This window comes from Cololabis saira, chromosome 1 (genome assembly GCF_033807715.1).
Source record: "Cololabis saira isolate AMF1-May2022 chromosome 1, fColSai1.1, whole genome shotgun sequence".
In the NCBI taxonomy this organism is placed as follows: Eukaryota; Metazoa; Chordata; class Actinopteri; order Beloniformes; family Belonidae; genus Cololabis; species Cololabis saira.
In genome coordinates this window covers 17158208-17302386 of record NC_084587.1, presented here as the reverse complement: position 1 = coordinate 17302386, position 144179 = coordinate 17158208, and the positions used below count along the sequence as shown (strand labels likewise).

Genomic DNA, 144179 nt, shown 5'->3' with positions numbered 1-144179 from the left:
AATCTGCAAATACAGTCATAATATAGATAGTTAAAAATCCAACAAAAGTGTCTCCTGGTGAAGGCTGAGTCCACGCACCTACTGTCCTAAATATACCTCCGTACATCAATCCAGCATCCAACCAAAATAACGGGATGTTGCACTGCACAACTTACTGAAAGAATTCTACAAGGAGCGTATGGAAAAAAACGCCACAGTAGTACCTATAGTTACACACCTGTGAAAATGCATATACATGACCCAGTTAGTCTAATTAAAAACAATGATCTACGTCAAAACAAAGTTTTATGTAAAATTACTTTTTCTACATATATGTACTGTATGTATGTACATACATATATATATATATATATATATATATATATATATATACACAGATAAGATTGTTTTTTTTGTAAAATAATAACTGAAACCCAAACATGAATGGACCATATATTGTTTCATAAGCATTACGTTTGTTAGTTTGTTAGAAGTTTGTTAGAAGTGCAAAGAAAAAAAACTCAAACATCAGAGGAAATTCTAAAATAGATGATCATATATGTATAAATATTTACTACATATCTGAACAGCACTGCAAAAGAGCAAACACAACATTGATTTTTTTTATTGTTATTTTAATGTTCCTCCAAGGAGGCACTTGGCAGAAAAAGTTTGAGAACCCCTTACTGAGAAAATCACTGACTGAGATGGAAAAAATCTTTTTCAGACTTTTTCAAGTTTCGTGTGCGCGCAGGGTTCTTTTGTTTTCAGTATACACACTCACCTGCAGGAACTCCTACTCTGTAACCATGGCGATGAACTTGGCCGACCCGCTAAAAAGAAAGTCAGCACTAACAATATCAGCTGTCCTAATCTTCTAACCCAACACCATTCTAAGACCGTGTGTCCCACAGAAACCCACATGCCCTTAAAAACGCATGCTGATAAATTGCATATGCAGCAAAGAGAGAAATGATTCCATATATGTCTATTCGTCCTCCGCGCTCCCACAATCCCTGCACCTGACCTTCAGTGTTATTAAGAAGCCTTCTCCTTTCCTGACACTCTCACAGCTCTTCTCTGAAGAAAGCAATTCATCCATTTTCCAATAACTTACCACCCTAGGCAATTATGTCTGTTTCTCTGCCACCTCTCTGCTTCTCAATAAAGTGCTCATAAATGGGGAGGGCAAAGATGTGAATCAAGGAAGTGATTTTGAAAAGATTGCTGGGTGTGTGAGGAAATGAGACAGTGAGAGCGCGTGTCTGCCAGAGAGTGAGATTGATGGCTCCGTAAAGAGATGCGTGAAGATAGCAGGAGTGATATTAAAAAATAGGGTTTAAAGGAGATAATGGGTGGCAGAAGTTGTGAAATTGACGCGTCTGAAGCATGGTAGCTGTGTTTGCATCAGCTGGGCTCGCAGCTCTGCTCCTGCTGGCACTTACAGTAGAGGAAATATTATTTAACTGCATCCCCGCGACCCGGTTCCGGATAAGCGGAAGAAAATGGATGGATGGATGGATGCATTCAACAGATGACTCGAATCGCAATCGGACCTGTTTAACAATAAAGGTGCAGCATAATTGTTATTCATTCATTTATTTATTTAATCAGATTGTTATCAATGACGTTAATTGTAGCTTGTAACTTACAGTAAAATATCAGCTTGAACGCTGTAACGCAAATAAGCAGTAACAAAGTAAAATGCAACATAATTATTTTATCTGTCCGTTAGAACACAATCCATCTTTACTGGCAAGAAAGATGAAAGCATAAGTAAACACATATTAATAAATGAATTCTGTGTTATTTTAACACAAGTGCATTGACATTATATTTTGGGGCATTTGGTACTACATAAATAAAACTGAATAAACGTTGCTGACTGATATTTTCCTTATCCAGTATTCAGAAAAACACTTTTACAATACAGTTAAAACAAAATGCTGCAGAGTACAAAAAAAAGAACAAAAGAAAAGTGAAAGAGAAGTGAAGAAATACAATAAGAGACCAAAAGGACCAAGGTTGACATGAATGAACCTTTAATGGGGCATTTTTGTAATAAAAGGCTTAAAGATCACACATGGAAGAACCGATAAATTCAAGCATGTTATTAAGTGTTAAGTTTGCATTCAGGTTCTGCAGTTTAAAGCTGCATGATGGATGTTTGTCATTTTCAGTTGAAAGGGTCCCCGCTACACACGTTTTTACAACGCTATCCAAGAGATGCTGTTGCGTTTGGCCGACTATTTTCCTTTCTTTTTACTGTATTACGTTTTAGGATCTCTTTAGCGCCGTCCACATAGTCGCATACTCTCTGGGCCGCTGCATCGCCTTCATTCCACCCCGCTGAGCTGCTCCGTGTGAAAGGCAGAGGCGGAGGAATGGCGTGACATCTCCTTCTGCAGCTGTATCAGTTTGGGAGATAGCAACAGCGACGGTGTGAATTGGTGTCGAGGAAAGGTCAAATCGGAGTGTGAGAATGCCTTCGAACTCCATGCAGAGGTTGAAATCAGTCCATCCAAGGCTGGGGATAAACCCACAGCGGTCTAGGAGGCGGGGACTGGCTGGTTGGTTGTTTCGCAAACTTTGTCACCCCAGTAGGGAAACGAGCGGCTGGTCTTGCCAGACGAGCGGCCATCGCCTTCCTACTTTCGAAGCCAGCCAGGGTTTTCCTCCTACACTCCGGCAGTGATGCCAGCAGTGATGAGGAAACTGAAGCCTACTGTGTGTCTCCTGCGGGAACAACACAGGTAGTGTTTTATTGTTGTTTATTCAGTACCAACTAAATAAAAGATGAACCAGAGACATTAAAGACTTGATGCTGACTGATCACTGTGAATGCACAACGTCCAATGAAGGCAGAAGAAAGAGGGGATCTCCAGCGTGTCCTTATAATTGCTGACGTTTGGCATTTCGCTGCATACCTTTTGAAAAAGTGCTCTCTCACTTTACGCTGAGACACCCAAAGAATATGAAGCAATCATCAGAAACTCCCTATTTGTACTTACATAGACTCCATTATTGTCGTCACTGTACCATTATCTTCATGTCCTGCACGCTCCTAAGACTTTGAGCATGGGAATCGTGCTGAAGCTGAGCTGTTCAAGTCTCACGGCTTGTTTCACCACCTCCTCTGACAGCGGTACAACTCAGTTAGCACTCCACAAAGATGAATAATAATACCACTCAAAGCTGAGCGATTGCACCTGCCTACATCGCACAGAGCCAAGGTGAGACACAGGGATGAAGCAAGACAGAGACTGAAAATGAAAATGATTGAGCAAAAGACTTTTATAGCACATTTTAATGAACAGCGGTACATTTTAGCATCATCATTATGCATTAATATCTATCATATGAGATAAGGCAAAGAAAAATCTTCATAAGGCTGATAATCCCTGACCAGCCATATCCAGTGACTTTGTGAAAATCCTCTATAATGAAAAAGATCTGGTGCCCCTCCCAGTCACAGCCACTTCCACGAGCACAGAATATTCGGTCCAATCACAAGTGGGGAGTGGACGTTAAGCAATGAGTCATCGAAAGGCATCCGAGAGCCATGACATACAACGGACCGAGATAGCAGAAAAGTTTCTGCTAACACTTTGGATCATCAGGTTTTACTGAAAAACCAGCAACACTAGTCCTGTAGGAGCCATTTATAGTCACTTTAGTTCAGGTTTATTAGTCTTACTTATGTAGTGTTTATTTTGTCCACTAGGCGGTGTGTTGCACTGGGTGTTAATCACATGGTGTTTCAGGAAGACATATGTACAGCTGTGCTCACTAATGAGGAAGGGTGTGGAAGGTGAGAAGCATACGGTTCTTACTGTAGCCATACTGCCTGCACAGCTCAACTTATTTTAATATCACTGCACAGGATCAGATTAATAGCAGCCTGATTTTTATGGACAAAAGGATCGTTGATCCTTTTCTAATAAATAGACGGGAACTCCACCCAACTGGATCTATTGTTTGGACTTTTTTTGTTGCAGCGCTACGCATGGAGGACATCCTTTTTGCCTTTCACACCGAGGTCATAGGCTGGCCTCCACAAGTCCATTTAACATTGCTGGACACTCCGTGTTTATCACCCTTGTTAGCGCCTTGCCAGTCGTTTTCACATTAACTCACACAGGCTCGGGTGTCAAGCTGACCCTCTCAATAAACACTGGTCTGCTCTGATGTGGTGACTCGGGTTGGCAGGACCTGGGTTGGATTTGTTGATAAGACGAAGTGTGACGGCTCAAAAGACAGAGAACCCAAATGCACAATACCAAACAGAATCAGAGTCCAAGAGGCTTTAATCAGGTCAAAGGGATGCAGGGGTCAAAAACCCGGGAAGACAGGCAGATCACGCAAACAAATCCGAAGGGGCAGGCGAAAATCCAAAAACCGGGAATCAGGCAAGGTCGCAGGCAGGCAGGAACAGACAGAATGAGTGGCGCTGCAAAGCTAGGAATGAACTCTAGACAATCTGGCAAACTGGAAGGTGGAAATGGGCTGGTATATAAGGGGAACTGATGATGATGGAAACCAGGTGTGGAGCTGGGCAGGGAAGCACAGGTGAAGGGAATGAGTGGATTTCTGGCTGATGAGGGTGGCAGGATCTGGAATGACAGGAGAATGAGTTAAACAGTAAAAAACCTATCCCCAACTGGGAAACCGTGACACGAAGAGGTCCGCAAGCTCCTCGTCTTCAGATCCCACGACACAATAGTCTGCATATCAGAGGAACCGTAAAATTACAGGCCGCAGCTTCAACAGAAACAAAATCCAAGTCATCCACAAACTGAACAGCCTAAAGTTCTGTGCGGTCAAATACCACAACGGCAGTCGTGGCAGAGGAATACCGGGCCGCTCATATTTCAATTTGTGCTACAAGATTTGCATGGAAGCCACTTTGCAAATGTTGTTGCTATCCAGGGTAGTAAGCATCCGGCACCCATCACCAGTGCCGCATCAGCCGGCCCTTCTGATGTTGGCGAGGCCAACAAAGCGGGATGGTCATGTTACGCAGTACCATTCGATAACGCCTCTTCCCTCTTTTCAACTCGGATTCAGGCGCCCGGGAGGCAATGACACCCATTGTATTTATATTGCCCAGCTCGCGTTAAAAAGGGGGTCTTAACTGGGTCTAATCTAAAAACCCTACCTACTAGTCTGGCTGTCACTCTGCCGACATCACAGGACTTATTCCTTGGTTGTATGCCTAACCAGTGACATCAGGAAAGTCCAATAGTTTCTTCCGCGTTCATTGGTACAGCTCTCCGGGGAAGAAAACTACTTCCTCATATTGAAGAGGAAGAGAATTAGAATGGCTGACAAGACGAGATGCTTTTCACTTTCTGATAGGTTTGATCTGTTCTGAAGAGTCCCATTCTGAGGCTTGCCTTCTACACCGGGTCATACACTTATATACGTGTTTGGAAACTAAATCGATTCACAGATAAAGAAAACCTCAAACACATTTTCTTTCAGCTTTCTGTTTTTGTCTGCTTTCATCTCTCTTAAACTCATGATCAGCACTTTTATGCACCGGGCTCTCATCCACACCGAAGTGCCTGTTGATGGGGAAGACGTTGCTCCGTCAATAGTTTAGAAAAGTGCGTGTCTTTATCTGCTTTTTTGGTAAAGTACACATGCACTTACAGCTTCTGTACATGCGCACCCATTAAATCCACAGGAGTGAATGAGCAGTTATCGCAGCTTCGTCTGAAGGATCTACAGCTGCATGTGCTTGACGTGTTGCAGAAGCTTCTCGAAAGAGGAGTGAAGAGGAATGCAGGAGGCTGTAGAAATGCTGGACAAAGTGCTAGCATCTATTCATGATAACCATTAAATCTCACCCATAATGGAAGAGAGCTTGATCCTCCACATTCTGCCTCTGAAGCCAGCACATAAGCTTTATGAATATCTTCATTATCCAACTATATATGGGCCATTACGACGCTCATTTTTCCTCATGCTATGGCCTCTAATAATTGCTGACCCATCTGGCAAATTGACATTTAAAATCATATCTCCAAATATGAATGAAACTAACTTTTTTTTTAATGAACCACAATGAACTGTGTAGAAAGTGACTTTGTATTAAAAAAAAAGAAAAGCTTTGACAAAACCATTGGAAAATACTTTGGGAAAAACAAATGGCAACAATAACAACCAGTTAGAAGAAGCTCTTGCGGGCTAAAGAGAGGCCCGGCATATTTTTCTCAGTAATTGCTGAAAACGAATGTGAAGGATTGTGAATTTGGGACTTACATTTATCAGGTAAACAGAAAAAAAGACTCCAAATGAATGCTAATGTTGCTGGGATGTTTGAACGACTTAAAGATAATGACATCAAATTGTGTTTACAGCTTGGTCTGCCGCCTCTATTTGGCCAAGAATATCAATTAATGCAGCTGTCAGAGGACAAATAATAATAATGTTTTTTTTAAAACAACAAAATGATTCTTTTGTTGTTGTTGTAAAATGTATAACAAAATAGGACAGATAAAACAACAGGCAAGACACCAATGGCATGCAAATGTAAAGATTTCTGCTTAAAACCTCCTGAAGCAAAATAATTGGATTGTTGTCCTTGAAATATTGTGTCCCTTGTAAAGGAATATTCAGTTTGAGATTTCAACTTTATTCACTCCAAAGTGCATTCTTTTTCACAAAAAAGGCAAAAGTGTTCAGGTTTTTGATAAAGGGGATGGAAATAGGCTGAAATTGTACTATCACGGCCGTAAAATTCATTCCAAATTAGGAATTAGGCTTGGATGTGAATTATATGATTTAGCGGCGTGTTATAGCCTTTTTCCTTTGTTAAAATCTTGGGGTTACACGCAGCTAAACTGACACTATCCCTGAAGTGTCAATACATGCAGTTCCTCAAGTGACCACTGGATGGGTCCAGTCTCGTAGGAACCTCGTTTCCACTCGTGGGAGTTCCGGGTAGATTTTTTCGGGGCGTGGCCATGTGTGCACGTTTCCATTACCAGTAAGGGCCCTGTAACGTGGCCTTCAGGAACCTTTACGGGGCCAAAAAACAACCCTGTACGAGGAGAGAGAATCAAACAGCAGGAAATTACGTTCAGCCCTCTCACGTGAACTTAAATCATGTGACCACAAATCATTTAAGCATTTTATATAAAGGTCTGGCGGGGGGGTTCTTTTAATATCAATCGCTACGGCCACGGTATATGTATAAAAAGAAAAGCATGTAGTATCCGTTGATTACGTGTTTCTTCTAATTTTCGTTTTTCTGCTGGCCATTTGCAAACTGCAAAAAATGAGCTTAACCGCCACTTGGTGGCGAAAGGCTGCTATTTTTTTCTGTCAAAGGTTTCTTGTCTGGCGCTACAGTGCAGTGGAAACACGGCAGCTCAAGGGGCCGAAGAGACGGGTTAAAGGATCCTGTCTGGCAGGTTTCCCTGGAACTCCCGCTAGTGGAAACGCGCCTATAGAATACATGTAAAGCCCACTTTTAAGCGTGGAGATTGACCCCAGTGGTTGTTTTAAGAACAGCATGTGTTTTCAAATTCAGTGAGCCAGGTGTAGCCACTTGACTCCATTAACCCACCTGTTGAAATGTTTAACTTTGCTGGTGACACATACAGCAGAAATATGCATATTAACAGGCTAGTACATACAGTGGGGAGAACAAGTATTTGATACACTGCCGATTTTGCAGGTTTTCCCACTTGAAAAGCATGTAGAAGTCTGTCATTTTTATCATAGGTAGGCTACTCTTCAACTGTGAGTGATGGAATCTAAAAAAAATCCAGAAAATCACATTGTATGATTTTTAAGTAATTAATTTGCATTTTATTGCATGACATAAGTATTTGATACATCAGAAAAACAGAACTTAATATTTGGTACAGAAACCTTTGTTTGCATGGGATTTTGGCCCACTCCTCCATACAGATCTTCTCCAGATCCTTCAGGTTTCGGGGCTGTCGCTGGGCAATACGGACTTTCAGCTCCCTCCAAAGATTTTCTATTGGGTTCAGGTCTGGAGACTGGCTAGGCCACTCCAGGACCTTGAAATGCTTCTTACGGAGCCACTCCTTAGTTGTCCTGGCTGTGTGTTTCGGGTCGTTGTCATGCTGGAAGACCCAGCCACGACCCATCTTCAATGCTCTTACAGAGGGAAGGAGGTTGTTGGCCAAGATCTCGCGATACATGGCCCCATCCATCCTCCCCTCAATACGGTGCAGTCGTCCTGTCCCCTTTGCAGAAAAGCATCCCCAAAGAATGATGATTCCACCTCCATGCTTCACAGTTGGGATGGTGTTCTTGGGGTTGTACTCATCCTTCTTCTTCCTCCAAACACGGCGAATGGAGTTTAGACCAAAAAGCTCTATTTTAGTCTAATCAGACCACATGACCTTCTCCCATTCCTCCTCTGGATCATCCAGATGGTCATTGGCAAACTTCAGACGGGCCTTGACATGCACTGGCTTGAGCAGGGGGACCTTGCGTGTGCTGCAGGATTTTAATCCATGACGGCGTAGTGTGTTACTAATGGTTTTCTTTGAGACTGTGGTCCCAGCTCTCTTCAGGTCATTGACCAGGTCCTGCCGTGTAGTTCTGGGCTGATCCCTCACCTTCCTCATGATCATTGATGCCCCACGAGGTGAGACAGGTGTCTTTTATACAGGTAACAAGTTCAAACAGGTGCAGTTAATACAGGTAATGAGTGGAGAACAGGAGGGCTTCTTAAAGAAGAACTAACAGGTCTGTGAGAGCCGGAAGTCTTACTGGTTGACAGGTGATCAAATACTTATGTCATGCAATAAAATGCCAATTAATTACTTAAAAATCATACAATGTGATTTTCTGGATTTTTTTTTTTTAGATTCCATCACTCACAGTTGAAGAGTACCTATGATAAAAATTACAGACTTCTACATGCTTTCAAGTGGGAAAACCTGCAAAATCGGCAGTGTATCAAATACTTGTTCTCCCCACTGTATATGTGACGCACACAAAATGTATGGTCACATTTTTTGTTGTTTATTTTCGTTTTATTGTGAAAGATTATATTTTCTGTAAAAAGAGTACATTTCTGCTTGAAGCAACATGGACAATTATTACTTTCAAGCTCTTTCAAAAACACGGAACAGTGGGACAATCCTAGTGTGCCACCACTAGTGGGCAGTAAGACGATTCACAGCTCTCTCAGAGACCACCTGCTGGACGGACTGAGTACTTCCTCATTCTATTAAGGAAGGCTGACTGGAGAAACACGTGTGATCGTCTCTGTCTATTACTCCTGTTTTAACAGGTTTGTACATGACCAAAGTGTCTTAAACTGCCTACAGTTGTTGCTAAAGTTATTGTTTCCCTGTGGGATCGATTTTTGTGAAGCTAATGTGTTGATTTGAGTGACTTTGTGACCAGGTCCAGTCCATTTATTTTCTGTTTAGTTTGCTGCTGCCTAAAATGGTGGTTCCCCACCTCTGTCTGTGTAAGTGCAGACCTCGTTTTTGGGTTCCAGAACATTCTTTGAATTAATTAATTAATTAATTGAAGAAGTGTTAAAAACGATTTTTGATGACAGTATTTTGAATGTAAAATGTGTTTCTTTATTTTAATGCACTTTAAGCAGTTCAGACAAAAACGTTTTTCCAGAGCCATAAATTGAACTTAGTCATGCACAAACATACCAGCCAAGTATGTTTGTATGTTACAGGCCTATGATAAGATGTTTATGGCATTGTGCACTACTGTCTATATGACAGACACTTAAAGGGACACTCCCAGTATTTTTTCATGTTTTGGTGAACAGATGCAAATTGAATTTAACAGTTAACTAAGATGTGAATGTGACTGAAAGGTGGTTATGATGACAAAATGTGAATTGTGAGATGATGTAATGAAAAGAAAAGAAGAATTGTGACTATGTTATTTTTGATTTATTGAAAAAAAGAAAAGAACAAGCAAGAGATAAAAAGAATAATAATTCAGGCTGAAATAAATATGCCTCATTCTATTAAGGAAGGCTGACTGGAGAAACACGTGTGATCGTCTCTGTCTATTACTCCTGTTTTAACAGGCCTTTCCGGTAGCAATACCTTATCTGTCTATGGGTCTTCGACCTGGACCTGTAACAGATTTGTGGGGGCTCGTCCGGGATCGGCGCCACCTGGTGGTCGGAGTAGGACGCCGGTCTAGTGATTCCTGAACCTGTGGGCCAAGGTGCTGCATCATCAGAGTGAGGAGCTGTGAGAGTCAAGGGCGTCTGACTGTTGCCAGAGCGAGGACTTCACTAGCTGAGGGTGTCTGATTGATGTTCGCAATGGCAGACAACGAGAGGAAGAAGCTGACTTGGACCATAAAGAAGAAACTGTTCAACCTTTCATCAGAGGAACTGCTAAAGCTTGCCACGGTGATCTCAGAAGAACCTGCTCAAGCTAAGTTGGTCAAACAGGATGAAGAGGGTTGTTTTGATTATGTGTGTGCCTACATGGAGAGTACCGATCTGCTAGAGTCAGATGATTCTGGCGTGTCAAAGTTAAGTGATTTGCTAAAAGGTATTGAACTTATTGCTTTACGAAGTAAGAGTGATGCTGCCACAGCAGATGTTGATGTGCCTGTTGTTTTAGCGGATGATGTTTCTGATGTTAATGTTCACCCTAACACACATGTTACCACATATGTCACAGATGCACACTCTGACAATGACCCAGTTGATGTAGTTTCTCAAACAGAGGCCCTTGAATTGCAAATAAGCAAGCTAATGTCTACTTATGATGATTTGCGCCAACGGGTTAAACAGGGTTCACCTGCTTCACACACCTTACCTACCACTCCACCCTCTACTTCTCACCAGTCTACACACAACCCTCCATACACCTTAACTAACACTCACCCGACACATTCACACCAGTTCACACATGCCAGTCCATACACCACTACCAATACTCAGCCCACTGATTCTCACCAGGCCCGCAGTTCACACACCACAACTGATAGACAACACACTCCCCATTTTCACAGTTCACCTGTCATACCATTCCCCCATCCTAATCCTGAACAACATCCCACTCACCGTACTGAAAGCATGATTGCCCTCAAAGACCTCCCATTTCTCCAGAAGAAGGAATTCAAGGTACATGGTGGGCAGATTGGCGATAGTGCATCTGATATAACGTACAGCAATATCAGCAAGCAGATTGATCAAGGACTGAGGGAAATGCACACTGAGGGTGAAATCATACGAGCAGTGTTTCGCATTATAAAGCCTGGGAACTTCAAGGATATGCTCTCCAGCAAGGATGACATGACCATAGCCGAGCTGAAGAGCTTCCTCCAATCCCACTTCGGAGAGAAGAGCAGCACTGAGCTGTTCCAGGAACTAATAAGTGCCAAACAAAATGAGCAGGAAACGCCACAGCAGTTTCTCTACAGGATGATGGGGCTCAAACAAAAAGTGATCTTCAGGTCAAAGCAGACAGACTCTGAAATCAAGTACGAAGCACAAACGGCACAGAATGTCTTCCTTCGCACGGTCTATCAGGGCCTGAATGAGAAGCATGATGACCTCAGACGGGAGTTAAAGCCCCTCCTATCAGACCCTGCAGTCACAGACGATGCACTTCTAAGACAAGTCATCAAAACCACGAGTGAAGAAAGTGAGAGGAAGCGACGTTTGGGACGTAGCGCTCGCCCCAAGACAGCTCAAGCCCACAGTAGTGAAGTCATCACAAGTGAGGTGACCGAAACAAAGCCTGGCTCTGACACGAAGGCCAAGGATGACCTTATCCAGCAGCTAAGCGCTCAAGTACAGGCTCTGGCTGAAGTCGTATTCTCACTACAGTCAAAAACTGAAGCAAAGACGTCAACACCAAAGCCTCAGCCCGAGTCCACCTGCGAGTGCTCCAATAAGCAAAGTCAAAGTCGACATGTTAAGAAAGAGAGACCATATGGCTGCCCTAACTGTGTTGCAGATGGCCGTCCCAACTGCAAACACTGTTTCGCTTGTGGAGAAGAGGGACACCGTGCTGTCGGGTGCCTAAAGAGACCTAAGCCGTCGGGAAACTCCCCCCGGTCGCAGCACTGGGACCACCTGTGACCGGCACCAACTTTCAGTCCCATCCAGACAGTACCAAACCAGCACCTGTGCATGTCCATCACCATCTTGCCACCCCTTCCCACTCATCGGCCAATGATAAGACCCCTTCACAGAGAGTAGCTAAGTTAATTGGGAAGAAATGCTTATTGAAATGCAGTCTAAATGGATATACTGTGAATGTTCTGCTGGACTCTGGGGCCCAAGTCAGTATTATCGACAAGCCATGGAAACACAAATACCTACCTCAACAAGAAGTGCGCCCTCTCAGTGAACTCATAGGAAACAGAGGATTGGATCTCACCGCAGCCAATGGAGGACAGATCCCATATGATGGATGGGTGGAACTCACCTTTAACCTACCCGGCAACGATGATCCAAATCTCGCCATCAGAGTACCCTTCCTGGTCAGCCGTGTAAGCCTTGTGACACCGATATTGGGCTTCAACGTCATTCAAGAGCTCATCCTAGGACAGGAGGGTGACATAGAAGTTGTTGCTGTTATTGGCAAGTTGCTGAGAGAGGCCATGCAGCTGGAAAATGATCAAGCAGAGACAATTGTGAACCTGATACAGACCAAAGAATCCAACCAGCATCATACTGTAGTGAGAGTTGGCCGTCAAGACATCACTGTCCGCCCAGGCCAAGTTGCCCGCGTCAAGTGCAGAGTGCCTGCTGAATTCACCTCCTCTGTTGCTCTGTTCGAGGTCAACCATCCAGACCTGAGACTGGAGGAGCTGGATATTGGTGATGGCTTGGTCGAAGTCCATCACGTCAGGCAGCCCTATGTTGAGATTCCGGTGGGTAACCACACCCAACACAATGTGTCACTGAACAACTTCACAACGTTGGGCAGTATCCAGTCGATCGACAAGATAGTGGAGACGGATCAGATGGACAGAGTCGAGATCAACAAGGTGGACTCACCTGTCCCTATCTATGAGGATAACAGTCACCAAAAGGAGCAACCATCCATGCTGTGGTCTCCCCCTATCGACCTTAGTCATCTAAGCGACGAGCATCAAGTAACAGCAAAACAAATGCTCTATGAGGAGTCACGTGCGTTTGCTCAAGATGAAAATGACATGGGGTGCATCCCAAGCCTCCAAATGGGCATCACCCTGAAGGATGACATCCCAGTACAGAGAAGCTATGCAGCAGTTCCCAAACCACTGTACAAGGAAGTTAAGGAGTACATCCAAGACTTACTGGCGAAGAAATGGATTGTAAAGTCCAAATCTCCATACTCTGCCCCAGTGGTTTGTGTCCGCAAGAAGGATGGAAGCCTGCGGCTATGTATTGATTACAGGCTCCTGAACCAAAAGACAGTCCCAGATAGACACCCACTTCCCCGTATTCAAGATCTCATTGACACGCTGGGTGGGTACAACCTGTTCTCGATTTTGGATCAGGGAAAAGCTTATCACCAAGGCTTCATTGCTGAGGGGTCACGACATATGACAGCCTTTATCACTCCATGGGGCTTGTACGAGTGGGTGCGCATCCCCTTTGGGCTTTCAAACGCTCCAGCGGCTTTTCAAAGAAGCATGGAGGAAATGCTGGACTCCCTTCGAGACGAATGTTGCATCCCATACTTGGACGACGTCCTCTGTTACAGCAAGACCTTTGAAGATCACGTTGAGTCACTGAGACAGGTGCTGAGGGCTCTCCAACGCCACGGCGTAAAGCTCAGGCCAACCAAGTGTGAGCTCTTCAGAAAAGAGGTCCGTTACGTCGGAAAGCTGATCTCGGCTGACGGAGTGCGGCTAGACCCCAAGGATCTTGAGGCCATCCAGGCCCTGAGCAGTAAAACTCCAAACACTGTCGGAGGAGTCCGTAAACTGCTAGGGTTCTTGAGCTACTACAGGACTTACATTCAAGATTTTTCTAGAATCGCCAAGCCGATGTATGACCTCTTGCAGTCCAAAAACCTTGTCACCCCTGTTTCTCAGCCCAGACAGAAAAAGGGTAAAGGCGCCCAGCTGTCATCTAGAACCCCAGTACAGTGGACTGAAGAGCACCAAAGGACCCTCAACCAACTCATTCACATCCTCTCCAATCCACCAGTGCTAGCGTACCCGGATTTTGAACTCCCTTATGAGTTGCACACAGACGCGTCGCAACAAGGTCTAGGTGCAGTGCTCTACCAGCGCCAGGGAGGAAAGCTCAGAGTCATTGCATACGGGTCCAGGACGCTGACGCCTGCAGAGCGGAATTACAACCTTCATTCAGGGAAACTTGAATTCCTGGCTTTAAAGTGGTCCGTATGCGAAAAGTTCAGAGACTACCTCTTCTATGCACCCCACTTCGTGGTGTACACAGATAACAACCCATTGACCTACGTGTTAAGCACTGCTAAGCTCAACGCTGTCGGCCACCGATGGGTCGGCGAGCTGGCGGACTTCCGGTTTGAAGTCAAGTACCGCCCGGGGAAGGTTAATGTAGACGCAGATACTTTGTCTAGGCTGCCACTAGACATGGACAACTACGTCGACTCATGCACAGAGGAGCTGTCCAGAGACACCATTCTGGCAATATGGGAAGGCAGTCAAGCGGCTAAGCAGAATGATGTTGCATATGTCGCTGTCCTGAACCTGTCGCAAGATAGCTCAGTCCCACAGCCATCAGGGCTGCTCCCAACCATCCCCCTTGATGAGCTTGTTAAATCGCAACGAGATGACCCTGCCATCAGTCAAGTCATCAAGCTGAAAGAGACTACCAACACACTGACAACTGACATGAGGAAAGGAGTCAGTGGTCTTGCAAGAAAGCTGCTACACCAATGGGAGAAACTTCATCTGGAAGATGATTTGCTGTATCGGAAAACAAGCCAGAGGAGACAGCTCGTCTTGCCTGACCAGTACCGACCTCTGGTGTTACGACATCTCCACGATGACATGGGCCACATGGGAACAGAAAGGGTCTTGGGCCTAGCCAGGGACCGGTTCTATTGGCCATACATGAAGCAAGATGTTGAAGCTTATGTCACCAGGAAGTGTCCCTGCATAAAGCAGAAGAAGCCGGTTTCCCATATCAGAGCGCCAATGCGATGTATTACCTCCACCACTCCCCTAGAGTTAGTTTCCATCGACTACCTTCACTTGGAACCAAGCAAGGGAGGCTTTGAATACATTCTGGTCGTTGTGGACCATTTTACACGGTACGCTCAAGCCTACGCCACCCGGAATAAATCTGGAAAGACTGCTGCAGAGAAACTCTTTGAGGATTTTATCCCACGATTCTCTTACCCGTTTAAACTGCACCATGACCTTGGTCGCGAATTTGAGAATGAACTCTTCAAGACCCTGCAACAACTCAGTGGAGTTGGTCATTCCAGGACCACACCCTACCATCCTCAGGGTAATCCAGCGGAAAGATTCAACAGGACCATACTCCAAATGCTCAGAACCCTTGGAGAAAAGGAGAAGGAGAGATGGAGAGACCACTTGCCGCAGGTCGTACACGCCTATAATTGCACCAGGCATGAGGCAACAGGGTTTTCACCTTTCTACCTGATGTTTGGACGTCATCCACGCCTGCCTGTGGACATGATATTTGGCCTGGCGACTGAAGAGGAAGCCACCTCTCCAAGAGGCTATGCTGAGAAGTGGGCTCAAAGGATGAAAGAAGCTTACCGACTGGCCTCTGAGAATAGTCAACAGTCAAGCGCTCGGGGAAAGAAATACTATGACCGCCACATGAAGGGCGTTGTCCTTGAACCAGGTGACCGTGTCCTTGTGCGGAATCTGAGTGAGAGAGGAGGACCCGGTAAATTGAGGTCGTACTGGGAGAACACAGTTCATATTGTGAAAGAGAGAATTGCTGATGGACCTGTTTACAGGGTTACGCCAGAAACAGGTGGGAACAGGATCAGAACACTGCATCGTAACCTACTCCACGTGGTCAATGACTTACCTGTAGACTTACCCCCGCAGCCACAACCTGGAAAGAAGAAAAACTTACCTAGAGACCTACCTGAACCCCAGACCAGGCCAAGAACAAGGAGCAGACAGTCTGATCCAAGAAGACAGAATGAAGGAAGACTGAGCAGTGAGTCCTCAGATTCAGATGATGAGGGGCCAACATACTGGCTAAGGGTGCCAATGAGGAGAGAACTTGAGAATTCTCAAGCGCAGCCCAGTAGTGAACCTCAGAGACACACTGAACAAACCAGACCACTGATACCTGAAAGAGAAACCAGAGGATATCCTATCCGGGAAAGGAGGGCGGAAATGCCTATGGGAGAGAACAGAGAAGAGGAGCAGTTACCGGGTGATGCAATACCAGATATGGAACAGGAAGATGCACACCGGCAAAGGGAAGAGCCAGAAGAACCTCAGATAATCCCTGTGCAACTCACCTATGAGCAACCCAGTAGTCCACAACCACGGAGGTCCACTCGTGACAGAAGGCCTACCCAGATGTTCACCTACGACTCATTGGGCCAGCCCTCTTACCAATCCCGACCCATGGTCAACACAGTAGGTGCCTATGAGACACCAACCATGCCATTCTGGAACATGGGGCCACATCCCATGACATATCACACCCCTTTCAACACACTGCCATATCCCTTACCATATCATATGCTTCCTTACCCCTCGACCATGCCATACAGTGTACCACGCTTTGTTTACTGATTAACAAACGCAAACCTCAAATACCTACATTTACACAAACCTACCTGTATACACTACTTACCTTGAACCTATGGAAGGAAACATACACACATACACAGACACAAACACTCACTCCCACTTACCTTTGATTTCTTTGTTTTTGTTTTGATACTGACCCTGCACTTACCTTTGGGTATTTTTGATATTTTGAATTTAATAGTTTAAGAGTTGAATGTCTGGAGCCACTTTTCTTTTGTCAGGGAGCGTGTGACGCACACAAAATGTATGGTCACATTTTTTGTTGTTTATTTTCGTTTTATTGTGAAAGATTATATTTTCTGTAAAAAGAGTACATTTCTGCTTGAAGCAACATGGACAATTATTACTTTCAAGCTCTTTCAAAAACACGGAACAGTGGGACAATCCTAGTGTGCCACCACTAGTGGGCAGTAAGACGATTCACAGCTCTCTCAGAGACCACCTGCTGGACGGACTGAGTACTTCCTCATTCTATTAAGGAAGGCTGACTGGAGAAACACGTGTGATCGTCTCTGTCTATTACTCCTGTTTTAACAGGTTTGTACATGACCAAAGTGTCTTAAACTGCCTACAGTTGTTGCTAAAGTTATTGTTTCCCTGTGGGATCGATTTTTGTGAAGCTAATGTGTTGATTTGAGTGACTTTGTGACCAGGTCCAGTCCATTTATTTTCTGTTTAGTTTGCTGCTGCCTAAAATGGTGGTTCCCCACCTCTGTCTGTGTAAGTGCAGACCTCGTTTTTGGGTTCCAGAACATTCTTTGAATTAATTAATTAATTAATTGAAGAAGTGTTAAAAACGATTTTTGATGACAGTATTTTGAATGTAAAATGTGTTTCTTTATTTTAATGCACTTTAAGCAGTTCAGACAAAAACGTTTTTCCAGAGCCATAAATTGAACTTAGTCATGCACAAACATACCAGCCAAGTATGTTTGTATGTTACAGGCCTATGATAAGATGTTTATGGCATTGTGCACTACTGTCTATATGACAGACACTTAAAGGGACACTCCCAGTATTTTTTCATGTTTTGGTGAACAGATGCAAATTGAATTTAACAGTTAACTAAGATGTGAATGTGACTGAAAGGTGGTTATGATGACAAAATGTGAATTGTGAGATGATGTAATGAAAAGAAAAGAAGAATTGTGACTATGTTATTTTTGATTTATTGAAAAAAAGAAAAGAACAAGCAAGAGATAAAAAGAATAATAATTCAGGCTGAAATAAATATGCCTCATTCTATTAAGGAAGGCTGACTGGAGAAACACGTGTGATCGTCTCTGTCTATTACTCCTGTTTTAACAGGCCTTTCCGGTAGCAATACCTTATCTGTCTATGGGTCTTCGACCTGGACCTGTAACATATAGCAGTTTTGGTCGCCATTGCTAGATTTCACATCCGTGACAACTGTAGAGAATATGGCTTGTGAGGACATGTTTGATCAGAATGATTGTATAACAATGAAGTTATGATCATTGATTAGAATGAGCTAAGCTATGCTACAATAGCTAACTTGTGATAACTGAGATAAGGTCATCATGTTCCAACTATTGGCACTTTTCCACTAGTACCTACTCGGCTCTACTCTTCTCAATTCAGCTCGAATCAACTTGGCCTGGTTTCTTTTCCATAACAATTCAGCTGGAGCAGAAGTAGGAGGGTTGGAGCGATGAACCTCGGCAGAGTATTTACAGAAAAAGTATCTACTCGGCACGGCTAGACTCCTAGTGGGAAAGCACCAAACTTAGGCAAGGCGGGTCGAGTCAGGCTGAGTAGGTCGTAGTGGAAAAACGCCAGATGTGCCAGGCTTGTTTTGTGTCCATCCATCACACCCCCTTTTAGACTAACCGCCTTCACTACTTTTCAGAAACATGTGGGAGATGACAAAGGGTTTGCCCAGTTCTTTTTATACAGTCTATAATTAAATGATACTCTTGAACACATAAAATTACAAAAACATTAACCGGACCGTATACAGTATGTTTTCTTAAGGGATAGCGTTTGTGTTTTTCTTGTGTGTTTGTTTTGTATTGGGGTTTTTTTTCATAACACAGCTTGTTCAGCTCCCCTGTTTGTCTCATTAGTGAAAATGATGAGTGGGAAAACATATGAAGTATTTGTGTCAGATTATGCTTCATTATTCAGTTGGTTTTCCACTTTGGTCTGGGAAACACTTGTTGAGGGGGAAGAGGATTATAAGAGAGGCTGGGAAATGAATGTGTGCCAGCTGATATCTGGGAAATTCCTGAATAAATTAAGAACACGACTGTACACAGACTGATGCACAAGTACGGGCAAACAAGCACACACATAATGCTGCAGACAAATGGCTGACCCTTCTTGTTCCCACGACATCTGCTACTACAAAGTCCACTTGGTTGGGAAAAGCCACAGTAATCCAGCGTGGATGCATAACAGCATCACTGGCCTACAGCAGAAATAGATCAGTACATGTGAAGGGCTTTGGGGAAATGTTTCTATTTTGAAATGAAGTGGACAACAAAGGCAGTTCTATCTCATGAATCACCTAATTATTGTTTTTTTCCCCTATTTTAATGAGGACACTTTAATGAGAATACATGCCAGCAACCAGGTTAGCTGGCATGTATCTTCAAGACAAATGTATACCTTGGACTGACTCAATATGTGATGGAAAAAACGCACAGCAAAGGGCATTATCTCGACTTAATAATGTCCAAAGGTGTGAACATCTCTAAGGTTATGGTGACCGGTGCTGCTCTGTCTGACCATTTTTGCATTTTCTTTGAGAGTTTTATTAATGTTGACATAAGCTTCCAGGCAGAGATCAACCAGAAACGGTACATAGATCAAATTACCCAAGAAATGTTTATTCAGATCTACCCTTCCTTCCCCCTCCTCCACTCAACTTAGGTGAACGGGCTTCTGGATAAATTCAGTGATAAAATTATTAGTATTATTGATATCATTGCCCCCAGAAAGGTGAAGGTGATCACTGCTAAAAAGAAACCTCCCTGGAGAAATGATGGATGTCACGGCTGAAAAAATGTCTAAAAGCTGAACGCAGGTGGTCGAAAACAAAATGACTGGTTCTTTACGACATTTATAAAGAGAGATTGAGCATATATAATACGGAGCTGAGGAATGCAAGGCTACTATAATTTTCTGATATCATTGCCAAAAACAATAATAATGCATTGCACTTTGTTTACTGCTGTTGAAAGGCTAACAAATCCCCCTGAGTCAGTGGACCCTGAACCCAAGTTAAGAAAATCAGAAAGTCAGTAAGTGCTCCTATGCGAGAGACAGGATATGTGCCGCCTCTGTGTCCAATGAGAGAAACCATGAAGCAATTTTCTCCAATCAATCATGAGAACCTGGATGACATCATACACCGCCTGAATTCCACCACTTGCTGCCTTGATTCTCTGCCTACAGGGTGTTTTAAAGTGTTGCACATTGTATGTCCTTAGATGTTCTAGTCATTGTAAATACATCTTTGCTTTCAGATATCATTCCTCAGTACCAGAAGACAGATGTCATTAAGCCACTTTTAAAAAAACAACAGTCTAGACAAATCACTTATGAACAGCTATAGGCCCGTATCAAACCTCCCCTTTCTTAGTAAAACCATAGAAAAAGCTGTTTTTCAACAGCTTTATAACCTCCTAACACTAAATTATTGTTTTGTTGTCTTCCAATCAGGTTTCTACCCACACCACAATACTGAGACAGCTCTACTAAAGGTCAATAATGACATCCACTTCCATATGGATACATTTCAATTTTGGTCTTACTGGATCTCAGTGCTGCATTCGACACGGTCGACCATAACACCTTGATAGACTGGTTGAAGATCTGGGTTGGACTTTCTGGTGCAGCACATACCTGGTTTGAGTCCTATAGACAGTCCTATAGAAAAGACTACAAATCGGAGCTAACAAAAATAACGTGGAGTTCTCCAAGGTTCAATTTTGGGGTCTCCGTTGTTTAACATTTATATGCTTAAATTATGAAAAACTATACCATAACTATGCAGATGACACACACATCTATATAACGATCTTTCCAGGAGACTATAATCCAATTCAAACATTGATCAAATTAAAGAGTGGATATGCCAGAATGTTCTTCAGTTAAATGAAAACAAAACAGAAAATATAGTGTTTGGAGCCAAGGAAGAAAGATTAAAAGCCACTACTTAGCTTCAAGCAGTGAAGCTAAAAACCACACAACAGCCTCCGCCACCAACCTGTGTCCCCCCCGTCAGAATGTGAAGGGAACCGGCAAATCACAGCCCAGCAGGGGAGCAGGGCAAAGAGAGGGTATGAAAGGGGGAGTGTCATGATAACAACAATGACAGCTACGTTTACATTTAACGTTCTATATGTCTCACCGTCTCCCGAGCTTTGTGGATCAATGGCTCCTCAGGCTATGGCCATGCAGATCGAATTAAATGTAGCACAGATATACATATACATAGTGTGTGTGTGCGCGTGTGTGCGTGTGCGTGTGCGTGTGCGTGTGCGTGTGTGTGTGCGTGTGTGTGTGTGTGTGTGTGTGTGTGTGTGTGTAAAAGTGTGCATGTTGACATTTGTGTGGATAATTGGCACTCAGACAAAAAAAAGTTTAAAAAGAGATTTAATAATAATAATGACAGCCGATAGCCAAGCCAGAAATCTGAGTGGTTCTGGACTCAGACTTGAATTTTAACAGCCACATTAAGACAGTAATGAAGTCAGCCTGTTATCACCTGAAGAACATATCGAGGATTAAAGGACTGATGTCTCAGCAAGACTTAGAAAAACGTATCCATATTTTTATATTCAGTAGACTGGACTTTGTTACACTATTCTCACGGGTCTCCCTAAAATATCCATCAAACAACTGCAGTTAGTCCAGAAAGCTGCAGCCCGAATCCTCACTTTCTTAGTGCTCACTAAGACCAGGAGAGAGGACCATATAAGTCCAGTTCTCAGATCTTTACACTGGCTTCCTGTCCATCACAGAACAGATGATAAAATCCAGCTGTTGGTTTATAAATCTCTGAATGGTTTCAGACCAAAATACATCTCTGATCTCCTGGTCCATGATGAACCAACCAGAACCCTAAGGTCGGCAGGATCACGTCTACTTTCTGTACCCGGAGGAAGAACCAAAAATGGTGAGGCAGTGTTCAGTTTTTATGCTCCTCATCTGTGGAACAAACTCCCAGAATGCACCTGGGCTGCTTTAAGTCAGGGTTAAAAACTTTTTATTTACTGCTGCATCTCAGTGATCCACCACAAGGCACTGCAACCTTTCTTCATGCACCTTATTTATTTCATTCTTTTTCATCCATGTCTGTCTGTAATTCTGCTTTTAAACTCTTTTACTTTTTAATGCATTTAAAGCACTTGTCAATTGTTTTGTACATGAAAATAAAAATGAATGTTAAAAATATAATTTTTTTATATCAATATGCATGGTTAAGAAACTTGTAAACTATTTTTTATGCAAATATATAATTGGATATCTCTCTGAGTTTGTATTTTCTGGGATTAAATTATTAACAGTACATATTCAAATATTCAAAGTTTTTCCAAGGAATCTCTGTATGTCGGGAGAGAAATGTCAAAATGGGTGATCACTTGAGCAAAATGAGATATCTTACAGTGGAAATTAGCTCTTGGGCTAAAAAAAGGACTTCTGAAAACCAAAATCAGTGGTCACAGCTGGTTGTAATATCCTCAAATACATTGTAAGGAATGAAAAGTGGACAACTGTCTAGAATGTCAACCTGTGGGTTTTGTGATCTACAGATCTACAGCATCTGTAATGATACGGGAGTCCATTAGTGCTCATAAAAAAGGTCATTTGAACAGGTGTCACATGCAGTTATATTCCATATTTGCATGCCATTAGCGTTTGTTTTTGTTTCCGTATAATCATCTAGTCTTGTATTTTCTTTATTCCACTTTGTAAGGAGCTACATTACTCTACAGCAATGGACTTGTTGTTTTCTCTTGCCCTCTTGTTTTTCTTTTCCCGGCTGATAAAGTCAAATGGGCGTCCCGTCTGGTTCCCTAGATTCTGAGATTACCTATTTAAGTATAAATGAAGCCAAATGCATATGATGATGGATATATACAGGCTTGAAGCAACAAACGCTGCCATTTAGAAAATCTTTTTCAACATCAACACTGCTCCTGCACTGCAGGGGAAAATTGAATTAATTTACTTTTAATGTGTTTAATTTGGAAAGGCATAACTTCAGATCTACTGAGCTCCATAACCTCACATCTACTGCTTTCTGTGAAGCAGTAACTGACGTTATAGCTTCAGATCTACTATCGGTTATCCAGCACTTGATATGAAGTTGTGAAGACATGATACTGCTAACCACCTAACACTAGATTTAAAGTTAGACATTTGCATCTGGTCCTCTGGAGCTCCACTGGCAATTAACTGCTTATTATAGCAGTTAAAACGCATCAGAGGCAAAGGCTGTGTTATTTCATAACGCCTGAAATTATATAACTTTAAGTAAAGTTAGCAGATTTAAAAGTGTTGTCGCTTTGATTTACCTCAGAATAAATTTAATTGATGTTGATCTTCTGGATGTTAAATTTTAGCGGCTTAGTTCAAATCAGACATTTAGCTCTGTTTTGTTTTCCGATTTAGGATCTTGAATAAAATAAAATACCAATAATCTGATTATGATGCCTCAAGATCACATGCATTGGGCAAAATGTTGGTCATTTTCAACAGAGAGAAGGCCTTGACACCCTGAGAGTGCTTTTACACCATGGATGGATGGATGGATGGATGGATGGATGGATGGATGGATGGATGGATGGATGGATGGAAAAAGCTGACTTGCTTTAACCAGTTACATACAGACCATGTAGAGGCACCACAATTCGCACAAAATCTTAATAACTGGTTTAAATTGTAACTTTTTAGCAAACCAAGTTTTCTTTGTCGATTCCTAGCGATAGATTGAAGATGAAAGCATTCATACTTTGATTCTGTTCTGCCACATCACATCGGCTTCTTTTATCCAGCAACACAACTCTAACAGCGTTTTTCCTCCAGTTAACTTAAAGATTTGGTGTTTTCTGGTCTAATTAGACATTTGCACTGTGGGTGGTTCAGTTGATTTTTTTTTTTTCCTGCAAACATGTTTATAAGAATTCAAACACCATCATTAAGGGTTAAACCCATGAGTAAAGCAACCTGTTGTTTTATGATTATCACATAAACTGCTTTATAAACTGCTCTTTGGCTTTATTTTTGCAACCCCCCGCGATTAGGGCCACCATCACTCGCAGCCTCCCACAGAGTTTGACTCTAAAAGCTGTAAATATGCATGTTTTTATAAAGACGTAGCAGGGAAATAAACTGCAATGCGCTGTTGCAAGTAATATCTTTTAAAAACATTTCGACACTTCTCTCTATGAGACATATTGTTTGAGCTGCAGTGCATGACTTGAATCTTTCTATTATTCTGGCTGAAATTTAGTAAAAGCTGTATTTCAGTGTGTTGGCCAAAGGAAAAACAAAATCGATTTTGTATTATTTGTGTAATTTTGGACAGCTGAATGAGTGTTTGCAACACAAACAAGTATCTCGTAGACAGAAGCCAGCCAGAAACAGCAGAAGAAAAAGAAAAAAAGCAAATGAGAAAAGCAATGAAAATCAGAGAAGGAGTACATCAAAACTCCAGCTTTGCAAAATTGGCAAGCTGCAGTTAAGTTCAGAAAACAAACATCAACATCATAAAGAGAAGGCTGTCATTGCCGTTGATGGTCAATGATTTTCAAAGGAGCACTGCCGCGCGGCTAATTGTTTTATCTCTTTGTTAGTTTTTTGTGCCGTGAGGAATAGATTAGGACCAACTGATGACAGACTGGAGGCGGACAGTGCTTGCCTGGATCCAGCTCTGTGTAGCACTCATTTTCTGTTTCCACCAACATAAATCACATGGGAAATGAACATGTTTTGAGGCAAGACATAAATGGGACTTCACGAAACTAAGCCAGGTTTACAGATTGTTAATGAATTTCAATATATTTTACAACCAAATTAATTCAGAGCAGGGTCGCTTCTTTTTCACAGAGTCGCGAAAAATCTGGTAATGAAATATCCTGGCCAAGATTCTCTTAATAAAGTCGCACTAAACCGCTACACACACAACAATCATCTGACTTTCTTCTTACTTTAGCTTTTAAAGAATGGATTAAAACCTAACTATAAACCACTTGGGGGGGGGGAAATGCACAAAGTGTATTTTGAATGTTTGGCGATGAGCAGATGTTGTTTTGAGGACGTGAACTATGGTTTGCTGAAAATGCAGTAAGAGGTTAGAGAAGAGTTACACAAACAGCACACGCGTGTGTGTCCACACACACACACACACACACACACACACACACACACACACACATTCAAACATCAGTGGAAATGACACATCTGAAAGGCTTAATAGTACAGATTATCACGGCGCAGAGGTCAACAAGCACACACGTGTGTGTGGGCACACATTACAGGCCCCGCTCCTCAGGAGTTGGCCCTTCTGTGACATTTGGAAAGGGCAGGAGCCGCATCACTCACATATGCATACACACAGCTTTGACCTCCACGCCATCAGGTGTCGGCACAGACCCCCCTCTCAGAAGTTCAATACTCAGATTAACATCAGGAATCAGGATTAGTTCTCCCCTGCAGGGTTTGGACAGAGCACAGTCGTTTCACCTGGCTGTCCTGCGGCCCCCGAGGGCCCCACACAACAACACACCACACCGAAACAAACCTTCATGTGGCACATGAAACAAGCGATGTGTGGATGGATAGATAGATAGATAGATAGATAGATATTGTAGATTGCCATACAGAAATAATATGATACTCAATGTAAATGTGTCATTGATTCCTGTTCTACTGTGCCTTACCCCCCAATAAAAATATATAAAAAAAAAAAAAAAAAGTGGTCTTGCTACTGAGGGTGATCCATTCATCCATCCATCCATCCATCCATCCATCCATTTTCTATACGCGTTTGATCCTTTGCAGGGTCACGGGGCTCTGCCGGAGCCTAGCCAGCTAAGTGTGAGTGTCTTTGATGAAAAGTAACAAACAAAGTGTGGCAGAGAAATGCAAATGAGAACTCATGGGGGAAGAACGTTTCCCCAGGTCATACGGGGGTCGGGGTGTTCCCAAAGCAAAGCTCTTATAACAGTTTGGGTTTGACACTGACACTGATTCCACACATTATTGTTTTCACTTACTCATGACCCAACGTTTTCACTGGTTTTCATCTGTAACTGACATGCCAAGGAAGCTGGCTAATCTCTTGAGTCTGTCAGAGTTATTTTCTGGATCCCCTCGCTCCTCCTTGCTCTGAAAGGTCGGCCTCAAGGAAATCCTTTTTCCGCCAGTATTATCTAAAAGCAGCATTCAAAGGTGGCGTTGAGAAAATGTTCCTGCAGCCACATGTCAGTGAAACGCACAGCGCTGCACTCACTGATGCCACTGTGTACCTGTCAATGCTCGAAACTCATCTTTTAGTTGCCAGTGATTTTACATTGTCCATGACAATCAACAGAAGAAATGGTTGCAAGAGTCCCTCTCTTTGTGGTCCATTCTACATCTTTAACGTCTCTTTTGTGAAATTGTGTAGACTCTGGCTTTTCTTCTAGCCATTACTCATTAGTCTCAATAAAGAAAAATCAGTAAACTGGTCCCACATGTAAATAACTTTCCTGTTATTATGAGGTGGATTTCAATTACCCTTGAAATTGTGCAAATTGGAATTGAGATCAGAGAATACCCCCAAAGGAAAAGCTCCAATATATTTCACAAAAGGTTATACGTTCAGATGAGGTTGTCTTTGCGGTGGTTTGAAAAAGAAACATTCTGCAAAAAGTGCCATGGAAGCACTTTTTTGCATCCACAGGTCACCTGATGAGGTTTGTCATGGGTCTTTTGAGTAAAATGATGACAAATAGAGTGGCTGCAGAACCTGAATTTAAAAAGCCATCATTCTTGGAAGGACTCATGGTGAGAGGGGAAAAAAATACAACTTTGTTGCATAACAGGGTAGAAACACACACGATGTTGGAAATATTGATTTAATTTTGCGTTGAAACTGTAACAGAGACATCGCAACGCTGACTCACCATAACAATTACTTGCAGAAATCTGGAAAGAGCATTGAAACAGGCATGGGGAAATGCTTTAAAACAAATGTTTTAACAGAAAAATAAAGCTCTTGCAAAGAAAGGCACAGCATGAGGAGAGATACTGTAACAGGCAGTCACTAGTTATAAAACAAGGAATGCATGAATATAAGGTCCTCATGTACATCCATGTGTGGTTTTTAGAGGAGATGGTGGTGTGGAAGTAATATCTTTAACCATGCCTGTTCTTCAAAATCAGTTAATAAAGCCTGGACAGTAATCCAATAAAACTGTTCATCGTCCAACATTTCTTGCCTATAGGAGTCGGTCCGTGACATTCGTTTCTGCTATAAAAGTACAAATTAGTTGAGAAACTGCCTCAGCAACCGCTACTTGATTGCCTGTGCATTCTTACATAATGATGCCTCACAGCCCAGTTCACAAAAGATTTTTTTCCCCCTTTTTTTCTTCCCCAAGAGACATCTATACTGTCTCTTAAATTGTGAAATTAAGCAACAGATCGGTGGGCGAACACGTGCACTTCTCTCTAGTCAGTCACAATCAGATCATTGATTTTTTTTTCTTTTTCCCTTTCTCCTTTTTCTCCTCGTTAGAAGGTTTAAAGTAAAAGGCGAGCTAGAAAGTGTCTCAACAAAGCGGCCGACTCCTCGACTGCTACAGAGCTTGACATCTGTTAGACCTCTACGTCTCCTGTGTTAGAGATGCTTTGTCCCATGATATCCCCCTTTTTATATTTAACAAGGAAATATGGATGCTTCTGCAGCCATGTGGTACTTTTCATCCTGAAAGGTTAGCAGATGCGCTGCAGCTCTGAGATTGAGATCAACACAGCAGGTTTGGCTTGTTTTCATCTGCTCTGTCTGACGGAGAGGCTGCAGCTCTGCTGCTTCGATGAGTCACTGGCCTGCAGCAGGAAACCATGCTTCTCTACTGCCACCTCATGGACTCAGAAGGATTTCAGAAGCTCCCCCCCTCGGTAAAATGTATTGAAATGAATACATTAATATATTGATACATAAGTTCTTTGAATAAAGTCCTAATATTGTGTTCTCAAAACAAAAACAGCCTCTAGCATGTATTTCTAACGTCAATTTTTCATGTAATTAATCTTGATTTACACAGTAACGCTCATTTATATAAAAAATATGCATCTAGTTAACTTTTAACTCTGCTTTTGTTTCAAATAAGCTCAGCCTTAATGTTACAACATGCTTAGCTCCTTCTGACGAAGCTCTAACTTGAATCCAGTTTGACATTTCTGAGATGAACTGGAACTCTGACTGCGAGCCAGCATCCGTGTAAGAATCTCCATCATTTTTCCGGCTAATGAAAGCAAATCCCAGCGGCCAGGTTTTGGATAACCTTCAGAAAAAGGGTGGAGGCTGGTCAGGTATTTATAAAGCGCTCTTCCCCTGAACTGTCTGTTCACTCGCTCGGCTAACTGGGTACCAGGGCTTGTACCTCATTCAGAATGAATCACTCCCGCCTTGTTGTAAGATTGTCAGTATTGTCAAGACGTGTTTGGCATCACACTGCAGTGAAGTACCAACACTTCTTTCAAATTCCTTTCCAATGCGCAGGGTTGTGCTTTCAAAGATTCTCTTTTGAGCAGACCTTGATCCTTCCTGAAAGGAATACTCCTGAGTTAAAACCAACCAGAGGTCTATTATTAGATGGCAAGGAGAGAAAAATGTCTTTAGGGACATAAACACTGTAAATCAAAGCAATTTTGCTTGAGAACAGAGGACACGTTTACAGCAAATGGCAATTGATGTAAGCGCCTACGTCAAAATAAACTGCTGACAAGGCTCAAAAATGACGTTCCACCTAACTGTTGGCGTGGATCGGGTCACTACAGGCAAACTAGAGTAGTTTTTACTATTTAAGTGCACTGAAAGTGTATAAAAAGGACTTCTTACCAGCCACTGGGTCCAGTCGCTGCAACCTTGTTATGAGTGTGTACAGGTCGACAACTGATGTTGCATAACCTACAACCCCTTATACCCTGGAGCCCCCGGTACAGGTATAATAACATAAGCCTGAGATTAAGCTGGGCGTAAAGGTGCAAAAGTGAGAGAGTTCATGGCTTCTGCTCACCTGTTTTGTCTTCTTAGTAGTGATGCAGGTCAATGGAAGTGGAGGTCATTATCTGGTCATTATCTGTCCTCCTTTTAGGCCTTTGGACAGTAGTTTATGCAACACTAAGTCGTAGATTTTTACGAACTTACATCAAGTTTCCTCGCAGCTAAAAGTAGCTAGATCCTTTTTATATGATTTCTTTAGAGTGATAAACTTTAACTTACTTTGGTTTTCTGGAGGGACCCTATCCTATCCACACTATCCCTTAAGTGAAATTACATTTTTGTCAGGGTTGAAATAGCTATTTAATTGGACTTCTTTCCATTTCTCTTTGTGCGAACATTAATTGAAGTTTTGTTGGAACTGAAAACGGTTTTGATTTACATTGTTTTGGACCCCAACAAAAGTTTTAATTCCCTTCAATCTAATAATAAACCAACAATTTTTTTAACCCTAAAATGTTCCCTTATTTGTGGTTATGTAGCTGTCAATTCCAACTACCTAACTAGCTCGGAAAAAACTATGAAGAAATGTTTGATGCAGTACAGATGTAAATTACAATTCACATCAAATCTAAATTAAATTCAAGATCTCCAAATTGAAAGTTTCACTTGAGCTAAGTCTACATTTGTCTACATTGGCCTGAAACGTTCTGCGTCCATGTTTTCAGCTCCACGTTGGAAGTTTCCACTCCAAATTAACTGCCTAAATACAAATCACATGACTACCTCACAAAACATCACAAAAGGACTTCTATCCACGTTAAAATATCTTTTTTATTTCATTTAAAGGAGTATTTTTCAGTTTCTAGTAAGTGTTGTCTTGCTGCACCAGTTGATCCCGTCCTTAATATCGGCAATAACTGGCAAAAGTAACTCCGTCCAGGTGGGACCACCGCGTATCATTTTATGGTAGTACGTTACAAAACTGCCGAAGCTAACTCTTAGAGCTACAGCGTATGTCGTGACAGAGGCATCTAAAATTCAAGAAAAGTATTAGAGAAGAGAAAAATGACAGCAACCGAGCAGGAAGCCAAACAAAAGTGGATCAACCTCCTGCCCTATAGGGGGCGCCTCTGAGCTGAAAATGGCAAAAGTTCCTTTGTGCTGCTTTTAAATGAATCTGTGCGTTATGCTGTGGTAATGATCATATGACATGATGTGATGGGAAATCAGGGGAGCATACGTAGTGACCACAATAAGAAAATCATGACACAAATCTGTGCATCTGTGGGGTCGAAGTGGCTCAAGAGGAAGAGAAACGGAACAGAAATCTGTGTCAATTTCTAGACTAAAGCTGAGTTCCTTTTTCTTTGGAAGTCACAATCCAGAACCTGAAATAATATCCCCTGAACTGACTGCATTTCAGCTGAAACTTAACTTTCCAAATGATGGACTCACCATTACCACCGCTAGCTTTGTTAGCAATACTACTTCACAATAGCACCGTGCTAAATGAAGCCCATACATGTTGTGGTAGCAGCTCTACTGATAACAACAGAATAATACTCTGTGTATTTCTGACTTAATGCAAATAAAGTAAGAAATTGTTATAAGCAGTGAAATTAACCAAGCGTTTATTTTGGTGATGCAAAGGCCGTGAACTCTGTAGGTGGGGTTTTTAAAGTTTTCTCCAACTATCTGAGTTGAAATTCCAGCTTCAGGAAACATCCCAGGTTGAAGGTTTTGATTAAAAACTGACAAATTCTGACAGCTACGTAAAAATGGAGCAATCCGTCTAAGCGCTTTGTGGATGCCTGCATGGGTGAAAGTGGCTTATAGTGGGGAAAAGTGGTTTGAGAGGTTGACGAGACTAGAAAAGGTCTTACATAAATACAATCCATTAAGTTATGTCATCATTTTTAAATGCTTTCGGTTCCGTCTGTCCACGCTAGACTGCAGCAGTTCTGTTTACATCTGAAATGAAGTCTCCGGTGGCTCAGGTCTGTTTGTTTTCAAGAGTCAGACCTGCCAGTGTTAAGTAAATGTCAGGCCTAGCTGTGACAAAAGTTACGTGTTTAAAGACTAAAATGTACTCATTTGGGTGTAGCCTTATTCCATCAGCAGCCTCCAACCTCTGCGTGTTTGTTCAGCTTCTGCTGTAACTGGGTCAAATAACAACTTGTGTGTAGCTCAGAGACGATACTGGGGCACAACCTACATGCTGCACAGTATCTTTATTTTCTTAAAACTTTATTCCTAATATTTCTTTTATCGGTTTTGACCACAATAAATAAATGAATACAATTATAATATTGTTGTTTTTTGTTCTCTGAGCAAAAGCTGCAAAACCAGATAATTTCTTTCAAAAACATGATTTCTTTGTTTCAGTTCTTGTGGACAGTTTTTGCCTTTTCTTCCGCTGATTTCTCCAGAACAAGAGTTGAACTCAGAGGCCCGAAAATGCAGCACGTATCAATCTGAAGAGAAAAAAAAATGAGGCATTGTGTGTGTTTTGTGTGTTGTTGGGTTTTTTTTTTTCTGCACACGGTGCTTTCAATTCGGAAACATCAAACTGTCTGTGAAGCCAGGAAGTGCTGACAGGTAGCGCACACATACTCACACGCAGACACACATCCTCGCTCATATTGTTGTAATTGAAAGCAGTCACTCCAAAACTTTCCACACCACAGGGATTTGCACTTCAACTTCAGGACTTCACTCATCTCTGCTCTTTGATATTACCCTCACCTCCAGACTCTCTGGAACTGTAGTGCATCATGCACCCTTCTCGACGCCTCCCGTGCACATGCACACAGAGCACGCCGGCAAATAAATCACTCAGCTGTGAAAAACAAGTAAACACAGAACCTTTACTGATTAATAATGAGAGCATGGGTGACTGCGGAAATTGATATTTCAGTCTTCAATTCAAATCGCTCCAGACTGACAGCGGCGGTCTAATTGGCAGTTGTTCCGTGTTGACTTTCCCAGGTTGCTGTGGCGTGAAAGTAGCTCAACTTTAAAAAAGGAAAATGTTGCAGCGGTGGTATATGAATTCAAACTTATTTTTAAAATTCTAAATATCATCTCCTCCACTGTCTGTTCCCTGTAAAACTAGATATATAACCTAGACATTTAATGTGTTGAATACATATTGAACCCTAATTAGGGTCGGAGTAAAACAGTTTAGTCATTCATTCTAGGAACTTTAACCACAAAAGGGGACAACGTCTGGTTTTCAAAAGTAATAAATAAGAAAAATTGCAGTTCCTCGAATGACAAACTCCGAAAAACGAGTCAATCGCCATTGATCCCCACATTAAAATGCTTTTTTTCTGCATAAATAACTAAATTTTGTCTCCATAGCTAGATTCTAGGGTGGATTATTAGGATCCCCATCAGGTAAAATTAAATGAAGCAGCGAATGTAAATATAAAAAAAAGATAAATAACATTTCAGTTCAAGTCATTTGGGTTTATTATTGAATACTAACACATGGCACTTCTAATTACAGTATATTCTTTTATATCATAATATAAGCAATATAAGAGGCATGCAACCTTTATAAAAGGTTGAGTAAACCACTAATTGACAGTTTTTGTCAAAATATGTGCATATTTCCTCAGGGACTGCCTTCTCGGCATGTGCTTTAAAAAAAAAAAGAATGAATAAATGCATGACTGATATAGATCTAATTTGTAGCCGTGGCTTTGTAAACGAGAAAACGGTGAAGAGTTTTCTCTGAAGCCACGAGAGGAAACTGAGAACAGTGATGAAAATCCAAAAATCCAGTGTTTTTGATTGAGTTCTGATGAAAGGGAACGGAAAATCCAGAGACTAAATGCCAGTGGAGTTATCAGATGTAAAAAGGCAGCGTACGCAAATGACATGATCCAAAGAGGCAACACCAGGATTTTCTTCTGAAGCGATAGTAAGAACATGACAAATATCCCATATCCCAAGGTGGATTTGTTTATCGTGTTAATAATTAAACGCAGGCTCTGCTGACAGGGTTCAAAGTGTACAATCTAATTTCTTTTAAAAGAACATGCGTATATATATATATATATATATATATATATATATATATATATATATATATATATATATATATATATATATATATAATGTATATATGAATGTTCTATGTCAATATTTAAACACTTACTATACAGCATTACATTAAAAACCTCCAGCAGTGCAGTGCATCATACAGAATGATTTTCATAAATGTTTAAAGATAGTTTAAAAGGAGGAAATGATTTCATTTCATTTTCAAGGCTACTCGTTTATTACTCTTTTTATGTTTTCTTGCTGAACAAGGTCAGTGTGGGGAAAAACAGGGAGTGGATTTCTCAGCGTGACGAGTGCTGCGTGACTCCTTCAGGACTCTTAGAGGCCAACCTTCACAGATGTGCGTACTAAACTGGTCAAGGTAACAATAGGTGAGTGAAAATGAGAGGAAAACTGTAATTTAATGGCACTGTTCAAACAACAGAAATGTATGAAGTGATTGTGACAAGAGTGCACCATTTATCTGCATCTGCATTTTAAGGGTGTAATATGTTTTTGTTAATGATCAACAATAATAATGAATAATAACATGTTAATTGGGCATAATTTTGCGTGAAGCAAATAAATGTTTAATTTAAGACTTTAGCAGGCATTAATTATGATTTTGGTTTTTGTTTCTAAAGAGGATTTTTTTCTGAACTTTCTAAGTGAGAAAGATTTGCAGTGACATCACAGATCCAGTTGAATTACCCAGCTTCCCCAGTTTTATCCTCACCCACCATCACATCACGGTGCATTTGCTGTATCCCAAAAGTAGGTTGTGCAAAGCTGGAACACCAACTGGAAGAGGTGGAGTCAACCACTTGGCTCGACTCCGCCCCTTACACTGGATGCTGTGGAAAGAGCTGCAAAATTCATGGCGGAAAAGGGAGCTTTTGTACCGGATTTACCAAAACATGTCACAGATGTACAAGCGTTAGCGGCCGGAAACTGACAGAGCTGGCTGACAAAAAGCCAATTTGGAAGAAACTTTGAGGGAAACGCCTAGAAGATGAAGAGGACGAGACAACCATCTTTGGCCAAATTGTACGGTGATTTATTTATATGATGTACAGCTATAAGTTTAACACCTTAATGCTTCACTTGAGCCTGACATTTGAAATAACCATTTGACACTGCACAACATTTCTTTGTTGCTTGTTGTTTGTTGTTTGTTAGCCTTTAAAAGTAAAAATAGTGAGCCAGCATCTACGCTCGTGATTGTTGACTCAGCTGAGGAAGTGAGATGTCATTCTGACTCATTCTTAGCTCCTGTTCGCCCAAACCGATTACCTTCAGTTAGATCTCAAAGTTATCTTCAGGAAGGATGAACCGTGTAGCTTCTCCAGGTCTGACCTGCAGATTCCAGAGAGCATGTTTTCAGTTTCACTGGTCATGTGATTAAACCTGAGCTACACTTGTATGTATCATGCACCAATGTGGTTTGAAGAAACGTTGTGGTAACAAGTGTCCTTGGCAATGAACTGCATTTTATGATTCGTGATGTAGTTCTTAATTCCAATAAATGAACCTCAACTGTGGTCATTGAAGGGAAAACTGAAGAAATGTATCCAAATAGTTAATTGGGAACCAAATCTACGCAAATCACGCAGTTTCAAGTGAGAATGAAAAATGTGATTGCGATATAAGGTCCGTTAATGTTAGCATCAATGGACATCTCAATAAACTGCAATTCTAATCCTCTGATAAGACTCAAATATGTAACACTTGATTAATTGTCTGGATAGGCCCCCTACGGACAAAATTAGGTAATTTTAACGTTAAAGGTTTTGTTTCCGCCACGTGTCTGCTTAGGTTACCCAGACTGCTGGATTAGAGCTCACAGCCTCTGCTTCTGACACTTGTTTATTTTGTCATTATTGTCAACATTATTGATCCCTTGGTCGAAGAAGAAGTCATTAACACCTGCTCATTTTTTGTCTATTGTCAGTTGATTACCCAGCATCAGTAGTCCATTTGTACAGACATAAACAGAAGGAGTACATGCCAATAGTAACATTATCTAAAATGTATGCTGATATCAGATCAAATGTTTTCTTTAATTTGTGGGCACATACACAAAACAGGACTTCAGCTGGTGTAAAAAAAACTTTTAATGCATTTAGCATCGCCCTAAATGGGATGACATGCATTCAATTATTCAGGACTTACTTTTTTTTCCCAATAAATCATGAATGGGAGTTTAGGAGATTCTAATTAACTATGTATGAATGTCTGCTGATGTATAGTACATAAACATATAGACAGCCTGCAAATTTAGATATACAGGATATTTTAATATCTTCAGCTAAAGCTTTTAATATTAAAGTAGAGATGGAGGGAAGATGCGGTCTATTAGGATAAACAAAATTTTTTATGAGGAAAAGTATCGTGCACAAATACACACCTTTCTGGACTTTGATATCCAGGTAAACTTCATTCATCAATGCGTTAAACAGGCTTTAAAAAAAAGTATATTAAAGAGCAAATACACACACACTCAGCGTGTATTCTTGAGGAAACACTGTGTGCAGCTTGGTTAAATACTGGATGTTTTCTCTCACTGTGAGTTGTAAAAAGCAATTAACATATAGATTATCTGCGTATTCAGTGTGTGAATGGATGATTTACTAAAAACTGCAAAACTGATGGCTTTGCCAAATTTGTTTTTCGATGATTCATGTTTTCACATCATTTATCTGTAACCGGGATTTCATCTTCATATGGACCGACTCATTCATTCAACATAAATCTTTGTCATTTGTATTCGAATCAGACCGTCGAGTCCAAATGTAACTGAGGTGACATTTTCACATGAGAGATTTTCTGTATTTCTATCCCTTATCAGCATTTTCCTTTTTCTTTATAAAGCAACTCTAAATAAAATCAGATCAAACTGCAAAAGCTGTCATGCTTTTTTGTTTTGTTTTGTTTTGTTTTATTAAATAAAATAACATTTTCAAGGAAAAGCTCGTCAAAGTAGGATCTGAACCCGAGTTTTCGGGGCCTTTAATCTGACGGACCATTAAACGGGCTTCTCAGCCGACACAGATATTCTATGGAGCGCTGGTTTGAAGTACTTCTCGCCTCAAAAAGCGACTGAATTCACAAAGGCGAGACTATGACAGTGTGTTGAAGGCAATCAAACTAAGAGATGAGGCGCTGAAACACTTTCTGTGAACATCTGAGGACATCTGAGATTGTAACATGTGCCTCCCTGGTTCCTGCTCGGATAGAACAAGGAAGCGTCCTGCTTTTCCACATCTTGCCACTTTTTGTTTGTGTGCTCGGGCTCATGCAAGTAAAGTAGTTAGTATCAAAATAAAAACATCTATTTTCTTCTTTCAGGTTTGTTCTGTGGCTTACAGCCACACTCTGCTGCTCTTGGGTTGCTTATCACCCCCCGTCTTTTCTTTAGTGACCCGGTTATATTGTGTTGAAGTCACCTTCTGTCCTCGGTTTACAAAGTGTAGATAAGCTGAAGCTGGTGTGCTGCTGTAACTCCAACCTCCTTCACAACACACACAAAGTACTGGCAGAAGTGGGATACAACATGTATTTTGATCAACAGGAAATAGAGATTATAGGACGAACAATGGTCACAAACGCACTCTTAAACTTTAACGGAGACATATAACGCCCTTTTTTCTAAAGGTCATGGTATTTTCTGAAATCTCAGTGAAGTATCTGTGGCATGTCTTGGTGAAAATATCAAAGAGTCTCAGTACAACGGCCCCCCCTTTTCAGCATGGTTTTATGACTCTGTTCAAAGCAGCGACTTGAATTGACTCAACGCCCTTTTTCTGTGGCTTGAGGCTCCTGTGATACTGGTGTTACTGGGAAATGGTACCTGCTTCAAGGGCATCGTAAATGCAACAGGATGTGAAGCCAAGGAGTTTTCCTGGTTACTTGACCACTAGCTTGAATCTGAACATCTGAAACGAGCGCTGCCAGACCCGAAACAAGAACCAGGAGTGTTCTGCTGTGACCCGCGGTCCCTTGACCCGCGGCACGCAGGCCGAGGCGGATCCAACTGGTTAGTTAGCTCAGCACTGGTTAGCCTAGTGTCCTGGTGGTGCCTACTCAGACTGCTCCAAGACCAGCTCCAGCTGAGCTTTTTTTGGATGTACTTTAAGTCAGGATATACAGGACTGTCTCAGAAAATTTGAATATTGTGATTTTCTGTAATGCAATTACAAAAACAAAAATGTTATACATTTTGGATTCATTACAAATCAACTGAAATATTGCAAGCCTTTTATTATTTTAATATTGCTGATCATGGCTTACAGCTTAAGAAAACTCAAATATCCTATCTCAAAAAGTTAGAATATTCTGGGAATCTTAATCTTAAACTGTAAGCCATAATCAGCAATTTTGTCAATACTTTATCACAATATTCTAATTTTCTGAGACAGTCCTGTATACGATATTTGTTCTAACACCCATTTTTCTTTTTTTTAATTTGCTCCTAATAACTTTATGTTTGGACAAAACCATTGATGCAGAATGCAATTAAGCTTTATTGCATTCTGTAAAAATTGAAGCGACAAATAAAAATAACCTTTAGGCTCAGTAGTCAATTAGCTATTTGACTTGTTATTACCTCTGTTCCCATTCCTGCATTGGTAAAGCCATATGAACTGAGTTGGGGTGTGTGATATGTACATATACTGTACATTCTATTTTAAGCATCATGCTTTACTTTGAACATGAAAAGTCTAGTTAGCCATTGCCCTATAAACACGATCATAAGAATAACTGAGTTCCAGCAGGTTTGTGTGGATTTCTCACCATCTTAGTCCCTCCAGTAATCCTGAAACACGGATAAGGTGTGTGCTGCCACAGTGTTCTGGTTCTGTTTGAGTGCTCACGTCTGTATTTTCACATCTGCCTAAACATTTGGCTCTACCCACTTCTCTACTGACTATGCCACGTAGCTTGTTCAGTTTATTCTGAAATCAGAATAAGTCGTTCAAATATTTAAATAATCACAAGGACAGTCTATATAGTTTGACAATATCTTGAACAGAATGCATGCACACACATTCTGCATTTCGTCTCTAAATAAACCCTCTCCACTTGCATGCTTATCTTCATAATCCTTTATTTCCAGTTCACCACTTTCAAAGAGATTATGTCACAGGCAGGCTTACTTTAAATATTCCCTCAGACTTTTCCAGACAAATAACATTTTCCATTAGTAAAGGTTCCATCTATTCGTTTGAACATCATTTGTAGAGCTAGTATATTGGGAGTTATGTGTCCAAGTGAAGCAGGAGCTTATATGGACCACTGAGTGGTGATGTTGAGCTATTTTCCCTTTAGGAATAATCCAGTCATTGACATGTAAAGAGCATTAAGTATTTCAATTTGAAAAGTTTACTTTGACAAATCTGATTTGTGTATAGAAACTAAAAAGATCTTGTTAGTACGTGTTTTCTAACCAAAATACATGTTCATATTCTGCATAAGCCATCATTACAAATACAAATAAATATTGGTGTTTTAAACTAATATTGTTTCTCACTTTTTACAAGGTTTTTTGAAATGTGTAGCTTGTTAGCCGGTAAGAAACATTAGTACTGAGCTTCATGGGGAATTGCACCAAATACACTGTAAAATGTGCCTTTTTCTCTTTTATAGCTTGCAAAAGCTCTCTGTGGACATGTAAAGCCTTCTTCTCTGTAGACTGAAGCCCTGAAATATTTTTATGGTGTCAATCATGCACGAAATATCTGAGCTCTGCCCACCGACTGTGAATGATGGGCAGGTCAGGGGCAGTGGGAGGACTTCAAATGCTGTAGCTTTCTCAAACTAGATGGAGTGTGAGGTCTTGTTCAGACTATTGTTTTGTTGCCCAGGCCTGACTTTTCTCTCGTCTTGCGTGGGAACATCTTGACCCTCATGCAGCTCCCTAATAGCTCTAAAGTGACTTTCCCTTATCTTTCTTCCTGTTCTTTATATACAATCGACACACTGCTTCTGCTGCAAAACAGGCAGAGACAAAAACAGCAACCATTTCAGGTCTCTAAAACTAAATCAGGACTACTACGATTATCCGTCCGAAACTGTGGTGTGAGCATGTAGGTGAATGATACCCCTTTTCCACTAAACCAGTTACAGGGCTGCTTCTGGGCCAGTGTTGGTGCTGGTTCACAACTCGTTCAACTTGCGAACCAGCTGAGAACCGGTTTGCTTCCTCATAGCTCGGGTGCTAAGGGGAGCCACATCATTACGTTGCTGCAAACGTCAATTACATCGCTGCGTTTGCATTGGCGCGAAAGTTGAAGTAACAACAATGTATTGACTCTAATACGGGCTTGGTCCGCGTAGCACCCTCTGTGGACCACATCGCTAAAAGACAGGTTGTCTCCTCCACAGACCACTGCTACTTTGCTGCATCCAGATTAATTTGTCGCTTATTTGAAAACGTCGCCGTCTCGTAGTCTTGCTATTGCCCTTAATAACTCCGCCCCCTCTGCTTACGTAAGCAGTTCTTTCCTCTAGCCCAGCAGAGAGTTGATGCTACCTTGGAACTGTTTTTTCTGGCCCGGAGCCAGTTCTTTGTCAGTGGAAACAGAAAGCCCGGTTCCAAACTCAGCACTGGCCCAGAACCAGCCCTGGAACCGGTTTGGTGGAAAAGGGGTATGAATGAGTAGTATGTGTGTGTGCAAGGAGAAAACAAGGCTTTACCTGAACAGCACCAAGAGTGGAGATGGGACGGCACAACCAGGCCACCCGAGAGACCACAAGGCCGACAAGCAAGAAACCCGAACCCAGGCCATCAGCAGCCCCATGGAGGACCAAAAGAGCGACAGGATGAAACCCCCCGCTTGCAAGCCCCGCCCCCTCCTAACGGCGACAGAGGGAAGCCCCGGGCGGAGCCCCCATGACCACATGAGGAAGCAGCCAGGAAACCTACGGCAACAGACCAAGACCCAGCTGAGCACCAGCCACCCGGGCATGGGTCGATCGCGGGGCCAAGAGGTCCACGCCCTGCCCCGATGAAAGCATGCCCAACTGCAAGAGCAGCACACGGGCACAGAGGGCGAGAACCCCCCAACAAGGAGCCAACCCAGACAAGCCCAACAGCAAAGAGTCCCGACCCCAGGCTAGACAACGGACACCTATTCACATAGATAGACTAAAATACACTCACTGACAAAGACATGGACAATCACTCTCTCACCACTCCCATCTCCCCCTTTAGGTCTGGCACAGCCCCGCAGAAAACTGCTGATGGCTCTTTGGGTCAACACAGCAGATTGATATGCCACCTTGTGGTCAGATTTGGTGTTGCTTCATAGGGTGGCTTTAAATGAACATGGTATGTTCATGACCACTTTACAATAAGATTTAATAACCTGATAAGAGAAGCTCATTTATCAGAAAACATCCAGTCTTTTCATGTCATTTATTTCCATGGTGGAAACTTGAGCCCCTTTTCCAGGACACAGTTTTCGACTCAACTCGAAAACGGTCTCAGTCATTTTCCATCACAGTTCAGAACCGCCTCGATGTGGGTGGGGGACCTCGTTCTGCGTTGCCCCATCGAGCTCCGTCTGGATGCAGGCATTGACCACGAGGTACAGAAATGTGTGCACCTCTCCATTGCACCATGGGAGTAGGTTTATTTGCTATTTTTCACTGCATCAAACTTTAGTTGTGTAGTAAATATCGCGGTCGGTTGTAAATGTGGTGGGTGTGAAGGAGCTGTTCTCAAGACTCATCAGAGACGTTACTCGCTGGCCAATCAGTGTCCTGCAGCGTGGGGACGCTGCATTTTCAGCTCGGTCAGAACCCCGGCCAAGTAGGTGCAAAAAAAGGAAGTACTAACCGGTACTATCACCCAGTGGAAACCCCTTACAACAGAGTAGAGTCAGACCCAGTAGGTACTAGTGGAAATAACCTATTATTTGGAAACTCTCCATTTTAGTCAGTGAAGAAACTTCCAATAAGTACAATGACCCCATTTTTTCATCCAAACCACAATTACGTTAGTGTTTCCTCATCTTTATGCATTTGCAGTTATTTGAACAGGGAAATGTGTCAAAGTGCTGATTTAAAAGTCATCCCTGTTTAAAGTCATTGCAAAGTTTTGCATAGAGGAATGAATTATCTGTAGACATTCAAAAATAACAAAACAAAAACAAGAAACTGTTTTGGATATGAGGCATTGAGTCTTCTTGTTTGTTTGTATATCAGACCCAAGGGATTCTGCTTTTACAGCAAAGCAAATGCAGCTCATTTTGGTATGTCCTATGATCCGTTAGCTGTAATAAATAAAGTGTTTGAATTGCAGTAAAGCAAAATATTATTTCCTGTATCACCAGCAAAACTTCCTCATGAAAGGGTAAAAACTTTTTTGCAATGTGCAGGGATTTTGAATGAATTTATGGCATTTCTATGAAAAGGTGCATCTTCTATTCTTCTATTTGCAATTTCAATCTGTGTGGTTTCAAGGGAAATCTCTAATAAGTTTCTATGTCAAAGCTAGGAACCCTACATTGTAACTGACATGAACCTCCCCACAAATGTGTTGGGTTGACCCAGACTGCAGTAATAAAAAAAGAAAAGAATAGAAAAGGTACTGGTCTTCTTATGATACAGATTTGTGACATAAGTCCTGTATGTATACGCTACATGTGTTGTTGCTGGACAGAATCATCAGTCAAACAGAGAAAACTGATAGCGAGCAAAGAATAGCAAGAAACAATGAGGCAAAGACTGGAAACTAAAGAGATCGATGAACTTACCCAGAACAGTGTGTTGCTTTGTGAGTGGAATCCAATTCTACTTACAAAATCAATGAACGGATTGCTGCTTGAGGTTAGAAGAGAAGAGATCTTGGATCCATAATAGTGACTTGCGGGGATGGCGTTCAGCAGGGGATGGCGGTGAGCCTGAATAAAGTAGGTGGGAAATAAGAGTTCAGACCTCATTGACTGAAGATAAGAATGTTATTTAAGGAGTTGCGATTGGCAATCAAATTAAAGAAAACAGGTGCTATAAAGAAAATTGATATTGAAACTCAAAGCAAAATCAGTGACAAGATAAAACAGGTTCATTCCACTTGAAAATCACAAACAAAAGGTTTATGTGATCAGATTAAACTCTTCTCTGTTGGCCCACAAGATCCAGAGTCTGGACATGCATGTGTAGCAGTATTCATATATGAGTACAGTATGTCAATCAAGTAAAGAAAAATGTATTATCTGGAGGTAATTGCAACCCTGATTGGCTCGCAATGGAAAAAAGTAAATAACGTTCCAAAAATCAGGACCTGAAACATACTCAGGACAGCCCATCGGTTAGCAGCAATCATGCCACATTCAAAGTCAGTTAAATCCCCTTTCTTCCCAATTCTGATGCTTGGTTTGAAACTCAGCAAGTCCTCTGGACTGAGTTGCTGCCCTGTGATTGGCTGATTAGATATTTGTGCTAACAGGCAGTTGAACAGGTTTACCTAATGATGTAGCCATGGACGGATTTTTATTGGTTCAAGAAAGGTAGGGAAATAGAAAATAAATTAAACAATTATTTGTTGTCCCAGATCTGGTTGCCACTCATCAACTTTCTTCACACCTGATTTGGCATCTGTCTTTATTTTTATTTATTTATTTATTTTGAATTGCTCAAACTGTCAGCTCCTTTAAATCAGGGCTAAAAACATTACTGTTTACTGACGCGTACTCTTAAATGAAATACTTACCTGCTGTACTCTACTGCCCTTACTTTTTAACAACTTGTGCTTTTTATTATTTTACCTCTTCTCTTATCATTTTATTTCATTTTATTTGTTATTTACTGTTTCATTGTGTCTTGTAAAGCACTTTGAATTACCTTGTGTTGAATTGTGCAATACAAATAAACCTGCCTTGCCTTGCCTGCCATTTCTGTTTTGCCTGAGAAACAATCCCCCTCTTTCCATTGATGTTCTATCTGAATTTCTATTTGACCTATTTTTTATTTTTTATTCTGAGAACCAAACAAATCAATTAACACACACACACACACACACACACGCACGCACGCACGCACGCACGCACGCACGCACGCACGCACGCACGCACGCACGCACGCACGCACGCACGCACACACACACACATTACATTCAATAATTTTTCAGTGAAAATGTATTTTTATGATATTTGGCAACCAATATCAGCTTAAATGTAAATAATATGCACTCTGTATGTATTTTTTGTTCACACTTTGAAACCCCACCTGTTGTCTTGTAATGCCCTCCCTTTATTGTGTGTATATTTGGGATATTTGTGTGTATATATTTGTGTGTATATTTGCTTGTTATACGTGTATTTTTCATGTGGGTAATATATATATTTTTTAATAAATAAATGAAGACTTCTGGCAGACTCTGCCCCTCAACGAGTGTGACGAGGTGCAATACCTCGGTCATTTTATGACTAATGATTTCTCTGATGACAGAGATATTTATAGACAGTGTCGAATAATGTATGCCCAAGCTAATATGCTGCTGCGCAAATTCAGCATTGGCTCGGTGGATGTTAAAATTTCTTTGTTTAAAACATATTGCACATCCCTATACACTGGCCACTTGTGGTGTCGGTACAAGAAAAGCAGCATGCAGGGGCTCACTGTGGCTTATAATGACTGCATGAGGCTGCTTCTTAAAGTCCCAAGGAGCTGTAGTGCCAGTCATCTGTTTGTTAGTGTTGGAGTACCAACCTGTGCTGCTGTGCTACGGAATTTGATAAATAAATTTATATGTAGAGTACAGATGTGTCCAGTAACGAAGTACAAATACTTTGTTACCTTACTTAAGTAGAAATTTTGGTTATCTATACTTCACTGGAGTAATTATTTTTCAGACGACTTTTTACTTTTACTCCTTACATTTTCATGCAATTTTCTGTACTTTTTACTCCTTACATTTTAAAAACAGCCTTGTTACTCTATTTCATTTCGGCCTTTAAAAAGAAAACTATCCGGTTAAATTGCTCCATCCGGATAGAGTGAATTTGGTTGTTGTTTATGGCACAGATGTTCTTGTCCAGTTTTGTTCTTACATCCGTTGCCCTCAGATTCCTGCAACTAAACTTGGATGTACATTCCAATAAAGGTTAGGATAAAAGATAACATGCCTCTGAAGTTTGACTTTTTGCACCATTACAATACTTATAGGCACTAGTCATCATATCTCCTGCTCTCTGAAACACATGTTAATGCTCAATAGTACACATATATGGTTCTTTAATATATTTGCATTATACTAAGATGCATTTATTTTCAATGGCTTTTGTCCTTAATGGCCTTTTTCCCCCTTACATTACTTTTACTTTTATACTTTAAGTAATTTTGAAACCAGTACTTTTATACTTTTACTTGAGTAAAAAACTAGAGATGATACTTCAACTTCTACAGGAGTATTTTTAAACTCTAGTATCTATACTTCTACCTGAGTAATGAATGTGAATACTTTTGACATCTCTGGTAGAGTATCTAACTCTTTAAATAGCATTATTACCTGCTTAATGAATCCTGCACTTAGCTCAGTCAGGTTCACTGTTGTGGAACCACTGGTGTTCATGTCTGTACACTTGCGCTTGACACTGTTTTCTTTTTGTGTCACTGTGGTTTTTAAGTCTTCTGTCTTGTGGTTGATGTTGTCTTTTATATCGTGTATGTTCTATGTATAATTTTATGGTACTATGGACCTCTTCTCGAGATGTGTCTCTAATAAAGTGAATTGAAAGAAAGAAATTCCTGTAGAGGCTACAATATAAACTCATGATCCACCGATGTTGTTTTAGAAACACGAGAATGTTTCGGGCCCCGTCCAGCAGGGGGCGGTGCTGCACTGGTGCTGCACCTCCAACCTACAATCACCAGCGCTGACTGAAGAAGAAGAAGAGCAAGGATTAGCTGTCGTGTGTCGAAACATCGAACAACAAACGGAAACGGTTTTGTATCAGTGTTAAGTTAACTTGAGGTAATTTAAAAGCTGTATTTTTCAGAAGTTATCATTTCGTATCGCATCTAATATAATTAGTTAGGCCTTTTTGGACATACTCGACACCTTCTCTGTGTGTAAGCAGAAACAAAGTGCCAGGTGAGAAGTATAGACGCTACGGCTAGGCTAAAGCTGAAGATCTTCTGATGGGTTTATTGAATATCCTGCGTGAATAGTGGCGTTACAGAACACAAATCAATACATATATACGTTGTATAGTGATATTAGCTTGTAGTCCTGATTTATAAATACATTAAATCGTTCTAACAAACGTAATTCTTCCAAATACGACCTGGTTGGTGATTAAATGGATTGTTCTGTTCATTTAGTGTTGATTTGCGGTTCATTTACATCTTTATTGTTTCTACATTTGGGTGTAGTAGTAAAAATGTTGTGAAAACTGACAGGAGAGCACTGTAATGGTAAACCTAACTGCTGATCTTTAAATCGGCTAGTAGTTTGAGGAGAGGGGGTTTAATAGGAAGCTTCTTTTGTCTTGTAAACATAGTTTAAAAGGTAATGTTATTGATCAGAATCAGGTTTATTTATCCAAGTCAGGTCAAACAAGGCAGGGAGTTTGACTCCGGTTATTTTCGCTCACTGTACAGTAAATAGGCAAATGACAGCTCTAATTAACATATATACAATTTTAAAAAAAAAAGTGAAAGGTGCAGCAGAATGAGGTAGACATGGTTATTAAAAGGTGCATTGTTACAGCATATGATTGTGGTTATTCAATCAATCAATCAATCTTTTTATTTAGACTCAGGTCCATTAAAAAAGACAAACAAACATACAACAATATTTAAAAAAAGACAGTCATACCAGTGTTTCCACATAGCAGACTGGTATCTTACAGCACTGAGGACGGGGTTGGTTAACATCATAATAATGGCATTACAAGAGTTATTAAGTCGACATGAATTTGAACATCAATCGCCTCAAAAGTGCATGAAAAGTGATAACTTGTACTTTACAAAAGAGTTCACTTGCACTTATTATTATATTTATTATTATTGCACAGTGGTTGATTACTTTGAGACCCTATGAGTGATGAGATTTCATCAGAGCAACAGCTATGGGGAAGAAACTGTCTCTGAGTCTGGAGGTTTTGGCGTACAGAGCTCTGTAGCGCCGTCCAGAGTTCAAACAGACTGTGTCCTGGGTGTGAGGGGTCTGCAGAGATGCTACCTGCCCGTTTCCTGGTCCTGGACCGGTACAGGTCCTGTATAAATGGGAGGTTAGTCCCAATTATCCTCTCCGCAGACCTAATTGTCCATTGCAGTCTGTGCCTGTCTAGTTTGGTGGCCGACAGTGATGGACGTGCAGAGAACAGACTGTATGATGGCAGAGTAGAAGGTGGTCAGCAGCTCCCCACAAATTAGGACTTAATGGAAGTGTTTATAAAGCGTCTCCCTTGATAATTAGGCTCTGGTTTGAGTGAGTAACAGTCTACTGTAGAGTATGTGAAAGGTAGAACAGCAAACATCTCAGACCAAAGGGAACTTCGCCATCTATTGTTGGCTCTTATACCTGTTTATCAATAAAAAAATAAAAAAATCTATCTATATTCTTCCAGGATGGATCCGGCTCTACTCAGGGATCGTGAGCTGTTCAAGAAGAGAGCTCTTTCCACTCCAGCTGTTGAGAAGAGACCCACTGCCTCAGAGTCACATAAAAAGAAGAAGCCCAAATTAGACAAAGAGAGCTCCTCAGGGTCTAAGCACGGTTCTGGTAGGTGGAGAATTTCTTTCTTTCTTAACCGTTTTTAATCACCCTTCGACTTGCTCTTCATGGATGCCTCGTATGTTGTGCATTTGTTTCAATCATTAATTGTTAATGCCCTCTGATATGAAAGCTATGGTTAAATATCATACAATATTAAGCTCAAAACAGAGAACATAGAGGAAAATATCACCAGTCATCCCACACCATTGATTTAGGGATCGTGTGTACCTTATGCAACTCCATTTTTTCATTCTGTGAATTCAGATGCTCTTAACAGTCACATGACGAGTCATGACTCGTTGCTTATGTCAGCACAGAGTTGGAAAGCAGTTGCGTATGTTTGTGGCTAGACAGTGTTTCTGTACTGATTCTGATCTCTTTCATTGTTGTTATCGCCAGTAATCAAAATCTAGATATGTAGATAGTGTGAATTGCAAGAAAATAGTTTAGAGAGCACTTAAAAATCTGAGTGACTCAGCAGGTGAGAGCACACAGTGAGGGAAATGAAATTTCCGTATGTAATACTGACCATAATTTTTACACTTTTTTTTCTTTCTGAGCTGCGTCCCTCTAATATCACCAGCTGTCTTGTCAACTTTTAAGTACTTAAAATTACCAGATGTCGCTTCTAGAATTCTAGAATAGAGTTTCTAACAAGACTATTGCATCAGAGCGCTTGCATACCTACATGTCCTTGTTTGTCTCATGTTTTGTTTCTCCAGGAACTATTTAGTAGGGTTGTCCCGATCAGGATTTTTTAGCTCCCGATCACTTGAGTTTGAGTATCTGCCGATCCCAATTTTTCCCGATCCGATCACTTTTTTTGGCTCCCGATACATTTCCGATACTTTTTCCCGATCAGATACATTTTGGCAATGAATTAAAAAAAAAAAAAAAAGAACTAAAACTAAATTATCCCAAGATTCTTTATTGTCCATTGAAGAACAACATGGACATATATTTCAACAAAGCTTATCAGCACTGGTGCCACAAAATGTAAAAACATGAAATTGTAAACTAAAACAAAAAGTGCAATAACAAAAATAAATAAATTTAACTTCAAAAGAGGTAGTTGAATGACATCCAGTCAAACTCACAAACACAAGAAAATTAAAATACTCTTTGGCTTAACCTTAGTGCAACATTCTGAATGGCAAGAAATGAATAGCAGCAGCTTAATGCAACATGAACATTTACAATTTCACAATTCAAACTTGTAAACCATGTTAGTTTCGCTAACCGGTTACGCCGGCCGGAAGTGACGTTAAATGCAACGATATATAAAACGATTTAATATATATATTAAAAACATTAATAACTAGGTATGTCCCAATACTTTTTTGGCCGATACCGATGTTTTGAAAATGCCGTGACCGGGACAACACGACTATTTAGGCACATCTTTGAGGTTATCTGTTTCAGAGATGCCCTGAATCGTATGGCTGCTGTTGTTTGGGTCTTGTCAAAGGTGCTCAGTTAAAGAATCATGAAGTTTTTGCTCAATGCTATACACCTGTTTTACAAAGTGAAATATCCTGTAAAAGTTGACCAAACACTAAAGGTGATATCACATCTACAGGATTTATTCTCCTTAAAATGAACCTCAGTTCATGTCATGTGTCATTTTTTGTCTGTTTTGAATGCAGAAATTGTGACTGGAACCAAGTGTTCTGAGATAAATATGAAAAGCATCTGTCCCCTGGAAGCTGGTGTACTGTGTTTTTGTTTTTTCACTTTGGGCTGAGGGAAGAAATATGTCACTCATTCTGCCAATCAACAGGATTTTCTGCTTTTTTCTATGGAAGTTATGTGCACTTGACTCGTGCATACTCAATATGCATCGTATGCACAGGCAGGTAGAAGGAAAGTTGTTAGTTGTAACAGCAGCAGTTTATATTTGCAGGCACTAAGAAATAAGCTCAGTGGGCAAGAATGTACCAAAAACTAATGTATCCTTTGTATGTATCCCTAGGAAGGCGAGTAGGGATGCGTTATCCACTTTACATAACGTCAGATGTGTGGGCGTGTAGAATGACGTATTTTCATTACATCAGCAGGGTTATATACGACGTCAGACAGGTGTTTTCAAAACAGGGATGGATGAACATCGGGGTGAATGCTTCTTTGCCTGGGTTTTGCTTCTTGCAAAGCCCTGGCGTGTCATTTTTGTGTCCAGTGGTTCAAACAATGGACCATCCTTTGTGGTTCCGGTTTAGGGCATCCCGCGCTCCGAGGCTGAGTAGCTCCCGGATCTCCTCGTCTCCCCAGTTACTCATCTTGCAAAAAAAGGCCCCTAACTGTGACGTCCAGCTGCTGTTGTTACTTTTGTCAACTGTTTCCTTATTCTATTTATGAAAAAGAAAAGAAAAGAACAAACCTCCTGGTGGGTTGTACTCAGATTACATGATCAAAGAATCCCTCTCACAACCCGCCCCCCCCCCCCCGTTGGTTCTGTGTACATTAAACCTGACCTGGGCGAGTTATACACGGACCCAGCTCAATACGCCACCCTGCATCAATCAATAGCCCCTTTCACACAGAGATTCCGCAATATTGGTGTAAAGAAGTCCTGCCAATACGCCGCCTTTGTTGGTTCACACAGAACCATACAACGCCGGCATAACGCCGCTCCCGTCTGTAAATTCACACAGCATGCCGGCGTTCCGCAATCAGAGGCGTGACGACAGCGTCAGCGTCTAGTGGCATGCCGGCATGCCGGCTGTGTCATTCACACAGACCCCGTTCCGTCTCTGTGACGGCTCTGTGACTACCTCCGCTGCCGGCTTATTGGTGGGGCCACTTGGCCCCCCCATTCCGCCTCCGTGACTTTCACACAGAACAGCGAGGCGGCTTAAAGGCGCAACGTTCCCGCCTCGAACTGGCTGTGTGAAAGGGCCTAATGTAAACAGGACGGGCAACATGCTACATTTGTGTGTTAAATGCAGGGTATCCAATGTAAAACAGGCTGAAGAGCAAAGTAACTGATGCCATATTCCTTGTAGGGCTGTGCGATTAATCGATTTTAAATCTAAATCGGATTTATTAATCACAATCGATGTTAAAAAAAGGAATTTTTTGCAGCTGGCTGCATTACAGACAGAGCTCGTCTAGTCATCTTTGTTTGGTCAAGAAAATTGTAAATGTTGTCACTTTACTAAACTCAAGGAGGATTTACAGTATCTTTCAATTGCACTTCATTCCCAATAGGTAAATTTGTTTGCTATTTTTCTTTAAAAATAAAGATAAAATATTTGAAACAATTTATTCCATTGTCTTTTGTAGCTTTACCAAAAAAATCGAAATCGAAAATCGGGTTTTCAGAGAAAAAAATCGGGATTTTATTTTTGTCCAAAATCGCCCAGCCCTAATTCCTTGTTTATGTCTGCAAACCTTTCAGTAAAGCTGATTGAGATTCTGTTACCTCAGGCAGTTCTTTGTGCTACACTCACCAAGTACCGGTTTTGTTTTTAAACAGAAAAGATACGTTTTTCAGTCAAAGTTTAATCGGCAGTTTGTGGTAAGGCAAACAAAATCATACATTGTGCTCAATATGACACAACAACGTACATCACTGTGCAGCAACCAAACATGTCATGAGATGATGTTTCAGTGCTAAACATGGCGAGGCCAGCGGTGCACAAACAGAGAAACATAAGCTTCATCAAAAGCTACGATGATGTTTAACTCAGTATTATCAATTTTAAAGTAATAATCATGTCATTAGCTCTGGACAGCATTTTATATACAGGACATCTTATAAAAGAGAATTTATGCCCAGTAAGTCATGAGCACTCAAAGGTCAGAATGGATACAATATATTATTTTTCATATCCATATATATTATTTTTCTTTTCTTACTGTGTTTTGGGGAACGTTCGACTCCTTTTTAGGGAGAGAAAAGTCCCACAAAATATCACATTGCTCATTCTTAAATGCTAAAAATAAGTATATACTGATAATGTGGACAAAACTATACTTATTTTCAGCGTTAAGGCCACGCTGTTAGTAGCATTCATACGCGGGTGCTTTGTTTTCCTGTTAGTGGAATTTTTGGTGTAAAGTACGGGTTTTACAGTCTTTTGAAAGACATGTAGAGTTGACTAAAATAAAATGAAAAATCAGGTTTTCCTTCTTGTGTGTGTGCACATAAGTTATCTTTTCTCTCAGCATTTGCTGAATTGTGGCCAGCCAAACCATTTTCAGGCAGTCTTGCATATTTTTCTTTTTGTTTTTCTTGTTTTTTTGCCGTCCTTATACCACCTCAGTGTGGCTCTCTGACTCCTTGCAAATGCTGGTCATGAGCTTGCTGCAGGTTGGTGGGCCTTCCTCCTCTATCTGGTGGTGTGTTTTCCCTTTGGCACAGCAGCCACAGTCCAGTAGCTCGTAGAGGACGGCCAAGGCAGCCAGGGACAGGACAGTGAGGATGAAAAGCAAGAGGATGACGAAACAGGCCACGTTCCAGCCGTCGTGGAAAGGGTAGACTTCCTGGACCTGGAAGGAGACGTGGGAAAGCGGGAAGCCCTCGGGGCTCCAGGAGTGATTACTTGAGTGTGTGTTGGTGGAATTGGTAGCCATGTTCTCTGTCTGGAAGCAAAAACAAAAAAAATTAAGTATGTTATGTGTTTCAGTGTGTGCGCACACAAAAATACAGAAGCGTTACCTGTAATATGTTTTCATTAAAACATTTATGAATTACAGCTAATGTAATTATAGAATAGATTGTAAATCCTGGTAGAAAATGATACCTTTGCAGTAGGGGTGGGTATTGGGAAGGACCTCACGATACTTGAGCCACGATACGATACGCATTGCGATATCCCGATTATTATATTCTACATAGTTCACCGAAAAATTTAAAAATGCATTACACATCTTAAAATCCAAGTTGTATATATGTACATCAGATGATAGTGATGGATCTTAAAATCCGAGTTGCACGTTCATCAGATTATAGTGACAATTCATGGGACAAACTGAGTCAAAACAATGTTTTATTATAACTATACAAGCTAAAGTTGCAACATATTTGTATATGTTTTTCATATTATTTACATCATATGAAATTAACATTAAATTTAGTATGAGGTTGCTTTAATTAGATATATATTATAGATATAAATCCATAAATGAATAAACCTCTGTCCATTATTTTTCATTTTTTAAGGACAGGCAATTGTGTTATATAAAAAATAAATTATAAAATGAAATAAAACCTGAGCTCAGTGCAGGGCCGTTGGTAGAGAGTGGCAATGCCCAGGACTGTCACTTAGGTAGGAGCACGGGGTGATATAATGGGAAAAAGATCGGGGATAATAAAAAAAATTTAAAAATTTTTTAAAAAAAATCGATATTCAAATTTTGAATATCGATATTGAATCGGCTGGAAAAGTATCGCGATATATTGCCATATTGATATTTTTGCCCACCCCTACTTTGCAGTGTGATATACCATCTTGATTATGTCTGCAGCTCTTTCAGCACTAATGCAAATATTGGATTTAAAGAACTGCAGTCCAATAATGGAGTTAATAGATATTCTTAAGTAGGCAGTCTTCAGCCAGAGCCTGCCGTCTTAAATTCCCAGCGAGAAGTGTGCAAGCACTGCTGCCCACACATACACATGTGCACATACATGCTCATAACATACACTTGTGTGCACTGAGTCACAGAGACCGAGACGGCTGACCCAGATTACTTCAGTAGAGTTGAGGAAGAGGAACAGAAGTCCCGTCTCTTTAGAGTAGACCAGTCTGCCTTGCGTAAATATTTCATGCACATTTCGTCTAATATCTTATTACTGTAACCGAGGTGGCTGTGTAGGAACTATGCTTGTGTGTTTCTGTCGTCATTTTACTATGACCAACATTAGTGAATATATAAGCTTGGTTGTTGTGCGAGACTTTAAAGTGATAGGACTTATGTCCCAAATGTGTATCACAATGCTACCAAGAGGACCAGTCACTTTTCTTCTTTTTTTTTTAATTGCTGCAGTCTGGGCCAAAGCAAACATACAGTTGTATTTGTGGGGAGGTGCATGTTCGTTACAATGTGGGGTTCCCAGCTTCCACATAGAAACCTATTAGGTAACCTATTAGTTTGAAATTGCGAATAGAAGATGCACCTTTTCATTCATTCAAAATCCCTGCAAATGCAAAAAAGTGTATCCCCTCTCATGAGGAAGTTTTCCTTGTGAGACATGAAAGGAATATTTTGCCATACTGCAATTCAAACACTTTATGGCAGCTAAAGGTTCAAATGACATACCAAAAGGAGCTGCATTTGCTTTTCTATAAGAGCTGACTCCCTTGGGTATGATGTAGGAGACAAACGAGAGGACTCAATGGCTCAAATCTCATTATAGACCACATACGTCATCCTAAAGTTTAAAATCCACTGCTCCTCTGTGAAAAGTGAAAATGACCTTTCAGAAATCTTTTAGACGTGAGTGGCTCCACACAGGGGTGGGCGATATGACCTAAAATTAATATCACGGTATTTTTCATCTTTTGAACGGTGACGGTATAATATCACGGTATTTTTTGGTATGTTTTGGGAGGAGTAGCCTGTCCTGTCTCTTTATGTGAATAAGGTTAATATTTTTATAATATAATAAGTAAATGGTAGGTATCCTTATAAAAAAGAGACATGGGAGAGTATTATGCATTCTCAACATATTTATTTGGCAAAAAACCTAAAGATCTTATATATATATATATATATATATATATATATATATATATATATATATATATATATATATATATATATATAATATTTATTTTAATTATATTATGGGCTGGTTGGACAGCGGGTGGTGGAAAATTTCCCTTAATTTTAAATCCAAAACTTGACAGGTTTATGCCATGAGTATTCATATACAGTAATCCCTTGTTTTTCGAGAGGGTTACGTTCCAAAAAGAACCCCTGATAAGTGATATTCACATAGTAGCAACCCTTTTTTTTTTTTATAATTATTATACAAAGCTTCAAATTGCGGAGTTCAACACCGCCTCGCACGTATTCCACTGCTCTTCTGAGCCGCTCCATCCCGACTTGCGCTGCAGCGTCTTTTTCTTCTAAAGCCCGCGGTACAGGTGTGTTTTTTCGAGAGAAGAACATGGTTATGGGTATTTTTTTTGTCACTCTTTTTATCTTCTGGGAAAAAAGATTCTTTTAAACCGACATTCATTAATTTTTTCTCCATCTATAAGTCGGTGATTCTTCCAGCAGGTTGAAACAGCGCTCTGCGCTCCGCTGCCGTCAAAGACCCGCCCAGCTCCACTTCTGATTGGCTGGTGTTAGTTTGGTTGAGCCAGAGCTGCTTTCCTCTCATTCCATTGGTAGACGAACTCGGTTGACTCAGACTTTTTTTTTCTCTCAAACCTTTTTTTTTTTTTTTTTTTTAAGCAGTCAAACTCGCACGCCGAGAAAAAAAAACTCCGTACGCCGGAGATCCGGCACGGTGCCGGAATACTTTAAGCCCTGCATTTCTTACTACTCTTGTCGTAAGGTGTAGCAGCAGTAGCCTACACGATGCCTGCAGTGAAAGCTGTGTAGTCTTGGGAGTTGCTCCGCTGGTGCTGCTCCGCTGAGCAGCACCAGCGGAGCAGCGGTCCCAGCAGCAGCTGCTGGTCCCACTTGCGCTCGTTTTGGCCCGGGTTGCCTCTTCATATTCACGGGCGTGCGTGTTTTTTAAGTGATGAAACAGGTTGCTTGTGTTTCAACCTCTTGCTGTCACAACACTGCAGCAAACCTTGCATATCACCGACGTTTTTAATGCCTTATTTAGGCTTATTATTTTATAATTGATTTATTACGGTATTGACGGTATTGCAAAATCCATGTCGTGGCGCAGTGTTACACCGGTGATGACTATGACACCGGTGTACCGCCCACCCCTAGCTCCACATATAACGAACGGGCTTGTCTTGCATTAATTTGTTGAAGAAATTTGTCTTCTAAATGGAGAGACGGCAGAAATATGACTACATCTGTCTAAATGAAAGATATTCCTTACATCCATCGCCGTTATTCTAAGAAAGATCAGTCCCAAGAAGGGAAAACGTGATTTTTGTGCTGTAAGACTGAATGAAACAGACCAGATGTTACGGTCATTTCTGCTGGGATAAGTAGGATTTGGCTCGAGTGAGTGTACCCCAAGAAGACAGACAATGCATTTCCTAAAATGTAATATTTTTAATGCGGTCATATTTGTTGCCGAAAAGATTTTTCCTAAGAATGTATCAAGGCTTGTCAAGAAATCAACAGCTCATGTTGAGAATTTCTCTGCATGCTGTCAACATGCTTACAGTACACAGTGATGGTACGAATAAATGTTGAGATAAACTCCAAATATAACACCTGTGAATTACAGTTACTCATTTTGCAGGCACTTTTATCCCACGTGACTTACAAGTGAGGGAAGTGTTTGTTTATTAAAAAGGATCCCATTTAGTCTCACAGCTAGATGACCACGAGTCTTCCTCAGGTGTCACAAACAGGTGGCAACTTTTCCTCCGAGCTGGTAATTAATTCATGCTAACAGTCTGGTGTTTCTATTTTTCAATACACAGTAAACTGGTATGTGTTAAATCAGTTTGATTGAATGTGGTCCATGCTTCGCATCTCATCTCAGACCCAGCAGTATCAGTTTCACCTCCACTCATTGCCATGACAACAACCTCTTTAACCAATTTGAGTTGCCTGACCTCCCCCCTCCCTTCACGTCGTTTTTCTCTTGATGAGCTCTCCGTTGCTGCTGCTTTCTTTTGTCTGAGCGGTGACACACATAACAAGGCCAGTTCGGCTCCCTGCAGCATCTGTTACCTCCCCCCTGAACGAGCCCCACCCCAGCCACGCTCCGGAGGCGTTTTAGGACTACATGCTGCTCTCCTCACATTGGCTGTCTCGCTGAAGAGACACATCAGGTATAGAGTCGTGATGTCCCTGTCTGAGTCTTCGCATCTTTCAGTTCCACCGGGGTTTAACACGAGATGCTTCAGTTTGCAGAGAGTTGTGCTTCTGCACAAACGAAAGCATGGTGCATTTGAGTGCACTCGGGTGCAGAAATAGATATTCTGATGCTTGTTATTCAAGAGGGGAAGAGTGCAGACAGACAGATCCATGTTTATTTCATCAGATGCATGCATTTGGAGTCTTGGCCTCAATTTTGCAACTGGCAAAGATTTTCAGAACATTAAATGGCATTTTCTGAAAATCTTTCTTGATGAAACAATTCCCAGATTTAGATGTCTAAATAAATTGCTCTGCTTCTTGTAAAAATTTGATGTAAATGCCTGAACACACTATAACTGATTTGCTCCCGAAGACCAAGACCAGGTTGTGTATTTATTATTTCTGTGGATTAGGATGACCAATTGGTGTCAAACATTATCCACATGGCAATTTAAAAAAAATATGCAGACTCACCTGTGTGTCTGACTCGGGTCTTTCGAAGATGCAAGTCAACAGATGCACTCTCCTCCCTTTTAGTGCTCCACCTATCTCCTGCTTCTCCACTCTCCCTCGACCTGCTGTCTTCCTTGGCGCTCTCATGCACTTTCAGCCGGCGCTCATGCACCCGCTCCTCCTTCCGCCACTCCTTATAGCTCTTGGTGTCTCAGCCAAACAGAGCAGGCTCCTCCCCACCATCGCCGTCGTCTCCTATCCGTCGCTTCTGCGCCACTCGTTAGCCGACCTGTCACAATTTCAGGCTCCTGCCCACCGTGCGGCTCGGAGCCGCGGAGACTCCCACCCACACCATGAATCATTCATGAATCAGCGTGTGTTTTCAGCTTTGATTGGTGAGTGCTGAAACCAGACCTGGCGAACGCAGCATGGGTGGACTCCAGCAGAGAACTGGACCAGCTCGCTGGACTTCAGATCACTCTTATCAAATTTGCCTCATTCACGCCTCCTGTTTTACTTTTTACTATTTAAAACAGATTAATGTGTTACGCTTTAGCTAACTTTTAAATCCATCCCACATGCACTCTTCTTGTCACCGTAAATGTTCACCAGTTTGCAAAATGTATGTTTATCCGTAGCTGGAAATATTGCACTTGAGGGGGGAAAAAGTTACATTTGCTCTTTTTGGTTTGAAGAATGAAATTATGTGGAGATAAATAAATGCAAATACAACATGTTGGTCACAGTAAGGAATGTTAAACTTCCCAAATGACCCTGAACAGGACCATAACCTACATTAAATTTTTCAAATTTATTTATATAGCATCTATAACAGAAGTTGAGTTTGAGTTTAGTTGAGTTTAGAGTGTATTTACAAATAATTAAAATTTTTAATTATTTGTAATTAAACTCAAACTCAAAACTCAACTCAAGTTGCCTCTAGGCGCTTTCCAGAGACCCAGAACGTACCCCTGAGCAATTTTTGCATAAACTCCCAGAGTGGGAGAAAAAAGCACAACAGTGGCAATGAAAACCTCCCCTTTAGGAGGGAAGAAACCTTGAGCAGGATCTGGCTCATAAGGGGGGACCCTCCTGCCAGAGGCCAGCTGGGCAGAGCAGGAAAATAGAGAACAGACAGAGAATGAAAAACAGAGAAAAAGAGAGACACAGACACAATGGCTAACTGGTGCACTACAAGGATGACTATATAGACACATGTAGACAGCAGACACTGAGGTGGTCGGAGGGCTGGACTGCAGGTCAGGATGTCAGCAGGCGTCTTCCAAACATCCATACAGACGGGTGGAAGCAGCAGTGGGATGATCAGAGGGCGGGACTGCAGGGCAGCATGCAGCTCCTGAAACTCTGGCCTGCAAACATTCACAGACGGAGTTGACCCCATGCCTGGTTAATCCAAAAAATGGGCAAAAGGTGGGAACCAACAAGCTTGGCATTTAGTTGGAACCAAGCGCCAACTGTGTAACTTCCGTGTTGGGGCTCACGCAGAACTAAGATTCATTGCAGTTAATTGACTCCCGCTAGAGGCTGGCTGCAAAAGCGAGTCAGTTCTCATTGACTCCCATGTTAAAATATCCAGCTTTAGAGCAGAAATAAGCAAATGTACAATCGGGTTAAAGAAAACCATTTTGGTCTTCATTCTTTAAAGGAGCTTGAGGCAGGATTGAGGCAGGATTTATGAAAAAGATTTGCATACGTTTTAAGTTTTCTAGTAATAATGTCAGATGAAGCGTTCCAAACCAAAAAGAATGAGCCCTCTAGTGTATCTCTCCGTTGCCTTGAACAGGCTGTGTGCTGCAAAATGTGCTGCAATTCTGGGCCCGAATTTCCCGCGCTGGGCTGCAGATGTGACGTCACATGACGCTGCATGCGCGTTCTCCCCGTTCTCCCGTGCCGGCTTCGCTGTTGGCTGCAGTACCCCCAACGGCCGTCGTGGTGAAGGGTGGCGCTAGAGTCTCATTTCTTAAAAGGAGCCTCATGCTCCTTTAACTTCACACCCATGTCATGAGGGGCATGAAACTTTTTTGTGGACTCACTTGTTATCTCAACGCGACCGGCATTTTTTAATAAGCCGTTGTCCTCGTGTTAACTGGTCTATTTTGCTGTAAATGTTTGACGGCAGCTCTAGAGGTTTGGGTGGCGGAACTGAGAGCAGAGCCAACTTTGATGTACGGTGGCCGTGTTCCCATCGGCTTCTCGTCCAAAATGGGCTTCAAAACCACTCGTCAGAAACCAATGTGTCACGTCACGTGACATAATCCTTCGTCTATTGTTTTATACAGTCTATGAGTGGAACATTCCCACCAACTTTATTTATATAGCACTTTTAAACAACTTGCTGAAACTAAGTGCTGCACATAATGGACTACTAAAAACAATAAGAGACTATAAGGAACAAAAAGCAGTTAACAACATCAGAAGTGTATAAAAACATGACATAAGAACAACTGAAATTCAACATAATAAGAACAATCAAAACATGTAAGATGGAAAAATATTTGGAAAAAAAAGATTCTTGTTGAGGTTGAAAGCCAAGGAATAAAAATGGGTTTTAAGACAAGTTTTAAAATTGGACAGTGAAGGGGCCTCTCTAATGTGCGACGGAAGGTTATTTCACAGTCAGGAGCAGCAATAAAGAAGGCCCTGTCCCGTATGAGCTTCCTCCCAGGCCTTGGTTCCCGCAGGAGCTGTTGGTCAGCTGACCTGAATAACTGGGGAGAGTCGGTGGTAACGAGCATAAGATGTTTAAGATGAACTCTGATACACAAGCAGCCAACGGAGTGAAGCCAGGGCAGGGGTCAAGCGCTCTCTTCTATGGTCACCACTTAAGTCTTGTGGTCGTTCTGATCCAGCTGCAACCATGAGAGCAAGGACCGACTCACTCCAACATAAACTCCATTACAGTAATCCAAACGGGACAAGATGAACACGTTCCATATTGCAGCCTGCAAAGGAACTATTTCACTTTTGCCTGTCGCCTTAAATGATAAAAACAGGACTGAACAAGAGCCCTGATTTGGACGTCTAATTTAAAACCACCATCCGACTTAAAACCCACTTGGTCTAATCACATAACCTCTATTTTCTTTTCATTAATTACACACATACGCAGCTATGGATTGGCATAATGTATTTGGACTTAATACATTGACTTATTTTTGGAGCAGGCCCCTAGTGCTCATTCAAGGAACGGTAGGGTTTTTTCAGTTCTGTGATAAAACCAGACTCTTATAAAACCTTGAACAGGATAAAGTAGAATTAGAAAATCACTTTATTTAATGTTGAAAAAACAATTTTCTATCTGGAACTTTGCACATAAACCTGTCCCTTGTCTGTCCTGTCGCCCTGGTGTCCGTGGGATTAAATCCTGTTACATGATTAAATTTAACCTTTTTCTCCTCCACAGAAACAAGTAATGGCAGCTTCAACATCAAGACGAGCTCCGGTTACAAGTTTGGCTGCTTGGCAAAGATCGTCAATTACATGAAGGTAACCATCTGGAGTCACAACATTCTTGGGGATTATCTCTATTATATTATATTATATTTATTATTCATATGATTTAATGTGCATTTGCTGCACCACAGACGTGGGCAGTCCAGAGTTGAAAAGAGGAGGAAGCTGTGTAAAAGTGGGGGTGGGCTAGATTTGAATGGCTGACTCCACCCCCTGAACCAGCTGCTATGAACGGTGTAAAGAGGTGCTTTTGTGCTGTATTCCTTGACCAAAGCATACCTCAAACATTTTGGTAGTATCTTAAAAAACAGGATAGTATATATCCCCTGTTTAGGTTGTCATCTTTTCTCGTATCTGTTGTAAGAGCCAAATGAGTCAGTCTTGGTCCACTGTCATTCTTTGGTCACATAAACAGCTCGTATATTGTGTTCTCTCTGTAGACAGTGTAAAACTATTCCATCCATCTCTGCTCAACTCACCTCCACTTGACAGATTTTAGTTGAATGTGTGTACTTTTGTGCCATCTGTTGAATGGAGGGAAATTTAGCTTGTGAAAAGTTAACTGAAACCCTGCCGTTGGTTTAGAAATAACAGATTTTTGCATTTTTAAAAAAAAAAAGGGTGATGTGATGCATGTCTTTTTTATTTGTGTCTATTTGTTGTTTTTCCTTTCCTTAAATCCCAGACAAGGCATCAGAATGGGGACACGCACTACCTGACGTTAGAAGAGATTCTGGACGAGACCAAACTTCTCGACATCAGTATGAAACAGAAACAATGGCTCATGACTGAGGTTTGTTTGTCACTTTCAGTATCAACCTTCTGTTTATATTACAGCCTGTGTGTGTGTGTGTGTGTGTGTGTGTGTGTGTGTGTGTGTGTGTGTGTGTGTGTGTGTGTGTGTGTGTGTGTGTGTGTGTGTGTGTGTGTGTGTGTGTGTGTGTGTGTGTGTGTGTGTGTGTGTGTGTGTGTGTGTGTGTGTGTGTGTGTGTGTGTGTGTGTGTGTGTGGTACAAATTTTTGCACATTACGGTATACAGCAGAATGAAAACGTGTTTGTTAGAATAAAAAAAACTGTACATACTATAACAATTTATTTTTGTAGCATTAATTTATAAAGGGAAACTCCTGCACACCTTCTTCTCACCAGACTAGTGTTTTATTGGGCCAACGTTTCGGTCATAGACCTTTCTCAAGGCAGTGCGGGAGTTTTCTTTTTAAATTGGCTGCGGCTTTCCTCCTCCGACTTTCTGCATGTCCGGTGTGCAAAAAGTTTTCAGCTTTGGGTAGCATTAATTTATAAAACTATTTTAATTCTTTACAGCATAATAAAAAATCTTTATATTTTTTTTTCTTCAAATCAAATTCATGAAACAGGTTGAGCAGTTATACATTACCTGTTTTAATGTACGTTTTTATTTACCTTTATTCTCAACGTCAGGCCTTGGCCAACAACCCGAAGATCGTGGTCCGCGATGGGACTTATGCCTTTAAACCCAAGTTCAACCTGAAGGACAAGAAAGCCTTGTTGAGGCTGCTGGACAAACACGACCAGCTGGGCCTCGGGGGCGTGCTGCTGGACGACGTGGAGGAGGGGCTCCCCAACTCAGCCAAGGCCATCAAGGTGACATGGCCGTGTTTAAACGTGACTGACAGCAGATGTCACGAGTCATTAGGAAACACCGGGGAGACTCAACACTCTGGACCACGGGTGTCAGAACTTGGCCGTCGAGGGCCGGTATCCTGCGTGTTTTAGAGGTCGCCCGGCATCAACACACCTGATTCCAATTAATATTTGTCATCAGCTTGTCATCAAGGTCTGCACTAATAATGACAGTCATTTGTGTCATGGTGTGTTGAAGGAGGGAAACATCCAGAACCTGCAGGACACCAGCCCTCGAGGACTGACCTCAAACACCCTCATTTAAGACCCTGGAAATGATTTCTCTTGCGGTTGTTTACAGGCTTTGGGAGATCAGATCATCTTCGTAACGAGACCAGACAAGAAAAAGATCTTATTCTACAATGACAAGCATTGCCAGTTTGCGGTAGATGAAGGTAAGGGGCATTATTTGATATATGTATCAGGTGTATAATCTTCTGGAAAGCTCACTGGATCTCGCATGCACAGATGCATTCCACCTTCGTAGAACTCTGTCAGCTGTTTGATTTCGGTTGAAATGCATGTCATATTGGTACAGTTATGTTGATAACATCATATTGATAAGGTTATGTTAATTTGATGACGACCCTAGACGCTTTAAGCCTGGAACGCCATACTTGAGTCTTAGTGCTCCCTGCATTTACACAGCTGGACCATCATGTTACCTCAGGTGGCCATGTTGGCTTTCAAATCACATAATACTGGACAGTCGGTTGTAATGTTAACTGTCTTTTAGTATAAAGTTTTGATCTCCTCTGATGCACTTTAAAGGCAGGCTAAGCAATTTCTGTTGATATTTGAAACTGCAACAAGGCAGAGAGCTAGTGTTTCCTTCCTCCTCCCTCCAGTACTGCTCGAGAAATCGTGGCACATCATGAACTCTCCTCACCTTCCTCCCCCTCTAAACTCCACGTGCCCTAGGGTCAAACGGTACCCCGTATTTCACAGATCTATAAGACATCAATATGTCGCTTTGAAAATCTTGGTTCATTTGTAGATTAGTTATTTGTTTGGCGCATGACAATGCATGACATGGCAAAGCGCAACCTGAATTTGACTAAAGAAAGGGGAAAAAAACATGAAATAGACAGAAAGATGGACTATGATATATAGATGCACAGAGAGATGTATAATAGAGGCAGTATGACAAACATACTACAGTATATTCATCTTCATATAAGGCCTCTACTATAACATAAGTCTTTCTGCGTGTAAATATATAATATATATATATATATAGAGAGAGACTTTAGTGACTGAATATACATAATTACATTTAGCTGACACTTACACATAAACCAAATATAAGTTGTATGACTTTACATAAAGCATATACATTAATTTGATACTGACACTTTTTTGTTGCTCATTTCAAAAAATAAAATACTGCCACCGCAGTATACTGTACCATCCATCACCGTTCTGTAAAATCCCATACCGTTACATCACCGTCACAGATCCCCCCCCCCGTCAGCGGCTAGAGCCATGTTAGTTATAGTTTGGGGAGAGTGCTACAGACTATTTATTTCCTCTTTTTGTAACCACAGCTGTGTATGAAGAGCAGTTTTTTCCCCACTTCAAATAGCTTACCCTGCCTTTAAATAAGCCACGACACCGTTCTCCTTAAACACTTGGGGAAACAGGGTGCGACTCATTTGTTCCTCGTTTTAACATGAACATCATTCCATGATGACGATCGCCTCAACCCAGTCAGACGTACCATAGGTTTCACCATAACTTTCTGTCAGTCTTTTTCAAAGCGAAAGCCAAAGTGCCTCAAGTATTGATTTGTGCTGTTGACCGTGTTCATTTTGTATCATCATCTTGTGGGAGGCGTGAGCAGTAATATACATCTGAGCTGGCAGCAGAGCAAACTAATAATGCTGATATTACTCAGCCGTTCCCACAGTGATGGATTGTTATCAGAAATCGCACACAGATGCGGTGCTTTATAATCTCTGGACAATGTAAACCAGCAAATGCAAACAGCTGCTTTATGAGGATGTCCCTTTGTTCAAATATTGCACAATCTCTCTGACTCTCACTTCAGTTGGCTTCCTGTCTTCTTTGCTTTTTAAGTTTTTAAATGCTTCTTGGTATTTTAAAACACCTCTTGGCCACATTTCTTTATCAACTGCAGAATTTCAGAAGCTGTGGAGGAGCGTTCCAGTAGACTCCATAGACGACGAGAAGATTGAGGAGTACTTGAAGAAACAAGGCATTTCCTCCATGCAGGAAACGGGACCAAAGAAAGTGGTCAGTGCACATCTCATCCTCTTCATCCCGTCTATCCTTCCGTTAAGAGATGTGTCCTGAAATCGGATCTGTGCCAGTGCTGACTGTTTCTGTCTGTCCCGCAGATGCCGGTTCAAAAGAGGAAGAAACAAAGCGGGCAGAGGAAGAGACAGTTCAAGACCCATAACAACCATCTGGCAGGAGTACTGGAGGACTATTCAGAAGGAGTGCCTGCAAAGAAGTGAATCAAGTGGCCAGAATGTGAAACCCAGTGACGGCTGGAGATGGAATCACTGGCGTCGCTACAAAACAAACTTAACGGCTGTTGGGTCAAAGAAACTCCCTCGTTTTCCTTCATTTCTGTCCTTCGGTGGTCTTTCCTGACATAGAGCCAATAGCAGCAGCGGCAGCAGCCTAGTGGAGCTCCTCAGATTATTGAACAGAACTGAAGCACACTGGAGGAAAAGTACCGAGATGATAAGAGACGCACAGCTCACCTAACAGGACCACCGCTGTTAAAGGGAGCAGCACAGCTGGACCGTTGAGATGAGGCTGAAAGTCCATCCTCTTTTTCCATTTTGTCAATATTTCTTTCATTTTATTTAGTTTAGCAAAGATGTTTTGGAGGTTATATTTGGATAAAATCTCTTGTCTAATGGAAAACTTTCATGGGGCTTTGCTAAGTCCAGCCCCGTCACCCAGTAAGAAACGGCTTCATCCTCGCACCCTGGACTTTCAGAGTATTACAATGCTTTTACTTTGCAGAACTGTGGTATAATGGTTTCAAATCTTATTTTAATAAATTACAGTGTTACACAATGGTGCCTCAGGTGTATTGGATGAAATGGTCAATATTGGTAAGTAAACTTCTGACACACTTCTGCTTCTTCATTTAATTCATCTTAGAAAACAGAACATCGGCAAGATGAAAAGCTTCATCTGTCGGAGCAGATTTTAGTAAAAAATACCAGAGGAGGAAAAAAAATGAAAGATTAAGGATTTTTTTATATAAGTATATACATTCAGGCTTTCTTATAACAAAAATCTAAATGACAGATGAATTTAGGATGCGCAATGTTAGACTTTAACTAGTAGTGTGCCCTGCTTTAACAGTTCTCTTCAAATGGTGGTAGTTTGGCAGAATCTTCATCAGGAAATCCAGTTGAAGAGTCTGAGGCTGAAATGACACAAAACATGTCAGTGGGTTAAAATATACAAGTCAAATCTGAAAATCATCCAACTTTGAGCTACATAAAACCTGAAATAACACTTCATTCCCTGGGTGAGGAAACCAATAAAACTGCCCAAAGGAGCATAAAAATGAAATACTGTTACATCACGGAGATCTGTTTTAATTGCCGATTATGAGCTTAGTGGCACCTGGTGAGTTTCCCTATGCAAAGCATCTTGGGAAGGTAGCATGTACAGGGAGAGAGGCAAAGCTCAGCTTATTGACAAACTTTATGCAAAGTTCTTTGGGTGTTATCCAATCAGAAACTGAAAATCAAAGTTGACATTCTCTACGTCACTGCTTTCGATGGGAAATTCCCATCAGGTCCTTTTGTGTTGGTGGTAATATTAGAACAGTATGTAATGGAGCAGAAACTGACGGTGACCAGGGCAGCGTTCAGACTTATTCATGATCCCTCGCCATCTGTCTAGTGACACGCAAAGTGGAGGAAAATGCCACCATGTCTAGATCAGAATGGCTTTAAGATAATAAAGATGAAAGGTTCTGGAGTTTCCTCGTCCAATTTCCAGACCTGTTAACCCAATTAAAATGCTGCAGAAGGACCTTGACAAAGCTGGACGTCAGCAAAATGCCTAAGACCTCAAGGAACTGAAGCTATTTTGTAAATAAGAGTCCTACAGGAAACTAATACTTCAAATTATTGCTGTTAAAGTTGGATCTACAAGAATCATTCTTGGTATTTCTCGCATGACATTTTCTTTTAGACTTCATGTGTTTAAATTTACAGTGAGAACTAGACCCACTACAATTAGATTGTTTTTTTTTGCTAAAAACAAAAAACAAAGTAGGGTTAAAAGACTAACTTTTGCCACACAACTGCACACTAAAGTGATTAGAATACAATTTAATTTGATAATTATTTTTGTCAGACAAGAATTTGTAGGTTTTTTTAAATACCTGACATGTTTCAGCGATTACTTTCGCCTTCATCAGAGTCACAAGATGGTGTGTGTCAAGTATTTAAAAAACCTAAAAATTCTTGTCTGACAAAAAGACTTAGCAAATTAAATTGTAAAGCCATGGACAAAATGAACTTTATGATTAGAATACATTTGACAAAGAAAGAAAAAGCTTATTCAAGGTTTGGTCTATAATAGAAATGCACATTTGGTCTACAATAGAAATGGCAAATGCACATTTAATATAAATGAAATGTGTGTACACACACACAACCTGTGAAACCAACAAAGTCAACACCACTAGATTAGTGTCGACTTGATCTGCCAGTAATTCACCTCTGTTGCCAACCCAGACTTGAACCTGGGTCCTCCAGGCCCAACCTCACCGGTGTAACCACTAGGCCACCACTCCCCAAAACGGTTAGCAAATGTAAAGAAAAAGGAAAATAGTATGCATATGTGCTATTGGGATAATACCAACTGAGTTTCATCCCAACCCTGGGATACCCGTCTACTTCTGAAACATTTCCATCGTGCATATCCATACCTGTGGTCTCTCCGTCTGAACCCTCCTCATGCATCCAGAGCCAAAGATGACCGTGTTCTCAGGAATGACCTCACAGGTGTTGACCTGGCAGAAGGCTCCAATGATGCAGCCGCTGGTCAGGATCAGATTCCTGCCGACGTCAGCTACACAGCCAAACAGAGGATATTTGATACAGTCAGCAAACTTGCTCTAAATAACTATATATATTTGCCAATACGTGCAAGTTCCTACCTTTAGATTCTATCACATTGTTGTCACCAATTTTCAGCGCTTGTGATACTGGTCGTTATAAGTTAAGGGGCAAAAAAAGGCATTTTCCAAGTGCAGTAGTTCAAAATGATATACACACACATACCAGAAAGGATACCACAGCCAACTTCAAAAACGTTGTTGATACCTATAGTCATCGTCTTTGGTTCCACCTCAGAATCCGGTGTGATATTTTCGGGGTAACTGCAAAATAAAATAAACAAGCTTTCAACTGCTGATGATGTGAATCCCCAACAAAGACTGAATCAGAATCAGGTTTATTTGGCCAAGTCAGGTCAAACAAGACAGGGAATTTGACTCCAGTTGTTTTGCTTACTGTACAGTAAATAGACAAATGAAAGCTCTTATCAAGATATATACAATTTTTTAAAAAGTGAAAGGTGCAGCAGTATGAGGTAGACATGGTTATTGAAAGGTGCATTGTTACAGCATATGATTGTGGTTATTATTATTGCACAGTGATTGATTACTCTGAGACTATGAGTGATCAGAGAAACTGTCTCTGTGTCTGGAGGTTTTGGCTACAGTGCTCTGTAGCGCCGTCCAGAGGGGAAGACTTCAAACAGACAACTTCTAAGTAAATGTACACATGGACCATTTCTGTTCGGCAGAAAACCTCCCGGAAAAGACCACAGAACAGAATATGTTGAAAAATAAAATACAATTCTAGCACCGGCATGGCAGCACCTATGTCCAACTGGACTCACAGCAGTCAAGTATATCTCAACTATGAAAAGAATAGAATAGAATAGAATAAGGGTTATTGGCCAAGTATGAACATGCCAGACAGGGAATTTGTTTTCGTTTTTTTTGCTCACTGAACCCAGATTTAAATAGTTACAAATAGTAATAGACAAATGCCTCTTATTAACATATATACAATATAAAAGTGAAAGGTGCAGCAGTATGAGGTAAAATGGTTATTACTCTGAGACTCTATGAGTGTTGAGAGTTCATCAGAGCAACAGCTTGTTTGTATCCTGGATAGATGGGAGGTTAGTCCCAGTTATCCTCTCCGCAGACCTAATTGTCCATTGCAGTCTGTGCAGTATATTAAAAAAAAAAAAAAAAAATCCAACCCACAGAGCTTGAAAGAATTCTAAAATACCTGTTAATGATCAGAGCTTGTTCTTCGATCAGGTTTCCTTCTCCGATCACGATGGGTCCTGCCTCTGCAATGATGCGAGCTTTAGGGTGGACCACCGTCCTGGCGCCTGAGGGGACACAGGGCATTAAAACCACACTGCGTGATTTATGGTCCGCGTTAAATCGACGTAGACCTACGCCGTACCCTACGACGTACACCCTACGCGGAACCATAAATCAGCCTTCAGTGGTCTAATGTAAATGCTCTTACCGATGGTAACATCTCCTCTGATCTCGCTCTCAACGCAGACTACGGCTCCAGCCGCTATTTTCACGCTGCAAACACAAACAGAGAAACAAATGCTTGAATAATGCTAGTCTGGGCTACCAATTTGACACTTTAATAAATCCCCCAAAAGAGCTACAACACTGCCCCGCTGTGACTCCCTTGCTACAATTAGTAAATAACTAGTATCTAAACTAACAATGAATGGTATAGTTTTACTGTTTTTACCTTTTCTGGGCTTGTAATTTGTCTGTCATTGTAGGAGATTAAATCCTTAGGGCGTTGTTGTCTCAACTCGGTCATCGGTTGGAAAGCCTGGCTTTTTATTCGTGTGCGCATGCGTGAACCTGACTCCTGGGGAAAAAATATAAATAAATAATATGGCGATGCAAAAAGAAACCTTTTTCATTTTATTATTAGGCCTACTGTGTCTGTTTCTCCAGTTTGCTATACCCCACTAGCTATAGTCACTTTAAAAAAAATGATTTCATATTTGTGCTTTGGTTTAAATTAGAAAAAACACAAGTTTCAAAGTCTAAAAGGCAGTCTCCAAGTATTGAGATTTCTGTTTATAGCTTCTTCTTGCTCTTTTTTTTTTTAAATGTGCTTTCCAGGGCACCCAATTCTTAAACTGCGAGGGTTTTCTCTTCTGTTATTAGTTCTGTTATTCCGATATTACTTCCTTGAGCCACTCAGTCGCCATGCATTTTACTGTAGCACTATGAACTAATTTATTATTATAACAACACATTTCTATAAAGGGTTTGCTGCTCAAATAGATTACCAGGACTGAAGTCCAGCGACGCTTTGACTGATTGGGACAGTCATCATTAAATATTAATTAAATAAAATTAAAACAAATATTTGGTAAATTTTTAAGGTGCTTTAAAAATGTTTTGCCAATAAATATTACCATCACAACATAGTTGTTGTGGTCCTGAGGAAATAATCAATAATAAATAAATATATATGATTTTTATTAATTATATATATATATATATATATATATATATATATATATATATATATATATATATATATATATTATTATTATTATTATTATTATTATTATTATTATTATTATTATTAGTTAATTATGGAGGAATTAATCAATAATAAATATATATTTGTATTAATTATATACATAAATATATATATATATATATATATATATTATTAGTTAATTATATATATATATATATATATATATATATATATATATATAAATATTTTTATATTTTATATTTTATATATAAAGATTTTATATTATATATTCTATTTTTTCCTTTATCACCATGTGACCCAGTGTGTCTCCAAATATATGCCGAAATATAGTACTACAATAGATAAACAAGACAAACGTCCTTATAGTCCATCAAAAAATTATTTCATATTACTATTTTACATGTAAATGTTTTTTCCCCATCGTGTGACCCAGAAGTAGATAAATAAACCCACAGACTTGATGCGGCAGTAATGTGATCAGTGCGCGTAAATGATTAACCTACTTTGACCCTTCCTGCTCCCACTAAGCCAAAAACAAAACAAGACCAGATAGGAAGTAGTTTCTATTATGGAAAAAAGGAAAGCAGGGAAGGAAGAGTCAAAACAAACGCCCTCGGTAGCTGCAGAGCAGGGAGAAACCCCTCGGCCAGACAGGAACGACATGTTCTCCTGTGCCGTCCTCTCTGTGGTGGTGGCCGTGTTCGTGGGGCCGCTGACAGCAGAACTATCGCCGGGTGAGTAGCCGAGCCCGAACCCCAACCCAAAGACTGAGGCAGTTGTGGTTCAGATCAGGCTGTTACAGCAACGGAAAAAGCTAAAGCCTGATTTATGGTTCCGCGTTAAATCGACGCAGAGTGTACCGCGTACCGTACGCCGTAGGCTCTGCGTTGGTGTAACGCGGAACCATAAATCAGCCTTTAGACATGGACGCCTCATCAACCGCTGCTGCCTATTGGCGCTGACGAGCCGCGGGGCCGCCATCTTGGAGCGGGCACCCGCTCCACTCAGTGTCATCTGTCTGGCTGGAGCAGTCAAGGGTCAGCGTATATGTATATATGTATATATATATATATATCAGCTATTTTAATAATATGAAGAAACAATAATAAACATATGTAGCCTATATGTATATACATATGCACATGTATGTATATATATATATATATATATATATATATATATATATATATATATATATATATACACATGTACACATGTATGTATATATAACAACTCCATATATATAAATCTATATACCTATACACACATATGCTAAACTCCTTGAAAGAGGACTGCTTTATATACTTTGTACTACAGCAAATTTCACACAGAGCTTTACCACTCTAAAATGTTGTGAATATATGTGTAAGGTTATATATACAAACTTATATGAAGAGTATGCATTATCACGGTTTCGGAAAATATTTGCATGTTGAACTCAGAGACCGTCAGAATTATCAACACATTGTTCCTGATGCTCAAATCACATTTTGATTCATTACTTTTCTTAAAACACAAACTTGGCTCTATGATTATACAGTGCTCTGGCATATTCAACACTGTTCTGTCTCATGCTGTCGCATGGGGAGGATGCCCGGCCCAAGATGGCGGCCGTATCTCTCGCGCCCCAGCGGTCGCTGAGGCGTCTATGTACATATGTCTATGCAGATAAGCACCAAAACAAGCGAGTCTGCTTGTGAACAGGCTCCAGTCATTTGAACTTCCCTCTCTGGGGGTTATTACCCGACTAATTCAGCATGTGACCACCGCTCCGCAGCCATATCTGCCGCAGCCCTCTCACATGCTTTCCTCCTCCGGGTGGACACGTTAGCTGGCTGGCTGCAGTTTGCATTCAAACTGGGCTTCTAACTACCAAAAGCTGGTACGGGATGCATTTTTTTAATCATTATTAAGCTTTGTTGACTGGTTATGCAGCTGTAGCCTCTAGTTGCAGGCTTCAAAGGCTACTTTGTATTACCCTTTAATCTTGAATGTGTTCTGTTCTGATGTCATGCTGTCAGGGAAGCTGGAGCCGTTTTGCGCATGTGCGTTTACGTCTAATATTAGTATAATACCAACCAGTGTTAATAGGTTTCTGATGATTTGAATTATTTCATTATAAAGTACACAGTGAAGCTGTTTTGGATTGGGGTGGTTATAGATAACTGAAGCATCATCACAACTCACATCTCAACAGTTTTTAAAGGACTTCAGCTGATCTGGACATTGTGTTTTGTTGTTTTTATTTCATGCATTCATCTGTTTTACTCCAGTTGACCACAGATATCACAAGCACTCACCTCTGAAGATGGACGAAGCTCTTCTGGCGGTCAGGAATGAACTGAGCGATGAGGTGATTGTGGCCTGGAAGTCACAGCGTTGCTACCAGGTGGGATCACGATTACTGATGTTCTCCGGTTCCAGTTCACTCGGACCGTGACTTGATTCAGATGACGATGGTGAAAATGCTCTGATCTGGACCTTTTTGTTTCCTGTTATTGCCAGTGTTTGTACCAGCAGCTGGGGGTGGTTCCGGCAGGACCCGGCCCTGGCCAGCCCAGTTCAGTCGACTTTGCTGTCAGCACTCAGCATGAAATTACAGTACAGATCAACAGTTCTCTCGCAGAGCTCTGCAGGTAGGTTGTTTAACACTGTCATTTCTCACATGCATCAGAATGTTGCTTTCATGGGAAAAAAAACAAATGTTTCTTTGTGCAACCCAGGCAATCGGTGTGAAATTCCTCTTTAGATTACATGTGTGAGTTGTCTGAGAGCTGGACCTATATGTATGACCATGTATCTGGGCCATTTAAGAAAGGATAAATAAAAACACGGAACAAATGTGATCCAGAAGGGTTTTCATGCAGTATAGAAACAGAAAAACATAGAATTATTTGTTGCAGCTGAATTTAGCACCAAGAAATTAGTTTGATTTTTGCACAAAATCACCATATAATAATGGTTGTCTGGAGCATGCAGTGTTTACTTGCTCATTAGCTCTGCTAGGCAGGAGATAACAGTCAGCCGTCCTTTTTGAGAGTCTTTTTTTCATTTATTGTCTCCATTCAAATGTATATAAACAGAAACTGTAACCATCTCACCTCCTTCAATACTGAACTCGTTATTCCAGTTTGTTTTTGTTCTTGTACTTATTGCCAGTTGCCAAACAACGAAAGCACTATCACCGACATGTGGTATGGAGCGTGGTTTGCTAGGTCGGTGAATCCTACCCAGTCCGTCAGTCAGTGCCGTTACATGCACAACTAAATCAAACTATTGGCAATAATCTAGCTAAGGATAAAACTGGAGTTTCAGAGAAAGACGAGACGAAGACGATCAATTATTGAGTGAGGTGCGTATGACTCCGCGATGCTAGGTGGCGCCACACGCACTTTTGCATTGGTGTTCTTCCGGTTAATTGGAACAATTATGGCGCTTTTCCACTAGTGCCTACTCAGCCCGACTTGCCTCGGGACGGCTCGTCACGCCTCGTCCCGGCTCCACCCGCTTTGTCCTCGTTTGTTTTTCCACAGCCAGGTGAGAAGTTGGCGGGTTGGGGTGAAGCTGCTGTGGCGTACTCGAATGCGCAACCCCTTGGTTTGTGTCGGCACAGATGAGAAATCAGCTGGAGCTGCGAGCGGCTGACAGTAAAACAGCTCCTGGTAGATTTGATCGTTCCTTATCACCCGTCTCATCCCTTTTTTAATTCTCTCGTCAGCCACCAGGTTTATGAACATCTGCACCTCAGAGTTGGATCACCAAACGGACGTTTGCGCTGTATAATAAAATCGCTGCGAGCCGCGAGTCGTTCTTGCGCTGACTCCCGCTGATTCCCCGCTTCCTGATTCAAACGTCTGACGGCCCCCGACCAATCAGTGACGTGTATTGTGATGACGTCAGATATAGGGCCGGCTCAGCACTCTTATGGCCCTTTTGCACTAGTCCTTACTCGGCCCGACTCGGCTCGTCACGCCTCTACCCGTTTTGTCCCGGTTTGTTTTTCCACAGCCAGGGGAGAAGTGGGCAGGTTGTGGTGAAGCTGCTGTGACGTACTCGATTGCGCAACCGCTTTGTTCATGTTGGCGCTGTTCAGAAATCAGCTGGAGCCGCGAGCGGCTGAGAGTAAAACAGCCCGTCTAGATCCCTTTTTTAATTCTCTCGTCAGTCACCAGGTTTATGAACATCTGCACCTCAGAGTTGGATCACCAAACAGACGTTTTGCGCTTTATAATAAAACGCTGCGAGCCGCGAGTCGCTCTCGCGCTGACTCCCGCTGACTCCCGCTTCCTGATTCAAACGTCTGACGGCCCCGCCCCCCGACCGATCAGTGGCGCGGAGGGTGGTGACGTCGGAAATAGTCCCGGCTCAGCCCGGATAGAACCTCGCCAGAATGGTTACAGAAATAGTATCGGCTTGGAGCGGCTCTACCCGTCTCCGCCCCTAGTGCAAAAGCGCAAGACGGGGCAGTGGCGGGTAGAACCGAGCTGAGGCGGGACTAGTGCGAAAGGGCCATTAGAACCTCGGCAGAAAAGATACAGAAAAAGTATCTATTTGGCACGGCTCCATTCGCCTCGGCCGGTAGAAGAAAAGTGCAAGACGGGGGCGTGGCGGGTAGAAGCGAGCTGAGTAGGTACTAGTGGAAAAGGGCCATTAGTAAACAAGCGCGGCAGATTGGAAGCAGACGTAGAAGGATGATGACAACATGCAACAATATGGATGCCAACGATGCTACAGCACTGTACATTTCGTACATAGGCCACTCTTGGACAAATAATCTGGCCCTAACAGCTTGATCTCAAGAGCATCAGTTCGGTTCGACTACAGCCTGGCTAAGGTGAATACATGGCTTTTAAAAAGTGGAAATGGAGAGACGACGGCTGAAAGGACTCCTTTATCCCGAACCCTCACTAATAAAAACCCGCCCACAGACGGTTCAAGTGATTTAGAGAAAGATTTTAGTTTGTTTTTTTGGGGGGGGTTTTTCCACCAAGGGGGTTCCCTTGTAGGTGTAGAGGTTCAGTTGCTGTCCGAAATTTACTTTTTTCGTTCTCCTCGGTCATGCTCTCAATTTCTTCCATCACTACTTTCTTGACTCTCTTTTTCGCCTCTGCTGTGATGCAGCTGTAGTGAGAGTCCACCAGGACTGGAGTCCAATGTTAGCTCTGAGTGGGTTTGGCCAGTAGTGGAGATGGGAGACCGCGAGAGGTTGAGGATGCTTTCTAAAAGTAACTAACGAGTCCTTCAAATGAAAATAAAAGTATTAATTTATTTATTTATAGAAAAGCTCCATTACGCCATTATAAACTAGTAATCAAGTCACTGTACCTCAGTGTACAACAGATTGTACTCGTGGATTTTCTTACACATTCATATAGTCATGATTTCTTAGTTGATAAATTCTGAATTTTTTACTTATTTTCAGAGTTGTGGCCAACCCACATTGTATTTTTCAAATGTCTCTAACAGACCACCATGACCCAAGTTTAACATTCTTCCGAAAGATGAATTTGTATTTTGTTAGCCTGATGTCGTTTGGTGTCACGGAGCTGCGGCCTTATGAAAACAGATCTGGATGACGGACGCCATGCGATGAATAATAGATCAGTGGATGTGTAATTTGGCTGATATTTATGTTGACTTCTTTAATTCCCAGGGTTCAGTTCCACTTTGGGGAGCATGGGAACTACTCACTGTGGGTGAAGAATCTGAGCGACTCTGAGGGGCTCAACTGCTCCGTGGTGGCGGATGCCGAGCCCGTCAACAGCTACACACGTGAGCATTCATACGTTTGTGCCACATGTTCATATGTCTGGTTGCCTCTACAGATGATGCATTAAAATGACGTCCCACTCTCTCCTCACAGCCATTCTGGTTGCTTTTTTTGTCTTTGTTGGCCTGTCCTTGGCGTTTGCCATTGGAAGACGAGTACTAGGGTATGACCATTTCATTGTTTTGTCGTTGTCTGTGTGGAATTGTCCAAATGTCTGCATTAATTGGAGGGGGAGATTAAAGAACAATGACAGATTGCTGAAGACAGTGATGTTGATATCTTTGTCAACAACAGCTTGTATCTGTATTATTTGAGCGCAGCACTGGTTCCGACAAACTGTGTAGTCATCCCACGTCTCGGTACATCAGCTGATCTCAGCACCAGCTGACATTGAGTTGAGTGATCAGCTGTTTTTTGCTGCTTTTGTTCAGTTGATCAATACTTCATTACACCAGCCAGCTCTTATCCTCGGCTCCTCGCCTGCAAGCATTAATGCTTAATGGCCTTGACATTCCACGGTTGGAGGAAAGTCCCAGCGCAGAGCGCCGCACCGACCGAGCTGAAACTGTTACACTTGCAGATGTTTGAGGAGTTTATTTTTTTTAGATTAGATTGTAAGATTCGATTAGATTGTCCTTTATTCATTCCTCAGTGGGGAAATTCACTGTTACTTGCTGTTTTTTAACATATTGTCATGATTGAAACCTTGCTGGTACTGTTTAATCACAGCAACAAAAAGATGAACAAGTTGCCCCAAACACGTAACTTCATAACAAAATTGTGTTTACATGTGTTGACAAGCCTAATCACATGAGAATTAGTGTGTTTTAATGGAAATTTGTTTAAATTTATCAATTGCTTTTGCTGCAGGATTCATTTGTGAACTCCTGAATGTCGAAGGATAATTTTTAAATTCACGGATTATTTCTTTTTCAGCCTCGCTGCCGTGAAGGGTCTCATCCTCCGAGTCTGTGGGTCCATGGAGACGGAGAGACTCATCAACTCTGTGAGTGCCATCACTGAAAGAACTTATTAATTAATCAGGGAATTTTACTGAGAAAAAAAAACAAAACAAATAGCATCTTTTATAAATTTAAATTCACTGATTGTCTTTGTGTTCAGACGTGAAATGAGACAAATGGACCTCTGCTTGTGATATAATAAAGTTAATATGGGATTTTACTCTGGGCATCCAGGAACTGGGCTCCCCGCGGATGGAGGCACCGGTTACCGACAACATCCTCCCTCCCCCACCCAGCAACAGCAGGAGGCTCCGCTCTCTGGACACGTTTAGAGGGTTGGTCCTCCGCTCTCCTCTCGCTTGCCGTTCAGCTGCTCCATGAAAGATATGAAGGGATTTAACACTTGATCGTCATACGTCGTCATTCTGTTTCATGTGACTCTCCCAACAATGTGATGGTTTTGCAGCTGGCATTGCTTTTGAGTGAACTTCTGCAGACTTGCATGGCTCTGGGCTGTGGGTGTTATAACATTTTTATCCCCCAAGAATACTTCCTTTAGCTTTATTTCTGCTAGATTGTATGGGTTATTCCAAAAAATATGTAAATGTTAGTTTACTTGTCTGTTTTTTGGTCTATTTCTTGGAGTTATTAATGTTTCTTTTCCCTTTTTTGCTAACTTTTGCACTTTTTTCCTCTCCCAGCATCTCCTTGGTCATCATGATATTTGTCAACTACGGAGGAGGGAGATATTGGTTCTTCAGACACGAGAGCTGGAATGGTGAGTCCCAATTGGCTCTACCCAAATCTTTCTGACGAAGGCCACGACTTCCTGATTATTCATTAGTCTTGATATTGATATCAGACTTGACATTGGCATCGTTGATGTTTAATACTTTCTTTTTTAACTTTTACCACACAGGCCTAACAGTTGCAGATCTCGTCTTCCCTTGGTAAGTGTAATTTAGGAAACCTTTTATCTAGGTTTCCCAGCTTCTTCAAGCTCAACCCCAATTAAAAGTTGCAACCCCTACAAAGCATTAGTAACAACAGAAAATAATGATTTCTGAGTCTGATAAATCCATATTTTATTCACAGTTCAGCGTTGACAGTATATTTGATGTTAAAAGTAAGATTTGAGCTGCTGGGGTCATCTTTGTTGCTTCATTTCCTGATGTTTTCACTAAGTGAAAGGTTTGGACTTCACGCAGGTCAGTTTAGCACCTGGACTTTCTGACTTTCTGCACTTGCTGAAATAAGGCCATCCCAGAAGATGTATGGATGTGAGCAAATGTTGCTTTAAAACCTGAATATACCTTTCAGCATTGATGTTTCCTGTCCAGATGTGCAAGCGGCTCATTGTATGGACCGCCAAGACCACCAGACATGCAGGTTTTTGAACTGAGCACTGATAACAGACCGGGCGGTGTCTCTCTATAGATCTCTGTAGATTTTTCCAAAAATAATTTCACATTAAATTCGTCTGATAACAGGACAGGTTTCCTGTTTGCCCCAGTCCAAATTAAATCAGCTTTGGTCCGGAGAACACAGCAGTATTTCTGGATTATTTTCAAATCGGGGCTTTTCTTTGCACGATTGAGCTTTAACCTGCATTTGTGGATCTGTCTTTGAGTCAGTGGAGGGAATTTCAAGTACATTATTTCAACACTAAAAAGTTGGTGAATTGTCAGTATCAGGCACCGAGGTTTTGTACAAGTTTTGTACTGAGGAACGTTATCCTGAAGTTGTTCCACAGTTTGCAGGAGCAGTTTTTCTCGGACTAGTGAACCTGTACCACCTGCTTAGAGATCACGCCTCCCATATTTTAGCTCGGTTACGGCCACGAGCTGCTGCCAACAAACTGAATGAATTCCCAGATGTTCCTCCAGGTGTTTTCTTTTTATTTCCTTTGACTTTTATCTTTTGTTGCCCACGTCTCAACGCTTTTGAAATTCAAACGGTACTAATAAGTTTCATGACACGTCTCACTTTCATATGAATGAAATATGGGTTTAAAAGATTTCCAAATCATTTCATTCTGGTTTTACTTGTATTCGGATACAGCATCCTACATTTTTAAAGAACCAATAGTGGATGTAGTATTGTTATTCTTATGGCGTTGAATCTGTACGCTGAGAGAGAAACTCAGGACCGTTAATGTATTTGTCTCTTTTTCAGTTACATTGTGGACTTTTGCTCATAAGAGTTTTCAGCTTTCATAGATCTTAACTTGAATTTCTGATTAAATCTTTACAATTGTGCAAGAAGCTTCCAGTCCAGAATACTCATCATTTAAATGAGTCGGATTCCTTCAAAAACCAAGAAAACTTTTCCTCTGACGTTGTCCTCTGCTCCTCCGGCAGGTTTGTGTTCATCATGGGCACGTCCGTCGCTCTGTCCATCAATTCCCTGTTGCGGGCCGGATCCACGCGCTGCTCTCTGCTCAGGAAGGTGGTGTGGAGGGGCGTGCAGCTGTTCGTCATCGGCGTCTTTGTCGTCAACCCAAACTACTGCCAGGCTTCGTGTAAGGAGGGGCAGGCTGGTCCATGCTCTCTGTGAAATCTCCTGTAACTTGGAGGAATGATTAACATCATGTTCTGTGATATTGTTCAAGCTGAGGACGTGTGCCGTCCTGCACGGCTTTCTTTATTAGATAACCGTGTTCTCTCCTGCATCTGTGCTCACGCCTCGTTCTTGCATGCCCTCCAGTGTCCTGGGACAACGTCAGGATTCCTGGCGTGCTGCAGCGGCTCGCCGTGTCCTACGTGGTGGTCGCCAGTCTGGACTTACTGGTGGCGAGAGGACACCTCGACATCCTCACAGCAGTTAGTCAGCAGCTCAGTTTTACCCTCATTTAAGACATGTTTTTTTACATCTGCCCCGTTCTGAATGTGATATTGTTTTTCCAGGACGCTTGGTGGGCTCCTGGCCTGGAGATCCTGCTGTACTGGCCAGCCTGGCTTTGTGTTCTCCTCCTGGAAGTCCTGTGGCTCTGCCTCACGTTCCTGCTTCCTGTCCCAGACTGTCCAACGTGAGTCAAACCGCCTGTGATGCCGTAGAAACTATACTTTTATGAGTATTAAAACAATATTTTTATTAATTTTTTCACTTTTACAAGTAAAGAATGGTTACATAATATGATCGACAGAAATAACAAGCAAAACAGGCAAACGGAACAATAAAATAAAAACAAAACAAAACACCAGCTCAGATCCATATAAATAACACCCTGGGTTACAGTAAAAATGTACAGTATGACCAGTCAAGAAAATCTCTGCAACATGATATTAGAGACATCAGGATCTACATAGTTCAAGTAGGGCTCCCAAACTTTATAGAATTGCTCTGTTTTTGAATGTAATCTACATCTAAGGTACTCTAATGCCACTAGATCAAACACCACTCTTTGCCAGCCTTTAACAGTTGGTACTTTTTCATTTATCCACTGCAGTTTTGTGAACTTAATAAGGACAATGCTGAGTAAATACTAAAGTATTATCAAAAAAAACAAAATGACCACTCTGTTTTTTTTTGTTTTTTTTTTTTGTCCAAGAGGTTTTATAGTTAAATAAAACAGTGTTATTTTCATCTCTGTGATGTCACAGCTGCAGTAGTCTCAGGGCACGATGCAGAGAGAGTGCACTGATTGATTGTCTAGCTGATCTTTGTCCCGCCGGCTCCGGTGGGAGTTAAATTCATCATCGCAGGAGCGAAGGACTCTGATAAGTCAGATTTTGGTCCCATCAGTGAGCATCAAGAAGACAAAGGCCAAGAGGCTAAAAATGACGCCTGAGCAGACGCCCTGCAGCTCTGCTGTCTTCCTGTTGAGAACGTTAATGTATGCAGCCGATTTTAGATCAAAACAAAACGGGTTTTATCAGGTTGGCCCTTAAAGAAATTTATGGGTCGGAGTTGGAAAATGAAATTTCAGTCATTGTAGTTGTACCCTGCCTGTGGACTGCCTTTTAGTTTTGATTGGCTTTGGCATCATTCCGATACGTTGGATATATTTTTTGCCACGGTCTTGTGTTGATCGGACCGCTAAGCCTCTTCTCCATCCCAAAGATTGTCAAATGGGTTCAGGTCTGGACTCTGAAAAGGAAGTCATAACATTACTGAACCCAGACCAGCTGCAGCAACCCCAGATCGTAGCACTTCCCCCACACGCTTGTACGGTAGCCACCAGACATGATGGGAGCATCATTCACCTTTCTTCTTGCCGATCACTCTGGAACTCTGGGTAAATCTGGACCCATCAGACCACATGACCTTCTTCCATTCCTCCAGAGTCCAATCTTTATCCTTTCTAGTAAATCGAAGCCTTTTTTTCAGATGAGCCTCACTGATAAGTGGTTTTCTTTGGGCTACACAGCTGCCAAGTCTGTTGTCATTGTGCGTCTGAAATGCGCTCACGTCCACGATTAAACACAGCCGTGTGTTCTGCTGCTGTTGTCTTGGTTTTTTTTTTTTTACAACTGGATTTCAGATAAAAATTGTTCCTGGAAGACGATGGCTCCTCACGATCCTTCAAGTTTTTAATAATGCGTTGGACAGTTCTTAACTTAATTTAAGTCATTTATGCATCTCTTTGGATGTTTTCTTTGCTTGCTGCCAATAATTTGACCCTTCTGAAACAGATTAATATCTTTTCCGCAAACCAAAGGATGCATCTTCCGGCAAGGTTGTCTAAGAAACTACTCACGGCATCAGTTGGGGTTAAACAACTTGTTCCCAGCTGAAACATCAGTATCCATAATTAATTGCAGTAATCAGTAATTACCCAACGGGAGCCTCTTACCTATTTGCTTAGTTAAATCCTGGTGGTTACTTTTAATTTTTTTAGGACAGGCATTGTAATTACAGTTCATTTTGAATAGTCCACTTCAGCGTAACGGTAATTATAATTGGCCTTTTCTAAATGGGAACTCATTCGCTCTCATGGTTCAATCTGTCCTACATCAGTTAGATTGACTTGATCCGATTGTTCTGCTGCAGAGGCTACCTGGGTCCAGGTGGGATCGGGGAAATGGGCCTCTACGCCAACTGCACAGGTGGAGCGGCCGGTTTGATCGACCGCTGGCTGCTGGGAGAAAACCACATCTATCAGACCCCGTCGTCCCGGGTGGGTGACCGCCGTTACATCCCGAGTAGCTCCACCAGCAAGTTTTAGTGTTTAGTTTGTGTTCACGTTGAAAGTTTCTCTCTGACTGGTCCGTACGCAGCCTTGCGAATGTTGTTGATGATCTTGGAGTAGACTGCATCAGAACTATTTTTTACTAAAATGTGTTTCTGTCGTCGCTTGTTTCAGGTGCTTTATATGACTCACATGCCGTACGATCCCGAGGGGATTCTCGGCAGCATCAACTCTGTCCTCATGGCTTTCCTAGGATTACAGGTGTGTTTGTGTCTTTAATGGTATAATTGGAGCGATCGATGATGATTCTTGCTCTTAACTGTATTTCAACTGTCCTCAGGCGGGAAAGATCATCTTGCACTACCGAGATCTCCCTACGAGTATTATCTCAAGGTTCCTTATTTGGGGTCTCATATTGGTGAGCAAATTTCCCTGTTATAAAGTTGTTGTTTTTTTGTTTTTTTTTGAGAGGGGGGGTTGTTGTTGTTGTATGTGGATGTTTTATTTATTCAGTATAGGTATTAAACGTTTCATACTGGTGGTACAGGGTATTAGTCTGCTGGGTAAGCACATTTTTAAGGGGCCAAAAGCTTCATTAATCCTGTTTTTATATTCATTTTAGCACATTTTATTTGGGTAGTAAAATCGAATATTGATTAAAATAAAGCAAAATAATGTAAAAGTTGTGATCACCCGTTTATTATAAGCCTGTACACAAGAAGTCTTAACCACCAGATGTTGCTGAACACGTGTTAACATACGTTTTCATTCGCATCATACAGTTGTGTGAAAAAAATATTTAAATTTGTTTGATCTGAAACATTTAAGTGTGACAAACATGCAAAAATATAAGAAATCAGGAAGGGGGCAAACACTTTTTCACACAACGTTATTTAATTCCACGAGACTTCTCTCTGTTTAGCTTGTGATTGGCCAGGGTTTGTCTGGATTACGGTCGTCTTTCAGACGGTGTAGCGATGAGAGGATTTTGCTTTGACGAGCATGTGGCTGCGTGGGCCGGGCAGCGGGAGACGGAAGCAGCAGACTCAGACATGACCAAACCAGACAGAAGTGATTTGGTCAAATTTCTTTGTTTTCCCTTTTCTGATTGATTGATTGATAAGGTGTTTTGTGTCAAACAGGGAGCCATATCAGCATTTCTGACCAAGTGCTCCACAGACCGGGGTTTCATTCCTGTTAACAAGAACCTGTGGTAAGAGTCGCTCTGAAGAAAGAACGTGACTTCTTTTCCTTTTTGTTGGCAATATTTCTGCGGAGGACAAACTTAATAAATAAAGGGGTTTTCTTTCATAACCTTCATTTATCTTGAAAACGGCATCAAAAGGAAGCTGTGTTTTCCATGGCAACCTGAAAGGAGATTATGAAAACAACAAAATTACAAGCACAATCAAAAGTACTATAATAATAGAGAATAAAATCACAAAACCATTCAGAAATAATTTGATATATTTCAGTAATTTGAAAGCATAAAGATACCGGTAATCAAGTTAAAACACATCCATTAACTTTGAGATTGATCGAGATTGATAAAATATTTTTGAATTGAATTTTATTCTCTTCTAAATCAGACTTGAAGACTAATGTGAACATTTCAGCATTGGATCTTCCTGGTTGACCGTTTATAGATTTAAATCAAACCGGATCTGTGGGTCCTTGCTGACGTTCCCTAATCCTCGGTTGCTATGTAAACCTGCACACACAGAACTGATGTAAACAAACCAACATGGAATGCGGCGAACCGGCTTTGTCACAGGTAGTTATGTGGAGCGGCGCTACGAGTTGACTCCGCTGCAGTACAGTATTTATTTAAATTAGCTCCCTTAAATTTAAATCTATGGTTACAAGGCAGTCTGCCTCTTGTGCAGCTGTTTTTCATAACAGCTTTTTATTGAGAGAAAATCGACTCAAAACATTTGTGTGTGCGTACTACGCATGTAGGAATCGCCTGATACATACACACACAAAGCTATAGATACGCACAAATGGTTTTGAGACTCTTTTCACTCCTCCAAGGACCCTCACAGATTTGTCCATACTTGGTGCATTTAAGTACTGGTGGAAAGCTGGGTCATCTGAATTTTCATCATCGTGCATGCGCATTTAACGATTTGTGTGTGTAGGAGGCTTTTTCAATTCATAATTATTGTTTTGTCCGTAACTTCGAGCAAGTTACGTTCGCACAAATCTAAAAATACACACAAATCTAGTACTACGCACTCACCCATGTTTGTAGTCGATTTTCTCTCCATAGCTTTTTGTCTAAGTGATCAAATCCGGAGGCCCTTTTTTGGGGCCTTGGAAGTCTTCAAAAAGAATCAAGCAATTTAAGAAAAAATGCGGAAATAAAACACTCATGAACTCCATCAACACAGTACTATTTCAGTTGTAAAATAAATACTTTCATGACTTCACATTGTTTGGAATGAAGTATAAGCATGTAATCAAAAGAAAAAAGATTTTCTACCAGAACTCGTATTAATAACAGACAACTGTTACTCAGTCTATGAAAATATAGCCAGAACAATGATTACACTCCAAAAACTTTCAGTAAAACATCTTTAAACCCTGCCATGCTTGTGTTTATTTCTCCTTAGGTCACTGTCGTACGTGACAACGCTGGCTTGTTTAGCGTTCGTGCTGCTCGTGCTGGTCTTCTACTCTATAGATGTGAAGAAATGGTGGTCCGGCGCTCCTTTCTACTACCCAGGTGGGCACTTTCACACAAAAGGACAAGTTTAGTAATATAGACATGTTAGTTTTTAGTTAAGTCTGTCTTATTAAGAGAAATGGGTACGTCACTGACTTTCCCCCCTCTCACCCGTGGGCCTGGTTCCAGGTATGAACTCCATCCTCGTGTACGTGGGCCACGAAGTGTTTCAGGGCTACTTTCCCTTCCGCTGGCGCATGGCCAACAGCCAGTCTCACACCGAGCACCTCATCCAGAACCTGGTTGCTACATGCTGTTGGATATTCATCTCCTACGTACTTTACAGGAAGAGGATTTTCTGGAAAATTTAACGCACGACAAGAACGGACAACACTGCTCACATCAGAACGGCTGGAGATAGAATCTGAAATCATTTGGAAAGTACGACACAGGACCTGATTTTACTTTTTCAGCATTTTTTTTAATGATTTTCTGTCTCTGAATGTACTTTTTTTTCCCCCTCCCTCTTGCTCTTGTCGAGTCATCGGACTGCTGGACCAATAATGTTCTGTTCTGCGCACATTATTCCAAAGATCTTCAGTTATGGGACAGCAAGCTGAGCTCTGCAAAGCATCCTCTCTGAATCATTGTTACTCTGCTGTTTGACTTCATGCCTTCAGCAGCGGGATGTTGCAGCAGTCGTGTACATGGAGGTCTTAAAGTGCGGGTTTTATACTCTTAACGTCTCCTTTTTGATTTATTTTGTAGGTTTAGTGAATTATTGTAATGACCAAGCAAATGTTTAACCTCTACTTCAAGGAGGTGGAGTTGCACATGATGCTGTGTGTTACCCAGCTGAGAGAAATGAAAAGGAGAACATGTCAGATGCATCTAAAAAACCTGTTTCACATTTTGGTAAATGATGAAGCAGTAAGTATTTTCTTGTTTTGAATAAAGTTTTCAGGAAAACTTTATTTACTTGATCAGACATGCTCCTTTACGTTTCTCAACGTGGGCAGAGATTATTTGCCTTTCTCGTGCCAAAAGATTGTTAAAAAATTATTGACAATTGTGCCACAAAATTAAGGAATTGTTGTTTACTTCCACATACAGCATTTTCATGGTCTTGTCAAGCAAATCCTACTTTTTATGGTGTCACCTGGTTATTACACTTCCTCTTCAGTGTTTATTTGTGTCCTCTTGCAGGAGTGACATGTAATATGAACTTTTAACATAATGTTGGAAAATAAATTTGTAGATTATCCAAATGCTTTCAGAAGCTATGTGATTTCTCATCTAGTACTGTCTGAATTGACTACTTAATGTCTTTTATATGTGTAATTTTTTTACATATTCACTTTTTGAAAATAAGATTATTTAATAAAAACTATTCCGAATTATGACTGTTGTTATTTTGAGTTTGTAGTTACTTTGTTATGATGTGGTGCTTTAGTTCCTGCCAGTGTTTAAGCTGTTTTATGTCAGAAAAGTAGGCTATATTGTGTTGTGAATGTAAGCGTGGATGTTAGATCTAACAATAATCTTCCAGTGCTGAAGTTTATTTATTCAACTTTAATCAGTGTTGAGTTGTTTTGGGGGTTTTTTGCAGGGAGGGGGGTCAGAATCAGCTTTATTGGCAAAGTTTGAAAATGCCAGACATGGTTATTTCGCTCACTGTACCCAGATTTAAATGGTAGCAAACAGGGGGGGACTGGGACAAAAATTCAACCATTTTCTGTCCAGACCAGCCCACTACATTATCAGCAGACACCACATAGAAGTCTACAAATTTCACGGCGTCTTCTCATGCATACTACAAAGGAAAGTCATATTTCTTGATAGCAGTGAACAAATAAAGCACATAGCTATGAACTCAAGGACTAAAATTGACAGCTATAGCAATAAATCAATCAATCTTTATTCATTATAGTGTCAAATCACAACAGAAGTTATGTCATGACTAGGGGTGGGACGAGAGCAAACAGTAAAGACAAATGTAGCTCTTATTAACATATAGGCTATAGAATTTAAAAAAAAAAAAAAAAAAAAGTGAAAGGGGCGGCAGTATGAGATAGTCATGGTTATTGAAAGGTGCATTGTTACAGCATATGATTGTGGTTCTGATTATTATCACACAGTGATTGATTACTCTGATTACTCGTCGTGGGAACTGAAACCGTTTTGAAAGTGGTGGAGGGAGAAAAAAAAGTAAAGTCTCGCGATAACAATCGGTTCACCTCATTCATGTCTACTGTGAGAGTTTTCGGATTCTCGCGAGTGTTTAACTTTCCCACGGCTGCTGGTGTGCTCCTCTCCCATCCTCTCCTCCCAGTCTGGTTCCTCTGTTGTGAGGGTTGAGGGGGGATCTCGCGATTGTTGGACTTTCTTTTTTTTTTCGGGGAGGGGGGGGAGGAATAGTTATTCAGAAGATGGCGCCCGTCGTGACGGGGTAAGTGTTGAAATTTTTGTGCACAATGTTAGACGTGGTAAGTGTTTTGCTGCGGCGGAGCTCCGGGAGCCCGTGGTGTGTTCGGGTGTCGGTTTTCGGGCTCAGACTCCGCTCACTCCGCTCAAACCCGGCCCGGGATTCACCACCTTGTGGCTCATTGCGGGGGATAGTTTGACAAAACTACTTTTCGTAGTGTCGCCTTCTTCACTTTCTCTGGCACTTGTGGTGGAAACTCTCACCAGAAAGTTAGTTTCAGCTCCTTCCAAAACTTTTTTGGCAGTTTGAAAAACTTGCACTGAATGCAACATTTACGGAATGACGTATCGTTTAAGTTGTTTGAATAACTTCCAACTTTCTGTAATAGTTATTTTCTTCAGCATACTTTTTTTTTTTGTTTCAAAAAGGGAGGTATTGTTCATGTCGCTTTATTTACATCTTTATATAGTATTACAGCTCTGCAGTGGTCTCTATTCAGATTTTATTTTTAATAAAAAGCTTAGAAAAGAGCCTCTGCAGTGTGTCTGTGTTCATAACAATGCAATGGAAACAACTCCCAATACATTTTAACCAGTATCTTTTACTTATTTTTTTTAATCCACTATCTTTCATTTATTTTTTTAGTGTATTTTATTTTCAGTGTCTGTGGCAAGTTTGCTTGTATCCCTGCTGCAGGAGCCAGCACTGATAAACCATGTGTGTAAACAGCTTTCACTTCTATTGTTTTTGTTTTGCAGGAAGTTTGGTGAGAGTCCTCAGCCTCAACGTTTAACGAGGTATTAAAAAAAATAAATACAGATTTCGTCACCGGATGAATATCCATACATTTTGTTTTACTTATGAATCATTTGTTCACATCTGTTTTGATTTGGTTTCAGGGAGGCCATGAGGAATTACTTGAAGGAAAAAGATGATCAAACCGTGCTCATACTGCATGCAAAAGTTGCTCAAAAGTCTTATGGAAATGAAAAAAGGTTTGCATTTTTTTTTTTTTTTTTTTTTTACATAAAACTGTAATTTTATGAATTTGGTGTATTTTCTATTCAATATAAATGATTTGGAGGACGGTGCTTTGTTTGCTTGCTTATTACTGTTTGGCTTGTGCCGTCCAGGTTTTTCTGTCCTCCGCCGTGTGTGTATCTGATGGGCACCGGCTGGCAGAAGAAGTCAGAGAAAATGGAGAAGGAGGGCTGCACAGAGCAGGAGGCCCAGCCGTGCGCGTTCATCGGGATCGGCAACAGCGAGCAGGAGATGCAGCAACTCCATCTGGAGGGAAAGGTACAAAGTGATTTATCACAGCAGCAACAGTCGTGACAAAGTAGGACGGAGTCTTAGCAGGCAAATGCAACATGTCTTTTTTTCTTCCTGCCATCATTAATTTCACGAAAATGAAAGAAAAAAAAAATATACATGATGTTAAATCCACATCTATGACACCGCACAAATGGAGCAAAATCTCAGCTTTAAGCCCGCGAGGACCATTTCTGCATAAACAAAACACTGTTACAAGACCGACGCGTTATTCTGGTCTGACAATTAAAAGATTTTTCAAACTATTTCAATGCCACAGACAAATGTCCACAGTCGGGACAAAATAATGAAATCATGGCTGCTCATCTCTGCTCTTTTAGATGTGAGTGCACCGCTGGAGTAAGTGGTTGGTGGTTTTTTCCAAGTCCTGGGATTATGACACAATCGAACCCTTTTAGACTCTTTCCGCATGCGAGCTGTGTATTTCCATGACACAAACCTCTGATGCGTCAGCGTCATAAGTCATATTTCAGTGAAAAACTCCACTTCATTCAATTAATTTCAAGTTTCTTGTGACAAAACCAGTTTTGTTCTCTCAGATTGTGTCTTAAGGCTGAGTTATGGTTCTGCGCCAAAACGACGCCGTGCCTACGCCGTAGGGTACGCGTCGACGTGTACCCTATGGCGTAGCCCACGCCGTCACTGACGTGCACCTCCCAAAAATTGTAACTACGCGTCGAGGCGACACAGACCAAACGCAGACCGAGAGGGCTGTGATTGGTTCGCTTGGAAGCAACGCATTTCCGGTTTCCGGTTTGAAGCAGCCGTGAACTTTCAGCGCTCTTTTCTTTGTGTATGTGTGATTTTTTTTATTTTTTTTTTGCACAATAGTCCTTATCTCTTTGATTCACTGTGACCGGAAAAGTCGGATAAACCATACCGGAAAAGATTGCGACCTAGCGGTCACGGGGGGTACTGCACCGCGGCGAAATGGAGTGACGGAGAAGTCCGAAGGGTTCACGACGGCGTTACGGCGTAGGCACGGCGTCGATTTGACGCGGAACCATAATTCAGCCTTAAGCAGTAGAACACAAAAGCAAGACGGGTGAGAGCTACCTTTAGCCGGTGGGCGGGCTTTGTTTCGCTCTGAGTGGATTATGCCTGAAGTGATGCAGATTTGCAAACTATTGCTGCTATTGGCTGTGAAGCTTTCATAGCGGTGTCAATCACCCAAACCTGTCCAGCAGTTCCTGAGATATGACCTTGTGCAAACAGCCACAGTGCAGCAACTGTACCACTAGGGGTGGGCGCATAGTGAGTAAACTGAAGAAGTAAATTTATACAAACACCCTAAAACGCTTTTAATTGAAAGAAATTCAGACACTTAGTACGGAAGCATATTGCATTCACTTGGAAAAAATAAAAAAGCTCTGTTTTTTGCTATCATTTTTCCACCCTGTGTGTCCGTGGATAAAAGCATCTGCTAAATGACAGTAGTAGTACACTTATTTATTCCTCTTATTTTTATTGCTTCCTTTGCACTTTGGTGGGAACATCCCAACCAATCTCATTGTAACCCGAGCACAATGGCAATAAAGTCTATTCTATTCTATTCTATTCTAGTAGTAGTACATAAGAATGCTTTGAATTCCCCATCAGACGCCTCTAAAATTCTAAGTGTCAAAGAGGGATGCACTCTAAAATTGTAATGTTTTGTCAGAAAGTGGCTTTTTATCTAATTTTGCAGTGACCTCGTGCTATGCATCCTTTCTTTTACACTTCTTTCACAATCTCAGGTGTGTTCCCTTGAACTTGAAAGTAGATTAATTCCTATCCACATTACAGTTGCTGAGATGCACATATTTATAAATCTGGTTCATTTTCAAGCAGTAATCTCAAAATTACTGCTTGTGGGCAAACTTGCTCTATAAGAGATATAAAAGGGGGGTTGGGGTGAAGGATAGCCAAACTAAATGTGGATCCTTTATCTTGCAGCACTTCTGCACAGCAAAGACTTTGTACATCAGCGACTCAGACAAGAGGAAGCACTTCATGCTGTCTGTGAAGATGTTGTACGGGAACAGCTCAAGCATCGGAGTCTTCCTCAGCAAGCGGATCAAAGTCATCTCCAAGCCCTCCAAGAAGAAGCAGTCCCTGAAAAATGCAGATTGTGAGTTGTGCGATGCGCCGGCACACGCATGCAACACAAAGAAAGACAGATGTTTGGTGTTTGTTTATTTTCCCATGGCTTTACGTTCAGTTTTGATTTCAGGAAGAGTTTCACTTTGGTCTTTGTTTCTCCTTAGTGTGTATAGCGTCTGGGACTAAAGTGGCCTTGTTCAACCGTCTGCGCTCCCAGACGGTCAGTACCAGGTATCTGCACGTGGAGGGGGGGAACTTTCACGCCAGCTCCCAGCAGTGGGGCGCCTTCTTCATCCACCTCTGTGAGCCACGCTTCACTTTGATCCATTTCCCTCCCCGTTTTCTTCTCACAACGAGTCAACGTTAAAAATGTGTCCGCTGTCTTTCTAGTGGATGATGACGAGTCGGAAGGGGAGGAGTTTGCGGTGAGAGATGGCTACATTCACTACGGTCAGACGGTGAAGTTGGTCTGTTCGGTGACTGGCATGGCCCTACCCAGACTGGTGCGTGAGCCGCCATCCACCGGCGTGTTGGCGCCAGAGTGTTTGTTTATCTCTGCGCTGAGTGATTGGTGTGTTTGCGACGTTTCTTCAGGTCATACGCAAAGTGGACAAACAAGCAGCGTTGATGGATGCGGATGACCCGGTGTCTCAGCTTCACAAGTGTGCCTTCTACCTGAAAGACACTGAGAAGATGTATCTGTGTCTTTCACAGGAGAGGATCATCCAGTTTCAGGTGCAAAAACGAACAACACACACACACACGACCAGGCACTTGTATATTTAAAATTCACAAATATCTTCCAGATATTATTGTTGCTGCTCTACATTTATTTTGTTTCTTTCTATCTTAATGACTTTAATTTGTCACAATAAAATTAGAGTTGCAATGAAAAATGTGTTGCAGCTGAAATAAATAATCAATTATTATCAGATGTCTTATGATGCTGGTGTTCGTGTTTCTTTCAACAACATCAGTTAATACAGAACCCTAAAAAGTTTTAGAAACGTTGATATTTTTCTCTCCGGTTCAGGTGGTTGATGCGACGTATTCTATAACGCTGATGGGAGTGTCTGACTTGTGAGCGCGTCGGGCCAGAACTCCACCGGGAACTTTACAGAGAGCATAAAAAAGTTCAAATACGCAACCAAAAACATGTTTTGCATGTTTGTTTGTTGTTTTTCTTTAGTTTTCCGAGACTAATGCCGAAATGTCTATTAAAGTTTATTAAATTTCTCTCCATAACCGACACCAGTCAGAGCTGCCAGTTTCGCTCAGCGTATGTTTACCGTGATGTCGAGTGTATCCCGCAGAAAGGAAGGCTCTAATTCTCTTCTTTCAAAACAACGTTAACATTTTTGGTTTGCGCCAACCATTTAGGAGTAACGGTAGTGTGAAGCTAATCTATGACAAATAGAGTAAATATTTGTGTCTGACACGCTGGTTCATCTTGTCTGTGGTTGTAGACTGAGGGGAGAAAAAAACACGGACGAAGCACAAGGTCACATGATCATCACATTTGAAGCCTCTTTTTCTTGGTGGGGGGAGGGGACATCCATGTTCCTCCGGAAGCTGAGGGATTACGCCAACTGTAGGTCAATCAAAGTTAGCTGTGGCTACCAGCTCCTTCAGCTGATCCCCACTGAAAAAATCTCAAAAAACAAAAAATCTACAAAAAAGTTCACACCCCTTCAGAGTCATCATGGCAGTGGAATCGCCTTCTGATTGGTCCCAGACTGACCAATTAGAAAAATCATTCTCCGTTGCTACATCCGGGTCAGAATATCCGGTTCCGTCTCTCTCATTCACATCAATGGAAAAAGCGTCTACTTGCCTTGTATCAAAATTTAAATCACTGGAATATTTTTTTAAACTTTAGTCTGTTTTGGATAAAACTATGTTGATGGCCACACCTTCCACCGTGCTATCAGCTAAACTAATCAAAAGATATTGTTTTTGCCAAAAACCTCAGTTTTTTTTAAACTCACTACGTGAGTGTTCCTTTTTATTTATATCCAGTTGCTGTTGATTTTATTTGGTACATTTAATTAGAAATAAAGTGACGTAAAACCCAGTTTTTACAGTGGAAGTGAACGGGAGAAATGCTAGTTTTGTCCGACCTAGCAGCAAGGAAAAGGGTCAATTGAAACCAAGATGTTTTTTTGAACCAGGCTGTAAATTTCTGCTCTAAAGTTGGACACTTTAAGATGGGAGTCTGTGGAGACTCATAACAGCAGGCAAAGTTCCATTTCTCTGCTTTCACATCTTCCCCTTTCAGCTGTTCTCTTCAGGAGGCGCCACTACGAATCATCGTCCTCCATTAACCCGATCCTCCGCATCCTCTTCTCTCACACCAACTACTTTCATGTCCTCTTTCACTTCTGGTGGTTGTTGAATTTCCTTGACATCTTAAACGGTCTCGGAGTTATTGTTATGAGCTCAACAGGGTACTTCAACAGGATGGTCATAAAGGGATTTTAACTTGACCTGGCTTTATTTTTATAGTCTTTTGAGCGGAAAAGCAAAGTTTATCACATATGTGAAATAAATCACATATTTTTGACTGGAGAAATCATTTTCAATGCTTTCTTGGTGGTTGGCAATCTTAGGCCAATTTTAAAACCTAACAGCTAAAAAAATAAGTCTTCAATGATTTTCCATTTGTGAGGCGCGCTCCTCATGAACAGCACAAAAAATGTTTGAATGTCTTCTCATTTAAATTACCTCTAAATCACATATTAAATTATTTTATCAGCGGCCCTATCGGCAGGCCCCGCAATTGTCTGTTTGAAAACCCTGTCCAAGGATGTTTGAGACGAATTTCACACAAAAAGGACCACCTGTCACTGAGGAGCATTCGAATGGGGGCTTTAATATGTCACGCGCACATTCGTATGAAACGTTAAACTGGACCCGCCGCTGCAGACTCCTGGTCACCGTAACCCTTCAAAAGGCTTCAAACGTGACAAGTGGACTTCTTTGTCCTTTGTTCATGAAGACGTTTCCCCTCCAATCCAGAAGACGTGCTCGGTTCAACAGACCGGTGTGGAGTTTTGAGCTTATAAACTGTTAAAATCACAGTAAAATCACTGACCCTCGGTGCCTGCAGCACAGCAGGGAGAAGTAAAGGTGTGATGGGAACTGAAACCGATGTGCCTGTCACTGATCGTATCGGGCCTCCGGGGAGAGACTCGCTCGCAGCAGATGGCTGTTTCACACAAGTGAAGATTACTTGAATAATAATAATCATTAGTAATCGTCAGATGTTATAGGAGCTCAGTTGAGTCTGTTTTTCTTCCTGCTTTGTTGTAAAAGAGACGAGGTGGAAATAATATCTTAAAAGTTTGTTTGTCTGTGTTTTTTCAGGCAACACCTTGCTCCAAAGAGATCAGCAAGGACATGATTAACGATGGAGCTTCCTGGACGATAATTAGCACCGACAAGGCAGAATACACCTTTTTTGAAGGCATGGGCCCGGTCCTAACGCCGGTCACACCCGTCCCTGTGGTGGAGACTCTGCAGGTACACGTGTATGAGCTCATGAGTTTTATCAAAGAGCGCTAAGAATCATCTGGTTCTTAATGTTTATTCCTATTTCTGTGATTATTTTTGTTTGTTTCCAAAGTTGAATGGTGGAGGAGATGTGGCCATGTTGGAGCTGACGGGGCACAATTTCACGCCTAACCTCAGAGTTTGGTTTGGAGATGTGGAGGCAGACACCATGTACAGGTACGGGTGTCTGCAGGCTTTTTGATCTGTGTTTGTTCTCGTTTTATGATGTCATCACTCTCTTGTTGCATCCACCTGCAGAGGTGTCAAGTAACAAAGTACAAATACTTCGTTACCTTACGTAGAAATTTTGGTTATCTATACTTCACTGGAGTAATTATTTTTCAGACGACTTTTTACTTTTACTCCTTACATCTTCACACAATGATCTGTACTTTTTACTCCTTACATTTTAAAAACAGCATCGTTACTCTATTTAATTTCGGCCTTTAAAAAAAAAACTATCCAGTTAAATTGCTCCATCCAGATAGAGTGAATTTGGTTGTGTTGTGGCACAGATGTTCTTGTCCAGTTTTGTTCTTAAATCCGTTGCCCTCAGATTCCTGCAACTAAACTTGGATGTACATTCCAATAAACATTAGGATAAAAGATAACATGCCCTCTGAAGTTTGACTTTTTGCACCATTACAATACTTATAGGCAACTAGTCATCATATCTTCTGCTCTCTGAAACACATGTTAATGCTCAATAGTACACATATATGGTTCTTTAATATATTTGCATTATACTAAGATGCATTCATTTTCAATGGCTTTTGTCCTTAATGGCTTTTTTCCCCCTTACATTACTTTTACTTTTATACTTTAAGTAGTTTTTAAACCAGTACTTTTATACTTTTACTTGAGTAAAGAATTTGAGTTGATACTTCAACTTCTACAGGAGTATTTTTAAACTCGTAGTATCTATACTTCTACCTGAGTAATGAATGTGAATACTTCTGACACCTCTGTCCACCTGGTCCCTCAGGTGTGGAGAGAGCATCCTGTGTGTGGTGCCGGATATCTCTGCCTTCAGGGAGGGCTGGCGTTGGGTGCGGCAGCCGGTGCAAGTCCCCGTCACGCTGGTCCGCAACGACGGGATCATCTACGCCACGGCGCTGACGTTCACGTACACCCCTGAGCCCGGACCCCGACCTCACTGCAGCGCCGCCGGGGCCATCCTGCGCACTCACAGCACGTCTTCCTCATCGCTGCCAGCGTTCACAGCCTCAGCGTCTCTGGGCGGCCTGAAGGACGGCCACAGGCCTTACGGCAGCAGTGACCTGCCGGTGCTGTCGTAGTGGCTGCTGCTTAGAGAAAATGTGGACAAATACTCCAAAGAGGCTGACGGACCTGAGAAAAACTGCAGAGAAGCCCCTGCGCTCTCGTTGGAACAGCTGTGAAATGATGAGGAATCTTTGACGACGTCAAAGAACACACTTGTGCTGAGCGCCTGTACTGTGGCGCCCTCTGGTGGACGGCCGTGGGCATGTCGGACACGTCATGAGCTGCATAGAGATCCTCTCACCTGAAACAAGGTGAAAATGGCAGTTGACTCTCATAACGGGATTTTTAAAACTGCTTTTTATTCGTCTGAGGTTTTGAAGGCTAACTCCACTGTGTTTTCTCTTTTTTTTTTAAATCACTAAGGTCATTTTTTTTACTGTCAGTTTAACTGTTGAGCAAGGGAAATATGAAAGTGTAACATAGTTTTTAAGGACCAAGGAATATTATAATATTTTATTCATATTATATTTTATAAGCTTTTACTGAGGTACATTTTGACATTTTCTGTATATTTCATGATCATTTCCTTTTTGTTACCAAATTAGTTTCATTTCGGTTCAGCTTCTCTAACAGATTCTCCACTCTTCTTACCTCTTTTTTTAATACATACTTGCTCTCATTAATGAACCATGAGAGGTTTTCTGTGCGTGCAACAATGGAAAAGGAATCAATCAGTCTTTGTTTTTGAGGCGGCACTTATGAAAATGAAAGACATGCACATGTCTTCCCACAGTTATTGATTTCTGCTTCTGCTCTTCTGAGACACTGACCAGTTTTTCTCCTGAAATCAACAGTAACACTTTTAATGAATGTAGTATGTGTGTTTGATTACATGTAATATACATGAGTGAGTTCTCTTTTCAAATCTCTGTGTTCCTTTTGCACTCTGGGGTGAAACTCATTTCTAAACATGATCTGTCCATCTTTGTTACAGAGGCCAAACTAGTGGGGAAAAAAGTAGAATAACGTAATATTTTGATAATATTCAAAGAAGAGTGATGGTCATAACTATCTGCTCTTTGAAATCCTGTTCATATTTCAGTGTTGAGCTTTAACAGCAACAGACATTTGGAGAAGCGCTTGGTTTTCCTTTGAGTTTGTGCTGAAGTGTTGGAAGAGGAGCTTTAAGATCATGTGACTTGTAGCTTCATAGCTCCCTTAGAAGTCTGCAGATTTCTCATCAAGATGAACGAAAGCAAGTAAAGTCTTCATACAAACGTTTACGGCTGTGCTCACATGTTATATCTTCGTTTCGTCAAACTTTTTTATCTGCGGTGGCGTGTGTTCTCAGAAAGCATGGGTTAGCGAAGGGAGGAGTTAGTGCTCCATGTTTTCTGAATGATTAGTTTCAAATATCAACAAATGGCTGACCCTGCCTTTAAACATGAAACTAAACTACCAAACAAAAGTAAGAATGTCGCTCTCATTTGAACAACCTCTATATACTGCCTTACATAGAATTTACATTCAATTTTAACTTTAAAATACTGTAAAAAAAAAAAAAAAAATCCCAGAAGGGAAATGTTTGACATTTTGTAATTTATTAATCATATAACAAGGTGGTTTAAATTAATTTGTTTAATATGGCTTTAGTAGTCCCCGTCTATATCAGGTGTTTTAATTTCATGGTAAAGATTATTCTTCTTCAAGAGTCAAACAAAAGTAATAAGTTAGCCATAAAGTAAAGATGTTTTCATTGGGGTTGTCAGTCACTTAAAGGAAACATAGCGTGACCTTTTATTCAAAAGGTAACACAATTTCCAGAGATGATGAAATGTCTGAATGGTCAAAACAACACAGACGTTTGGTTTAAAAAGAAAAGAGCTGTGTTAACCTCTGTTTATGCAATGTATCACCGTCTTATTTGACAGCAGCTTCACAGTTTGTTGGCGATGAAGATGGTGAGGCTGGATAATACCACTCTGAACTGGATCTGTGATGTCACAATACGCTGAAAGAGAACGACTCACTGAATGAAATATTTGCAGACTTGGGCTTTCTCAAACAACATGGCATATGCTATCTAGGGCTTTTGAGTTTGGTGTGACAGGAGTGATTGAGAGTGTAGTTTTGTTTTTTAATTTTACTCTTAATTTGTTTCAAACTGGCCCTGAGTCAGTGGACCCTGAACTTCTATCCAACCGTGCCTGGAATGAGTTTGGTTCTTTCTTTACTGGCAAAATTCAGAAGTCAAGACACTAGTGCTCCTATGGTATTGTAGATGCAGGATATGTGCCGCCTTTGTGTCCACTGAAAGAAACCATGACACAATTTTGTCCAATCAGCCATAAGAACCGGGATGACATCATACCCCACCTGAACTCCACCACTTAATACTCCAACATGTTTTTTTAAGTGTTGCACATTGTATGTTCTCAGAGCTTTTAGATATTGTAAATACGTCTCTGCTTTCAGGTATTTTTACTCAGTGCCTACAAACAGCCGTCATTAAGCCTATTTTAATTTGTCTAGATAGTCACTAGACAGGTCACTTATGAGCAGCTACAGGCCCGTATCAAACTTCCCCTTTCTGAATAAAATCATAGAGAAAAACAGTTTTTCAGTTTTTTTTTTATGTCTTTCAGTCAGGTTTCTACCCACACCACAGCACTGAGACAGGTCCTTAATGCGGTCCACTCCAATACGGATACTTGCAACGTTTTAGTTTTGGTCTTACTGGCTCTCAGTGCTGCAGTCTACACAGTCGACCGTAACATCTTGATCGAAGAACTGGGTGAGAGTTTCTGGCACAAAATAACGTGAAGTCCCCCAAGGTTCATTTCTTGGGTCTCTGTTGTTTAACATCGATATGTTCAAATTTTGAAAAAGGTTACCATAACTACACAGATAACCGCACACATTTATATAATCACCTCGCAAGGAGACTGCAATCCAATTCAAACATTGATCAAATGAATTGATCAAATTAAAGAGTGGATGTGCCAGAATTTTCTTCAGTTAAATGAAGACAAAACAGAAATAATAGTGTTTGGAGCTAAGGAAGAATAATTAAACGTCAGTACTCAGCTTCATGCAGTAAAGCTATAAAACCAATAGTTAAGCCAGAAATCTGAGTGGCTCTGGACTCAGACCTGAATTTAAACGGCTACATTAATACAGTAGTGAAGGCAGTCTGTTATCACCTGAAGAACATATAAAGGATTAAAGGACTGGTGTCTCAGCAGGACTTAGAAAAACTTGTCCAGCTTTTTTCTTCAGTAGACTGGACATTGTAACACTGTTCTCACGGGTCTCCCTAAAATATCCATTAAACAGCAACGGGGTATTTCTTGCATTTCTTTTTTGCTGCATTATTACACATCGTTGCATGCCAGCGGTACATCTTTAGCGAACTACCGGTTTTACACTTCACTGGACTGCTTTCATATCAAATCCCTGGTTCACAGCGTCGGCCCGCTGGTTATTCCCACGTTCTCCACTGTGCCAAGCGCCTGTGTTTTGCTCTGTCAACTCATCGTGTACGCAGCATCTCCCAGCCAGCTGTGATGTCGGTGGGGTCTGGCATGAGTTTAACCTGGAGCTAAAACCACCTCACTGAGTCATCATTCTGGCAGCTTTGTTGCGCTTGTGTTTTGGAATCATTTTTTTTTTTTTTTCCCTCTCATGTCCTGTACTTTGTTTCTGGGTATTCTTTCCCTAAATAGCACCAGGGAAGATGAATAACCTTTCGTCTGTGGCGACACTCTCTTGTCTTAAGTTAGTCAGTCTGCAGAGATTCTTCAGCAAAGTAATAAAAAACAACTTTAAACCTTCAACTTGCAGTCATCTAAAAATATGTATTTCGCTGAAACGCACATGGACTGAACACTCAGTGACTTCCTGCTGAGGCCCTCGTGGATATTTGCCACTTGGGTATGCATCACAGGATAGAGGTCAACTCTGCAACTATTTTTAAACCAGGAGCTGAATTGCTGGAATGAAACCTAACACTTTGTTGCGGTTACAGTTCCTGTGTAGATATGCAGGTTTACATTCTGCTTGGATCTTTAACGGTTTCGACCTATGATTGTTTTTGAACGACGTAGACTGTGTGCATCTGGGGGCTTTTTTTTTACCTTTTTTTTTTTATATACCAGCACATCAAAGAAGTTGCACAGCGCCACACGTAGACATCAAAACTCTGCCGCGCAGCTGCACAAACATTTGTTAAGCCCTTCCGTAGTTTGAGAAACGGCAGACGAGGATATGTGACTTTCAGATGCAGACGGCTCGGCAGTGACATGACATAGGACAGGCTATTCCTGGCATGCCGGTTTTGATCTCAAGCAGTATGTCCCATAATTAAGTTTAAGGGGTTCTGAATAATTGTTTCCAAAGCATCAGTGGGCTCATTGATTCACATTAGTGCTGCTTATGAAAGTAAAGACCCATGTTGAAAGTAAAAATTATGACTTCTAATGTGCAAAAGTTAATATCCCGTTGATTCACCCCTTAATTTTGTTGTGCATCCTTGTATTAATGAATATAACCTTGGATAAGTGGCCGCATGTCACGTTTCTCTGTGTGCCAGTATTTATCTCACAAAAATTAAGCTAAAAAGGAAAAAACTGAAACAAATCTATGATTAAAAGGAGACATTTTAGCAGTTTGCTGTGCTGGAGAATTCAGGTGTGTGTTAACAATGCCAAGAGGGAACAACGTAAGCAATGGGTTTAGAGATACAACTGTTGCGCTGCAGTATTTTTGAACAATTTGGAAAAACTTGGAGTGCAGCATTGCTACTATGAGACAGATTATTCAAGTGGAAAATATTGCTCATAAAAAACAAAGAGGGTCATCTAAAAAAAAAAAAAAGAAGCATTAGAGTTTGGCATCAATGTCCGATGCACAGATGGGATCAGAATAGAGGGTTTACGCTTAAAGCTCAGCATTTCATCAAAAACAGTGTTAATGAGTTGTAATTATTTTGCAGCTAAACGACCTGGGCACCTTGCTGTAATTGAGTCAGTTTTCCACTCATGTGTATGCCCGGCTATTCTCGAGGCAAATGTGATGCCATCTGCCTGACAGCTAAAGCTCGGTCAGAATAGTTCAGGGGGAAATGCAACAAATCACGTTTTGGAACGACTTAGTCAAAGTTCAGACCTCGACCCCACTGAAATGACGTAGCACCTCATCGTTTCAAACAGTTGGAACAATGCTGTACAGAAAAGTTGTTGCAGGGTTATGTTAATAGGCCTTGCAAACTGGCATTTGATGTTGTGAAAATTGTCACGGTTTTGTCAGTTCCTGTAGTATTTTGAAACCAAAGTCTTTGGCTGTGTCCAAAATCCCATACTTCCACCCTAATGAGTATGGAAAAACAGTATGTGAGACTTTTTAGTGCGTCTGAAACATTAGTATGTACTCAATAGTATGCTCTATCCATACTCATTCCGGAGAAATGTATTAGTATGGATTGATGGACACTAGCTAAGCAGAAACTTCCCACAATGCAATGCAGCGGTGTTTGGTTGCTAAGTGCTGCGCAGATACGTATATGTCATAAGTATAATAATGTTATTATATAATATTAATATTATAATATTCGTGTATAATAATATTATATAATGTCATCTTGTTTGAGCCAGAATAAACGGGAAAGAGCGGAGCGGTGCGTGCTGCTGCTGTGACAGGAGTTGTTACCATGGTAACAACTCGCCCTCCCAGCAGCAGGAAGTGTCGTGTGGCTCTGAGTAGTACGTCCGAATTAATGAATACTACTGATATTTACTCAAAAGTGTGCCGAACTTAAGTATACTTTTTGAGTATATACTGTTTAGTATGGCATTTCGGATGCAGCGCAAGTCTTTAGCTGTGTCCCAATTCAGGGGCTGGGTCCTTCTGAGGACGCGGTCTTCGTAGGCCACGCCTTCGAAGACCGCGAAGGCCATACCGAAGGCTGGACGGACGCTAGTGAAATGAGACAGTCTAGCCTGTGGGGGATTTCCTGGTTGCGTCACCAGCTGTTCCCGCCCTTATCCTACGTCACTGAACAAAGTAGAAAGAAAGAAAGATAGACAGACAGCAAGATAGACAGAAAGAAAAAAAGAAAACATGATAGAAAAGAAAGAAAGAACCAAAAAAAAAAAAAGAAATGGAGCCAGAAGTTTTGTTTTTGTTTTTTTTGTTTTTCATTTTGTTGGAGGAGGAAGAGGGGCGTGTCCGCCGGCGCAAATAATATATTTTTCTGAAAAAATTTGAATCTGAAAATATTTTTCTGGAAATGTGTGCGCAATGAATCTTGGGATATGGTGTGCCGCGGAGGATACAACCGATGGATCCTTCAAACAGCGGGAAAAGAAGGCTGCATTTGTGGGCTGCATTTGAAGGAGCCTTCGAAATGGGACAGCCTTCGGTGCGCCGCTGTGACGTTAATCGGCCTTCAAATCCAGCCCTCGAAGGACGCAGCCCCTCAATTGGGACACAGCTTTTGTGTTTCAGTTTTGTCTTGACTTCCCTTGTTCCCATCTGCCCTGATCATCTGCACCTGTGTCTCGTTAACCCCTCTGTTACCCCTTTTACACCAAGCTGGTTCCAGGGCTGGTGCTAGTGCTGGTGCTAGAGCCGGTTCGCGGTTGGTTCTAAGTAAGAACCGTTTGCTTTTACACAAGCTGGTGCTAGCCTGCAGCTGGCCAGAGAGCCACGTCATCACGTCACCACTCCCCCTTGTTTTCATCCCCACCCTGATCAGGAAGCTGAGAGCCAAAAGCTGTTTTAATTTCAGCTGTAGCGCTGTTAATATGGCACTTTATTAAGTTTTAATATTTTTTCAGGTAAAGTAATCTTTAAGATCCCCAACCTGGGCTCAGTTTATCCAAATAACGCCTGTTAAGAAATTTGCTCTGAAAATTTTGGAATTTCTGGCTGACTGCCGGCTCCGGAGCTGATTTATGGTTCCCCGTTAAATCGACGCAGAGCCTACGGCGTAGGGTACGGCGTACGGCGCCCGTCGCCGCGTAACCTACGCCGTAGGGTCTGCGTCGATCGTCACACCATATGAGGAAGCCGACAGTTAAAAGCTGTTTTAATTCCTGCTGTAGCGCTGTTAATATGGCACTTTATTAAGTTTTAATATTTTTTTCAGGCGTAAAAGTAACCTTTAAGATCCCCAACCTGGGCTCAGTTTATCCAAATAATGCCTGTTAAGAAATTTGACTCGAGAGCCGGCAGCCCCGGGGGACAGGAGCTCCTCTCCTCCTACGTAACATACGCCGTAGGCTCTGCGTTGGTGTAAAGCGGAACCAGAACCGCGGGCTGGGAGGCGTCCCCGCGGGCCAGGAATTTTTATTAAATAAATGGATCGAGCTGCGCTCCATCGGCGGGCACGGAGCCCGCCGATGGAGCGGCAGCCTCGCGTCCAAGCGTCCCAGGGCTGGAAAGCTTCCCCGCGGGCTCGGACGAGGCTGCCGCTGCATCGGCGGGCACGGAGCCCGCAGACGTTACTGTTGATGGATTGTACCGTAGACCACTGCTGCTTCTGTTTTACATCCATTATTAAATAAATGGATGTAATAATAAAAGAGTCTGCTAACTTAACCGCCGTCTTCAACGCTCCGTTGTTTAAAAACGGCGCTCTTCCGTGTTTATTCTGCTTGGTTGTTCAGTAACACCGTCCCCAGCCCCCGACGTAAAGCGGTTCTAGACCTGGCCCAGCAACCAAAGAAGGCTGGTGTAGCACCAGTTTTGAGAGCCAGGAGCCGGTGCTTAGGCTGTGTAAAACCAAAGAATCTGGCTCTAGCCCAGAACCAGCCCTGGAACCAGCTTGGTGTAAAAGGGGTATGTGTATATCTGGTCTTTCCCTTACACTCTGCTGGTCCGTACTGTTTCTACCTCCATGTGTCATGTCATGTTTTGGTTTTTTGGCTTAAGTTTAGGCTCTTGTGTTTGCAGTTCTGCTCAGCAGTGCTTTTCTTTGATTTAAGTACAATACTATTTTTGGAACTCCTGCCTCCTGGTCTCCTGCATCTGGGTCCTACTCCAACTGCACCCATACAAAAATTTTAAACACACCATAAATAAGCAACTTTGTATTGAATTTGTTTTGCTTTTATATAGCATCATTGTTTGTGAGATTAAAATTATATGTTTTGCCAATGGCACAATTGACCCCAGTGTATTTTCTTTTTACGGCACAACTTACCCCGCTCTGGGCAATTTGTGCCACAAAACCACATTTTTTTTCAAAAGCTATATTTGTCATACAGTTTACTTTAGATTCAAAGTGATTGTTCCCAGAGATGCACAACATCCTAAACTATATGTACCAATTTTATTTCGAGTCTTTGCTGTAATCCCCTTGCTTTTAAGGCACTTAAAGTAAAAAAATGGCACTACTTACCCCACTCTCCCCTACTTAGTATTGCATACATGATGTTTTGTTTGCTACTGAGTTCCACTGGGATGTTATGATTTTTATTATCTTACATGAAAGGGACTGGATTAAAAGAAGAGTAGGCTACTAACTAAATTTGACCAGTAGTTATGTCTTTCAGTTAAAGGGGACCTATTATGAAAAACAAGTTTTTTCTTGCTTGTGGTCTCCCCTCAGCCTGCCAACTCAGAGAAGGAGGAAAGCAACCAAATTCTGCAGTGTCTGTACAGCCGCCCGGATGAGCCGTCCAGTGTGATGTGGATCTACGAGCCGTTCAGATTCTGCTCCCTTTCGTTACGTAACCAAAATGCAATTTACATAGGTTGGCCTCCGATGCGTGAAACCACGCCCACAACTAACTCTGGCCGGAACAACAACTAACTCCGCCGGCCAGAGCTTCCGCCATTTTTTCGTAGCGGTGTATCGCGTCATTCAGGCAGCCAATCAGCACAGTACCTCATTATCATAGCCCTGCCCACTCAGAATCCCGCATAGATAATGAGGTTAGAGAATGGGAAGATAAAGACATGGCTCACAGGCTGAATTTCTAATTTATTTAGCAAAAACAATCAAAAGCTTGTTTTTAAGACATCCAAGGCCTCTTTAAAATAGGTATTAGATGCCATAATAGGTACCCTTTAAGTCAGGGATATTCAATTGGCAGCTCCTGGCGGGCCACATGTGGCCCGCCAGGAGCTTTTATGTGGCCCCTGGTCATATTTCAAAAAAAGGGGTGGTTGTTGAATTTTTTTTTTTTTTTTTTTTTTTTTTTTTTTTATAATATTTTTATAACTGGCTACTATGGACTAAAATGTTTGTGCTCAATGCTTAATATAATATTCAAATAAGGAAATCTTGGTGGAAAGTGGTGCTTTGTCATTATGGCGTGTTTTATTAAAAGTAGGTCAATATCAATTTCATTAAGTTTGCACAATGCATGGTTTTAAATTGAACTTGCATTTAAAATAATATTTCTTTATCTATCTATAATATTATATTTAACATTCACAATTACTAAATCTGGAGACGATTAATACATAACTCATATGTAAACTAGGTATATTCAAATGTATAATACAAATGTATTATATTTACATAAGTCTTCGTCTTTGAGTGCAAAATACATTTTGAAAACCCCCACATTTTCAAATTGTGCGGCCCTCTCCATACAGTCCTTTTGCAGATGTGGCCCCCGGCCGAATCTAGTTGAATACCCCTGCTTTAAGTCTTTAAAGGGGGACAAATTAAGATTTACATTTTTTTGTCTTTTTCTTCTTCTTTTTTTTTAGATTGAGTGGTTGGCTGATCAAATTTAAAAGTCCTGACATCGCACATATATGTCTTATGTCTGGGTTGGTGATGAGGTGGGGGGGGGGGCCCCGGGGGGGCTGTTGCTGGGAGGAGGAGGGCAGAGGCTCTCTGTTGTGCGTAAAGCCTGATTTATGGTTCCGCGTTAAATCAACGCCGTAGGGTTACGGCGAGGCCTACGGCGTAGGGTACGCCTTGCGCGTCGCCGCGTACCCTACGCCGTAGGCTCTGCGTTGGTATAACGCGGAACCATAAATCAGCCTTAAGAACGTCATATCCCGACGTCTCTTTTGGGAAATGAGTGGCAGAGCAGGAACAGCCGTGTGTCGAACTGGGCTTTGGAACTTATAAAGCACTCATCCACAACACAGACTGGACAAAAGGCGCAGAGAGGATCCACACACGGCTCCTCTCCATTTAAACAGGATCTGTTTTCCACCTGCAATTGCGATTCTTCAGTCGAAAGGAGATTTGTTGTGATTTTTTTATTTATATTATTTACACCAGGAAGGAATTTACACGTAGAATTATCAAAAAATATTTATGGAGTCACCATTTTTTGGGTCATTTTTACGCACGGCCTTGTGGCATTCTTAATAGTTTTTTGTTGTTGTTTTTGTGTGTTTGTTTTTTTCTTAAACGTCTTGGAGTGCTTGAGAGTGTATTCTTGCTCAAGCGAACACCCGTATCAGATCTCATATGTGGCTATTCCCGTTAATAGCAACACGGATCGCTTTCTCACACTGAAACCGGCGCTTCGCCAGCGCGCAGTCACTGCTGAGCGTTTTAGTTCCCCGTCTGTTTCAAGGATCTTTGTTTTTCAAACTTTTTTCTGACGGGAGCTTTTAGGGGCCACCAGTCCTCGGAAATGCTTCCTCTGTGTCCTCTGCTCCTCATCCTGCCTGCCGCGGTGTTCGTGGCCGCGCACGGCGCCGGGGACGCGCAGAGCTTCTCATCCTCCGGCGGAGGCGCCGCGTTCGAGCCGCCAGGTATGCGCTGCCCTGAACACATGGAAAACTGAATCCAACGGGAATTAGACAGGTTTCTGTGTTGTATTTATAGCTGCACTGTCATTCGGTAATTATAGACCCAACAATCATTCCTGCGTCTGTTTGAAATCTGTTTTTCCAAATGATTTTCTCAAAAATTGCAACAGATTTTAATTATTGACCCCCCTTATGTAGATAAAAGCTATCTTTAATCTCTGAGGTAAAAATACATTGCATTTTATTTTTTGCATGATTAGCCAACAGATTTTAATATCACACCACTTATGAATATTTTCTATTCCAGTGCAGTTTATATCGCGCTCCTAAAAAAAAAAAGTTAAATAGCTTTATTACTGATATTTTTACTTATTAAATCTCTGTGCAGAGGATTCCAGCAGTGTAAATTTTACCTATGCAAAGGGTTAAACTGAGGTCATGTGGGGGTCTGGCAGGAACAGGAACAGCAATACCACACACACACACACACACACACACACACACACACACACACACACACACACACACACACACACAAATACACGTGCCAATGTTCTCGAAGAAGAACATAGACTTCCAAGTGCAAAAGACAGATCATCTGGTCTCCATCGTAGTCATCAGACAAACAACATTTAAATAATTTCAGCTTAGTTATGTACTTCACAGAATGAAGCCAACAAGAAAAATAAGATTATGTAGGCAATACTATGTACCCCTTCACTGCCTCCATAGGATTTGAGAGGGTGAATTGCAGCTGCCAATCACCAGGCCTTGATGAACTGATCATCTGCAGGTGTGCAAACCTCTATAAAAGTAGATCATTTGTATTTTTCTAGCCTGTAGCATTCAGGTGTTTGTTAACACAATGGCAGAGGGAAAGACATAAGCTGTGGTCTTAGAAATATTAAATAGGCAACCCAAGAACAGCAAAACATCAAGTGCAGGGACGGCACAGAGGGTTTGCAGACCGGAGCTTTTCCAGTCTCACCTCAAAAATTCAAGAGAATAAGAGTTGAAGAAGAGTTTACTGATCAACACGGCTTTCAGGAAACCAAGAAAAGAGTCAGAGGAAATCTCACAGTGAAAGGGATTATTTACTTGTTTGTTAAAAAAAATAAAACGAGTTGGATGCAGAGTGGAGGTATGAAGATTTATTTGATTTAGATGAAAACTAAATTTGACCACTAGAGGTGCAGGGTTGTGAGCAAAGTCAGCGGGAAGACGATGGATCTTAGTTGAATGGATGTGCGTTTCACAAAGAAAAACTTGGATTAACATTCCGGATGTATTTATGTGTTTAATAACCGTTTGTCAATAGTCAAATATTCAGGCACCGGCATGGTTACTGTATGTGGTTGGACTGGGCTTCATCTGAGCCTCCCAGGTCTTCAAATTATTGAAGATGTATTTGAAGTATTTGATCCCATTTTTCCTGCAAAATTAAACTTTCTCCTTGATTTTCCAAAAGCCATGTCGATTGGTAAACTTTTCATTATTCCTTCTTTTCTTCAACTTTTGAGAAGAGACCGTAAATGCCTGGACCTGCAAACATATGTGGCCTCCTGGTTCCTCGGTTGCTCGTATTGTTGCTGCGCTTCATTGTGGAAAGAGACGTGCAACCACTCAAAATCTAACACAGTGATTCTCAAATGGAATCACTGTGTTAGATAAAGCATACAGCTGTGGATGGAGAGCATCTTTTCCACACGCAGTTATGCAACAAAACCATGCGGGGCGACCGTGGCCCCCAAAACGGTTTATGTCTTATAGAAAAAATTCAAAAAATATGATAAAAGAACAATAATAATTAAAGCTGCAAGCAGCGATGAACGGGCCCTCGTACCCTTGTGCAGGTTCAGGCGTGCTGCAGTGGAAGCGCTTGTATGACTTGCATGTAGATTCTTCAGGCCTGGACATTTAGCGGATGACACCACCCACGACTCTATATCAAACCATTCAAAAGTTATGGCAGAAAATAGGGGCTATCAAATATCGACCAATCAGATGAGGGGGGGGCTTTTTGGCGTCTATCGTCACTACGGTCACGCTGAGAAAAGTAATGGGCATTGTCGTTGGATCGAGACGCACATTTTGATGTATAACACACCTGGGTGCACGTTACGGTTCGGGCGAAGAAACGGCCGAAGAAATGGCATAAATTGCGGCAAAATTACACAATTAATTCAAAATGGCCGACTTCCTGTTCGGTTTCGGCCATGGTGCCAAGAGGCTTTTCTTTAATTTGCGACATGATACAGGTGTGTACCAATTTTCGTGCATGTACGTCAAGCCATATTGTGGGGCTTGAGGCACAAAGTTTTCTAGGGGGCGCTGTTGAGCCATTTTGCCACGCCCATTAATGCAAACCATTAAATATCAAATTTTTCGCCAGGCCTGGCTTGCGTGCAAAATTTGGTGACTTTTGGGGCACGTTTAGGGGGGCAAAAAGGCCCTCATTTCGTCGGAAGAAAAAGAAAGAAAGAAAAAATTCCTACAGATACAATAGGGCCTTCGCACTGTCGGTGCTCGGGCCCTAATAAATTGCTACTGGAGCCTACCTGATTGAAGAATAGATTCCCCCGTGGTGATGATGGTCTAACTTGGTCTGTTCCTCTTGAACTATCACAGTCACTGAACTCTCTTTTAAATGCTTTATGGAGAAAAAGGATCAAGTCCCCGGTAGCTGGCTTCAGTGCGGTTCTCCTTCTATCCACTGCACTTCCTCTCGCTGCTGCTGCTCCTTGCAGAAATGCAACATAGCTCAATGCTTCAATAGCAGCATTAAAATAATATAAAATTACATGACAAAAATAAAAGTGAGAGTGACCAGACAGAAGCCCGAATTATTTATATAAAAAAAAACAACAACACTGGACCCTGCCCAAATGCGAGGTGGAGCTTCTGGTTCTGTCAGACCCGGGTCGGGTTGCAGACCTCTAGTCTAGACAGCTAAAGTGTGGTCAGCTTAATGACCCAAAAGCACTCCTGCAAATCTACATCGGAATGTCTGAAAATGAGAAGAATCAAGGTTTTGGAAGTTGAAATCCGAACCTCAACCCAACTGAACTACTGTGGTGGGACCGTCAGACGGTTCTGCATGAATGAATGAATGAATGAATGTATGAATACCCCAAAATATAAACCTGCTGAAGAAATGCTGCAATAAAGAATGGCCCAATATTCCTCCACAAGGATGTGAGAGACTGATAAAGTCAGGAAACGACTATTTTAGGACTGCTAAGTAATTGATGTTAAAAGGGGTTCTACAAGTTATTCACTTATGGGGTACTTTGTATTGCCCTCTTGAGTTTTGTTGTTTTGTGGCTTAATTTTGGTTAATCAAATACTTTCATGGTAAATCTATTTGTTGTTTGCCTTAGGTTTTTTATTTGCCTAATCCCAAGACACACTGTGATCAGATGATTTTTATTCCGACTTCTCTAAACCTGACCTTAAATCAGTCCTTATCGCTGAACTTAAGTGATTTATATTTACGAGCAAGTCTTTATTATGTAAATGCAGAAACAAATTAATGTCCTTGCAACAGAAATGATATATAATCGCACAGACTGTCCTGAGGTATGCTTACGCCACGGAAACCTAATAGCACATCCATCTGAAAGAAAAACAACAACCAGCCACGCTCTGTACGTAAATACGCTGCACATCCACTGGCCATGGGACTTAAAGGAAAAAGAAACAAAATAAATACTATGATGTAAAATAGCAGTTTGTAACAACTTAGCATTTGATGTCAGATATATTTTTTCATGATAAATAAGAAACTTAAGCTCGTGTATAATCAGACAAATCTTTGCATATCCGCTGAACCTCTAATGTTCATGTTCAGTCATTTGCCTCTGACTAACATCCTCCTGCGGTCATGGTGATCTGACATGAATGCGAATATTTTTTTACAAAACCATTCTGATATTCCTTGCAGAATGCTAATTAACCAGAATCAATGATTATCCAGAAGGCACTTTTCTTACAGTATAATTGTTCCTTACACTGTGGGCAGGGATCAGCTTGTGTTACTTTTGGGGGGGGGGGTTGTTGTAGCGGCAGACCTTTGACCCTCCAGCCGTTGCTTCTTGGGATGTCCAACTCTTGAGTCACGGAGACAAAAATGAGCGCTGACTCAGCAGGCTGTCCGAGAATGGGAGGCGTCTGCTCCCATCTTATTCTGAGGCTTCGAACACACTGTACGATGGATGCATAAATACAACTGTTGATATAGTTGTGATGTCTCACAACTGAAAGTGCTGTACATACTTCTCTTGTATGTAAATAAATGACTACATTTCCTTGTGATTCAAGAGATATGACATTTATATGGTAGTTTATTAGCCTTTTGGCAAAGAACTGTTAATTGTATTGTCAGAAAAAGATGAAAATGTCTGAAAACTTAGAGATAAAAGGTGATATGGAATCTGGGGAATAAACTGTCAATTCCAGGAGGAGACTAGTCTGCACATTGGTCCTTTTTCTCTTTGATAGAAAGACTTAGTCTGGTTGACTTTTGATTTCTAGGGGGGCAGAATCTCTGGATACCACTAGATTGGCAAGAACCAATCACAGAAAGCAACTTTTGATGCAGGCAGAACAACAACCAGACTATCATTAATTAAAAAAAAACATCCAGACATCCAAAATGGCGTGCAGCAGAGTAGGAACACTGGTTAATGACGGTTGCCAGTTTTGAAGTCAACACTGATTGATCCAAGGTGTTTTGAATACTGGCCACTGCTTTACGTGTCATCACTTAAAGAGCCCCCTGCTCAGCTGTGATTGGTTTGGTACATTCTGTACCAGGGGAAGTGGTTGCATGTGGGAGGGGTACCTGACCCTTTTATGGGTGAATGCGTACGGCGCGTCAGGCTAGAAGCAGACTGAAGTCTCAGTATAGTACATTTTCACAGGAAAATTAGATAACAATTTATTAACCTTTTCACATAAAAAAACAACATATATTCAAGCCATTTAACCTTTTGACTGGCCTCATGTAAAAAATGTATTTAAAAATAATCTGTTCTTTTTTGATTTATTGAAAACAATGCTGCGGGAAACCTGACTGTCATGCCCCTCCCTCCCCGCTCACTCAGACCCCTGCTTGTTGGTGACCCCTCCGTGCCTGGGCGAGGCTGACCGCTTCAGCCTGGAGGCCCTGCGGAGCATCCATCACATGATGGACGACGACCAAGACGGCGGGATCGAGGTGGAGGAGAGTATGGAGGTACAAATCTCCCCCCTTTAACCTTTTCTCTAATGTTCATAAAAATACATCTCAGTGTGCTTACACTCTCGCTTGCGGAAGACCGGGCAAGGCGGTGCGGCAACAGGTGTCCTGGCCGTCAAATGCTCCTTCAAGGATAGCAGCAGTATAATTTCACTTTTGGCCCAGTGACAAAACCGGTTTGCATTAATAGACATCTGGAGTTCTGCTGACCTTCATGGTCAAACGTGAAGAACATGATGCCTCTGAATGTGTCTTGACTTGACTGCCCTTTTTTTTGTGGTTGCCACAGAGAACTTGAAAAGGTATCTTAGTGGTATTATATTTATTTATTGCAAATGTACAAAATAAGAAAGGTTTTTATTATGTTTCTCTTGAAAAAAGTTGAAAAAAAACTGTGTTTTATGTTTTGCCAGAAGCATTCATTGTGCATCATGTTGCATGCAGGACGTATTTACTGCATGAAAGCACCGCAGCAATCGAGCCCTTATGACTAGTTCCTCCCCATTTAATACTCCAGAGAGTCTATTAGCCTCTCGTCGTGTCGACTCCGGTAGTAAACTCCTGATTCCAGAATGCGCCACCTTCCAGAATGGAGTTTAGGGATACAGTATCCGGGGGGTCGGGTTGCGGTTGCTATAGAGACATCAGTAGAATGAACCGGGCCTATTAAAGTCCCGAAATTCCAGTAGCCATCACATGAAACCGCCGTTTACGGCCAAGAACACATTCCAAGACGGGGCGTCCCACTCGAGCATTCGCGATACACCCTCAGGCTCCTGCGTCTGTCTGTAAAAAACTAAAAAACTTGTTTCAAAACACTCATTCAGTATTAGTAAACTGAAACCCAAGTACTTGACACCATCTGCCTGGACACATGCAGGACCAGCCGCTTTATTTTAGTCCGTGATAATGTTCCGATGATATTATGAGCCTCATCTTTGAACTTCATACCCAAATATGTGAAAGTCTTCTTTTTCACTTCTTCATACCGTTAACTTCTTTTGCCGCAGTTCATCATTGAAGACATGAAACAGCAGCAGCAGACCCACAAACACAGCAACCTGCACAGGGAAGACCAGCACATCACAGTGGAGGAGCTCTGGAGGGGCTGGAAGTCATCGGAAGGTCCGATAGTGTGCGAGAGGGAAAGCTTTTGTCCGTTGCAAAGGTGAAAAATAATATCGACTGGATGCATCTGCTCTTATCACATTTTCAGTTCATAATTGGACTCAAGAGGAGGTGCTGCGCTGGCTGAAGGAGTTCGTTGAGCTGCCGCAGTATGAGAGGAATTTCAAAGACCTCAAGGTCAACGGAAACACACTCCCTAGGTGAGAGCGGTCGAGAAAAGCAGCCTGGCTTCTTTTGTGTGAGCCGCAGCAACGCTCAACCTGTGCTGCCACGTGTTTGCAGGATCGCAGCGAATGAGCCGTCCTTCCTGAGCGGTCAATTGAAAGTTCAGGATCAGAGAGATAAGCAGAAGCTCAACATCAAAGCCCTGGACGCCGTCCTGTTTGGCCCACCGACACGTATGAACCTTTTCAACAAAACTCTTATTTTCCGTGACATAAGCGCTTTTGTCATTAAAGTTTTTTTATTTATTCATGCATATAAGAACATAGATTCAAACACAACATTTATTACAGCATCAACAGACAGTATACCGATCATACAACCATATATACAAAGGCCTCCTGTAAATCCACATTTTCTTTTTGAAACAATCAGAATGTACATCCAGCACCATGTCTACAAATGTCCCCATCTGCCCTACCTAGAATCTTTCTCTTCATTGTTCATTCTAGCCAGCATGCGTTCATAAGATGCAACTTCTCACATAATTTCCATCCATTTTTTAACATCTGTTACAGCAACTGTACTTTTCCATACTCTGAGAATCGTTCGAGCAGCTGTGACCATCCCGACTTTTAAAACTACCCAATCATATTTAGATATATTTGGAATTTCAGTTTGATCCCCTAACAAACACAGTCTTGGTGATACATGTGTCGCCACACCCAGCCATTTACTCACATGTTCCAGTACTTTCTCCCAAAATGGGTACACTAGTTTACATCCCCAGATCACATGTAAAAATGTCCCTATATCATTCTGACATTTCCAACGCCAGTTATTTCCTATTAAACCCATTCTGTGCAGTTTTGAGGGGGTACATAAGCGCTTTTGTTTGTTATACCTCCGTCGACCTCTGTTCCACCACAGGACCCCCTCACAACTACATGAAGGACATGCTGCTCATCGTGTCGGTGGTGATGGGAGTCGGAGGCTGCTGGTTCGCCCAGGCCCAGAACAAAGCCAGCAAAGTTCACATCACCAAGATGATGAAGGATTTGGAAAGCCTCCAGAGGGCTGAAGAGAGCCTCACGGATATACAGGAACAGTAAGTATCCAGCTCCTCTCTCACCATGTGAAACATTAAAGTCTTCCCTGAACGGAAGATTAACATTTTCATTCCCTCAGACTGGAGCAAGCCCAGGAAGAGAAGCGTAACGTGGCCGAGGAGAAACAGAACCTGGAGGAGAAGATGCGAGATGAGATCATGGGAGCTCAGGAGGAGGCGCATCGTCTGTATGAGCTGAGGCGGGGAGCCGTCACCGAGCTCAGCCGCCTCCGATACGCAGAGGAAGAGCTGGTACAGGTACAGGAAGCAACTTCACAGATGTTGCTTTAGAGACCCGTTACGCATGTTGAAGGTTGACCGCTTTTAAAGGTTATATGTCAAAAAACCTGGAGTCAGAAAAAGCCACACGGACAAGGGACCCCTCTGGGAAACCTCTGCACACACTGCAAAGTTGATATCTATTCACAGATGCCTTTTTTTTCAAAAAGAAGCAGATGTTAAGCCTGTAAAGAGACAGTGTTGACATATCTGGACTCGGAAGAATCTGTTATGAATCACGGCACAATGGAAAAGGGGGGGAAATCAGTATTCCAGACCTTTTTTGGGGGGTAGAAGTCACATTATGTGCTACAAACCAAAGATTAAAGTGCCATCCAGATTGTTATTAAAGTCATAAAGCCAGAGTCTGTGATGGTATGGGTTTGTGTCTGTGCACATAGCAACGGTCACCTAAACTTACATAGACTTCATGCAGGAAGGGGAATTCAAGCTGGAATTCCTGTCCATGATTTCTGCAGCGGGACTTCGCACATTCTGCAAGGGCATGACTGAGGGAAGAAGTATCGTCTAGCTCCAGCCACGAAATTGTCATTTTGTATCAAGAGTGAGAAATGAATGTGGGGGCTCAGTGGGTTGAGTGGGTGCACCGTATACAGCAATCCCGGCCCTGTACTGCATGTCTTTCCCCCTCTCTCTATCTCTTTCATGGGCCACTTGAGCCAGAAAAACAATCTTAAGACAAAAAAAGAATGAGAAATGAATGCTTCTATCAAACCTGCCCATCAGATGAAAGTTAGCTGTCTATATCAAGTTTAAGATAAGCAGTCAACCATGCAGTGGAACCTTCTTAGAGTCCTTGGACACATGAGGTCCCTTCTAACGTTTACCTGTAATTATTCTGTTAAAAATGAATTTTTACCATGTGACCGATGGCACGGCTACAGGTCCGCGGAGCGCTGATGCAGGCAGAGCACGACATGATGGCCAGCTGGACCGTCTCAGAGACCCTCCAGCAGTGGCTGCAGCTCACACATGAGGTGGAGGTTCAGTACTACAACGTTAAAAAGCAGAGTGCAGAGCAGCAGCTCGCCACTGCCAAGGAAGAGGTAATGCATGAAAATACAATGAAAAACAAAACAAACACTGTCTTGCATATGTAAAAACGTTATTGTAAAAAAGAAAGCAAAATATCCATAAACGGAGACAGCTTTTTTTATCCTATCCGCTGTTTCCATGCTTTCTTGCAGGCAGAGAGGATTAAGAAGAAAAGGAGTTCTGTGCTAGGAACACTACACATGGCTCACGGCTCCTCTCTGGACCAGGTTGATCACAAGATCATGGGGGCAAAGTGAGTCAGAAAAAACTACCAGTGAAGGTTTTATTGTAGAAACATTTCATCACAGAGGTCTTTGCATGTCTTCATAGGAACGCGTTATCTGAGGTCACGGCCTGCCTACGAGAGCGCCTACATCGCTGGCAGCAGATCGAACTCCTCTGTGGCTTCCCCATCATCAGGAATCCTGGCCTCGGAAACCTAACTGCTCAGCTCTACTCGGAAAAAGTGGCTCTGGGTTTGCCCCGAGTGCTGCAGTCATCATGTTCGTGCCACAGCTCCATCCATGGATCTATAGAGAATCTTATAGATGAGCCTCCAATGATGCAACAGATGCCAGGTAAGTTACAGGTTAAAATGATCTGGGAGAGGTTTTTAAGGCTTTTGTTGGGTTTCCATAGTTTTGTTGCTGTAAAATATTCAGTAAGTAATGCTGTAATGCTTCTTCTGGCCACGGTGACCTCTGCTCTGTGCTGATTTTGTCCTTTGATGAGAAAGAGAAAAATGTAATAAGCAACTGAGAATTCCTTGCGGCTTATGACATAACCAAGAGCAAGCATCCACGCAGCTGCTGCTTCTCCTCACTAAGCTGTTGTAATGTGATTCAGTTTGTCCTCACCAGGCCAGTATTTTAAACTCGTGTTTCACTGAAGTTACCTAAGCAGTTCTAAGACATGACCTGTAACAACTAGAGCCGTTTTCCTTTTCAAATGACAGACTGTGATCACACTTTGTGTTCTCTTAGAGAAATGAAATATAAATAAAGAGCAGTGAATTAAGTGTCATAAAAGCCAACTAATCTTTTAAAATATCTATAACAAACTTCACAACATCCTCTGTAAGATTGTTTGCCTTTGCAAAGTATAAGTGTATTCAATAACAAGAACATTCATTTCTGTCAACTGCGAGAGTTTCTCTTGAAACAATGTGGTTACAGTCCTCCACAATCTCCTGCAAAGTCCTTTCCTTGTCAAGTCTTTCCACTCTGACCATGACTTCCTTTTGTTTACTTCCTTTATGTTGCTCAGACATAGCAATGGAGTAGATAAGGTATATCTTACGTGAATTGGAGTTGCTAGATGTTAATTTTTATCTATGTTTCTACCTGGCTTGAAAATGACAAAGAAGAAGTAGTGGCAGGAAATCAAAGGAAATACGAAGTGGACCAATCACATTTGTTGAGGTCCGCGCTGTCTTAAATGCATAGTAACACTCTGGGAAATGTGCGCATCGGGCTAGAGAAGAAGTTGTAACATGTGGTTCCCTTGTATAGTGAACAAACATTGCAAGTTAAAACCAAACAAGGGCTTGAATGATGTGGTGAAGTGATGGCAAATTATGGAGCAAAGAAAGAGGTCAATAAGCAGCAGTTTACCAAAAGCTCCTGTATGTTTGAATATTTTATAAGAAACTAATTGATGAATTCAATTTACTTATTATTTATTGTTTGGTCTTGTTACAGTTCACGGTCCACAACTTAAGTGTTCCCCTCGACCACAGGGATCGTCCATGCGTAGGCCTCGTCGTCCTGGCGTCCTCACTCAGTCATCAGCTGCTAAGATTTCACCAGACCCCGACCTCCTGATCCCCATCCGAGCCCCTTACCCGACATATGAAGAGGAAGAAGAACTCTTCTTGAAAACTCTTAAAAAACAGTAAGCGCCCCTACGGATAGTCGTAGAGGAGACTTTGATCTTGCTCTTTAGACATTTGTTGTACGTCCTCCTCATTCTTCTGTCATGGACTTCTCTTTCTTCTCCTTTCCTTTCCATTAACAGAGATTCCCAGGAGAAATTCTTTGACTTGGAGTATATGTCATCCCCTTCTCTCAACAAAATAATACCTTCCTCCACAGTCGATTCTTCGTCTCGAAAAAGTTATTATGATGAATTACCTGCAGATACAAAACCGTTCAGTAAAGAGGTAGAAACTGCTGCTGAATCTCCAGTTTGCAAAATGTCAGTGGAAAAACATGAAAAAAGCTTGGATCCTTCTTTAGAAACCCCTTCTTTCAAGATCTCTGCAGAAGAACCTTTCATGAATGCAACGTCAATGAAGATAATTCGAGACAGGAATGAAGTACCCATGGATGTTGCAATTAGAAAGGGGATTTTAAATGAGTTGGACGCAGAGTTTTCTCCATGGAAAATAGAGACGGATACAGCAGGAGATCTGATGGACAGTCATTCAAGGCCTATTTACAGGGAAAGGTCTAGTTTACAACTGGATTTGAGAAAGAATGTTTGGACTGAATTAGAACCATCAACTGACAAACCAAGGAAGATATCAAGAGATATGATGGGGGGTTCGATGGACAGTGCAGCAAAAAAGATGACAAAAGATAATGCAGAACATTTAACTGAATCAAAGAGAATGACAAGAGAATTAATGGGAATGTCCCAAGACATCCCTAGCTCTAGGAAGCTTATACGGAGTAAAGGAGAACGGCATCTTGATTCCTCTGTATCATTAGCAAAAGACAAACTGGCTGATACTGCAAGAATACCACCAAGAAAAATATCTAGGGATGAACTGGAGTATCATACGGATACTTCCCCCATGAAGATGCTACCAAGAGAGACATTTGAAGCACTTATGGAGGCCTCAACCTCGACAGACATGCACGAGTATGGTTTGGAGCCAGTAACAGTAAGAGGGTTACTAAGACACGAACCAGAGGTGTCTGCTGGTTCCCTCAGAAGGAGATTGACAAGAATGCCAAGTTCAGCAGACATTTTAGCTGGAAGTGCCTCCTGGGATAGAGTTGATACACCAATTGAAATACCCAAACAACCCCATCTTAAACTGAGGGAGGAGTTGGGTGCATTGGAATCAAGTTCTTTGCCATGTCGAACTGGACAGCCAGATCTCATGTTAACCTCTCAGGTGCCATGGAAGTCCTCATCAGACCTTGGCAGTGTTGGCCCGCTGAACCACATTGTGTATGATGGAATCCTGGAGAAGTCTTGCAACTCCGTGCCATCAACCCCAACCAGCCCCACTGCTTCCACACCTCATCTGCCTCAGAGCAGGCCGCTCACCGAGGTGGAGTCACCTATCGCATCACCTAAGGCTGTCTTACCATCTTTGGCGTCACCACCTGAGGGCGGGGATGATAAGCACAAAGAGAAAGAGAAAAGCAAGAAATCGTCAAAGCTCAAAAATCTTTTTAAAAAGAAAAATGAGTCACATCCAGAGAAACTTCAAAGTGGCCTTCAGAAACTCTGACAGGCAGCTCTTTTTGTTTTTCCTCAATTCACTGAATTAAAAATTAGATGCTTACCTCTTCTGTCTAAACTTCACTGCATGAGGAGGTTTTTCATCCAGGGGATGAAATGCAGAACAGTTGAGTATGTGTGGATGTAGAGATGCCATCAGAATTCACACATTTCTAGCTTCAGTGATCTCATTTCAGATTCTCGTAGAATGGAGTGAGAGATTTGAAAAATGAATTTTGTGTTTCTTGCTTTATTTTGGTAGCACTTAAAATGTTTGTATTGTATGTGCCTGCCAGAAGGATTACTTGTCTCACTTACTGGGTGACTGTTGATCCAGTTCTGAATATCAGGTATTTTCACTATTGCGTGTGTGAATCTTTCCTTACTCTCTTTTAACCACCAGAGAACAATTTGGTTTTCAATTGAACCAGTGGTCCAGTAACAAATAAGCATTTTCTCATTCAGTGTGTTTACATGCACACCTAAATCAAGCTATTGGCAACAATCTAACTAAGGATTAAACTGGAGTTTCCAAGAAATCCAATTATACATGTGCGAGAACACAATCGATTATTGAGTGAGGTGCTTCCGACTCAGCGATGCTAGGTGGCTCAACACGCACTTTTGCATTGGCATTCTTCCGTTTCTTTCTTTGTTGTTCGTCTTCTTCTTCCCCTACTGTGTTGATATTCTGCCTTTCGCGGTGTCGTCACTTCTGGAAGGGGGAGTCCCGGGGCAGTCAGTCGCTCAGCTAAGTGTGGGTTGCGTATACATACAGAATAACTTGAATTAGGATGCATTATCTGGCACTAATAGCTCAATCTCAAGAGCTTCAGTTTGGTTTGACTGCAGCCTGGCTAAGGTGTATACATGACTTTTAAAAATTCGATATCGATCGGATCAAGGCAACAATTCGACTTTCTGTTAGTGCATGTAAACGTACTAAATGCAACAGAGGCACCATACCCCAGTCCAGTATGTTTCCTGATGTTTCTCGCTGAGTGCCAATACTTTAGGCCAGAAATTCTATCCTTATAATTTGGAAAAATTCCCTAAACTCCTTTTTTGAGAGATAATCAAACTAGTTCTCTGTTGGTTGAAAGTCCCCTGTTGTTGAAGGAACACCTGGGAAACAGAGGAGCCTGATTCAAACCTGAACCTCTCAGTTCATACTGTAAGCTAAGCTCTCAAGTTTACAAATCACTAATTTCTTGAAAGTAAAAATGATTGTCTGAACACACACACACACGCACACGCACACGCACACGCACACGCACACGCACACCCACACCCACACCCACACCCACACCCACACCCACACCCACACCCACACCCACACCCACACACACACACACACACACACACACACACACACACACACACACACACACACAATTATGCAAACCTAAAAGTTTGTTTTGACATAGATCATTGGTTTTAATCTGAAGCTGCTTTTACCATGTGAAGTCTTACTGAAATATGGTTAATACCATTTTCTTTTAGCCATACCATTTTATGATGATTTTTCTATGGCTAAAGCGTTTTAAAAGATGCCTATTTTCTTTATAACATGTTTAAATTCCATATACACTTTAAAATCGGGATAATTGTTGATTTCTTAGCTAAGGTTTAGAGTTTAGCCCGGTGTTAAACTCTTTTGTTATGTGAGAAAGTCACATGACCTCTTAAACCCTATTGCACCGTCATAATTAAACCTGCAGCTTGATTTAAGTTGTTGTGTCTTCAAAAGTGTATTATAGTGTTTCTCCTTATAACTTTTGTTAACTTGCAGTATCGTGCAACAGATTTTAGTAGCAATCCCTTGTTCATCACAGATTTTTTTTAGTGGAAATGAAAACAATTTTCTAATTGAGACAACTGATTTCATGTAGGATGAACTGACTATATGAAACTCATGGTGTATCTAGTTTAACTTGAAATGTTTTGGTTTAGCAATGCTAGTAAGATGCTAACTGACAGTGCATTTGGCTCAAGGAATTGTGGCGTAAACGTTAATTGCACTTCGTCATGTATATGAATCTCATTTCCCTCTGATTCTTACCTGAGTTCAGTGATATTACACATCTTTAATATAATAGTCGTGAAGAGTTTTGATAATCAAATTTGATCAAAGAACATCTGCAAACTCCTGACGTTGAAGATTTTTCAGGTTTAGACATGTATTTAATTATAGCTTGGCTATTCATTATAATTCAGGATTAACGTTGAACATGAAATCAAATAGTTAACTCCTTAAATGTTGTGGATTTTTGATTTTATTTGATTTATTTTATTTTTGTACATGTAAAAAAAAAAAACAACACTTCATGAGAAGTTTAAGAAAACAACAACAAAACAAAGAATTTCATCCTTTAAAACTTGCTATCTTGATTTAAATGTGCCAAAAAAGGAGTAGGAAGAAGTGTAAACTTAGGTGGACACCTGAGTAGCTGCAATAAAATATAATATATTTTGAAGAAATTAATTTTTTATTTAAATTTAAAAATATTGTATGTTTTTCTTATTATATGGGACAGCCTTTCAAATGACCCTCGACAATCTTGTTTTTTTCTAGAATGGTCAAAGGTTTATTTAAAGTATTTCTTTAGTGTCATCATACCTAGGGTGCACATCAACTGCAAAATGCTGCTGAAATGGTGAAAACTGGAGAAGAAAGTGGCTGATAAAAATGTCATCCACTGGCACATTTGAAATGTGACTGGTTTTGATAATTTACTGAAAAAAACTCTTGTTTATTTTTGGGATATTGCACAGTATACTTGCTCTGCACTCTTACAGACAGTATTTATTTATTTATTTATTTTATTTTATTTTATTTTTTCTAAACCAGTGCAGTAAAATACACATATCGGGTGCTCAAATACTTTTTGGTTGGTGGAGGAAATGTATTTTTTTAAACAGTTTACATTTTATGATAATAAATGCATTATATTGATATTGTGAATAATCTTGCTGCAATAATTGTGTTTTGGAAAAAAAAAAAAATCTGATTTCATGACAGCCCTGGTTTGCCATAACAGACATTAACACATTTGAAAGACTTAATTGTCCTGGGCTTTTAAAAATGTGATTTGATTAGATTTTATTTTTCTACTGGTATCTCACCCACCCATTGGCTGTAATGTTACTTCTGTGTTATTGTCTACAGGTCACTTCAATACATGACTTGCAATAAAATTGTGCCTGAACTGCAGACAAGGGAAATTGTACTATTTGAAAATAAAACTGTAAAACACTTTTGGTTTCATGTCTAGTACTTTGAGTTCTGTTTTCTGTGTGAGTTTTAACTGGATCTCTCAGTTTCGATACTGCCTGCTCTCCAAGTATTAAAACGCTTCAAGGGTTATTGAGTTTAATTTTTGTAGAAATTTACATTTGTATGGTAGCTTGAAACTGTTGGAGTAATATCAAAAATGCTAAACTCCAAATAAGAAGAGTGGAAGAGCTCCACCCGCCCGCAACTCTATAAACTCTGTAGCGGCTATAGAAAATGAATTGATGGATCCCCAATACCCTCAGGCTGCTTTGTTGTCCCAGACGGTGGTAAGACAAGACACAATACGATCTCAGATGAATAATAACACATCATGACATATTATACTGCATCATTTTTATCAAAGATAAAGCCAAAATCCTGAAACAGTGTTTGGAAAAATACGCTCCACGATTAAATACCTTTAAAACAATACATGATTGATGTTGAACCTGGGACTTTTTAAATAAAGCAACACATTTCGTTCTTCATAAAAGCTGCTTTGAGACATTGTAAGCTAGAGTTTAAACCAGTTATCCAAGGTGGGGAACAAAGCACGAGACATTTTTTAAATGGATAAAGACAGGAACTTGGGATGGAGGGATGTAATTTCAAATTGATTGTAATCATAATTTGGTACAAAAGCAATGCACACAAAAGTTTCTAAAGAGGAAATGTGAGAAAATCCTTCCATCCATCTGCATCAGGGATGTCCATGGACTTATCTGCAAAACCATATTCTGCAAACTTTACAAAGCATATTTCTTCAGATTAAGAACACATAGCAGTGGATGCCTCGTTAACTTTTTTGAGTTGAAAGTTGCCTATAATAATTGTTAGAAAGCCATAATTTACAGAAACAGCCTTTTCTGCTTGAAACCAGCTGTAAAAGGAAGCCAATATGAGTAACTGTCCTTAATGTTAGCCTTAAATAATTTAAAACCCAGAGGGATGGAGCGACTGAAAATCCTACGTTCTACTATGCCTGTTCTTTTGAAATTAAATCTACGGCTGAGAAGGTTCGATGGCAGGATATGAGCCGAAGTCTAAACTCTGGGTCGTCCTCTTCCTCTTTGATCTTTGTGATGGTTCATGGATTTCCAGAGCAGCGTAACACACATCTTCATCCTAAGAGTCAAGATATCTTATGAAACATCACGGTCGTCCTCTCCCTCTTTGATCTTTGTGATGCTTCATGGATTTCCAGAGCAGCGTAACACACATCTTCATCCTAAGAGTCAAGATATCTTATGAAACATCACGGCTATATTGTTGGAATAAATCATATATATTCATAAGCACACAAGTCAGAAGACAGCCTGCCTGTTACGCAATTAGTAACAGGCCGAGTACCTCTTCTGCACAATAAAAAGTATCAAGAACAGAAAACAGAAACATAAATGTCTTACTTGTAACATTTTTAATGCAGAAGAAAAAGATAAAAACCTACTGGGAATCACAGGTTGATCACATAAATTTGAACACATTTTCCTCTGAACTTTGTTGAAGCACCTTTTTCTTTTGTCACAGCATCAGTTCTAATAGTGTAAATATCTATTAACTTCACACTTTAAAATTTTATCCCACTCTTTGTAAAAAAAATAAGGATCCCTGAGGTCTGGACTCTGACTGTCAAAGACGGTCATTTTTCTTTTTTAACTGATGGGTTCTGATGGGTGTTTTGGGTCATTGCCATTCATTCATCTTCATGATCACCTTTATGAGAGACGAGAGAGGATTTCACACCAATTTATCTTGCTATTTGGAGCTACTTATTTCCCCACCTTTCTTGACCACTGCCCCTGACCCAACTGAAGCAGCCCCAATGCATAATACTACCTCCACCGTGCTTCCCTGTCTCTACGGCTTTCCTTGGATGATACTCTGCATTGTCTTTGCATCAAACATAGCCTACCCTTTACAATTAAGGCCAAAACAGAGGTGATTGAATTAAACTTTTGCCATAATTCTAACAGGCTTGGATATTCTGTTTTGTAAGAAATGCCCTTCCCCTCACCCAGTGTTGTTTTCGTCAACAATGACAAAATCCTTTCTTTGATGCATCTTTTTTCATGACGATAACGAGACGGTGATGACATAAAATGGCTCTTTGATGACTAAAACATGATGAGACTTGTGTGAGTTTTTGTTTGATGAGACGAGAATGGACAAAAATGTTTGTGTGACATGTTTATGAAAATCGTAAATAAATTGTTATAAAAATAAAATATGCAGTGTGTATGTGTGAAGATATAGGCATAGCCTACGTTTATGCGTGGGCTCCTATTAAGGTTGCCAACTTCCTGAAAAATAAATAAATAAGGGACACCTCATCGGCTGGGCCGGCCAACCTGAGTGCCTTCACCCTTCCTGGCGTGGTGAATTTTTTTTTTTTTGTGAGTGAAACGATTTTTCAACTATTTGACTCGAACCTGAATTGAATTAGATGCATATTTTTGAACGCCATGAACACATGGAAAACAAATTATTATCCAGCAATTCACTTTAATACAAAATAACAAAATAAGCTGAATAAAATAAGTATCTTTCTTAAACAGAAACCTGTCCTGCTTAACTTAAAATAGTATACATTAATATAAAACAATAGGAAGAAAGCAGAACATCCATTCTGTAATAGTGCACATTTTTAGTGCAATAACAAAAGTGCAAACAGGAAGTCTGTAGAAAACTTGTAAACATATTTGTGCCTCAAAGCCATGACTGTAGGCTACAGTTGCAGAGGTGGGTAGTAACGAGTTACATTTACTCCGTTACATTTATTTGAGTAAGTTTTGGGAAATTTTGTACTTTTAGGAGTAATTTTGAATCACTATAATTTTTACTTTTACTTGAGTAGATTTGTGAAGAAGAAACTGTTACTCTTACTCCGCTACATTAGGCTACGTTGAGGTGTTACTTTTCTTTTATCCCTTTTATCCGCAAATGCGTCAATCTCATTGCATCGCTGGGTGATTCTTTGGGAAAAATATTTGTTTTTGCATGTTTTGTCACATATACACAGACTCAAACACACAAACACAGATTTTCTGAGTCCATGGGCTTGTTCTAGTTCTGCCTGGTTAAAAAAGAAAAGTACAAAGGCTTGAAATTTTGTGCTACTTGTGCTTAATTTATTTTTTTATTCTGTTATTTTATTTACTTTATGTATTAAAGTAGCCTACTTGAATTTACTTTAAGATTATTTTAATTTAAGCTATTTTTTTTATTAATTTTAATTTATTTTATTTTATTGATTTAATTTGCCTGAAGGTGATTATTTTGTACTTTTGTCTGTTTGAATGGCTGTGTTAAAAAAATAAATCAGAAGTTACTCAACAGTTACTCAGTACTTGAGTAGTTTTTTCACAAAGTACTTTTTTACTTTTACTCTAGTAATTATTTAGATGATTACTTTTTACTCCTACTTGAGTCATATTATTCTGAAGTAACAGTACTTTTACTTGAGTAAAATTTTTGGCTACTTTACCCACGTTTGTACAGTTGTAGTAAAACAGAAAAAAATAACTTATGAACTCAACAGCTTAATGTAATTTTCCATTGGCATTCTATGACTATTTTTTGACTCTCACAGTAATACGGGACAAAGTGTGTCCCTTTTCAGCTCAATACGGGACGATTCCGTTTTTCAAGGGAATTTGGCAACCCTAACCCTATAGGCCAATCCTTACGTTACGACTGTCCGTGAATGCGTCGGAGCTGTGAGCCAGCTGCGCGGCATTATGAACCCAACTCTTTGGAGGGAAGCGAATGAGGAAAATGGAGAAGTAAAAACATAAATCTGGCTCATTCAGACGAAAGGTGAAAGAGATGAAAGATGGTTGCTTCTTGTCATGGCTTTTCGTCCTACTTTTCATGGACATGACGCCGTGAACGCGGCACCAGCAGGACCCCGCCATCGGCGGACCCCAGGAGCCGCTGCCGGGAAATAGACCCACCGACACCGGACCGCGGAGGACCCGGCTCACCTGGCAGCCACCAGGAGCTCCAGTCTTTTTGCACATTATATTATATAGTTAGGCTATATAGTTAGAATTGGAGCTGAAAACCGATGCAATCCTTCTTTCCCCATTGCGTCCGCGCACGGAGGAGGCCAGACTGTCGCACCTCACTGAGTGGTGAGCGGGACATTAACTTTGATAAGGAGAAAGTGGTTGGCAAGTTTGCTGCCATGAAGCAGATGATGGCTAAACTTTGAAACAGGACTAAGCATGTACAAAGTTTTGAACATTAGCCTACCTGGTTTTCCATGTTACCTGGATTATTTTGTTCGGGCCAAGAATTATGGAAGAGTCAACTGTAGACTGCGGCAGCCAGCGCAGAGACGGCCATTGGTGAGTCAGTGTAACCTTCATAAATAATTTATTTATCAGAATGTTGTGGCAGCCTTGACCACCTGCCTATTTGAATGTGCTTTGTGTTGTTGTAAACTAGACCGCCGAGTCTATTCTCTATTATAGAGCTCAGAAATTATGTTATAGACCGCTGTGTCTATATCTATCTAAATAATTTTAGACCAGTTATGTTTTTTTTTTTTTTTTTTTTTTGTATTTAAGCTGTATCAAAGATGGAACTGAGTCAGTCCGTGACTATCTGAGTTTTCAGCGCAGTGTGATTGACAGCTGTCAGGCTGTATGTGTGTGTGTTCTTCTGAACAAGTTTGTCACTTTACTCTGCTTTCTGAGGCATATAGGCTGGCTTGGCTCAATTAAAGTGAGAATTAATGTTGTTGAATGTTAAACTTGTGGGGATTTTGATATGTGCAACTGCCCATTTGTTGCCTTTTTTTGCTGCTTAATGAACGTCTTGCTTGCTGCTGCTTGTGTTCAGGGCGGTTCTGGTTCTGCCTGAGTTGATTCTGGCTGTATTTGGGTGGTTCAGGGTGGTGAATGGTGGTCAATGATACCAACCATGGTTCAGGGTTGTCAATGAACCAGGAAGAAAAATAATATTTTTTAAATTTATTATATCACTACCAGTGTTGGGTGTAACGCGTTACAAAGTAACGCGTTACTGTAACGAGATTATTCGCCAGTAACGCAGTAATGTAACGCATTACAAATAATGTAATTTGGGTAATCCCGTTATAGTTACTCTAAGACAAGAAAAAATATGCTACTTTAGTTACTTTAAGCTTTTCAACTACATGTAGAATGGGAGAACAGAAAAGAAAATCAAACTTGCCTTTCATGCGTCTTCACGCGTTGCGCTGCAACACTTGTCTGACTTGAGGCGGATTTATGGTTCCGCGTTAAATCGACGCAGTGCCTACGGCGTAGGGTACGCGGCGACACACACCGTACGGTGCGCGTCGCCGCGTACCCTACGCCATAAGTTCTGCGTTGGTGTAACGCTGAACCATAAATCAGCCTTTAACGTGATCTTACGGGATTTTACGGGATTTTACGGGACTTCTGGTGCTGATCTGGGCACTGCAGTAATAAAGTTCCAACTACAGGACTGTCTCAGAAAATTTGAATATTGTGATGAAGTTCTTTATTTTCTGTTATGCAATTAGAAAAAAAACAAAAATGTCATACATTCTGGATTCATTACAAATCAACTGAAATATTGCAAGCCTTTTATTATTTTAATATTGCTGATTATGGCTTACAGTTTAAGATTAAGATTCCCAGAATATTCTAATGTTTTGAGATAGGGTATATGAGTTTTCTTAAGTTGTAAACCATGATCAGCAATATTAAAATAATAAAAGGCTTGCAATATTTCAGTTGATTTGTAATGAATCCAGAATGTATGACATTTTTGTTTTTGTAATTGCATTACAGAAAATCACAATATTCTAATTTTCTGACACAGTCCTGTACATGTTGTTCATTGGCAATCGAGTTATGGTGCAGCTCAGGTGATATTGCGGAGTAATCCAAAAGTAATGTAACTAGTAATGTAACTAGTTACTTTGAGCAACCAGTAACTAAGTAGTGTAAGGGATTACTTTTTTAAAAGTAACTAGTAATATGTAATGGATTACTTTTTTTGAGTAACTACCCCAACACTGATCACTACTTTGTATGCACTCATTTCATAATAAAGAGGCAAAGCCTACCTAAAACTCAAATAGAACTTCATATTTCACTGATCACACAATTATTGGATTAAAAAAATCTGCGCAACCCGACAGGCACATGTTTCTCACTAATTTCTAAGGCAAACTGTTTACAATAGCCCACGTTTCAATACTGATACAGTTTTTACATTCATAATTTGTAGTTCAGGACAATGGAGAGTTCAGCTCCCTTGTATTGACAGTTCTTTGTGCTTCATTTCTGCTGATTTATTTTTTATATGACTAATTTTTTAATTTCTTTTTAACACATATGGTTTAAATGTGTTGTTGCTTTGATGAAGCTTAATTTGATGAACTTGTGAAATTTAAATATTTCGTTTTTAAATATTTAATTTAATGATATAGTTGTCTTTGTGATGTTCTATTTGGCATTTGTAAATAATTATACACATTTACAGATATTTTACACTATATGAGTGATAACTCATGTTAAAAAGGCTATTTGGCGCTTTAGGTGTGCCTTCAGATTTTTACTAGTTTTTTGGTGTGCCCTGGGCAGAAAAAGTTTGGGAACCACTGGCCTACATAACGTTACAATCGTACTTGACAATCGGCTTGTGCAGGCGCGTCATTTCCGCCGGGGATGGTGGGGACGCGTCCCTACCACTTTGTCTGACGAGCAGATTTGTCCCCACCACTTAAAAAAATAAATAAAAAAATTAAGTAGAGAAAGTGCAAACGCCGCTTTTGGTGCAGAAGCTGAATTTTGGTTCAGAAGCTGCTCAAGAACGCCCCTCCCCTAGCCAGGCCTCGCCCTCCTAGTGACGCAACACCTTCAGCAAGTCTCGAACAGAAGTGATTTGGAAGTGGATGATAATCGGGGAGGGAAGGGGGAGGGGGTGTGTGCTTTGTGATGTTTGCAACAATGTTGCAGCCCAGGATGCTTGCAGCATCCCATTGTGGTACAGCGCTCGGCCATATGTGGATGTATTGATTTGACCAGTCTGTGCATCATGCATGCAACAGACTACTCTGCTTTCCTAAAAACTATAATTGTATATCATGGCATTCTCCTAACCAAAGACTATTTTCTCCGCTCTGCTTTCACTCTCCTTGTAGGAATGCGCTTGCGATCAGCCCCCATTGCTGTTAGCAACTATGTTGAATCCGCTCCGCTCCCACACACTGCGCTTGCGGTCTGCAGTCTGTTACAGTGTAACGAGCGATGAAAGAAGTCGCTGGTGTTGCAGGTGAAGATTCGTCAGTGTTCATGATGCATATCAGGCGAGATAGACAAAAAAGACAATTAATGAAAACTTATTTCACAGAGGGGTTGCTGCTCGTTCACTCTTGCCCGACGTTTCATAGCCTGGCAATGTTTGAAAACTTTGTAAGGGCAAGGGCTGTTTGCCAGTAGGGCTGTTTGCCAGTAGGGCTGTTCGATTTTGCCCAAAAATAAAATCTTGATTTTTTTTTTCTCTCAAAATCCGATTTTCGATTACGATTATTTTGTGAATTGACAAAAGGCAAAGAAATGATTTCAAATATGCTGTTTTTTTATTGAACATTTGCCCCATTGGGCTTTAAGTGCAAACTTTGCTCTTATTAAACCAAAAATGAATGAATAAAGTGCAAAACTCTGTTAAATAAGTTGAAAAAAAGTTTAAAAAAATATAATAAAATACAAAGTTTTATCTCTGAAAAAAAATCAGCAAATCAGCACTTTCAAACATACAGTAAGTTATATTTCCAATTAAATAAAACAAGACATTTTCTAATTAAACTAAACTGGGTCTTTGCATGCTAAATAATAATGCAACCCATGAAGGAGGTAGAGGTGTGTAATGTCAGTCATTACACTTGCTTTCACATTTGCAAGTTTTTTGCAAGGAACACGAGCCGGTCTACCGCATCTGGCTTGAGGGATGCCCGGTGGCATGTTACAACGCCCCCTCCTACACTAAAGAGACTCTCCGATGGGGCACTTGTCGCAGGTATTGAGAGGTATTTCCATCAATCATTAATTTGGTATCAATCATTAATATGTGTGCAGACAAGGTTTAAAAAAAAAAAAAAAAAAGTGAAAAATCGATTTTACGAGTTTCACGTTTTAACATTGTTCTAATTACATAATCGCGATTACGATTTAAAATCGATTAATCGAACAGCCCTATTTGCCAGGCTACGTCTCCTGATGCGCTCTTGCTTGGTCGAGGTTTGTCTGAGATTTGTTGGTGTGTCAAGGGCTGTGCAATTACCGAAATCGTATCTTGTATTGAAATGCGGATTTTGAAATACGAATAGGGCCTACCCATGACGAATTGTCCCAACCCATGATGTTTCCGACGACCTAAATAAGACCGCGCAGATGGCTTTTAATATGGGAACAATATCGCGTCAATACGCATCATCTAATGCAATGCCTATTATTTATCATGAAACCTCAATTCGGAAGTAATGGGCCTAGCTCGTACCCAGCACTTTTCAAACCTTACTCAGGTTTATGGTAAATGTCCCCAGCACTTCTGAACTCAAACTGACGCCCATGGGCTTGTGATAAATTTCATAGTGAGCTTAAAAATGTGTACGTTTTTCACACACTCTTGGTGCAAATAGGCTGCTAACCTCAGGCTAAAGTTAGCTTTGGTTACGCTAAAGTCAATTCATTATGTATGTGTTACTTTAGCAGCATGTTTAGCCATGTTTACGATCAGTGACGGTGTGATCATCTCTTTGTGTGTTTATGTTCTCTCAGCACGTAACTTGATATGTTTAACAGGTACAGATACATTATAATTTGGCCACTGCTCAGTATGAAAGATCAGAAAGCTTTAGTACAGGGTCAGTTAATAAGCTATGTATTATTGTTTTGCTTGTTTGATAGACTATCTATTTTCTTAACATGGTTGTATTTTGACTATATTTCATAGGATTTTATAAGGTATTTGTATGCAATGTGGTTGAACTTTCAGATCTTATGTGTGGCACTGCCCAACAGCAATCTCCAATACTTATTGACCTAAATCAATTTCTTAAAGGACTATACTTGTTTTTTCTTTTCGTCGACTAAAACTATCACATATAGAAGTGACTAAAATTTGACTAAAACTAATAAGCATTTTAGTCCAAAAGACTGAGACTAAATCTAAGATGGTTGTCAAAAAAAACACTGACCTTACTACTCCACAGTCCATACGTGTGCAGAATATGGGAGTCAGTTGTCACATGCAAGGACTTGACAGAACCTGCCAGGTGATAGATAGTGTTCAACAATTAGGTCTTGCGCTTTCTTTGACAACTCGTTTTAGCCCATGACTCTCAGCAGCATGGAACTCCAAACTTTCAAACAAATACTGCACCAGCGACTGACTTTTATCTGGTTTCAATGGGATTCAGGTTAATCCCACAAACGGCAGTCATTTATCTCCAGGTCTAACTTCAAAGGTGACGGGTTAATTTCTGAGAACTCTTTTACACCCATTATGAAAGGGTGTGCAGACTTGTGCAAATCAGGGTTTAACATTTCAACTCAAAATGTCTCTTATTATTAAATATTTCCCTGGATTTCTGATTTGTTTGTAATTTTTTGTAACGTATTCACCATTAGTAAGATCAGTACACATAATGGGCAAATATGTTGCTGTTATTTACCTGTGTTTGTCCTGATTGACTCCTTGTGTCCTTTCTCTTTTCATCTTCTAGAGGGATGAAAAGATAATTAAAACAAATCAATTTTAGCATCGTCTATTAAAGATTAAAAAAAAAATTACACTAACACAATGATCAAGAGGAGATACTGTGAGGAAAGACTTGTGTATCAGGTACCTGTTTTCAAGCAAAGCCTGTACACCAGGAGAGACGAGAGGAGAGCAGAGATAACCGACACAGCTGGACACAGAGAGAAGAGCAGCTTCCAGCACAAACCACAGTCCGGTGGAGTCTGGATGTAGTCTGGAGTGGAGTCTGAAGTTTTAAACATCTTGTTAACGTTTTGTTTTGTCTCTTTTAGAAAATGGTTGCAAGAATAAAATGAATAAATAAAACCGAACAGTAGCAAAAAGGTGCAGGTCGTGGTTGCTTTGAATCAAATATTTTTTTTTTACACTTCCGTTTCTATTTGCGTTTCTTGTTCTATTTCGTGACTAGATGTGACTGGAGGTGGTTCAGAGTGGAGAACTCTGAGACCTGTCTGAAAACCACTTCAATGACCTTAGACAGGAAGGGAAATGGCGACACTGACTGCTCATTCTCAACCTGAACAGGAATGGAACGGTTTTATCATTTTGAGTAAAGCCTTCCCCTGTGCTTGTTTGAAGCCAGTGGGAACCAAACCCAAACCCAAGGTAGCCTTTACCACGTGTGAGACAGCCGATGCAACAGACTGGGCTATGGCTTGAGCAGTCGTGTAGGGATGGAGCCGAGCTGATATGTAACAAGAGTGCTAAAAGTCAGGATTTTAGACTCTGAGGGAGAGAGAGAGGTACTGAAGCTAGGTTCGGATAGATTTATGGCAGACATCCTGCTGGTTTTGTCATTGTGAAAAGCCCTTTTTGCAGCTTTAATGATGATGATGAGGGAAAAGAGAGACCGATAACCCTGAAAATTGACAGGGTTAAAGGTTTTTCCATTTACTTTCTGCTGCTCTGAGTTGGCAACGCAGACCACCAACGACGGGCCTGCTTAGAGCCAGCAGGTTTTTATCAATGAAGGACAGTTTATCCAGCAATCACCTCAATGTAGAGCATACTGTCTAGCTTTATTGACATCAAATGAGAACAATTAGCTATGAGAAGGCAAAGCAGACGTAACAACTGAGGAGAAGCGGTTTGGGGAGAGGTGACTGCTGCAGGACGAGAACGAAAGGGGGGTCACAGACTGACCGAGACACAAGCCCCCCTCAGTTTCGCATGAGAATTAAATCAAGTTGTTTGCCATCGAGCAGAGGACCATCATGCTCAGGGTTGGAAGACGGCAGTATCTAGCCCAATTGACCTGGTGGATAGTAAATTACAATCACAAAGATCTATATGTGTATGTATATCCCGTGTAGCTGATTATTCAGTTTCCTTCTGGCATACCTTTTTTTTTAATTAGTTTTGACCCACTTTTTACATGCAGATGTAACTATTGCAAACTGAAAGAGGGAGTAATACTTGGATGAAAGATGGATTATTGTCACGCTTAAATCCAGTAGGTTTTTACAAGAGATTTGTGTACTTTACGACATGTGAACATCATGTTGTAGACAACACGATGTTTCAGTTACGTGATCTTAATATTTGATAAAATTGCAAATGACAAAAACAAAATCCAATTCACAGATACATCAGACAAAATTACTCACCAAGTGTGATTATTGTTGTGCTGTTGCTGAACTTGTAAATCATTTGTTGAGAAGGTTGCTCTTTGATTATTCTATTCAGCCCTCTAGTTCCACAGTAGTAGAAACCTTCGTCAGAACCAGAGATGTTCGTGATTAACAGGTCATAAGAATCAGAAGAAAGGTTCTTCACAAATTCAAAACGAGGACGTTTCTTTGGGTTTCTCCAGTCATCAGGTTTTGTGTCTAGAACAAGAGTTGGCTGGTTCTCATGGGAACAGTTCCTGAACCACACTACGAAGACTCCGGTCGACAATTTGCAGTCACAGTACAGGGTGATGTTGTCTCCAGGGCTGACTGTCACCTCCATCACTGATCCAGAAACCCCAAGACTACAGCTTGAAACACCTCCTGGAACAGAAATACAAGTGTATTACAAACATGTGACCAGTATCTCATAATTTGAAAATGAAGCTCAGAAGAATGATATTTAAAGGTTTGAAAATGATTTATCGGAAAAATATTCCCTCAAATTTCTGATCTAGTAGTGAATAAAATGTAGAATTACCAAAAAGAACAAGCAGAAGGATCTGCAGTCGGTCCATGACTGAAGATGATCTGAACATGAACAGTTTCAACCTACGCAGACTTTTCCATTGAAGTAGCTGTTGATTGGCTGGTTGAATGGAACTTTTTTTTCTCCTTTTAATGTGGCTTTCAACATAGTTGCAAAGTGCAAAGCAATGATTGAAGCTTATTTGTAAAATTTCATCAGGATTTAAAAATAAAGGCTTAGACAGACTTCATTGTCATTCAAATTCAGACCAAGTTGTACACAGTTGTACAGTCTTGTTGTATTTGCTAGGGGCAGTAATAAATATAATTTGATATATATAAATGTATATCAAATTATATTTATGCACACTGATTTATTTGATGATTTAAAGTCAGTGTGTTTTATTGTGAAAACTGAAAAGTATTTAGAGTGCTGATGGCTCTGGGGAAGAAACTGTCTGTTTGCCTGTTTGTCCTGGCTTTATGCGACCTGTAACACCGGCCCGAGGGCAGTTGGTTGAAAAAGTGATGTCCTTTACGATGTGTCCCCTGCTTGCGAATCGTGAGCTAGCAATATTGCAGTATTGTCCAGGAAAGGTAGAGAACCACTCCTTATGGATTTATCACTGATTCAGCAGTTCCTGTCAGACTGAAATGTAGCAAAGCCCAAAAGCTAACAGCGTTGTCCAGCACTGATGATTTAAGCCGTGTCTCTGTCAGGGTTATGGCGCAGCAGGTCTTTATCTCACTTTATGGTTTTCATTCCACCTGCAGATGATCTGTTTTGTTCACCATGGTACGAACGTTTATGAGGAAAATGAGTGGAAGCAGTGTTTTGTAGGGGTTGGCCGTCAGCTTCTGGGTCTTACCAGCTTAGTACTCTGAGGCTACGTAAACACTCCCAAGTCATTGTGTCTACAACGACACAATCACCGGACAGAGTCACTTAATTCCCGCAAGTGTTAGAGATCATATTAACTTGCCCTGAGTACTGGCTATAAGCAGGACATCAATATATTGGTTTTAATAAAGCCTTTGTGCTACAAATTCCCACTGAGGATCTTGGGAGTGGACCAAGTTAGTTTATCCTTAGATTTCTGTCGTTATAGACATGAACACATGTGACCCTTTCATGGTCTTGTGACCTGTCCAGGGAGTACCCCTGTCTTTTCCCCCCCGAAGAGAGCTGGGACAGGTTACAAAGGAATCAAGTCACCCCGAATAGGAAGAAGTGGGTCTCGATCAAGGATGTCCTCCAGGACTGCTGTTAACACCGTTGCCTCACAGCTAGAAGGTTCCTGCTTTGAGTTTTGTCTGAGGCCTTTCTGAGTGAATCTAAAATTACTTGTCTTGGGTGATCACTTTGTACGGCAAGATGAAGCAGAAAATCAATTACCACCGATGGGTTTGCATGTCTGACCCCCAGTTAATCAAAAAGATTCAAGGAGGGGACTAGATCTTTCAGTTTACACTTGATTTTTAAGACTGTGCAATTATAAACTGCTCTAAACATTGTATTAACAGTACAACATTTGATAGTCATGTAAGAGGACTTCAGGAGAATGTGTCAACATCTGTACAATAAAACATTTACTTCTTTTCATACTCGCACAACAATCTGATTTGCAGTTATCTTTTTAACTACTGTGTGTGGAAATCAGTTTGCGGAAGAACTGATGAATTCTCTTTGTTTGTCGCTTTGTGGTGTGTTTACCATCGCTCAGCACTCACGTAGTGCCTGATAGCCAATCTGATAAATTTTTAAGTGGTGTTTTATGAGCTCTTCTCACAATATACATAGAGAAGATTGGACACTGAAACTGCACTTATCTGCAGCCACAGTTAGGTTTTATGTCATCTTCTGCAGTTGTGTGAGGAGCTTGTTTTCTTTTGTGGGTTTCCTGAGTTTCACCGCTCGACAACTGTTAGAAGCCAGTTTATTTTTTCTCTTAACTTCTTAGAAACTGTGCGACAGACATTCTTTGATTCGAAGACAGCTATTGTCACTTTTTGACATGTCCTGGAAGTACATATACAAGAATTCCACTACAGTATGAGAAATAAAATGGAAAATGAACTATCAGCAATGCATGGAAAGTAACAGTATACAAATTTAGAAAGCAATCAGATTTTGTGGCAGACTGTTGCATATTAAAAAAGTGCAGCTATCACACAACGGTTGCAAACCATCACTGCTTCAGTCTACAAACAAGGCACATCTCAAAGACTGACGTGTCTTCGCTTAAGTTGCACTCTGGGTATTGTAGTCCCCCAGATTTTAAAGATGACTGACGTGTGGTATGTGGACAAAAAAAGCTGATATATGAGATATTGCTGTTTACATTTAACAGTAAGTATGGTGGCACTTTATTATGATAAAACCACACAAATATTTCATGTACATTTCAACTGTCAGCACTAAAGCACAAAGACTAATTGTAGAAAAGTCTATTGCTGGATATGAATAATATGCTGACCACCCAAAAGTTTATAGGTCAGAGACGCATGGTTTGTCCTGGGATGTTGAAGGGCTGATGGTGTGTGTGTGTGTGTGTGTGTGTGTGTGGGGGGGGGGATTGAGTCCATGTTTGTATGTGAGCACACCTGGGCTGATTAGGGCGGGGGTGATGGCAAGCACCTGCAGATGGTCGGAGTGATTGGGGATTGTGGTGAAGTTGTGGTTGTGGCGGTTGTCCACCAGAGGCTGCCATCCTGTCAGGCTGAGGAAATTCTGAACAGCCGCCCCCACGGCAGCCCGGCTGCTGTGATTATCGAGAGAATTTGAAGGGTGGCAGCGGTGGTAGCGGAATGAGGCGTGCTACTGGGCGAGTGTAGGTCCGTTCCTGGATAATGACATCTGCCGATCTGACCCTTCCGTCCGGGCTGGGATGGACCTTTGTAATTTTTCCGATTGGCCATTGTGCTCGAGACGCTTGGGGATCCATGACAAGGACTATTGTGTCCTCTTTGAGGTTATCAGTTGCTGTGAGCCATTTGTTCCGACACTGTAGGGTTGGAAGGTAATCACGGATGAACTGTGACCAAAACTGGTCCGCCAGGATTTGGCTCTGGCGCCAATGGCGCCGCCCCATGGACTCAGGAGCATACGTCACTTGATGTAGAGTGGAGTCACGCCGCCCCATAAGGAGCATGTTTGGAGTCACAGGGTCCAGGTTGGCCACATCGGATGAGGTATATCCCAGTGGTTTGGAATTAAGGATTCCTTCAACCTCAGTCAGTACCGTGTTAAGGACATCCTCCGATACAGATTGGTGGCCGATTGCGACCTGGAGTGCTGTTTTGACGAAGCGAATCTCCCTCTCCCAGAGACCTCCAAAATGAGGAGAGTTTGGAGGGTTAAACTTGAAGGTGAGTTGGTAGGTACATAGTTTTTTCTGGAGTTCTGGTTCCATGGCCTGGAATGCCTCCTGTAGCTCTCGGTCAGCACCACGGAAGTTAGTACCCCGATCAGAATGCAGTTCCATCGGTTTCCCTCTGCGAGAGATGAACCTCCTGAGAGTGAGGCGAAGGCATCCGTATTCAGGGAATTGAGGAGTTCGAGATGCACCGCCCTGGTTGTCATGCACTTGAATATCGCACCCCATCATTTCTCTGTACGACGTCCGATGTTGACCATGAAGGGGCCAAAACAGTCGACCCCGGTGGAACGGAAAGGGGGGCTCAGTAGCCTGAGACGTGCAGGCGGTAGGTCAGCCATCAGGGGGACTTTAGGCTTAGAGCGCCAACGATGGCAGTCAGGGCATGATGATTGGTGGCGTTTCACGGCTTGCCTACTACGTAGAATCCAGTAATGCCTGCGGAGTTCGGCAAAGACTCGCTCCGATCCCGAGTGGAGCAGCCGCTCATCGAAGTCTTTGATTAGTAGTTTAGTGGTTTCGTGTGATGGGTCCAACACAATCGGATGCAAGGGGAGCTTGAGAGGACCTTGAACGATCCGTAGCCTCCCGCCAACCCTTATGAGGCCGGTATGCCTGTCCAGTTCGGGGGCAAGAGTTCTGAGCCTGCTGTTGAGAGGGAGAGGGTTGTTGGTGTGCAAGGCCTTTAGCTCCATGGGAAAGCTCTCAGCTTGGCATTGTTTGAGGAGTTTGAGCTCAGCCTCTTTGTAGTTTGGGCCAGGGGGACTTCCGGGTGACTGACTGTGGAGCTCATTATAGGTAAGTTGTACCAAGTCCTTCCATGAGGAGTACTGAGTGGAGTTGGGGGGCAGTTGACCAGGAGTTGGGACAGTGGTCAGACTGCAAAAGGTCACCCCTCTGAGCTCCGAGTGATCTGGCTGGGCTGTGCTGGCAGGACGGACAGGCCAACTGTCTTGTGGTCCCATAAGAAAGGCAGGACCATCCTTCCAGCGGCCCGGTTGGGATAGGTCGGCAAGGGTTTTCCCTCTGGTTACATCATCAGCAGGGTTATTGAGGGAGTCTACATAACGCCAGGAATGGAGGTCTGTGAGCTCTTGGATTTCCGTTACTCTCACCCCAACAAACACCTTGAAACGGCAGGATTAGGACTGCAGCCATTCCAGAACTGTGGTGGAGTCTGTCCACAAGGTTGTATGGCGAAGGGGGATATTGAGCTCCTTTTGTAGGAGATGAGCTAACTGGGCTCCAGCCAGAGCGCTGCACAGCTCCAGACGTGGCATGGATAGTTGCCTCTGGAGCTACTCTGGATCTGGCCATGACAAAGCTGGTTTGACGTGTGCCATTGTACTCACTAAGCAGGTATGCCACCGCCCCATAGGCCCGTTCCGAAGCGTCGCAGAAGACATGGAGGTCCTGCATAAGGACAGCGGGCCTATCCGCTGGGGTATAGCATCGAGGGAGAGAGACGGACTCAAGGTGGGGCAGCTCTGCCTCCCAGGTTCCCTAGGCAGCCCGGATGTCCTCGGGCAGATTGGGGTCATCCCAGTCTCTTTGCTTAGCCCATAGCTGTTGCACAAGAACTTTGGCCCTGGTGAGATAGGGGATAAGAAGTGGGTCGTACTGCTGAGCGAGGACTTGGTAGATCCTCCTCATTGTCAGAGGGGACGATGGCAGGGGTTTGTGCTGATAGCTCAGGACGTCTGGGATGCATTTCCACTTCAGGCCCAGAGTGGATTCAACGGGCTCAACCCGGTTCTGTGAGAGCCAGAGCTCCAGGTTCTGTGACTGGGCTTCGGGAGGCAAGTGTTTCACCACACCTTGGTGGTTGCTGGCCCACTGTCTCAACTGAAAGCCACCAGAGGCTAGAAGTCCACAGGTCCGATCCACCAGGCCTTTCGCTTCTGGGACACTGAGGCAGCTGGCCAGACAGTTGTCTACATAGAAATTGTTCTCCACAGTCAACCTGATGTCCTCCTGTCCTTCACAGTTATCTCTGACATGCTTCTGGAGGGCAAAGGTTGCGCAACAGGGGCTGCTTGTGGTGCCGAAGGGCAGTACTTGCCACTCATAGACGACAGGCGCCACCTCCCGGTCCATGTTCCGCCACAGGAATCTGAGCAGGGGCAGGTCCTCTGGCAGTAGCCGGACCTGGTGGAACATGACCTTGATATCCCCACTAACAGCCACAGGATATTGGCGGAAGCGGAGAAGGACCCCAATGAGGGAAGGGCTCAGCGTTGGACCGGGCAGCAGTTGGTCGTTCAAGCACATGCCCTGGGATCGGAATGAGCAATTGAAGACCAGTCGGTTTTTGTTGTTGTGATGAACAAGGTGATGAGGTAAGTACCATGATTCTGCTGAGCTGTGGACAGCATCCAGGGGTATTTTCTTGACATATCCTGCTTCCTCCAACTTGGATATCTCCGTACTGTAGATGGCTGCCTTATCTGGGTCCTTTAGGAGCCTCCGTTCCGTACTCAGCAGGTTGTGCTTAACGGTCTCCATGGTGACCTTCAGCTGAGGAGCATTGGGCATTCGAAGGAGGGGGGTGGCATAGCGTTCAATGCCATCAACATTCACCCTCACTGAGCGGGCCTCCAGGATCTCAATAGCCTGTTTGTCCTGTTGGGACCTTGTGACTTGCTTCTCATTGCGAAAGGGGAGGACATCTAGCTTCCATAGCCTCTCAACATGGCCAAGTAAGGAATCAAAAAAAATGCCAAGATGGCGCCCCGCTAGTGGCGACACGTTGCAGCAGCTCCGTCGACTCGTTTTTTATTTATTGTCTGTTTCTACTTATTTGGACCTTTTTTCTTCGGTCCTGTCTCCTGTGGAGACGTGCTTTTTTTCTCTGTGCTCATCGGGCGGCATCATGTTTGGAAAAACAGTGAGGCTGGCCCTTTTATTTATACTATTTTTCACCTGGTTCATCACCCCAGCAACCGCCGAAACAGGAAGTAAACGCTCCATTGTTTACACCCGCGATCAGCTGTTAGCCCTCCGTAGCCAGGGGAAGCTAACCGGCTGCAAGCCCGATGTTCCCCCCGAGCTGAAGAGGAGGAAAAGAGGACAACGCTCGGGTGTTATGTGCCGGAAAAAAAAACGCCGCTTCAAGCCCACACTCCCCACCATCATCACCGGGAATGTGAGATCCATCTGTAATAAGGTGGATGAGCTAGCGGCGCTGGCACGGCACCAGCGGGAATACCGGGAATGCAGCCTGATGCTGTTCACAGAGACCTGGCTAACGGAGCAAACACCGGACTCCGCCGTCGCTCTGGACGGATTTAACCTCATAAGGGCAGACAGGACACGGGAGAGCGGTAAGAGGAAAGGAGGGGGGCTTGCTGTGTTTGTGAACGATAGATGGTGTAACCCTGGGAACATCTCTATCAAAGAGCAACTCTGCAGCGCGGACATTGAGCTGTTAGCCGTTAGCATGAGGCCACACTACCTGCCGCGGGAACTCTCGCATGTTATCGCGATAACTGCGTATGTCCCGCCCTCTGCTAATGCCGACGCAGCCCGCGATGTCCTGCACAGCAGTGTGAGCAGGCTGCAAACACAGCACCCACATGCCCTCCTCCTCATTACCGGGGATTTTAATCATGCCCCTCCCTCATCCACACTTCCAACCTTCACCCAGTACTTCACCTGCAGCACCAGGGGAAATAAAACACTGGACCTTTTTTATGCCAACCTCAAAGAGGCATATACATCATCCCCCCTGCCCCCGCTTGGAAGATCTGATCATGATCTGATCCATCTTCTCCCCCTGTATCAGCCTCTGGTGCAAAGACAACCAGCAGTCACCCACACCAGACAGATCTGGTCTGAACAGTCTCTGGAGACTCTTCAGGACTGTTTTGAGACTACGGTGTGGGATGTGTTCTGTGAGGACTACGGGGACGACATCGACAGTCTCACCAGCTGTGTCACGGACTACATCAACTTTTGTGTAGAATCCACCATACCCACCAAGAAAGTTAAAGTGTTTGCAAACAGCAAACCTTGGATCACCCCTGAAATTAAAGGCCTGCTCAGGGACAAAAGGAGGGTCTTCAAATCAGGAGACAGGGACCTGCTGAAGACGGTGCAGGAAGAAGATCAGGGAGGGAAAGAGCAGCTACAGGAGGAGGATGGAAGACCAGCTGCAGCGGGACGACATCAGCGGGGTCTGGAGGAGCCTGAACACCATCTCAGGACGTAGCAATTCCAGACCCGCGCTGGACAGGGACCAGGAGTGGGTGGATGACCTGAACCGGTTCTTCAACCGGTTTGAACAACCAGACACCCCTCCCACCACCCACCCAGCCCTGCTGCAACTTCCCCCGACTGGAGCCTCTTCTGCTCCAAGGACTCTCACCTCAACCCCCCTCCCTGCTACTCCCCCTCCACAACCCCCCAGCCCACTCTCAACTCCACCGAACCTACCAACCCCCCTCCCTGCAACCCCGCCCAGCCCACTCACCACCCCCCCGCCCAGCCCACTCACCACCCCCCCACCCAGCGTGGTGCTCTCCACAGCCCAGGTGGAGAGAGGACTGGCCAGGCTCAAGGCGAGGAAAGCAACGGGTCCTGATGGCATCACCTCCAGGCTGCTCAGATCCTGCTCCAGGCAACTGTGCAGGATCGTGGAGCACATCTTCAACATGAGCCTGAGGCTGCACAAGGTACCACAGCTGTGGAAGACGTCCTGCGTGGTACCGGTGCCCAAGTCGTCTCGACCCAGCGACTTCAGCCACTACCGGCCGGTGGCCCTTACATCCCACCTGGCGACGACTCTGGAGAGGCTGGTCCTCCACCACCTGCGCCCCCTGGTGAGCTCCACCGCCGACCCCCTGCAGTTCGCCTACCGGCCGAGCATCGGAGTTGAGGACGCCGTCATCTTCCTGATGCAGAGGTCCCTGGCCCACCTGGAGCGGGCTGGAAGCACTGTGAGGATCATGTTTTATGATTTCTCCAGTGCCTTCAACACCATCCAGCCAGAACTGCTGGGGGACAAACTACACCATGCTGGAGTCTGCCAGCGGCTGACATCATGGGTCCTGGACTTCCTCACTAACAGACCACAGTTTGTGAGGACAGGAGGCCGTGTGTCTGACACGGTGGTCTGCAGCACTGGAGCTCCACAGGGGACCGTCCTGGCCCCCCTCCTCTTCACCGTGTACACAGCTGACTTCACCCACCACACACCAACCTGCCACCTCCAGAAGTTCTCGGATGACTCCGCCATCGTCGGTCTCATCAACAACGGAGACAAGACGGAGTACCGAGAACTGAACAACAGATTCGTGGACTGGTGCCAGCGGAACCGCCTCCAGATTAACTCTGGAAAAACGAAGGAGCTGGTGGCGGACTTCCGCCGGCGCAAAGTCCCCCCCTCGCCGGTGAACATCCAGGGAACGGACATAGAGATTGTGGACTCTTATAAGTACCTGGGTGTTCACCTGAACAATAAACTGGACTGGACTGTTAACACTCAGGCTCTCTACAAAAAGGGCCAAAGCCGACTCCACCTGCTGCGCAGACTGAGGTCCTTTGGAGTGAGGGACGGCCTCCTGAGGACCTTTTATGACTCTGTGGTGGCGTCGGCCATCTTTTATGGGGTGGTCTGCTGGAGCAGCAGCATCACTGCAGCAGAGAGGAAGAGACTGGACAGGGTGGTGAGGAAAGCCGGCTCTGTCCTGGGCTGCAGTCTGGACCGGGTGGAGGTGGTGGGGGAGAGGAGGATGGTGGCTAAACTGTCCTCCATCATGGACAATGTCTCCCACCCCCTTCATGAGACTGTCAGAGCCCTGGAGAGCTCCATCAGTGACCGGCTTCGTCACCCACGATGCACCACCGAGAGGCATCGCAGGTCCTTCCTCCCCGCTGCTATCAGACTATATAACCACGCCTGCTCTCAGTAGCCAACAGACAATAATACGTGCAATAACTTAAGATGTGCAATATCTGCCAATCTACCTCACACTCCACCTGCTTTTTTTTCTGCACTGTTTATCTGTATATACTGTTCATATCCTGTTTATACATATTTTATACATATTTTATACGTATCTTTTGTATTTTTTATATATTTTTTATTTCTGACTTTTCAGTCCTTTTACCCCTCCCCTATATGTGTGTGCTGCAACAAATAAGTTTCCCCACTGAGGGAGAAAATAAAGGATATTCTATTCTATTCTATCAGATGGATTGAGAGGAGCAGTGAACAGGCATTGATGAGCCGAGGGGCAACTTTCGGGGAGACCCTCATGGCCCTGGAGTGTCCATCCCAGCTGGGTGCGCACCGCCATGGGGCCACCCAGAGGACCTCTTCTCACTGGCTCTATAGGTGAGATCAAGTGAGAGTTGTCGGAGCCGATCAAGACCAGGGGCTGGACCTTCTTAAAGGATTGAAGGGGGACATCTCTCAGAATGAAGAGCCCGCAGATGAAGTCCCCCACAGTCGGGACATGGCTTCTTCAGGGTGCAATCGCTGGAGAAATGAGAAGTCCGGCCGCACCTCGACCATCTGCTGTCCTTCAGGATCCAGGAGCGTAAGTCCTCCTTAGTCTGGGACTCGATTTGGGCACAACGCGTAATGTAATGGTCATTGGCCATTTGAGTAGACGGGGTCTGAGAGACCTCCGATTCCGAGCCATGATAGACGGCGGCCTGGCTCTTGTTCTTTGTAGTCTTAGGTGGCCTGGAACTGGATTGCTCTGGCTGATGACCACCGTGGTACCGCTGGACAAGGCGGTTAGCCTTTGCTGCTGGGCCTTGGATTGCAGCCACCCGGCCAGGTCTCTCAGGTTGTAAGGATTCAGGGTGGCAACAGTGAGTTTGCCCTGCAGATGAAGGAATACAATGAAGCTCTCTCTCATATAGCGTGGCAGCTTGCTCAGCAGGCGGTCAACATGTGAGCAGCAATTCAGCTCGTAGCCAGTACGACCCTCCAAAGATTCAAGCATGCTGACCAGTAAGTGAACTTGAAGTGCGAAGTTCTGGACAGCTTGGGGGTCGTTGGCTTTAACATTGGGTGCTGTAAGGATCGCTGCTATCTCGCTTTGAGCCAGCTGATGAGGTTGACCGTACTGCAGCTGGAGAGCCTGCATCGCAGCAGTATAGGGCGCCATATGATGGCGGCAAGATTGAGCTATCATCTGAGCTTCCGGGAGCTTGAGGTGCTCAAGCAGAACGTGATATTTATATTTCTCACTCAATTGGACATGAGGATTAAGCAGATTGTCTAATGCCAGCTTCAGGTTTGCAAAGTCTCTCTCATTGTCTTTGATAAAGTCGGGTATCGAGGGCTTGGGAATGCCATACACTGCTGGCCCATAAGAACCCATTTCATCCGAAGCAGCTGGGACCTGAGCTGCTGGTTGGCATGGAACCTGCCCTAGAAGAGGTGGATGAAGAGACTGAGTAGGAGGTGGTGACTGGAGATGGCCAGCAGGGGGCGCCAAAGCAGGGTGAGTGCCAGGGAGGGTTTCTGGCAGGAGTGGTCTGGAATAGACTGGGCAAGGCTGAGAGGGAATTGAGTGGGAATGGACCACATGTATTGGTGAGCAAAGAATTTGCTGCGCTGGGTGGACAGCAGAGGGAGGATTCTGTGCTTTAGTGGGGGGAAGTGAAGCTTTCTTCTTAACAGTACTCGGGGGGAGATTATAGAGTCGAATGTTGGTGAAGTGCTCTTCAGTAGAAGTGTCAATGTGAGATGGGGTGCTTTGGATTCTAACCAACTCCTTAGGCCTCACCACCCGTCTATCCTCCGGTGTGGAGGTTCCCACATGCCACCTACTGCTCTGTATGGCCTCTACCCCCTGCCGGCCAGTGAGCCGGTATCTGTCTTCCAGGGGTAGCAGAGCGCCTCCTGGTGGCCTAGTGCTTTCTACAGGCCTTGATGAGCTCCTCTGCTCACTAAGTGATTCAATGTATAAGTTGGAATGTACAATTACCTCCATTGGGTCCTCTGCTTCACCCGCTTCCTGCTGGTTGTGGCCTGGGTTGGGGGGCTCCCCCTACAGCCCTGAGATGGTGGTCCTCATCTGGCTCCTCCGTGCCACTCATCAGCAGGTTGCTTATGTGGTTCAGCAGGTTCATCCTCTCTCTCCCTTTGAGAGTGAGCTCCTCCATTTTGCTCCTCATGAGCTCCATATCTTGCTGTTCCTCCATTTATGCCCTCCTCAGGGCCTCAGTCATACCAGCCAGGGACTCCTTGTCCCTAACTGCGGTGATCTTTGGTGGTGGCTGATTAGAAGAGGGGGGGGGGGGCCCACAGCCCCATACCTCTGGGGCTTGTGCCGGTCCCGGCTGGGGTAGGTTTTGGGCCCTGCCTTGGGCCCCGACCCGCATGATGCCTCCTCCTCTTGCTGCAGCATATTTGAATTGTTTGTTTGATGTATGAATTGTCCAGTAAATGTCTCTCACTTAGGGGCAGTCAGCAATGCTCCGACTCGAAGGACCACGTAAAAAAGTCTATTGCTGGATATGAATAATATGCTGACCACCCAAAAGTTT

General features: G+C 41.9%; 6 protein-coding genes and 1 long non-coding RNA gene across 10 annotated transcripts; 5 read left to right on the top strand and 2 right to left on the bottom strand.

Annotated features, from left to right (window-relative positions):
• The first annotated feature begins 44830 nt into the window (after window positions 1–44830).
• Window positions 44831–64335, top strand: gtf2e2 (general transcription factor IIE, polypeptide 2, beta). Of its 2 annotated transcripts, none has more exons than XM_061714828.1 (8): window positions 44831–44924; window positions 46525–46679; window positions 59506–59588; window positions 60241–60348; window positions 60996–61178; window positions 61519–61612; window positions 63358–63473; window positions 63578–64335. In XM_061714828.1, exons 2-8 carry the CDS (start codon window positions 46526–46528, stop codon window positions 63695–63697), a joined length of 858 nt encoding a protein of 285 aa, XP_061570812.1. In that variant the 5' UTR covers window positions 44831–44924; window position 46525; the 3' UTR covers window positions 63698–64335. The 2 variants fall into 2 exon arrangements, with proteins under 2 accessions (XP_061570812.1, XP_061570736.1); XM_061714752.1 differs by having other exon boundaries at window positions 44860–45044; window positions 63578–64334.
• smim18 (small integral membrane protein 18) lies at window positions 50173–56408 on the bottom strand. The gene is made up of 2 exons (XM_061730326.1): window positions 56103–56408; window positions 50173–51257 (listed from the first exon to the last, which is right to left on the bottom strand). Exons 1-2 carry the CDS (start codon window positions 56226–56228, stop codon window positions 50925–50927), a joined length of 459 nt encoding a protein of 152 aa, XP_061586310.1. The 5' UTR covers window positions 56229–56408; the 3' UTR covers window positions 50173–50924.
• Window positions 64230–69436, bottom strand: LOC133424362 (dynactin subunit 6-like). Its single transcript, XM_061714950.1, has 8 exons — window positions 69301–69436; window positions 68021–68146; window positions 67778–67842; window positions 67529–67634; window positions 66518–66603; window positions 66382–66429; window positions 66151–66293; window positions 64230–64629 (listed from the first exon to the last, which is right to left on the bottom strand). Exons 2-8 carry the CDS (start codon window positions 68047–68049, stop codon window positions 64537–64539), a joined length of 570 nt encoding a protein of 189 aa, XP_061570934.1. The 5' UTR covers window positions 68050–68146; window positions 69301–69436; the 3' UTR covers window positions 64230–64536.
• Window positions 69437–70510: 1074 nt separating this feature from the next.
• hgsnat (heparan-alpha-glucosaminide N-acetyltransferase) lies at window positions 70511–84728 on the top strand. The gene is made up of 18 exons (XM_061714633.1): window positions 70511–70679; window positions 71071–71186; window positions 71303–71433; window positions 74451–74569; window positions 74661–74730; window positions 75504–75573; window positions 75764–75864; window positions 76231–76307; window positions 76449–76479; window positions 77890–78050; window positions 78236–78351; window positions 78436–78557; window positions 80522–80648; window positions 80835–80921; window positions 81001–81078; window positions 81803–81873; window positions 83276–83388; window positions 83518–84728. The coding sequence occupies exons 2-18, from the start codon at window positions 71106–71108 to the stop codon at window positions 83697–83699; spliced, it is 1737 nt and encodes a 578-aa protein (XP_061570617.1). The 5' UTR covers window positions 70511–70679; window positions 71071–71105; the 3' UTR covers window positions 83700–84728.
• Window positions 84729–85683: 955 nt separating this feature from the next.
• Window positions 85684–94376, top strand: rbpja (recombination signal binding protein for immunoglobulin kappa J region a). Its single transcript, XM_061730316.1, has 11 exons — window positions 85684–85777; window positions 86512–86550; window positions 86653–86748; window positions 86887–87052; window positions 89021–89195; window positions 89332–89469; window positions 89558–89670; window positions 89762–89902; window positions 92534–92689; window positions 92793–92896; window positions 93705–94376. The coding sequence occupies exons 1-11, from the start codon at window positions 85758–85760 to the stop codon at window positions 94015–94017; spliced, it is 1461 nt and encodes a 486-aa protein (XP_061586300.1). The 5' UTR covers window positions 85684–85757; the 3' UTR covers window positions 94018–94376.
• Window positions 94377–103998: 9622 nt separating this feature from the next.
• Window positions 103999–118377, top strand: stim2a (tromal interaction molecule 2a). Of its 3 annotated transcripts, XM_061714368.1 has the most exons (12): window positions 103999–104674; window positions 109777–109907; window positions 110921–111035; window positions 111127–111238; window positions 111321–111436; window positions 112131–112308; window positions 112389–112566; window positions 113493–113654; window positions 113796–113896; window positions 113974–114221; window positions 115344–115536; window positions 115660–118377. In XM_061714368.1, the coding sequence occupies exons 1-12, from the start codon at window positions 104554–104556 to the stop codon at window positions 117107–117109; spliced, it is 3105 nt and encodes a 1034-aa protein (XP_061570352.1). In that variant the 5' UTR covers window positions 103999–104553; the 3' UTR covers window positions 117110–118377. The 3 variants fall into 3 exon arrangements, with proteins under 3 accessions (XP_061570352.1, XP_061570433.1, XP_061570517.1); XM_061714449.1 differs by lacking the exon at window positions 115660–118377 and having other exon boundaries at window positions 115344–115650; XM_061714533.1 differs by lacking the exon at window positions 115660–118377 and having other exon boundaries at window positions 115382–115492.
• A 32-nt stretch (window positions 118378–118409) lies between these two features.
• LOC133423926 (uncharacterized) lies at window positions 118410–120357 on the top strand. Its single transcript, XR_009770839.1, has 2 exons — window positions 118410–119361; window positions 119534–120357. It is a non-coding gene; the product is annotated as an uncharacterized LOC133423926 (long non-coding RNA).
• The last annotated feature ends 23822 nt before the right edge of the window (window positions 120358–144179 follow it).

Excerpts from the sequence above, each read along its gene's own strand:
- rbpja (XM_061730316.1), top strand. The coding sequence starts at position 85,758 with ATGGCGCCCGTCGTGACGGG. Across the intron at positions 89,196-89,331 it reads GTCCCTGAAAAATGCAGATT|TGTGTATAGCGTCTGGGACT; the intron begins GTGAGTTGTGCG and ends GTTTCTCCTTAG. Across the intron at positions 89,671-89,761 it reads GCATGGCCCTACCCAGACTG|GTCATACGCAAAGTGGACAA; the intron begins GTGCGTGAGCCG and ends ACGTTTCTTCAG.
- gtf2e2 (XM_061714828.1), top strand. The coding sequence starts at position 46,526 with ATGGATCCGGCTCTACTCAGGGATCGTGAGCTGTTCAAGAAGAGAGCT. Across the intron at positions 46,680-59,505 it reads AGGGTCTAAGCACGGTTCTG|AAACAAGTAATGGCAGCTTC; the intron begins GTAGGTGGAGAA and ends TCTCCTCCACAG. Across the intron at positions 63,474-63,577 it reads AAACGGGACCAAAGAAAGTG|ATGCCGGTTCAAAAGAGGAA; the intron begins GTCAGTGCACAT and ends TCTGTCCCGCAG.
- LOC133424362 (XM_061714950.1), bottom strand. The coding sequence starts at position 68,049 with ATGACAGACAAATTACAAGCCCAGAAAAG. Across the intron at positions 67,635-67,777 it reads CAGAGGAGATGTTACCATCG|GCGCCAGGACGGTGGTCCAC; the intron begins GTAAGAGCATTT and ends GTGTCCCCTCAG. Across the intron at positions 64,630-66,150 it reads TTCAGACGGAGAGACCACAG|CCTCAGACTCTTCAACTGGA; the intron begins GTATGGATATGC and ends GTGTCATTTCAG.
- smim18 (XM_061730326.1), bottom strand. The coding sequence starts at position 56,228 with ATGAGAGCGCCAAGGAAGACAGCAGGTCGAGGGAGAGTGGAGAAGCAG. Across the intron at positions 51,258-56,102 it reads GACCCGAGTCAGACACACAG|ACAGAGAACATGGCTACCAA; the intron begins GTGAGTCTGCAT and ends TTTTGCTTCCAG.
- stim2a (XM_061714368.1), top strand. The coding sequence starts at position 104,554 with ATGCTTCCTCTGTGTCCTCTGCTCCTCATCCTGCCTGCCGCGGTGTTC. Across the intron at positions 109,908-110,920 it reads AGGTGGAGGAGAGTATGGAG|TTCATCATTGAAGACATGAA; the intron begins GTACAAATCTCC and ends CTTTTGCCGCAG. Across the intron at positions 115,537-115,659 it reads TTGAAAACTCTTAAAAAACA|AGATTCCCAGGAGAAATTCT; the intron begins GTAAGCGCCCCT and ends TTCCATTAACAG.
- hgsnat (XM_061714633.1), top strand. The coding sequence starts at position 71,106 with ATGGACGAAGCTCTTCTGGCGGTCAGGAATGAACTGAGCGATGAGGTG. Across the intron at positions 71,187-71,302 it reads AGTCACAGCGTTGCTACCAG|TGTTTGTACCAGCAGCTGGG; the intron begins GTGGGATCACGA and ends TGTTATTGCCAG. Across the intron at positions 74,731-75,503 it reads ATTGGAAGACGAGTACTAGG|CCTCGCTGCCGTGAAGGGTC; the intron begins GTATGACCATTT and ends TTTCTTTTTCAG.